This window comes from Diceros bicornis, chromosome 11 (genome assembly GCF_020826845.1).
Source record: "Diceros bicornis minor isolate mBicDic1 chromosome 11, mDicBic1.mat.cur, whole genome shotgun sequence".
Classification (NCBI taxonomy): domain Eukaryota; kingdom Metazoa; phylum Chordata; class Mammalia; order Perissodactyla; family Rhinocerotidae; genus Diceros; species Diceros bicornis.
The window spans coordinates 45,834,866-45,964,248 of record NC_080750.1 but is presented as its reverse complement, the minus strand read 5'-3'; the positions used below and the strand labels follow the sequence as shown (position 1 = coordinate 45,964,248).

The window sequence follows — 129,383 nt, the reverse complement described above, 5'->3', positions numbered from 1 at the left end:
CTTTTAAAAACCTCCTCCAGCTGATTCTAAGGTGAAGCCAGTCTTGAGAATCACATTCTAGGTCAACAGTTGTCAAATTTTATTGCCGTTCAGAAGCACCTGGGGAGTGGGTTAAAATGCAGATTCCTGACATCTTGATTTAGATTTTGAGAAACATTGCTCTGGTCCTCTGCTGTCTGATATGTAGCCACTATCTGCATATGGCTATTTAAGTTTAAATTAGAATAAAAAATCCAGTAGTTCACTTGTACTGGACGCTTTTCAAGTGCTCAGTAGCTGCATGTGCAGATTATAGAACACTTCTGTCATCGCAGAAAGTTCTTTTGGACAGTGCTCTTCTGGACTGTTAGCCCTAGGAGTGCAGCAGTGACCTATACAGAGTCCTACTTTCATGTAGATTCCAGAATAACAAGTGACACAGACATGAACTAATAAGTTTAGAAAGGGGAAGCGCTGAGTTCTGTCCTAGTCTAAGAGTTCAAGGAAGGCCCCTCTCAGGAACTGACATTTAACTGAGACAATCCAGTGGTTGGTAATGGTTGTGGAGTTACAAGCAAGAGAAAACATAAGAACTGTCCAAAGATGAGATATCCTGGAGGGAAGTCCTGCTTTAAACATTACTCACATTCACAAACTGTAGCATGTGAGAAGCAGATGGCAAGCAAGGTAAAGTATCATGTCATTTAAAGAATTAAAGAAGCTAAGGTTTTTCATTTAAGGGAAGGGATTAATTTAGCAATTCAGAGAAATTTTGAAGAAATAAGTTCTCCTTTCCACACATACACACTCACAGATACGCACATGCACACACTCTCTCTCCCAAAAATACAGGGTCTAAATCCAACCTAGAACTATTTCACTTTGTGATTATAAGAGACCTCAGTGATCATGTGGTTTGTTCTTGCTTCAGATGCACATTGAGAAACTGAGAATCACGTTGTTGTGAATTCCTTAAAATCCAGAAGTGAGTTGGGGGCTGAGTTAGACTTCAGGACATTTATTGTGGGATATCCCAGTCCCGTGCTTTTTACATTATGCTTTTTACATTACAGAGCCAAACCAAATATGGATGATCCTCTGCTTAAACTAAAATTTTCCTCTCAAATTGTTTCATATGCATTAATGCCTAAACATAAACATCTGTACTGAAAGAGTCTTGGCAGGCTCTAGAGGATCCAGGGTAGCTTTCCCTTCTAGCCTTTTGTCTCTGGAAAAGTCATTTAATCTCACTAAACTTCAGTTTCCTTGTATGTAAAATGTCAATAATAAGGTCTGGGTACCTCACCTTTTATGTGGTCAAAAGATACAATGTATATAAAATATTATTATTAGGACTTCTGGTTTCTGCTATGACATTTGAAGATCTTAGAAGTTGTCATTCCAGTCATCACAGTAAGAAAAAAGCTGAACAAACTGAAAGTCAGCAACTCTTCTTAGATCCGTCAGAGAATTGAGGTCACAGGGCAAATCACCTCCCTGAAAACTGAAGAGATAGGTGAATGCAGAGAATCACAGCTTACTGTACAACAGAAGTGGTGAGAGAATAGAAGCCGTTGGAGCCAGTAAGTGGTAGGGGGCACTTAAGCAGTAATTGGTGAATTGCTGGAGACTGAGTGTGGACTAAATTGAGAGTTGAAAACTCTGGGGGAGCAGGACCCAGTCTGAGGGGAGCACTCACACTTTAATGATTTTTACCTTCTGGAGCCCCACAAGGTTCTCACAGTGAAGATCAGAGAAAAATTCCCTCTTGCTTCCGGCAAGGGAAGGGAAAAAGTAACCATTATGAAATACATCCAAAGCCTTCTGTTCTCTGAAACAAAGGCTACCCCTCAAGGTAAAATTCCTTATCAGAGCTTCATCTGACCTAGAAGAAGAACAATTAGACAACTTGAGCTCCTTCTAGCCTTTCTGTCTCACAGGAGGGGAGGGAAAAAAAGGTTAAGAAACTCTTCTGAAGGTCACAGCCCAGGGATTCTGGCTTACTAAAAATGGAGATTTAATCATAAGATTATAGAATGCTTCCACTCCCCAATACCTTCTGACCACATTAAAAGTGCTTCAGTACCATAACACTGGATTACAACTGAGAGAGCTGAAGACAGACACTGTTAAGAAGGAGTATCCAAGAAAGCCCAAAGACAAAAGGGGAGACAAAAAGATGGACATTAGAGGAAATTGAAGCCTGTAACACCTGCAGCTACAGTAAACATTAAACACAGCCTAACTCCTGGCCAGACAAACATAAAACCTCACACTAAGACCTACTTACCTCAGTTCTTATTATCTGATACATTATCTGGCTTGTAAAAAATTACAAAGTATGCTAAAAGGCAAGAAAAAACATAGTCTGAAAAGATAAAGCAAGCATCAAAACCAGACTCAGATATGGTAGAGATTTTGGAATGATCGGAACGGGAATTTAAAATACCTATAGTTAATACGTTAAGAGCTCTATTGGAAAAAGTAGGCAACATGCAAGAACAGATGTGTAATATGAGCAGAGAGATGAAAATTCTAAGAATCACAAGAAAATGCTAGAAAGCAAAAACACGGCAACAGAAAGGAAGAATGCTTTTCACAGCTGAGAAGCAATCAGTGAGCTTGAAGAGATGTCAACAGAAACTTCCCAAACTTAAATGTAGAGAGAAAACTATCTTAAAAAAAGGAACAGAATATCAAAAAACTGTGGGACGGTTACAAAAGGTGAAAGATATAGGTAATGGGAATAGGAGAAAGACAAGAGAGAAAGGAGTAGAAGAAATATTGGAAGTAGTAATGGCTGAGAATTTTCTAAAATTAATGACAGATAACAAACCACAGATTCAGGAAGCTCAGAGAACAACAAACAGGATAAATATAAAAATATCTACATGTGGGCGTATCATATACAAATTGCAGAAAATTAGATAAAGAAAAAATATTGAAAGAAGCCAAAGGAAAAAAATATATCTTTCCTATAGAGGAGCAAGAGTAAGAATTATATCAGACTTCTCTTCAGAAACCATGCAAACAAAAAGAGAATGGAATGAGATAATAAGTGTTGAAAGAAGTGTCCACTAACCTAGAATTCTGTATCCAGTGTGATTATCCTTTAAAAATGAAGAGGAAATAAAGATGTTCTCAGACAAACAAAAATTGAGTGAATTTTTCACCAGTAGGTATGCCTTTGAAGAAACATTAAAAGAAGTTCTTTGTAGAGAATGAAAATGATATAGGTCAGAAACTTGGATATAGATAAAGAAAAGAAGAATATTAGAAAAGGAATAAATGAAGGTAAAATAAGATCTTTTATTTTTTATTTTTAATTGATCTAATAGACAACTTTCAAATAATAATAGTAACAATGTATTAGGTGATTATAGCTTACGGTAAGTGAAATGAATGACAGCAACATTATAAGGGACAGGAGGGAGGAATTAGGAATAGTCTATTAAAAATTACCTGCACTACCTGTGAAGAGGTATAGCATTGTTTGAAAGTGGATTTAGATTATTTGTAAATGTATACTGGAAACTGTGGGGCAATTCTTAAAAAAAAATTTAAAAAGAAATATAACGATATGCTAAGAGATGAGAGAAAGTGGAATCATATAAAATGCTTAATTGAAACCAGAGGAAGCAGAAAAAGAGAGGAAGACACAAAAGGAAATAAAGAACAGGGCAACAAATAAAAAACAATATATGGTAGATATTAACCCAGCTCCATCAATAATCACTTTAAATGTGAATGATCTAAATACATCAATTAAAAGACAAATTGACAGAGTGAATAAAATACAGGACCCAACTACGTGTTGTTTACAAGAAACCCACTTTAGTTATAAAGACGTAGGTTAAAAGGGATGGAGAAAGGTGTACCATGCTAACACTAGTCAAAAGAAACCTGGAATAACTATTTTAATTTCAGACAAAGCAGAATTCAGAACAAGGAAATTATCAGGGATAAAGAGGAGCATTACATAATGATAAAGGGGACAACTCTTCAAGAAGATATGACAATGCTATGTATGCACCTCACAACAGAGTGTCAAAATACATGACGTAAAAACAGATAAAACTGTAAAGAGAAATAAACACAAATCCTCTGTTATAGTTGGGGTCTTCAACACCCCTCAGTTAGTAATTGACAGATCCAGCAGGCAGAAAATCAATCAAGATCTATCTGAACTGAATAGCACCATCATAATCTGGATCTAATTGACAGTTATATAACATTTCATCCAACTGCAGGAGACTAAACATTCTCCTCGAGCTCACATGGAACATTAACCAAGATGAATTACATTCTGGGCTATTTTAACAAATTTAAAAGAATAAGTATCATAAAATATACTTTCAGACCACAATGAAATTAAATGAGAAATAAATAAACAGAAAGATAGCTGGAAAAATCCCAAAATATTGGAAATTAAACAACACACCACTAAATAACTCATGAATCAAAGGAGAGCTCTCAAAATTTCAAACTAAACGAAAATGAAAAATACTACTTTTTGAATTTATGGAGTGCAGTGAAAGCAATACTTAGAGGGAAATTTATAGCATCAAATGATTATATTAGAAAAGAAAGAACTGAAATCAATAACCTAAGTTCCACAATAGGAAACTAGGAAGAGAAGAGCAAATTAAATCCAAAGTAAGCAGAAGAACAAAAAAAAGTGAGAGTAAAAATCAATGAAATTGAAAACCAGAAATCAATAGAGAAAATCAATGAAACAGAAAGCTGCTTATTTGAAAGATCAATAAAATTGATAAACCTCTAGGCAGGCTAACTAAAAAAAAAAAAAAAACACACACACACACAAATTACTATTATTAGAAATGATAGAGATGCCATCACTACTGATCCCATGGATGTTGAAAGGATAATAAATATAATGAACAACTCTATGTCCACACATTTGATAACCTACATGAAATAGACCCATTCCTTGAAAGACACAATTTGCCAAGACTCACCTAAGGAGAAATAGAAAATCTGAATAAGCCCATATCTATTAAAGAAATTGTATCAGTAATTAATAACCCTCCAAAGAAGAAAGCACCAGGCCTAGGTGAGTTCACTGGTGAATTTTACCAAACATTTAAGGCAGAAATCATCTTAATTATCTACAATCTCTTCCAGAAAAGAGAAACAGAGAAACACTTCCTAACTCTTTCTATGAGGCTAGATTTAGCCCAGTACTAAAACCAGATAAAGACATTACAAGAAAAGAAAACTATAGGCCAGTATGTCTCAGGAACATAGAGGCAAAAATCTTCAAGACAATATTAGCAAATAGAAGCCAACAATGTATAAAAAGAATTATACACCATGACTAAATGGGATTTATTCCAAGTATGCAAGGCTGGTTCAATATTTAAAAGTCAGGTTATGTAATTCATCATAGCAACAGGCTAAAAAAGAAAAATCACATGATTATATCAATACATGCAGAAAAAGCAGTTGACAAAATTCAATACCCATTCATAATAAAAATGCTCAGCAAACTAGGAATAGAGGAGGACTTCCTCAACTTGATAAAGAACATCTACAAAGAACCTATTGTAACATCTTACTTAATGGTGAGAATCTAGAAGCTTTCCCAAGATCAGGAGCAAGACAAGAATGGCCCCTTTCACCACTGCTTTTTAATATTGTTCTGAAAGTCCTAGCTAATACAATAAGACAAGAAAAAGAAATAAAAGGTATACAGATTAGGAAGGAAGAAAAAAACTGTCTTTGTTCACAATTTGTATAATTGAAAGTCCCTAAGAATTGCCAAAAAGAACTCCTGAAACTAATAAGCAACTATATAAAGTTTGCAGGATACAAGGTTAATATATAAAAGTCAATTATTTTTCTATATACCAGCAATGAACAATGAAATTTGAAATTAAAAAAACAATACCATTTACATTAGCACCCACAAAATGAAATATTTACGTATAAGTCTAACAGCATATGTACAAGATGTATAGGAGGAAAACTACAGAATTCTGATGAATGAAATCAAAGAAGAACTAAATAAATGTTCATGGATAGAAGACTCTGTGTTGTTAGGATGTCACTTTTTCCCAGCTTGGTCTATTGATCCAATGCAATTCCAATAAAATCCTAGCAAGTTATTTTGTGAATATTGACAAATTGATTCTAAAGTCTATATACAAAGGCAAAGACCCAGAATAACCAACACAATACTGAAGAAGAATAAAATTGGAAAAATGACACTACCCACCTTCAAGGCTTACATAAAGTAATCAAGACAATGTGCTATTGGTGAAAGAATAGGCACATCAATCAATGGAACAGAATAGAGAGCCCAGAAATAGATCCACACATATATAGTCAACTGTTCTTTGACAAAGGAGCAAAGGCAAGTCAATGGTGAAATGATAGGCTTTTCAACAAATGGTGCTGCAACAATTGGACATCCATGTGCAAAACAAATGAAGCTAGATTCAGACCTTACACTTTTTACAAAAATTAACTCAATAAGGACTGTCGGGGGAAGAGGGAGAATCTCCCTCTGCCCTTTCCCTTAAGGTTCTCCTGGCTGGCCAAATAATCAACAAGACAGGTTAGCAGGAGAAAATAATACCAAGTTTAATAACATGTATACATGGGAGAAAGCAGGGACACTGCGTTTCTCAACACAATAGCAGAAATTCTCGTCTTAAATATCATTTTCAGCCAATGACAAAGGAGGATTTTGGGGGTGGGGGAGTCAGTTACAGGAGATTACCACTAAAGCACAGTAAACAAGAGTAAGGTTTATTATACAGCCCCAAGGCCTCATCTTCCACATTGATAAGTTACTAGAAATGAGCTCACCCCCCCTTTTTCTCAATACAGAGAGGGAGATACCTTTACAAATGGAGACTTCCCTTGTAAATGATTGTCTGACAACTCCTCGCAGGGCCATCCAAAGAATGTGGCCAGAGAGACAGGACTCCCGATAAGATGGGCTTGTTGGTGCCTTTTCTATTGTAACCTCTATCCTAAATTATCTTTTATAGCAGTCATGATAATAACCCCTTCCTAAAACAGATTTTTTTGGTTTTAAATTCTTTAGGCAGTTTGGGAGGGGAAACTCAAATATTTTTCCTGAGCTCTCTGAGTCCTTATTGTCTTCAGCTCGAAATAATCCGCATACCAGAGTGGTGCTTCCTGGGGCAGCTTGCCCTGAGCACCATCAGGACCATACATCTAAATGTATAACACGAAACTTAAAAACTTGTAGAATATAATGTGGGACAAAATTTAGGTGAACTTGAGTTTGGTAATGAGCTTTTATAAACACTAAAATCACAATCAATGAAAGAAACAATTTATGAGTTGGAATTATTAAAATTAAAAACTTCTCTCTGCGAAAGACATTGTTAAAAGAATGAAAAAACAACCCTCATATTGGAGAAAATATTTGCAAAATACATATCTGATAAAGGACTTGTATCCAAAAACACTCAAAGGGCTCTTAAAACTCAACAATAAGAAAATCAAAAACACAATTTGAAAAGTGGACCAAAGATCCAAAGAGGTATCTCACTAAAGAAAACATAAAAATTACATAATCGTATGAAAAGATGTTCAACATAATATATCATCAGGCAATTGTAAATTAAAACAACGGTTGCAAATTATATTGCAGTTTAAAACCACTATATACCTTCTAGAATGGCTACAATCCAAAAGTCTGACCATCTCAAATGATGGCAGAGCTGTGGAGCAACAGGAACTCTCATTCATTGCTAGTGGAAATGAAAATGATACCACGACTTTGGAAGATGATTTGGCAGTTTCTTACAAAGCTAAACATAGTCTTACCATATTATATAGCAATCATGCTCCTAGATATTTACCCAAATGAATTGAAACGTATGTCTACACAAATGTGTATAGCAGCTTTATTCATAATTGCTGAAAACGGGAAGCATTCAAGATGTCCCTCAAGAGGTGAGTGCATAAACAAACTGTGGTGCATCCATAACATGGAATATTATTTAAAAATAAAAAGAAATGAACTATCAATTCACAAAAAGACATGGAGGAACTTTAAATGCCTATTACTAAGTGAAAAAAGCCAATCTGAACAGCTATATGCTGTATGATTCCATCTATATGACATTCTGGAGAAAGCAAAACTGTGTAGACAGTAAAAAGATCAGTGGTTGTCAGGGGTTCAAAGGGAGGAGGAGAGGGATGAATATGTGAAGCACAGGGGACTTTAAGGGCAGTGAAACTATTCTGTATGATACTGTAATGGTGGATACTTGACATTATACATTTCGCAGAACCCACAGAATTGTACAACCTAAAGAGTAAACCCTAATGTAAACTATACACTTTAGTTCATAATAATGTATCAATATTGGTTCAATAGTAATTAAGTAACACATCATTAAGGTATATTGATGCACACTAATGCAGCATATTAATAATAGGGGAACTGTGAGAGGGGAGAGAGGAGGTATATGGGAACTCTGTCCTTTCTCCCCTTTTTTTGTAAATCTAAAACTGTTCTAAAAAATAAAATCTATAAAAATATTATTTTAAGTTACGCTATTTCTCCAGCTGGGTGAAGTACACCAATGACATCAAATAACTTATCATATTTAAATATGATAAGATATATATGTATATACTTTTTTTGCTTGTCTTTTTCAATCATTCGCTAAATACAAGATAAGTATTTATAAAGTGAGACATCTAATGTCAAGTACTATTTTATTCTTTACTATAGAATCAAAACCAATATTTCCCCTATGTAATCTCTGAACACCTGTTTCTCATTTTATGACCCTTTGGGGTATGTATGGCTGTGGGAGCTTAAAAAAATCTAGGCTACTTTCTCTCCTTTCCCTAGTTGCTAAATGATCCTAGAGGATCCTACAAGGTGTGTAGTTATGCTCGCCGTTTTGAGGATCTCTCTATATAAAGAGAAATTATGAATTGTGTGAAGGCAGAAACACTCTGCTGATTCATTAGATAGTATAATTATGCACTTTAGTGTTTAAAAGAACTCTTTTTGGGTTTTTAGACAAGAAGGAATCAATTTAACACAAATAATCTTCAAGAAGGGTTTTATTATACCATGGAAGCAAACAAAATTTTCTAAGAATAACATGAAATCAGGAAAAATATGCTATGGTACTGAGAGTTGACGATTTAATGTTGAAATAAATGTTCCTGTCTTGATCCAAAGCATATTTCTCGTGTAAAATATTCTACAATAAAGTTTACCTTGATGAATAATAGAACTATTATCTTTTGTTGACATTTAAAATAGAGCTCACAAAAAATTAAAGCTTTGTTCCTTAAAAAGTTGACAATTCTGTAAGTACAATATACCAAATCGATGATACTTTGTTGGTTTATTTTTTGGTGAGGAAGATTGGCCCAGAGCTAACATGTGTTGCCAATCTTCCTCTATTTTGTATATGGCATGCTGCCACAGCATGGCTTGATGAGTGGTGTGTAGGTTGGCACCCAGGATCCGAACCTGAGAACTCCAGGCCACTGAAATGGAGCATGCAAATCTAACCGTTATGCCACCAGGCCAGCCCCAAACCAATGATAGTTTATTTATTTATTTTTTATTATTATTTTTTTTGTGAGGAAGATCAGCCCTGAGCTAACATCTGTCAATCCTCCTCTTTTTGCTGAGGAAGACTGGCCCTGGGCTAACATCCATGCCCATCTTCCTCCACCTTATGTGGGATGCCGCCACAGCATGGCCTGCCAAGCGGTGCGTCAGTGCGTGCCCGGGATCCGAACCAATGATAGTTTAAATCACCTATTCTGAGTTTGAGAAAACACTATTTACCTATTTTTATTTATTTATATTAATTTCACAAAGTCTTTGAAGCAGTGTGGACTGAGAACATACAATGAAATCATTGAAATAAAGGATAAAAAACAGGGAACTTATAAATAAGAGAAAAAAGTCAAGATGAAACAAAACAAAAGGTACAGCCTCTAAGGATCCATATAATTACTATAATTGCCTTTCAATTTGGCCAGAGTTTCACAAGGAAAAAGGCAAACAGTTGGTTAGGATAGTTTGCTATTTAACTGCTATTTTTGTGAAACAACTATTCAGGAAAGAAAAGCTTTTTCTAGCAGCAAATTTTAGAAGCAGCTTTATAGAGTTGGGGTGGGTCACAAAAGGGCTATGTGTGAGGCATTTTTAAAGTTACTATTAATTGGGTATCCTTACATCCTTAACATTTATGTATTCATTTGACAAATCTTTATGGAGTATGTACTATAAAACAGTCACTGCTCTAGACATTGAGAATAGACAAAAATCCCTGCACCAAATCAGCTTTCAACTTAATAAGGGGAGCCAGATAATAAGCAATATATATGATATATTAAACAGTAATATGAAATAAGGAAAAAAATAAAGGAGGAAGGGAGAATGGAGAATGTGTGTGGGTGTGGGTGGATGTAGGGAAGCTGCATTTTTGGAAGATAGTCAAGGAAGACATCACGAGAGGCAGACATTGAGTAAAGTCCTGAAAGAGGTGGGGGAGGGGCAAGGGACTGGTGAGTACAGAGGCCCTGAGGTGTATTTGAGGAATGGTAAAGACGTCCCTATACTTTCTGCAGTGGGGAGAAGGAGAGTGGTAGAAAACGGAGATAGAGAGGTAATAGCGTGAATGGGATGTAAGGGGACTTGTGGACCATTGATAGTACTTAGGCTTTTCCTCTGAGAAAAATTGGGAGCCACTGAAGTATTTTGATCACAGAAGATGTATTCATTATCTATTGCCATAACAAATTATCCCAAAATGTAGTAGCTCAAAGAACACTAAACATTTATTATTCCTCACAGTTTCTGTGGGTTAAGAATTGGGGAGCATCTTGGGTAGCAGTTCACACTCAGAGTCTCTCATAAAGTTGCAGTCAAATGTTCGTCTTCTCCTAGCCCAATCAGCCTAAGACCATGAGGGACAAACCTGTAGATCAACTAAGTCAAGTTTACTGACTGATTGGAATGTGGGGGACTGTACATCAAAGGAACTGTGGGATGTTTCATCAAAGAAAGGAAAAGAGAGCGTTATTATAGGATTTTGCAAAAGAGTGGAGTTTAGGTGCAGTGTAAATGAAACACTGTTTTGATGGGCTCAAAGCAAAGTAGGGCTATGTGTAAAGGGGCAACATCAGTTCTGGATTGTAAAATGGACCCATGGTTCTGTTTTCTTGGAAACAAAGTTAAGATAGGTGTCAAATGCTATGTCCAGAGACCCACTATCTGAAGCTCTGCACGTGGACCGTAAATCAAGGCTGCTTCACTGTCACATGACTTAACTCCTCCACACAAGAGTGGAATGTTTTAGGCTTACTGAAATAATTTTAGATTTTAGCAAATAAGATTTTAGAAAAGAAGACTTCTCAGTAAGAAATCAGTAGACACTCCAAGAATTGGGCCGTTATGGCATTTTATGGCTGCAGTGTGTATTTGGGAGAAATGTTATTTTCTGATAAATTTGCACCTGGCTTTATCTGCAGTTCTGATTCTGGACTGGTGAATGATAGGGAAGAGTTTTACTTTCTCAGTCTATATTATTGTAACTTACTGTAGTTCAAAGTACTGATGTGTAAGTCACTGTCTCTTCCTGGGTAATCTTGGTCAAGACACTTAATCTCATTTTTTAAAACTTGTAATATAAGGAGGTTGGAAGAAATCCTCGCCAGCCTGTGTATATAAAATTAGAACTCTTTTATTTTTAATGTCCGAACTGTAATGCCCCTTGCAGTATGTTTACAAGACCTCAGCATCCAAGTATCTTACATTTATGTCTGCCAGTTTCCAAAGGGAGGCCTCACAGGTGCTCACACTCCCAGTGTGACATCTTCATAGTCTTCCTTTCTTGTTCTGGCTTCCTCAGGCTAACATCATTACCATCAAAGTAGTCTGAAGAAGCTCTCCTGTTGCTATGACTAATGGGTACGTGGCACCATACCCATGTTGCCATAGCTTCAGCTCCCCAAGGGAGCAGAGCATTGTTGGGCTCCATAAGAATCTCAGAGGAAGTCTCTCCTCACTATGATGTCTTCTGGGTCTTGGAGCAGTTCTGTTCATGCTCAGTCTTTCAGTAAATCCGCTTCTGTCTTCTGTGCCTCATCTGCAAGCAATGCTCAAAACTTAAAGCAAACAAAAACAAAATCAAAGAAACAAACAAATCAACCAATAATAATAATAATAATGATAATAAAAGAAATGAAGTCAATATTCTCAGAGATCTAGCTCTGATTCTACCTTTCGTGATGACTAATCAAACCACAACACTTAAGTTCAACACTTAAGAGCACCACAATTTTGTCAAGAACAAAGACTTGCCTTAAATTTGTATAGTTAAAGGGCTTGTCTGTTGCTTTTCTAAAAACAAGGGAACAGGGTGTCCAGGTAATTTAAAGTCTGCATGTTTAGAGACCAAAAACTTCTCATAGTGCAACAATTTTTTTTTTTCTTGTGAGGAAGACTAGCCCTGAGCTAACATCCGATGCCAATCCTCCTCTTTTTGCTGAGGAAGATAGGCCCTGGGCTAACATCTGTGCCCATCTTCCTCTACTTTATATGGGAGACCGCCACAGCATGGCTTGACAAGTGGTGTGTCAGTGCGTGCCTGGGATCCGAACCTGCAAACCCCAGGCCGCCACAGTGGAGCATGCACACGTAACTGCTGCGCCACTGGGCCCAGTGCCACATTTAATTAAAAGTTTTTACTTGATTTTACTCATCAAAAATTTAAAATCTCTTGTACAAAAACACACAGATCAATAGAACAGAACTGAAAGCCCAGAGATAAAACAAAACATATATGGACAGCTAATTTTTGACAAAGGAGCTAAGAGCATACAATGGAGAAAGGAAAGTCTCTTCAATAAATGGTGTTGGGAAAACTGGACAGCCACATGCAAAAGAATGAAAGTGGACCATCTGCTATCGCCATTCACAAAAATTAACTCAAAATGGATCAAAGACCTGAAGGTGAGACCTGAAACTGTAAAACTCATAGAAGAAAATATAGGCAACACACTATTTGACATTGGTCATAAAGGAATATTTTCAAATGACATGCCTACCCAGACTAGGGAAACTAAAGAAAAAATAAGCAAGTGGGACTTTATCAGATTAAAGAGCCTCTACAAGACAAATGAAACCAGAATCAAAATGAACAAACAACCCACCAGCTGGGAGAAAATATTTGCAAAACATATATCTGACATGGGGTTAATCTCCATAATATATAAAGAACTCACACAACTGAACAACAAAAAAACAAACAACCCCATCAAAAAATGGGCAGAGGAAATGAACAGACACTTCTCCAAAGAAGATATACAGATGGCCAATAGGCACACGAAAAGATGTTCAACATCACTAATCATCAGGGAAATGCAAATCAAAACAACACTAAGATATCACCTCACGCCTGTTAGAATGGCTATAATCACCAAGACAAAAAACAACAAATGTTGGAGAGGATGTGGAGAAATAGGAACCCTCACACACAGCTAGTGGGAATGCAAACTGGTGCAGCCTCTATGGAAAGTGGTATGGAGATTCCTCAAAGAATTAAAAATAGAAAATACCCTATGATCCAGCCATCCCACTACTGGGAATCTATCCAACGAACCTGAAATCAACAATCCAAAGAGGCTTATGCACCCCTATGTTCATTGCAGCATTATTCACTATAGCCAAGAAGTGGAAGCAACCTATGTGTCCCTTGACTGATGATTGGATCAAGAAGATGTGGTACATATATACAATGGAATACTACTCAGCCACAAAAAAAGACAAAATCATCCCATTTGCAACAACATGGATGGGACTGGAGGGTATTATGTTAAGTGAAATAAGCCAGAAAGAGAAAGACAAACACTGTATTATCTCACGCATATGTGGAATATAAACCAACACACGGACAGAGAAAACTGTATTGTGGTTACCAGGGGCAATGGGGGTAGGGGGTGGGCACGAGGGGTGAAGGGAGACATATATATGGTGATGGAAAAACAAAAATGTACAACCCAAAATTTCACAATGTTATAAACTATTAAAACATCAATAAAAAAAAATCATGTTGCATCTAAAAAAAAAAAAAAATTAAAATCTCTTGAGGTCAATCATTGCCAGGATATCCTATTCCATAAGAAATCTTTAACATGCCTTCCAATGAACATACACAGCCTCTCATACCTTGCTTGTTGGCATAACCATGTGATTTTTCTTCAACAGTGTTTCTAGTCCATGGATTTACAGGGTGAGTCAACATGATATCTGTGGTGGAAGGACAGAGGAGAAAGGTCATGGAGGGTGCTGATGAGAGTGTTACTGATGAGATCTAGCAAGGGATCTAAGTGGGGTGGAGAAATAAATGAGGAAAGAAAGATACTGATAGGGCTCTAAAAGAAAGCCTTCTGGATGGTGTATAATAACACTAATAATAACTAATAATTATTGAGCATTTACTACTGGCAGGGACTGCATGAAGACCCTTATCTGCATTATCTTTTTCAATTCTTAGAACAACTTGGCGAGTTATGTGTTATCCTTATCTTCATTTTATGGTTGAGGACAATGAGCAAGGTTCAAAGAGTAACTTGCTCAGATTCATGTAGCTAGTAAGTGGTAGTGCTAGTTCTCAAGCCAGTATCTCTTTGATTTCAGTGCTTGGGTTATTAATTCTTACTATACTTTCCAAAATATTATGAGATATGTGCTTCATTCTGACCCCTTTAAATAGACCTGAAATGCACATGCAAGTAAGTGTCTGAAGCAGGTAAGAAAAAAAAAATACATGAAGCATGTATCTATGTCTTGACATGCATGTTCAAAAATTCTCAAAGTCTTCTTCATCCACTGCCAATCAACTGCTTCTTTACATTTTTTGTATCTGACTTTTGAGTCCTCCTAATTTGACTCTGTTCCCACTATCCTTTACTTTTCAGGTGGATGTCTCTCTTTTTTTTTTTGGTGAGGAAGAGTGGCACATCTGTGGGATGCTGCCACAGCATGCCTTGATGAGCGGTGCATAGGTCAGCGCCCGGGGTCTGAACCGGTGAACCATGGGCTGCACAAGTGGAGTGCACGGACTTAACCACTGTGCCACCAGGCCAGCCCCTGGGTTGTCTCATTTTCAAACTTGACATATTGATTTCTCCCATTAGGATCTCACCTGGATATTATTCAATTTCATGGACCAAAACCACTAGTAAGAGACAGCTTTACAGTTGCCAAATAATCACAAGAAAAAGATTAGATATATTTGAAAAAAAATGTCAACCATTAGCTATGGATCTGATATGGGAAGTTTATTAGTGAAAATTCATAATGGATCCAGCAATCCCACTTCTGGGAATATTTCCAAAGGAAATGAAATCAGTATCTCAAAGAAATATCTGCACTCTCATGTTCATTGCAGCATAGCCAAGATAAGGAAACAAACTAAGTGTCCACTGACAGATGAATGCATAAAGAAAATGTGGTATATAATGGAATGTTACTATATGTATTATAATGGAATATTATTCATCCATAAAAAAGGAACGAAATCCTGTCATTTGAGACAACAGGGATGAACTCAGAGGACATTATACTAAGTGAAATAAGCCAGTCACAGAAAGAATAAAACTGCATGATCTTCCTTATACATGGAATCTAAAAAGGCAAACTCCTAGAACCAGAGGATACAATGGTGATTGCCAGGGGCTGAGGGGTGGGGGACATAGGGAGATGTTGGTCAAAACATACAAACTTTCAGTTATAAGATGAATAAGTTCTGGGAATCTAAATTACAGCATGATGTCTATATTTAATAATACTGTATTGCATATTTAAAATTTGCTAAAAAAGTAGATTTTAAGTGTTCTTATCACACACACATGCAAATGTTATTATGTGAGGTGATGGATGTGTTAATTAGCTTGATTGTGGTAATCATTTCACAAAGTATATGTACAGTGTATCAAATCACCACATTGTACACCTTAAATATATACAATTTTTATTTCTCAATTATAACTCAATAAAGCTGGAAAAAAATTTATAATAAAAATTTGATCCAATGAGAGTCAAACACTTAAAATAGGCAACAAATCCAATATGAGGATAAAATGTAGTTCCTTTAGTTTTGTCTTTCCTAGATTTGGTCTTTCTCCCCACCTGCTGGTAAGAAGGAAAAACATTAACTTTGATTTAAAGCTTAGTCTGATCTGTTCATTTAAACAGAAGCTTTATCTAATACTCAGTGCCACTTGGCAAAATAAAAACCACACATATAGTGCTCAGTTTATCAATCCCCCAATCCCTGCTTATCTCCCTCAGGTGGTGTCACTGTGTGTGGGGGAAGGGGTGTGGTTTACGGGACGTTATGAACAGGGAAGAGGCAGAGTCCTAAGGTGCTGTGTCTTATGCATCCTCTAGCTCCCAGAACAGTGTCCCACTTAATTTCTGTCTTTCCTGCTGGCATTTATGGCTAAAGTATAACTCTTGTCTTTTGCTCTCACCACTCCATGGAAACTGTCAAAATCACCAATGGCAGCCACGTTGCTAAACCCAATGGTTAATTCTCTGTCATTATTTATGTGACCCTTCAGCAGCATCTGTCACAGTTGATTTTTCCCTTGTCTGTGATGTTTTTCATTCATATGGCTTCCAGAACACCACATTCGCCTGGTGTTTCTCCTATATTCTGAAGGCTCCTTCATTAATCTGCTTGGATGGTGTTTTGTGCCGGTCTCAGCCGGTCGATAACCAATGTTGTGGCTGGACTGGCCCTTGTAGTTCTTATTATGATTGCAAGACATCCTCAGCAATAAACATCAGAAAACTTTGAACAAAAAAAAGGTTTATTACTTACAGGTCCTGGAAATTACATGGCACACCTGGGACCACACAATGAGGTCATGGGGGAGGGAGGGCTGCCAGAGTGCGGGCCTGGGGTTCTGCTTTTATTGAGGTGAAGGGTGGGGGCCTAGGATTTCACAGGCTCACTCTGTATTGGTGAATTCAATAAGAGCAGGAATTTAAAGTGTGGGAAGAGAAAAAACAAACGGCTGAAATGGTCAGTTATCAGAATCAACCAAGATCCCTAAAACAAAGGAGGCTTAGTGGGGGAGGCAGCCTGGCTCTTCATCTAGTCACATGGCTGGCAATGTGCTTATTCCAGATAGCCATCTTTGAAGTGGAGGCCTCTGAAGTGGCTGCCTCCGCAATCAAAGCTTAAGTCAGGCACTTGCATTACAGAAAGAAAAATCCAACTGTCAGGGCTTACACTACAGATGGTTCCTCCTTTAATTCCTGACCTCTTAATATTGGAATGCTCAGAGCGCTCTTCTGAAATCCAGTCCCTAGTATTTCCCTTAGTATACTTAACATCTCCACTTAAATGTCTGAGAGAAAATTCCAACTTACCCCAAACCCGCCCTACTCATATTCTTTCCCTTCTCAATCAGTCCCGTTATTCCAGTTGCTCAGATCAAAACTCTTGGGGTCCAGATGTTCTGCTAGTCCATTGCATTATCTCCTGCCCGATAGGGGAGAAACATAGATCAGGATTTTTGCTCTTAACGTCCTGCCACTGTGATTCACAACCTTTCTCTTCTCTCACTTCACAATACCCACTCCACTACAGCACATAACCATTTTAAAGTGTGCAAAATTGTTTTGAAAACTAGAGTTGAAAGTAATCTTGAGGTAAAATTATGTATAGAATTTGAAGTTTATAGTCTGAGATGACCTGTTTTATCAAAATCAATTATATGCATCAATTGTCTCTTATAGACTTGAGTAATAATTTTAACTCACCACATTTCCTTGGCCTCTTTTCAGCCCTTCACAGGGCCTCAAATTCAACATGTGTAAAACATTATCCTTCCAGTAAGGGACACCTATACCTATGTTTGCCCTTCTTCTGGGAACAGTACTTCTATTCTTCATGGGATTATTCCTCTCCCTTCTCTAACTTTATGGTTTCCTCGAGCATTGCTATTTTCTTACATGAGTCAGCCCCATTGGCCTCATTTGATTGCTTCAGGAATATCAACCTGACCCAAGCTAAGCCAATTATAGTATTTCAAAACCCTAGTTACAACTGATTGATCTATTATATGACGCAAGGTAGGTCAATTAGAATCTTTTCCTTAGTATTTTTGAACTTGGAAGCACAGAGAGTAAAACTGTGCAGAAAAAACCTGACTTTTACTCTCTGTGCTTCCAAGTTCAAAAATAGAGATAGAACCCTAGTTCAAAAATAGAGATAGAACTAAGTTCAAAAATAGAGGTAGAACATGTGAGCAGTAAAACAGGGAGCCGTTGGTAGCCACATTTCTAACTATGTAAAGGAAAGTAGGGTCTGTAGTGAGAGAGAATGAAACCAATATCCAAAGCAAGGCAGAGAGGAAAGGTGGAGGGCTAGATTCTGGTGGTATTCCCGTCTTATCTAGTTTTTCCTGAGGCCCAGTTGTATCTCTAGCCTTTTAGTAGGTATTAATGGAGAATCTTATACTTTGTATTACAGAGACCCATTGCTAACTAGCCTAAGGGAGAAAAAGGGAATTTATTTTCTTATGTGGTTGAGAAGGATATTGAAGTAGCTAACGTGACCACAGAAACAACTGCCTTAATCAGGCCTCTACTGATGTCTGGAACAGACAGCTCAGAATTGCTAGGTCTCTTTCTTATCCATCTCTCATCTCTGCTTGTCTCAGCTTTTGAGTTGGTCACAGTTGGACTTCATGCAGTTAGACTTTTTCTAGGGGGCTGAGGAAGAGGGTTACAAGTTGCTCCAGTCTTTCATCCTTCCTAAAGGGGTGACCCCAAAGACAAAAGCTCTAGGGGAAAAGTCTCTGCTAACTTTAATGGAAAATTCTCAAGAAGACCCCTGATTGGCTTAGCTCAGGTCTCATGACCACCTCTGAGCAAGTCACTCTGGCCAAAAGCATGGGGAAATCTGACTGGCCAGACCCAGCTCATACGCTACCTTTATGTCTGTGGGTAGGTCACAAATAGGTGTCCTCAAAACACAAAAACTTTTATTGGAAGGGATATTAAAATACATTCTGAGAAGACAACATTATAGCTACCACAGTCCACTATACCATTGTTGGTTTAATCCTTTCTTAGATTCCACAAAGTAAGAAAAGCCATTTTTTGCCTAAGCCAGTTGAGTTATTTTCTCTCATTTGCAATCAAGAGTCCTGATGAATACATCCGTTCTTATCTCTCTTTTTCTTCGTAGATGCCTATCTCCCTGAATGCCACTGTTTACTGAATCACCCTAGCTGGACATGTGGGAATCCTGTTCAATTTCTCCCTATCCCTCCCTCTCAATATCCAGAAATGTGGGAATTATTCTCAATTTCTCCCTATCCTTCCCTCTCCATATCCAATCAGATAACCTATGTCAGTTCTAAATCTAAAATATCTCTAAAACCAACCTCATTATTCCATCCCTACTGACATGGCTTTGTTCATGCCTCCATCATCTTCTGCTTGATTTGCCTCTTTAATTAGTTTCCTTACTTCCAGTCTTGTTTCTTTGTATTCTATCCTCCATCCTACTGTGAAAGTAAAATGGTCATATCATTTCCCTGAGTAAAATTTCCTCTTGGCATCCATTGCAAAGAAGTTAAAAACCTCTTGGTGATATATACAAGATTCTTTGTGAACTTTCACTAAGGATGCCTAATATGTCCCTTGGCATTCAGGTCTCAGCATCAGTTCTTACCTCTGTATCCCATTTACATGGCTGCAGTGTTATCATTGTCCTGTTCTTTTAAGGCATTGCTGCTCCGGCCTTAAACTTTAATTTCATAATTAGGAGTCTTTTATTTGTTCTTGGGACTCCTTAATATCCTGACTCCTCTGCCTTTGATTTTTACCAGGTTCCTCAACCTGGTATTATATATGAATCACTTAATGGAGCTTTTAAGCATATATTTCCTTGACCCAACCCAGACACACTGAATCAGAAATATTGTTTTAAATGCCTCCCAAAGATTCTGAAGGAGATGGTTTGTAGAAGCAGTCATTTGGCAAAACACTATGCTTGAGTACTTCTGCTATTGCCTGCTGTTGTAGATCTCTGATGCCTCTTTTCTACACTGACTGGGTTTCTTCTTCTACTTATTCCTGAAACTTCTGATTGGCTGACCTGACTTTGAAGTCTCTTCAGGTTTACATCCTAGTCATCTCTGCTCTGGACCCCTGTGCCATCAACCAAGAATCACTATTTCAACCATTTCACTCTCCTATAGTTAGGTAGCCCCTTTGTTATTCCATATCCTTGGATTTCTTCTGCCTATTCTTGCTTTATCATCTTTACTTCAATGTCTAGTTCAAGTCTAAATTATTTTTCCCAACTGCTTAGGCTACATTTCCAACCATATTCTCCTTCTCATTTGGGAGCCCCAAACTGCCATTGTTAGATGTTCTCTAGCACTTTAAAACTATTATAGAGGTTCCAGTTGGTCACATGCTACAGCTGAGGGCAGATTGTGTGCATCTCTTCCAAGTTCCATACTCAATAAAGTCACATTTGAAATTGGCTATGGTGGGAATATTTACACCACAGAAATCTGCAAATACTCAGCAAAAACTACTTTTTTCCCTAAGGCATTGGTAAATATTTGCCAGCATACCACTATCTCCAGTGGAAGACCAAGCTGTGGGAGCCCTGGTGCCAGGCTAAAGAAACCCCTGCAGGTAAGAATTGTATACCATGGACTAATAGCAGCTGAAAGCAAAGGTGGACCGAGCCTGGACAGGTGGGTAATTAGTGGTCTCTAGACCTTAAAAAAGTAGAAAACTAAGCTCCTACCCCTGCTCCAAATCTGTTCCACTCCTACACTGATCCATCTCAATAACGGCAACAACATTCACTGGGACCTTGCGTAAGTATTTAAGCAATCTGTGCATCAAGTTCCTCATCTATAAAATGGTGCCACTAATAACATCTATCTCATAGGGTTGTTATGAGAATTAATTGAGTTGTGATTGGCAAAGTGCTTAGAATAATGTCTGGCACAATGATTTCTTGAAATAGTATGTAAGAGTTTAAATAATTGCTCAGATCAAAACCCTTAGAGTTGGCCTTTCCTCCATTCTTTCTCTCATATTCCTTATCCAATCTGTCAGGAAAACCTTTTCCCTCGACTTTTAAAATCTACATCTGGGGCTGATCTTATCTTACCACATCTACTACAACAACCCTGGATCAAGCCACCATCATCTCAATCTGAATTATTTCGCAGGCTTGTAGAGGATTTTCCTGCTTTCACTGCCCCTCCACCTCCAGAAGTCTGTTCCAAAAATAACAACCAGAATGATTCTTTTCTATTATATTTAGACCATGTTCACTACACAGCTGAAAACTCTCCAATGGTTCCCCATTTCACTAGGAGTAAAAACCAAAGTCTTTACAATTGCCTACAATGCCTTGGCCTGCTCTGAGCTCTCCTCTGACATCTTCTATGACACTCACTCAATCCTGTCTAGCCATAGGAGCCATTCTACAATCGAGTGAGAGAGAGGAGTTTAGTCAGATTGTCAAAACGACCAATGGGTGAGAAAGCAAGAATGGACATATTGAATGCAATAGGGGCAGGCATGGAGGGTAGGGTTTAAGCAGTTCAGAGCAAAAAGTAAGAGTCAGGTAGCGTAACAGCAGGTCAGGAATTTTGTCCAAAGCAAGTCAAGTAAGAACAAGATCTGTACCTAGCCACTTGGAAATGGTCCTAGTATGAAGAAGGCCAGAAAACAGCCCCAACGAGTGCCCTGGAGAGAACCTGGCAACCTTGAATACCTCTGAATCCTAGGTGGAAACGAGCCAAATGTGGTCTGGCTTTGTTGTGGAGGTATTCAGTATTAGGAAGCCTGTGCATGTCTTGACAAAAAAAAAAAATATTTCCAAAGCTGGTGGTATGTAGAACAAACTCCATTAATAATTTTGACCTGCTTCTCTCCTAGAAAAATGATGGGAACTGAATGTTCCTGGGAAAGAGCTGGGATGGGGTTAGGACAAGGGCAGGGGTTAACACAGCAAACAACCAAACTGTGGCAACCAAGGCATGTAGGAGAGTCAGCCTTAATCTAGCTCATGGATAATTTTCTTTTTTATTCAGAGAAAGAGAAGGCATAGACCAACAGCAGATATATGGAGAATCATCTTTAAAATATAGTCTTGATAGAGTCAGGATTGTGAACCAAAGAAGCAGATAATCAAAAACAAAACGAAATGAAAAATAAGCCTTTTGCTTGTCTAGTTTAAAAACACTACACAAGGGGCCGGCCCCATGGCTTAGTGATTAAGTGCGTGCTCCGCTGCTGGCGGCCTGGGTTCGGATCCCGGGTGCGCACCAACACACCGCTTCTCCGGCCATGCTGAGGCCGCGTCCCACATACAGCAACTAGAAGGATGTGCAGCTATGACATACAACTATCTACTGGGGCTTTGGGGGGAAAAATAAATAAATAAAATCTTTAAAAAACAAAAACAAAAAACAAAAAAAACCACTACACTAAGAAAAAGATCCTGCAACAAAATCTGCTGGGATTCCACAACAAAGGCAGGTGGGATCCTGACTGTTGTCTTGCAGCCCAGCCTCATCTTCTGTCCTTCTCCTTTTGTGGTACCAATCTTAGTCAGTTGACCCTTTTCCAGGATGTGTATGTATCTTTTTGGCTCTTATCCATGAGCTCAGTTAGCTGCCTAGCTCTAGGATTCAATATCCCTTATGATTACTTGGCTGTGGCTCGTCTACTCACTACTTGCTTTGCTTGGGTCCCTATGCTTTAGGTACCTGTTGATATAGTTGGTTTTAGTTTTGTAATCTTTCCCTCACTGTCCCTTTGTCACTTGCATCTACCCCATCCTGGCTTCTTCTAGACCATGTCCTTGGATTAACCCAGGTTACCCACAGAGATAGACTCTGTGCAAACCTCTGACAACGGGATAGGAAATTCCATAGCACATCCAGCCACCAAATAAAAGATTCTGGAGTGCTGACAAGGTCAAAACTTGGTCTTACACCACGAAAATTTGTTCCAGCTGAGAGTTTAGGACCTAGTGATGAATCATTTCCACTCATATGTAGTTGATGCTGTTGGTTCCCCATAGAGTTCTTCACATAGCCAGTGTACCCTTCCCCCAGCTGCTGAAAGTATAGAAGCTAAAGCTTAGAACCACAACTTTCTCTAGAGAATTGTCCTTGGCTAACGGGAGGTGCCTCGCCCAGAGATGCTTGGGAATTTACACCTCCCTCTCTCTATCAGTCTAGATGGATTAGATTTCAAATCTCACTTTTTGTGTAGGTGGAGTTGGGCGGGGACGCATCCTTTCCCCCACATAATCAGCACACATGGCTCTCTGTGAAAAGTTATGAGTCTGACTTTATGCTAAATGAGTGGTGCCAATTAAAATGATCCTTCTTTCCACCTTTAAATGAAATCTACCTTATTATTTGGAATTTTTAGACAATTCAAGCATTAAAATCTTTCTTCAACTCTGAATAGGGCATTATTTCCAGATGAGAGCTCTGATACATCTTCTTGGACAAGCTGTCAAACCCATACTTCATCAAGTATGCCTTACCCCAGTAATGAATAGCATCTTTTTGAGGTAATAAATCTTCAGACTTATAAAATAGAGGTAGGAGGTAGTATGTTAGTCCCTCTCATCAAACTGCATTGATGTGAGCCTCTAGAGAGACATATTGGATTCTGTTTCCATGGCAACTGCCTCACTGCTCAAGGGGAAGACAGGACAGCAATTGAAGCCTGTGTTAATAGCAGCTCTAAAAATAATCAGTAATGTGTTGAAATCAAGTGAGAGACCGGGAAGAAATAGGTAAAAATTATAACCATGCATGGTGGGATTGAACAATAAGGTGTTGTGCAAATATTATTACAACTACAATATGCTTTAAGAATTATAGGAATGGTTGGTGACAAATATATTTGAGGAGAATCAATTGTTATTTTATTTTTTCCTTCATTCAGGTGACTGTTGAATACTGATTATATGCCAGTTATGAGGTAGGACCTGAAGATACAGAGATATGTCAGTACTGTCTCTATTGTCCAGGCTCTCAGGGTTTTATGGGAGCAATAGAAAAAATCTACCATGATTATAATGGATGTTTTGTTTATCTACCCAACACCATTCTAACAGTTTCCATTGTGTAACAGCCAGTAGATTAGGGATTTTTGTGGGATTGATACCACATTCAGCTCCAGGGACAATTCAAAATCATTTATTACAGTTATTGGTTCAGCAATAAGCATGTAAGCAAGGTGTAAACCTATACAACATTCTTTTATCTATAGTGATTGTCTTCTGCACAAAGCTCAGAAATCTTGTTTGGTGGTTGTGAGATGCTTATAATCTTTTTTACCTAGACATGAAAGAGGGATCATGTAGAGTCTGTTGCTTCAGGAAGCCACCTTGTGATCAGGAGGACAAGCCAGCCATTGGACAGGGTACAGCTAAGAGAATCACAAAGAAATGTAGCTAGACGTGACTGAACTGCATTGAAGCCTACTCCACCTCTGGATGTTCAAGTGATCCTAGCCAATAAAATTTCTTTTTGTAGAAGCTTGAGTTTGGTTTTCAGGTTTTCTGTTGCCTAAAACCAAAAAAAGTATCCAACTAATTACAAATGACAACACCATGGAGTAAATGAAATAATGGAAATAAGCAGAGGGAATTATTGGATGTATAGAGGGAGAATAAATCAGAGGGAGAAACAGGTAACAACTAACTCAATCTTGGAGAATGGAGTGCAGGAAAGATCAAAAAGTTTCCCATACCGTGAGGTAGAGAATTCAGCTTTTCTGTCAGCATAGTTCCTGGTTGTCCAACTCTCTAGGATTGCTGGATACTGGCAAAATGCGCCTCTCTTAACCAGGCTCTATGTAGAGGTGGATATATCATGAACCTAAAGAAGCTTAAGCTCAAGTGCCCTTCACTTACACTTTTGGCTGGCGGTGAAGGTAGCAGCCCCAGTTGCACATTAGTAACTGGGCTGCCCCAGCTGAAGGTCACTCTCTAAAGCCTGGTGGGGTTTCTGGACTACGGGTGGGGTGGGGTCTATCAGCACTATTTCTATATTTTCCTTACCTCCAGTTAACAACTCCTGGAGGACTCCATTGAGTACCTGGGCCTTGCCTTTGACACCAATGACTGACTGCATTTCTTCAGGCTTGCCTTGCATGTTCACAGCTCAAAAGGTGACCAGCAATTTGAGGGAAATTTGAACGCATATTTTTGGGCACTTTCTCTGAGGTTCTCTTCTCTCCAATATTTTGCTCCTCAAATCCCAGCTCCTTTGGCATTCCTAAACTCAATATCTGTCTCAGACCTACGAGACTGCTGCCTTCTTCTTGGGCTCTCTTCACCCGTGCCACAATTTGAAAAATACCCACGGGAAAATTTTGAGGTGAATGTGCAGTGTACCTTGTGTGCTTTCCTTTTTTAAGGATTCGAACTGCTCAATATTATTTGTGCTGGCTCCCCAACGCCTTCGAAGGATTGCTTATATGTTTTTCCAACTTTTATTTTTGGTAGAAGATGTAGTTCAATATCAGCTACACTGTTGAGTCCACGGCCAAAAATTGTATTCATTGAATTTTAATTTCAACAATTTCTTTTATCATTTCTAAATGTTATTTTTAAATTTCTTTTAAATATGTACTCAATCATTTTGAATCCCTTCTTGTTGCGTGCTCATTTTGTCTTCCTTTAAACATTATTTATATCTACTAAATTTATATTTGGATTCTGATGATGCTAATATTTCTCTCTCTCTGTTTTTTTTTTTTTCTTTGTATGCTTGGTGATTTCTTAAATTCACCTCATATAAAATTTAAAATGGAAAATCCTTCCTTTTTAGAGAACTTGTAAACAGTATATTATATGTTTTTCCTTATTTATGCTGGGTCAAAATTTAAAGTAAGAAGGCCTTTGAGAGTATCTAGCCTGACATACTGCTGGAGCAGAAGTTATATGTTTTAATTGTGAATTGTGCTCTCTGTGGAAAACTTAGAAAAGTAATAAAAATGTTTAGTGATGAACTTAGATTCGCTGAGCCTCTCAGACATTTAAAAGCTTTACCTCCAGAAATTCCATACCTATCTTTTAAACTTTTTTCATTTATTTAAAAAATTTACATATTTTAGAGGCAAAGTTATCTAGCTGTTAGCTGAAATTCAGCTAATTTTAAAGGATTTTTTTTATAAGGAAAAGGAGAATGTCTTTTTCTCTAGGATCCAATAAGTCAGAAAGTGAAAATAAGCTTTGGTTTGGTTTGAAACTTATGACAGGTTGGTAGTTGAATTATTTATTGAACTGAAATGAATAATCTATAAGACTAATCAAACAGTCTAGTACTATCGTTTGGCAGATGACAAATTTGGCCTAATGAGAATTGTCATATTTGAGGCTGTGTGTAGGCATTGAGACCAGATGGAATGGGAAGAATTGAGATCTGAAACCAGACATGTCTGTGAGGTTCGGGCAGGTTCTAAGGGTGGTAGATGGGAAAGAAAGCAGAGAACTGATAGAGCTGAAAGTTTTAGAAGGGAGTCCAATCTAGAAGGTAGGATCCTATACACCCCTTGACTGCTAGACCATTGTCTATCTTTTTCACTGCTATACCCAAAGTGACCTGACAGTGTCTGTCACATAGTAATTGCTCCAAAGATATTTTTTTATTTTTTTTTATTTATTTATTTTTTTTGTGAGGAGATCAGCCCTGTGCTAACATCCGCCAATCCTCCTCTTTTTTTGCTGAGGAAGACGGCCCTGGGCTAACATCTGTGCCCATCTTCCTCCACTTTATATGGGACGCCGCCACAGCATGGCTTGCCAAGCAGTGCGTTGGTGCGCGCCCGGGATCTGAACCAGCGATCCCCGGGCCGCCGCAGCGGAGCGCGCGCACCTAACCGCTTGCGCCACCGGGCCGGCCCCTTTATTTTTTTTATAATTTTATTTATTTATTTATTTTTTTTCCCCCAAAGCCCCAGTAGATAGTTGTATGTCATAGCTGCACATCCTTCTAGTTGCTGTATGTGGGACGCAGCCTCAGCATGGCCGGAGAAGCAGTGCGTCGGTGCGCGCCCGGGATCGTAACCCAGGCCGCCAGCAGCGGAGTGCGCTCATGTAACCGCTAAGCCATGGGGCTGGCCCGCTCCAAAGATATTTTAAATGAAAAAATAAGAAGACTAATATAAGAGACTGAAGATATGGTAACAGATACCTCAGTCTCTGAGAACCCATTACAAGTTCTCCATAATAGGGAGATATCTGCCGGGAGAACTGGCTATCTGAAATGATCCAATAATTGAGTGACCTCTCCCCTGATCAACGTGTAAATGGGCGTGATTAATTCTGAATCTTTTTTTAGCCATAATAAGTGAATATTTCTAAGGTCAGTTTTTCCCCACCACAGTGTCCTGGTAATGACAAACTTAATTTTTTTTTATGGTAAAGGCTTTTATTTATTAATTCATCTAATCTTCACACCAACCCTATGAGTTTCTATTATTAAGAATAGTAAAACTAATATTAAACAATTATACTACTATTTTGGTCAGTCATTATTGTTCCGGTAACATTGCCAGAGGCCTAGGGGAAGTGTGTCTAACCAGCTGGGAGGTGTCAAGTCTCCTGAGGGGAAACTCTTCAATGTGTGATCTATACTTAATACTTTCTATGATAAGTCCCCTGATTTCAATTACATTGCCAAGGTACCACTTTACTAGAGCCTTAAAGTGGTTACCATAGACTAGTTCTAAATATCAAAGGCAAAAATGATCAAAGATTTGAATCCAAAGTAGCACGCACAATATACTCCTGATTGTCTAAGTCCTTTGTTAAGTATAAAAGAAGATAGTGAAGCAAATTCTGGATAATTTTCTGCATTAGTAATTTAATAAGACTGACAACTATTTCTTTTTCTTCTTCTTCTTCTTTTTTTTTTTTTTTGCTGAGGAAGATTTGCCCTGAGCTAACATCTGTTTCCAATCTTCCTCCTTTTGCATGAGGAAGATTCGCCTGGAGCTAATATCTGTGCCAATCCTCCTCTATTTTGTATGTGGGTCGACACCACAGCATAGCTTGACGAGTGGTGTAGGTCCGCACCTGGACACCGAATCCCGGGCTGCTGAAGCAGAATGCACCGAACTTAACCACTAGGCCACGGGGCCGGCCCCATCACAACTATTTCTTGAACATGAAATTATGTGTTGATCAATGTTTTATCCATCAGTGTTTTCTTATGGTCTCTTTAGAGAATGCTGTCATTCACATCATCGTTGCAAGAAAAAGAGCAAGCGAATGAGCCAATACCTCTTGCTATGTGTCAAGCACTGTGCTAATGTTTTACATATAACATATAATTTAATTCTTAGAACAATCCTGTGAACTGGATATAATAATCCCAGTTTTTCAGATGACGAAACTGAGAAAAATTAAAATCTTAGTGTTTTAGTTCAGGCCTCTATAACAAATTACCACAGACTGGGTGGCTTAAATAACAAAAGTTTATTTCTCACGGTTCTGGAGGCTGAGAAGTCTGAGATCAGAGTGCCAGCATGGCTGGGTTCTGGTGAGAGCCCTCTTCCTGGTTTGCAGATAGCTGTCTTCTTGCTGTGTCCTCACATAGCAGAGAGCAGAGAGAAGGGAAACAAGCTGTCTTCTGTCTCTTCTTACAGGGAAACTAATTCCATCATGAGAGCTAATTTGTGATCTAATTACCTCCCAAAGGCCCCATGTCCAAATACCATCACGTTGGCAATAAGTTTCAACATATGAATTTTGAGGGGACACAAACATTCAGTCCATAGCACTTGCTAAAAGCACCTAGCTGAGATGAGAATATTTTGTTTACAAATTCCTCAGCTCAACTGAACTAAATGCAGATTTACTGCCATAAACTATACTGACTGGCTATTTCTCTATCATAAGTAATTAGCGCAAAGATAAGACAAGGAGCGTTGCCTCTGAGCTGGTGATTACCTCAGTCAAGGTTGTCTTCACTCCCCAAAATGCTGCAAAATAACGTGCATTCTTAACCACAGCATTGGTGATTTCCTGTGGGAAAATAATTGTGGTGTGTTATATTAGAGAAACGACATGTTCATTCTTATAAAATATTTAATTTTCTTCTATGTGTTACATGGCCTTGTATCTGTTCATCTTTTTAATTTCAGAACCCATTCTAGGCTTCTCACCAAAGCCTTTTGGCTTATAATTTTTGGCTATGCCACACATTATGTGACCATGGGAACCTGATGACTGCCTTTTGGAAAACTGGGATTTTACTATAAAAGGCATCTTCGTGGGAGCAGAACTGCTGGTGGCCTACAGGGGATTTGATTTCTTCCCGCACTTTTCCTTAGACAGTCCCTCCACACTCAGCCACGAGTGCTCTTGGCTTTCATTCGATGGGTTGTGAATCGTAGCCTCTCTCCAATTTCTTCTTTTCCCAATGTCTACTCGCTATGACCTTCCTTTGACAAAGGGACTAGAAGCGATAGGGCTGGGTAGGTGAGGGTGGCTGGCTGGGCAGACTATGTGATAGTAAGATATTTTGTCTTTTCCAATCCAATGGATGAAATGTCGAGGAGGAAACTGAACTCTCATAAAGAGGGAAAAGGTCCAGAACAACCTTACGCAAATTGCAAATGTTGTTTTGAATCTTCTTACAACTTTTTACTTTATTCTATCTTTCCTCTTTTGGCATTTTCTTTTCTTCTTCCTGGCCTGCCGCGTTCTTTTGGGGGTTCCTCAGCTAGGGCCATGGTTCTCAAACTTTAGCATGCAGCAGATTCTCTGGAGGGCTTCTTAAATACAGATTACAGAGCCTCTCCTCCAGAGTTTCTAAGTCACGAGGTCTTGGATGGGGTTCAAGCATTTGCATTTCTAACAAATTCCCAGGTGAAGTTGATGCTGCTGGGCCTCACTTTGAGAACCACTGGTCTACTGACTGTGCTTTATCATCTTAATATTTTTATTCATTCGTTCATTCATTGAATATTTACTGAGACATTACTGAGCTAGGCAGTGCCTTAGATACTGCATACGCCCCACAGAACCTTGCTTCAGTGACTGGCACTTAGTGGGTCTTTAATAAACATCAAGTGGCTGTGCAACCTACATTCCACGAGTCTCACCAGCCTATGGGTACCAAGTACTCTGTAGCGGGAGTCACTCAAATTGCGCTGACTTTTATCCTCTCCTACATAAAACAAGACCTCCAGCACCTCTCAAAAAAGCATGCAGTTGTGTCACTGGGACTCCAGGGCTTGTCACTCATGTGCTTATAACCCAGTCAGTACTGGTTACCACACATTAACCTCTCATAGATGTTTCCCGTCTATGTAGCTACTTCAGAGCGACTCACTGCTGAGCCTACTGTTGTTGCTGCCTTCTGTGGGAACCATGAGGTCCACGTGGCTGCCCACCAGTGCTCCCCAAATTGCCAACATCTGCAATTGTTGGTTGAGAAGGGGATGCTCCTTGACTCTGCATCACATTTCCTTGCCTGGAAACCAAAGTATGCTGCCGGGGTCTTGATATCTCACAGATTAATCCATGAAAATATCTCCATCCGTGTTCGCCTGTAGTTCTTTCCTGGGGCTTGAACCTATAGGGCTGGGGTGACGGGAACGGGTGGATGGGCAGGGTATGTGATGTTAACACATGCTGTATTTTCTAATCAGGTTCTGTATCAATTCATAAAACGTGCATGTGTAGTTTCCACACTCCCACAATTTATCAGATATGCCACACATGTCTGAATCACAGTGGGGAACACAACTGAGTCTCAAAACTACTAGATACAAATGAAAAAGGACCCCAAATTTCTCTCTGTCTTCTTCTCCTGCACTTTTACAGTGTTTATTTATAACCCCAACGCATTTCTAATGTGCCAAATTTAATCTAGCGTAGCCAGGGGGCCTTCCTTCCTTTAAATGTTCTCTGCAGCTTATTTCTTTTACACAAACTACGCCTTAGGTGAGGAGAGAAGAGATAATTTGTAGCTCTGCGCTAGTTTCCTGCAAGAAGTCTAAGAATCAAGACAGCTTTATCCAATCTTGACTCCTCTACACAGGCCAAAATCCACTTGCATTGGTCTATCCTAAGCCAAGAATGACCTCAGGCCAGCATGTCTGTCCTGGCTTGTGTGTGTGTGTGGCCTGGGAGTGGGGTGGGAGGCAGAGTATGGATGCCTTCAGCACCCACAGCTGAAACAGAGAAGTTTCATTGTCTAGATTGTCTGAGGGCTTTTAGAAGGAATTCAGGTAGCCTGAGACTTACCTAATTCTTCTCTTGCTCCGTGATGACTCTATACATTCTTGAATTTTAGAACTATAAAACAATGCTGATTATTATTACATGCATAAACCATCAGATTTTCCAGAAGTGAAATAACAACTGTATAACTATCTTTATTTCAATATATGTCAAATTGGCAGTCATACATTTTATCTGTTTCCTGTATATTTTTTTTTTTGTGAAGAAGATCAGCCCTGTGCTAACATCTGCCAATCCTCCTCTTTTTGCTGAGGAAGACTGGCCCTGGGCTAACATCCATGCCTGTCTTCCTCCACTTTATATGGGATGCCGCCACGGCATGGCTTGACAAGTGGTGCATCGGCGCGTGCCCAGGATCCGAACCTGCGAACCTCGGGCCGCCGCAGCAGAGTGCACGCACTTAACCGCTACGCCACAGGGCTGGCCCCTGTTTCCTGTATTGTTGTCCATCCATACAAACATTGCTCAGTTTCTGGTCTTGTGGCAGAAGCATTCTAACACAAACACAATTTTAAATAAATGAAACAAACATTTCTAAGAAAATGAGGCTAAAGGGATTCTTGTTGGAGATTTCTGTACTGGGAAAAGTCAGGGAGGCTTATGTTACTCTTCACCAGTTATAATAGTAGACAGAGGGGAGAATACCCAACGTGATGAAATGCCAGGTACTTCATCCACTGGAAATATACCTCTTTGGTGCTCTCTTGGTCACACAAGAAAGATTAAGCTATGGCGCTCAGTGTCACTTCATAGATTTGTAAGGCTGGGTCTGAGGAGACAGGTGGTTTTCCTTGAAAGTGCTTCTCCTACCACAAGTAGATGAAGTGGTATAGGTCATCAGGAAAGATGTCCTAAGGAGCGAGTACCAAGTGCCAGGTAAAAGTGCATATATTTCTATAAAATATAACACAATAACTGTAACTTGCATACCATTTTAAAGATAGATATAATATACAGCACTATTTAGTGAACCACAAATTTCTTGGTACCAATTAAAACCTTTATGACAAAATTCAAAAGATTATAAGGCTAAACGTTTTTCAGTGGCAGGACAGGCCCATTTGGTAATGCCCAGGCCTGGTGTTAGTTAGAATGGACAGCAAAAATACAAGCAAATTCCATATGACAAGCTGGACAAAGGTTGTTCCCAAGAACATAGGCTAAAGCCAGGATTATAGTTCTAGAAGGCCTGTGGGTCCTAGAGGTCAGGAGGCTGGTGAGCAAAGGTTAGGGACCCAGTGGGAAGGTCTGGTCAGCACAGAGCCAGGAACAAAGTATCTATCTGTAGGTCTGAAATCTGTGTAACAAGCATGGGTCAACAACAGCAAGGAAAGCTTAATACTTAACTTTTCAGGGACTGGAGTCCTTATATAGTTCTCTTTACTTTCTGAATGGCTCTCAGGAAGTGGGTGAGTTTGAGCCCACAGAAGCAGCAAACAGTACTCCTGACAGGAGTTGGGAAATGAGTGCGCTGTGGGGTGGGAAACTGGGAGCCCTACTCACTGTGTAGTCTGTTCCCGGAGTTCTCCCAGACTGAAGGAGAAAGGCCTTTACCACACTTGGATTCTGCAATTGGAAGTCTTGAAGGACTTAAAGATATTTCACTGCCAGTGAAACCTAAGATGTATCACTTAACTGTAAAGAGGTGTTAATTTGCTTCCGGAACTAGCCATTTAACTTTTAGAAGGGTGAATTATAACCTTACACATTAGAAGTTTTTCAAACTATGGATTGCTGGGCTCCACCTCAGACCAATTAAATTAGAATCTCTGGGGAGGTAGATGAAGCCTAGGCATGTATATATTTTTAAAATTTTCAGAGATTTCATTGTTCTTTAATTTTTTAATTTAATTTTAAACGATGACAGCATCATGAACTCTTCATTGTAAATAAAAAAAGATGTAAAAAATTATTACTCTCCTATTCCCTTTCTATATAGAGATATGGCAGATGCAAGATATAAAGTGAATGTTTGTTTACCTACCATCTCTTTCAGTTTTATTAAAGGATAAGATGTATGTGGAAAAATGCACAAATCATAAACATATCAATAAATTATCTCAAGATAAACATACTTTTGTAAATACCATCTAGGTCAAGAAATAGAACATTACTACAAGCCCCAGTCCCTGCTCATGTTGCTTTTTCATCTCCACCTTCCATAAAGGTATAAAAAGATTCCCAGGTATTTTAATGGACCATACCATTGTCTTACCATCTACTTTTTCACTTTGTTTTCCTCATAGATTTTTTTTTTTTTGTGAGGAAGATCAGCCCTGAGCTAACATCTCCTAATCCTCCTCTTTTTGCTGAGGAAGACTGGCCCTGGGCTAACATCTGTGCCCATCTTCCTCCACTTTATATGGGATGCCGCCACAGCATAGCTTGCCAACCGGTGCTTCGGTGCGCGCCCAGGATCCGAACCGGTGGGAACCAGCGAACCCCGGGCCACCGCAGCGGAGCGCGCGCACTTAACTGCTTGCGCCACAGGGCTGGCGTGGCTCATAGATTTTTTTAATGGAGAGAAAATACTTTAGATACGAGGATGATTATATAAGTCTCTTTGATCTAATAACATTAATAACAATAACAAATATTCCAAGTGTTATATGTGCACTCACATGTTATATGTGAATGTTGTAGCATGGCAACACATTTTCAAACCATTACTCGTTCAAGGAATTCAGCTTTTGTTTTCTAAAACTGAATTAAACTTCTCTCTTGAGCCCCACGATACCCGATGGTAGAAAATAATTTTCTGCTCAGTTTCAATAGTGACCATGAGCAATAGATGGCAACTGCTTATCCGTTGCAAAATGAGGGTCCACCATGCCAAGGGGAGTAGCTTGCTGCATGGGGAAGCCTGAGGTCGCTGGGGCAAAGGAGGGTGACTGTCTATTGGGCTACTTGTGGGCGATGCATACAGGCCCAAGTGAGAACGCCAGCCTGCTGGTCATCCTAAATGCTGCCCAAGAGAACAGCCTGAAGGAAAATGGTGACCTCAACACAACAGTGGGCTGCCAGATTCCAAGGGGCCCAGGAGACATCAACAGCCAGCCAGCGAGACAATAATAGCGGTGTCTTTGAAGCAATTGCAAAATGCCCACCAGAGCGTCAGCTTTACATACCTGCTAAGCCCACAGTTTATAAGCCAATTCACAAAAAGATCAATAGAGTAGCAAGAACATATCTACTGTTACTGCTTGTCCCTCCCCATGACCCTTCAACTTTGGAATAGCCAGAGCCAGACTCAAAGGGGGGCGAGTGGGTGGGTGGGTGAAGAGTAGAAGGTCTACACAGGAAAAAACAATCCCACACGGATCTCCTCTCCCCCTTTTCAGTAGGTTTGGCTCCGATTTTTGAGGGACAGCTAACTTCCAGAGAAGGGAAATGCTTTAAACTTAAAAGAAATGTGAAAATTCTGTTACATAGAATTGAACACTGATTAGTTTATGTACGTGTGTGTGTCTGTGACTAAAATGACTGGAGACATTTCAAAAAGTCTAAGTGTGACTAGAAATGTTATGCCTGAGTTTCTATCCAAGGGAGTTGAAAAGAACTACTAGGCTACGGAGCAGGTTTGAAAAGGCAGTGGGGAGGATGATTAAAATTGTTTTCTGATTAGATCTGATGAGTGTTATTTGTCCACCGTCTTGGTTATGTCAATACATTGGCCTTACCAATAATTCAATGAGCTTTTTCATAATTTACCACGATGGCTTCCCCTTGGTACAATGGTGACTCGCTGTCAAGTTGCCTGGGCTGGGAGAAGGGCCTCTGAGAAGTTCAATAAGATGTTGGGGGGCTAAAAATCCATTGCCTAATATTGCAAATTACCATTCTGTCACCACTATCTTATTTAATCATCACAAGAAAGCGGTGGGTAAGTGCTATTGTTACTCTTCTCTTAGAGATGGAAACTGAGGCTGGAGAGGTAAGGTCACTTGCCACAAGGGACCACAGCTAAAGAGTAAAGGAGCAGAACACAAAGCCAGGCATTCTCCCTCTGGAGCCCATTTCTAAACATCACAGCCTTTAGCCTCCACTAATCCCTCTGGTGGCTCTCAGGAGAGGCAATGTATTGGTCTTCTCATAAAGAGACCTATTTGGGGAAGAAGAGGGGTGGTTAACCAAATTTACTAACTCACACAATTCCTACCTACTTCCAGAGCATTTCTCCACTAAAAAAGTTGCATTAGAAACAGCTAGCAGAAGCTTCTGCTTGTTATAATCTGGCCTCTGCCAAAGATTTATTTTTTAATTTTTAAAGAGTCAGGTCAGTTATTCTTCTCAATATGTAAAAATAATAAGATAGTTATAATAAAACAGCTCTGTCATGGTTTCCTTTCAAGAAGGTAACATTTACCATCTAGAAAATAATTCTGCGTTTGTGGAAGTGTGCTTTAAGAGTTTGGGAGCACAAAGAAAATTGCTTTGATGCATGAATTCTCACAAAGTTTAGCCAAAATCTACAGGTACTTTTAGGCCACTGTCAATATTGAAATTGTTCCTTCTCTTTCTTCCATGTGGCAGAACTTTTAAGGAGGAAGAGAGGTCTGAATTTAAGAGTGCTAAAGTAACAGTTCTATTATTATAATTTTTGGCATTTTATCACGTGGAAGTTTATTCTTTCCTTCTCTCTATATTCCAATTCCTTGATCTTTTTTGACTGTAAAATGTAGTATTTTTAGGATTACACATCATACTGTAATCTCTGACCCACTCCCCAGTATTATAAACTTCTTTTCCAGTGGGGAAAACAGTCCTTGTCCCCTTCCTGCCTTCTGATTCTATTTGCTGTAGAAGCAAAAAGAGAGAGCGGGAGGTCGTCAACCCCAGCCTCTGTGCCAGGACATGCAAACTACCTAAGCCAATTACTAACCTGTTTTTAAAAAAACCTCCAATCAGAGAGAGTCCACGACTTCTTTTTGTGAACTGCTGCACCGTGCGACTGCATACTATAAATGTCTTTCTCTATCGATGTGCACTCTTATCTCTTATCTCCTCGTTCTATTTTTTCCCTTATTTGAGTTAACCCTTTCTTACCTTTTTATGAACTTCTAGGCCTTCTCTTCTTAGAAGCGGTGGGAGACAAATGTCACTCTGTGAACGGTCCAGATGGTAAGGTGAGTCGTAGTTCGTGGAAACGCTGGTGCTCTGAGCCCCAGCTACGTGGGATGGCCAGCGGGGGGACGGCCTTCCTCATTTTATAAGGTGTTTATTCCGCGGCTGCTAAGCAAACGCTCTCAATCCTTTTTACCTCCGTGAGACGGACATTTCTGAGGCTGTTTCCAAACAGGACACTAGGGGGCTCCCAGGGGTTAAAAATCCGTGGGAAATTATTTGAATGAAAACTGCTTCTGTACGGCATTTGTTTTTTCAGAATTTCAAATTAAAGTTTATTTTTTAAACTATAAAAAGAAATCTCACCCATCTTAAAACTGGGTTATCCACAGCCAGCTTCCAAGTAACCGTTTTGCTTTGCAATCAGTAGTTTTCAAGGGAGCTTTTAAAGCTGAGCTGAAATATTTGAAATGTGGAACACTCTTGACCATGAAATATGTTCTACTTACATGCCTCAGCCTTTAAAAGTTCTTTGCATTAGAGTCAGGGATTACATTCTTCCTGGAGCCAAGCGTGGGGCCAGCTGTGTAAGTAAGGTTGCTATGAGTTCCTCTTCCTTTTCTCTTAAATAATGTGAAAATGGAGCTACAGATCCTTTTATTTTCTTTGAGCTGACTTTGGTGGAAAGAAAAGGAATAAAAATCAGTGGGATCTGTGTTTTGTGTTTGTGTGTGTGCGTGTGTGACTGAATAAATGTAACTGCTTCCAATATATATGGGCATTAATGGCTTTATATTATAATAATGTAAGATAATGGAACATATTATGAAGAAAAAATTATACCATCAGATTAAGAGAATAAGTTTCTGAGTTTGAATGTTAGCACTTGGTGCTTCTGCCCAATTAGTTAATGCAGGACTTTTAAAAATAAATATGAGATAGCTGTAGATTTTTAAAAAATCTATTACTTGCCTTATTTCTGAATTTCAAAAAGGAAAAGCCTGGGTTTGTCAAATTTTAATGCTTTTCCTTCAGAATCAAATTATACGACTCTAGCTACAAGTTATAAAATATTCTTGGACTTTTTGTGGCTTGTTTTCACTACTTTACCCTGAATACCAAATCTATACGTTTATCTTGTTTCTAATTTTTAAGCTTTGTTTAATGGTGATGTTTATGAAAGGAAAGGGTTACTTTGTTTCTTTCCTCTTGTAGGTGAACTGAACCAGTCTGAGATTGTGACTCAGTAAACTCTGTTTCCATTCATTCCCAGAAACAAGCCACACTTCTCCTTGGGGAGGCTGATAGGAGTTTAAATGGTTTGTGGTGGCGAGTGTCAGAAACTTTCCCAACTCCATCACCAACCATTTGCTTCCACCTCTACCCACTGGAGAGCACTTAGACACCTAAGCGGAGGCGACAGCTGAATTCAGGAAGTCATGCATCATGCCAGCAGGAGCCCACTGCAGACTTTAAACTCCGTTCAACATGTGGATGCGGCAGAGAAATGACCTGTCCAGACAAGCCAGGGCAACTCATAAACTGGTTCATTTGCTCCCTGTGCGTCCCGCGGGTGTGTAAACTCTGGAGCAGCCGGCGCCCAAGGACCCGGAGGAACCTCCTGCTGGGCACTGCCTGTGCCATCTACCTGGGCTTCCTGGTGAGCCAGGTGGGGCGCGCCTCTCTGCAGCACAGATCGGCAGCGGAAAAGGGGCCGCAGCAGAGCCGCGACACCGCCGAGGCACCCTTCCCTGAGATACCCTTGGACGGTACTCTGGCCCCTCCCGAGTCCCAGGGCAACGGAACCACTCTGCAACCCAATGTGGTATACATTACCCTACGTTCCAAGCGCAGCAAGCCCGCCAATATCCGTGGCACAGTGAAACCCAAGCGCAGGAAGAAGTATGCAGCGGCATCTCTGGCCCCTGGACATGAGGCTTTGGTCGGACCATCCCTTCAGCCGCAGGAAGCTGCAAGGGCTGCTGATGCTGAAGTGCCTGGGTACGTCCAGGGAGGAAACCTAGCCAAGGTTGGGGAACGACCCTGGAGGTTGATACGGGGTCCTGGAGCACGGGATGGGGGCTCAGATTTCCAGCAGCCCAAGGCCAGGGAGAGCAACATCAGGATCTACAGCGAGAGCGCCCCCTCGTGGCTGAGCAAAGAAGACATCCGCAGAATGCGTCTGTTGGCCGATGGCGCAGTGACAGGCCTCCAGCCAGTGCCCTCCAAGAGCCTAGCGCGCTTGCTGGTGCTGGAGGGGACCGCTGTTGGCTCTGTGCCTGGCTGTGGCCCTAGCCCCTGTGGGCTGCTCAAGCAGCCTTTGGACATGAGTGAGGTGTTTGCCTTCCACCTGGACAGGATCCTGGGGCTCAACAGGACCCTGCCTTCTGTGAGCAGGAAATCGGAGTTCATCCAAGGTAAGAGCTTCACGTGCTTCGTTATTTGCAGCTGTTGGTGATTCGGGTTGATTTTCTCTTTTCCTTCACTCTCTTTTTCTAAGTGATTTTCTCCACCCACGGTTCACATTTGGACAGCAGCAGCAGCAGCGTGTCTTTCCATACGCTTGGCATTCTTTATTTTCCCAGCTTTGGGAGGATATGCGAGTTCCAGGGAAAAGCTGTATTCGACATGCGCGAGTAAGCCCACACTGTGTAATCTTTGCTCTCCATTTCCCTCACTGCACTTCCCAGTGGCTTATTAAATCTAATTAAAGCCAATGGCAATTTGCATGATGAGGAGAGGAAGCCAGGGTGGAGGCAAAAGAACTTGCTGACAGTCAGGCATATTATTAGACAGGTTACTATGGAAGTAAGTAGAATTTCCTTCCTTAGAAATTTTTAAAAGTAAGGAGGAAGTGGCTTATCTTTCTTCAGCAGATGGAGACTTTTTAAGAGGTCCAGAGCCAGACCATGTTAGATTCAACCCCTTAATTTTTTACAATGGATTTAATCCCTTTCTTTTACAAGGAAAATGAGGCAAAAATAGGTGATTTGTTCAGTATGTATACTAACTAGCCATATGGTTTCTTCAGGCCCATGACTCTGGTTTGTTGAGCCTAATTTCCAAGATTCTCTCACATGACAAACATTTTGGCAGGTTCTAGGGTATGTAGCCAGTCACTTCCATTGTAGGCAAAGGGGCTGGCTAGTCTGGCCATGCTCATGCCAGATAAAGGATATTCTCTGAATCTTGAGGCTGTTCCAAGGTTTGAATACAAAGAAGAGTGGGTCAGTGGCTTGTGTTTGAAAGCAGAATGATCCCAGAAATTGCCACTATGAATCTAGGGTGGCCTGACAGGCTAAAAAGGACCCCAAAGAAATTACAAGCTCAAGGGATATTCCTGTATCGTGTCCCCATAAAATTTAGCATTTTAGTGAGCTTCCCATGGAGTCTGGACTAAATTAAAACTCCTGGGAGTGTCTGAGAACTAAACTGCATTTCCAATGGCTTTAGGATTATAATTTAGTCTTAGAATGGGTACTTTTGGAAGTACCAGTGATTTGCTTAGAAAGATTTGGCATTCCTTACTTATCCTGGTTCACGTCTGAGTGCTTCAGATTCATAGGTGTGTTTTGATGTCTCAAGTTCACAAATAGTCCACCGTGATTATGCCAATGTGAGATAGCCTCTCAAACATTTAATCGAATGTTGGTAAAAGCTAATTTTTATTGGGTGCTCGCTATTTGCTAAGCACTATACTAATTGATTCGGGTAGTTCATACATGCATTGACTGCTGTGGTTTTCACAACAATGCTATGAAGGAAGTACTGCTGTTATTTCCATTTAGTAGATGAGAAAATTGAGCCTTAGTTAAGCAAAGTAATTGGCCTCAACTCCCACAGCGAACATTAATGGCTAAGCTGGGTTTTGAACCTAGGCCCAGCAAACTTCAGAACATAACCTTTTAACCACTGGGCTTAGGTGACGGTATCACTTACAATCCAAACTGGAACAGCCGGGAATGAAAGAAGATATTGGTGGGCGTTGAGATAACAGGCATACACTGAGGCTGTCCTGGGCACAGCAGGGCATAGGGTCATCCTTGTTATGCCATATTGCCCTTTATTTTCATGTCATAAAGCCCCCTGAGAAGAGAAGGTGATCTCTTGAACATATCCTGAGGCACGGTACTCTGATGTGTCCTCTGAGCTTCCCTGGGATGCTTCTGGATTTCTGGGAGAATAAAGTAGTGGGTAGCTTGGGCTCTGGAGCTGGACTGCCTGGGTTTGAATTTACCAGCCACATGCCTTGGAAACGTTACAATATCTCTCTATGCCTTAATTTTCTCAGCTGTAAAATGACAGTAATACCTACCTCATGAGGTGATTGTTAGTTAATACATGGGAAACATTTGGAACCAGTGCTTGTCACACAGTAAACTTTCAAAAAATGTTAGCAATTTTTGTTACTACACTAAATACATGAGGTACCAAGTTCATTGAGTTACTCACATAGCCTCCAAGCCTCAAATATCATTTCTTTATGTGACGAGAGAAGAACTAAAACCCAGGTCTCCTGACTGTTAGTTAAACTTTTTGATACCAGGATTTCTCTTAGATATTTAATTCTGTGCTCTGAATATCCAGCATCTTTGGGAATAAAGAGGGCAGTTGCATTCAATTTGAAGGAGGGGTTTATAATCCCACTGTAGCCTGGTGTTCCTCTCTCCTTTCAGAAGTAAGTGGTGTTGGAAAGAAACCAACAAGATTGTATTAATACATGTCTTAATGTGATGAAGTAAATACCTAAGATATATCTCAAACAATACCAGATCTTTCTTTGTACTTTCTTTTATACCTTCTCTGATTTATTTAGAATCATAACATCAGGCCAATTTCCTCAGGAGGCTATGAAATGATTTAAATATAGATATGAGCACTCTACGCGATATAATTCTACTCATGTAGACTATTACACTGATGTAAAGTATGTAAATAGATCAGTTCTGCTCATGGTAGGAGATGTATTAGACAGTCTTAGGTTCTCAGTATCTCTCTTCATCCACCTACTTCTAGTCTTTTTCTGACCTGTGTCTTTCTTCCCCTGATTTCCACAGAAGTGTGCATTTTCTTTCTATGGTCCTCAAACAAACTTAGCTTTGTTTGAGCCTCCCTGTCCACCCAAGGAGGTGATACATCTTATCTAGTTACCCAGCACGTATTTCTGGCTCATTCTATATCATTGCTTTATATTATAATTGCTTGTGCAATCATCTGTTCCTTCCCACTAGTCTCTAGATCTGCGAAGGTAGAGATATTTCTTGTCTTGTTTATCATTGCATTTCTAGATCCTAGTGGAGAGTCTGGTACCTAGTAGGTACTCAATAAATATTTTTGAATGAATGCAGGAATGCATTCTTGGCCTGTTCCGTTGACTAAACAGTAAATCTATATTTGCCTTCAGCTTCTAATACTCATGACACGTACTACCATTTTTAGTTCTAAATCTTGGCTGGAATTTCTCCTGGAGGATCTTATAAAGAGCTCATTGTAGAGTTAATGAAAAAATGTCCTTGGCAGCCTCTGTATAATGCAAATAATAAGATTTATAAAGCTTGTTCTTGTGAGGTCCATCAATGTAGTCTGGTGGCCTCACACTATAATGTAATTTGATAATGAGTTTTCTGTAGGAGGAACAATAGGATTTAGTTTAGGTATATAGTTCTATGATGATCTGGCTTGGATCTAAAGGAGTAGAACCTTTAATATCTGGGGAAGTGGCTAGTCAGCAAATCCTCTAAGTCATCTTCTCTAAATGTTGTTTCTGTTCTCTGACTTTTGATTAATGTTTGTGAAAATAAATTCATGCCCAGTACCAAGAACATAGCTAGTCCGTATTGTGAGTTGAATCTAGACATTTGGCTTTTCTCAGTTACTCTTTCGAAGAAAACTATGCAGTCAACATTTTTTTACCTCAATTTTGAGATGAAAGAAAGATAATAAGAAGACAGCTCAAGATCGTACAATAAGTTAGTTGTCCAGAAAGAATTCAAACTTTTGTCTTCTAACTTCCAAGTCTTTCCTGTTTTCATCAATCTGCTTCCCTCAACAAATGCTTTAAGGGGCCTTAAGATATGCCTTCTTTCTTCATCACCACAACCTATTAGTATACGTAGTTATTTAATATAACTGGAAATAGACATCTTAGACACTGACGCACAGATACAGGCTATGGGAACCTCTTTTTTCTCAAGGAGATAACAACCTTAACCATAGCAAGAGTAATATTGATGTTAATGTATACCAAGCACTGTTTTAAGTACTGTGCATGCACTGTCTCATTGAATCCTCATAAAAATTGTACAAGGCAGGTATTCTATAAGAGACATTTTGCGGATGTGAGAATAGAGGCTCAGAGTAATTAAGTACCTTGCTCAAAGTCATATAAATTGTCTGGATGTAAAAAATATACATGAGGTGCAAATGGTGATGTAAAAGAGAATCAAATGCTGTGATTTGAATGGTCTGCCTGCCCCTAGCCTCTTGGATGAAGCTGTCTGTTGATTCAGTACAAAGACAAAAGGGCTCAATTATAAAGCTCATCTTTAGGGTCTTTTTTAAATTAGTAAAACTGATGTGGATGATTCAGTCAGCACAGAGCTACTAGCTCAGGTTAGTCTGGGACAGGTTCGTATAACTTGATGAACTCTCCTTGAATACAAAAATATATATGTGAAATTAGTGGACTTACTGGCCTTGTGCTGAATACCAAACCATTTTCTGTCAGGTGTGACTCCAAAGATAACCCAGAAAATGAGAAGGGTGTGCTTGGGGAAGAGCAAGGTTATAATTAGGTAGGGAGTGCCAGCAGTGTACCATACTACGAAATTCAGCAATTATCTTGAAGTAGAGTCTCATCCTATGTGTATCTGTGGGAAATGCAAAAGTGAGTTAAAATATAGCATCAAAGGGCTTTTTTTAAAAAAATCCAGCGTTGCAATCAGGAAATCATCTTCAATTTGCTTCTATAAAGAATCCAGTGTTACGCATCACACAATGCCTACACTGCATTTCGTGTCTTTTGTCTATTACATCACTTAACACGTCCACACAGCAGATAACATTGGTACTTTAAATATGGGGATCCAGGCTCAGTGATGTTATGAAATTTGCCCAAAGACACATGGCTAGTGAGCAGTGGAACTGGAATTTGTACCCAATTCTGTGTGACACTAAAGCCTCCTCATATTGCTTCTCTTAACCCATACCACCTCTCACGTATCAATTGGTATAATTATGGGATCGTAACAGAAATGTGCAAATTTTAGTATGGTGGTTTCTGATTTACCACTATGCCAATATTTCTAATTAATTTCTTTTGTCAATTCTACAATTTAACATTGATAATATTTTTACTCGAGGGAAGTATTGACATATCGTTCTGAACACTGCTACGAGGGTTGTTTTTTTAAAAATGCAAGCCAGTGCTTACCAGATTTTCTTGTTTTACTGTAAGTAATCATATGTATGCAAATGTGGCTGAACATATTAGTGTGTTTTCTGACAAACTATCCTTGTAAAAGTCATAAATCATTACAAAGGTCACCAGATACTGTGTGGTGCTGATACATTGAGATAATTTTTTTCAACAAAATATTTTAAAATATTTGTCTAAGACAAGACAAAGCAGACTACATCCACGTAAAAGTCAAGATCATAAGAAAACCTAGCATTCCTCTGTGATCTTCGATTTAGCAGTTTTGCCAAAGCTTCCCTAGCAGTCTGCGCAGTAATGTGAATGAATCCCAAGGGACACCATTTTGGTAGCATTTAAGCATTTTACTATTTTTCATGCCCAGCATGGAAGATGCATTACGTATCCTTTATTTTTAGGATGCTGCTTTATTGCCACAGAGCTGTCATACTGACTTAAGGTAGTCTAGTTCCAGGAACTCTGTGTATCAAGGCTGCTTAGAAGACAAACTATAAGCTCCCCACCAGCTTCCATTTAAATTCATTGTGGATCCCAAGTTGCTCACCGTTTTCCAACTTGTATTGCCTCGTCCATTAGAGAGTAGGAGAAATACATTGTGTATTTCCACTCTCTTCCACATCCATGAGAGCAGCACTGGGAGTTGCCCGGTGATGGCGCGGTTGCCAGAGCAGGGGGATGGCACTGCGCATTTTGTGTTGTTTCAGGCTCTCAGGTAAGGACAGAGGCATTTTGCAGAGAGTTATGAGAATAACCCAGATGTCCCCACAACTTGGAAACACACTGACTTCAAAATCCTAGAAATCTTGGACGTATGTGCAAACTTTCTTAAAGTATTTATTTAGGAGCGTAGGAATCTTGTTTTATTTTTGAAAATCTGGATTGAAAGCACATTGTGTTCTTTATCAGAAAAGCCCTGAGGGTATTTCTTTAGCAATCAAATTGAGCTGGTCAGCTTCATACTTTCATTCATCAGTGAACAAAAGTTTACTGAGCATCCCCTCTGAGCAGCGCCCTGCTCCAGGGTCCTCTTGTTTGCTCTCTACATACCTTCATAGACAGAGTGGGGGAACCGGGTAACCTTCTCTGCTGTGCCTCTGGAACTTGTCCCCTGATGTCCCACATGGCTGGGATGGAAAGGACAATCAATAGTTGCCGCAGTGCTCACAGCACAAAAGATGTGTGTGCCTCAGCTCTGTGCAGTCCATTCCCTTCTATACTATCACGCTGATCTCTTCTTCTTTTAAGAAATATTTATTGAGCACCTGCCCTGTGCCAGCCACTCTTCTAGTCATTGGGGGCTATATCACTGAACAAAACAGACAAGAATCCCTGCCCTGGGCAGCCGACACTAGTGGGCCACGAGACAGTTTAGTGGCCTGGAGGGAATCTTCTTACTGTCACTGAGTTCAGGATTCACTCAGCACCAGCCTGAGCTCAAGGTCATGACCTTACCATTAGAACTGAATCTGTTGCTGTCTCTGGGATGGTCTAAGGACAACACAGGTGCAGAAGGACTAGAGGGGCCCCCACTGACCTCAGTTAATGGGCAAATATTGAAGTTTCAGTCTAATTCAGTTGTAATCGATAGCATTTACTTTCTTTGTGCATGGCACTGCTCTAAGCATAGGGAAGAAGCCGTACAGTCTCTAAGTCAAATAGCTTTGTAGTTAAGAGCGTAGACTGGCATATTAGTTTGCTGGGGCTGCCATCAGAAAATACCAGACTGGATGGCTTAAACAACAGAAATTTATTTTCTCACAGTTCTGGAGGCTAGAAGTCCAAGATCAAGGTGTCAACAGGTTTGGTTTCTCCTGAGGCCTCTGTCCTTGGCTTGTAGATGGCTGCCTTCTTGTTGTGCCCTCACATGGCCTTTCCTCTGGGTGTGCACATCCCTGGTGTCTCTCTGTGTCTCCCAATCTCCTCTTCTTATAAGGACACCAGTCATATTGGATTAGGGCCTACCATAATGGCCCTATTTTATCTTAATCACCTCTTTAAAGGCCCTATCTCCAAATATAGTCACATTCTGAGGTTAGAGTTTTAACATATGAATTTTAGGGGAACACAATTCATTTCACACCAACTGGCAATCTAGACTCCCTGAGTTTGAATCCTGGTTCTACCACTTGATAGCTATTTGACCTGGGATAATTAACTTAATCTCTTTGTACCTTATTTCTTCATTAGTATAATAGGGATGATGATAATAGAAATAGTGTTGATGATAACAGTACTTACCCTATAGAGTTGTGGTGAGAATTGAGTTGATATGTATAAAATATGTATAGCAGTGCCTAACACGTAGTAACACTCAGTAAATGTTACCTGTTATTTTCATTCAGTTGCTAAGCTGATTCAGCTCTTTGTGATGTGTTTCCTTCGATTTTCTTAGTTTATCTAGATTGATGTTTACTTGAACTAAGTAAACAGACACCTAAAATTGTCATTTAAAGAAAGGGCTTGGAGGTGATAACAGATAGTATCAATATCTCTTATTTGTGGAGCGCTAAGCACTTTACACTCATTATCTCACTAAATTTCACAACAGCCTCATATATCAGATATTCTTGGACAGATTTTCTGTGGGAAAAATGGAAGATAAACATATGTCAGAGAATAACATATGTTCTCCAAAGGCCCATAGGTCATGTGTAGTAGGCCTGGGATGTAGACATGGGTCAGGAGGGCTCCATAGACTTGTTCTTCACCACTGCGCTGTACCATCTCCATTATCCCTTCACAGCACATGTTAGCCTCCAACAGTTGTGGCCTGGGGCTTTCCCAGTTAATCATACATCCAGATTATAACCCACTTTCCCCACTGCCTCTCTGATTCCTGAATGTAGCCATGATGCCTTAACTGTTCTCCTTCTCATGACAGTGATTTGGGGTCAGAAGGAGACAGGCAGTAGTGTTCCCACCACCCCTGTTTTCATCATTCTGTTCCAGTGTCTCATAGAATTATGGAGACATGGGAGTGGATTGTTGAGTACTAGCTGGGTAGAATGAGGGCATGGAGACCTGTGCACATCTTCACCTCTGTTTCTCAAGTTTCTCTCTAATCTCTCTCAGTTCATTTAGAGTGAGGACAGTGAAATCAAGCTTCTTAGGATGTGACACCAACCAAACTTTTATTCAGGCCCATTGACTGTTCCTTAGAACGTAAGGGCTGTAGATGAAAATTGGAGAATTCTGAAAAATTCACTCATTCGTTCATCAAAATTTTTGAATGTTTGCTTTGGCCCAGACATTACATCAGGAGTTGGAGATCCAAAGATGATTAAGAAATAGTGTCTGTTCTCACAGAGCTCTCAGCTTGTAGGGCAGGTGACAGCTAAGCAAACTCGCCATACAAGAAGGGCATGATAAAGACCTCAGTGGAGATATTTTTAGGAGGCCCTTTAGGCACAGAGAAGAAGAATTTAGCCCAGAATATGTGTATAAGGGGGTAGATAGAGGGATTGCAAAAACTTTTACAAGAGGTAATGTCAGAACTAGTTCTTAAAAGTCACTACGAGTGGATTGAGAAATGGGGTGGGTGTGGAAAGCTTAGAGAGAAAGATGTGTGAAAAGCTTGTGAAGGCAGAGTGTGCTTAGGAAGCTGCAAATAGTTCTTAAAAAAGGAGATTAGGGTTTGGGGGGTTGTGGGGTGGTGATGAAGTGAGATAAAGCTGTTTGGGTGGGGATTGGTTAGTTTTATGTCATGTAAGGACATGGACTTTATCTTGCAGATAATGGGGAATCACTGAAGAGTTTGAAGAAGAGGAATTACGTAATAAGTTTTGCATTGTAGGAAGGCCACTGGGGTCAGGAACTCATGGCTCCTTTATCTATGTTAATAACCATTAAATTGCCCAGGACTGGGTCACCCTGATGTGACCAAGACTTCGTTTGTAAAATGTGATTGTTTGTGGAGCCTGGCACAGTGACCACATCATCACCACCCTCTGAAGTCAAGTTTGATTCCTGTTTTTTAAATGGAATATTGAGACAGGAAGAGTCTGGGAGTTTCCAGTTGTATAGCGGAAGTCCAGGGCAGACCTAGAAAGCAGAAGTTCCTGTTCATTAGTCAAAGGTTCGGAACAAAGAAGGACACTTTGTTTTTAAAATAGAACTGATGATTTCGATTGTTGAAGTAGTTTGTGGTGGAGGAAGTCACAAGACATTCTCCTTCACACTTAGCCTACTCTTGAGGAAATATGGAGATTATTTTAACTCAGTCCCATCTAGAGAAAACAAGTCACGAAGTGAAAAACAAGTTAGGTAAGTAAATAAATACTTTCATTTTTTGTTTGAAGAAATTTATTCTAGAAATCTTAGAAATCACCCATGAATCCATGTCAAAGACAAGTCCCTATATCCAGGACTTGACTGGCTGTATAGAATCGATACGTATAAAAATCTACGGAATCCTGCCTCTCTACCGCCTCCCCATTTTTTAAATCATAAAAACCCAACAAAAGTGGGGTTCTTTTTAATATTTGACAGTGCTGTGTTTTCAGTATTTCACTGGATTCTGACACGACCCTGCCAGACAGATTTGGAAGTACTCGTCTCGCACCTGGGGGAACTCAGTGCCTCACTCAGGGCGGCTGGAGGATGTGGTTCAAGTCCTGTGGAGACTTGTGATAGAGTCAAGAATAGAATTAACACTTGTGACTCCTCTTCCTACCCCACACATACTCTCAGCTCCTTTTCAGTGCAGGTTCTTATTATTAACTGGCATTTCACCACATCGCTATTCTGGAGCATGCCATTTCTTCATTTCTTGGCTTTACACTCAGAGCTCAGTCTTTATTGTAGTCCTTCACTTGTTCCCTTCAAAACACTCATTCAACTGGCAAACGTTTTATTTGGTCATTATTGTGTGTGCACACTTGTCTATTTCTTTGCAACTCCAAGCTCTCTAAGGCTCGGGCCTTGCCTGGGACTGAGACCTTGTAAGGCCGCCATTTTTGGTGTGCCTCCCTCTGAATTCTTTCTGTCCAAAACATAGGAACTAAATAGGTCCAGATATCGAGGGACAATTGTAAATACTTGTTTTTTGAATAAGTGAATTAACAATATTTAAAACCCTGAGCAGAAGTAAGATTTTATCTAATCTCTCAAATTTCCTCCTCTCTCAAGGCTGTTGTCACAGAATCTTGCATTCCTATTCTGTCCTCCTTCACATTTACTAACTTGCTCACATTCACCAACTCTAAGCCAAGAGATATTACCTGCTTTTTCACTTCAGTCTAGTACTTGTAATTTGCAAAACCCTACTATGATAGACACTGTAGAAAAATAGAGCAGATAATACTTAAGGTGTCGTTAACAACTAGACACTGCTACACTACCATTGGAGTTGTATCAGCATCAGCAATTGCTTTTAGCAATTAGAGATTTGCATCATTAATGGTTTCCTTCAGTGCATTGGACATTTGCAACGGAACCCAACAGAATTTATTTCCTGTAACAAAGATGAGCCTCAGGTTTTGACTGGCCTTTGTTTTCTTTAATGGGTTTGTAGAGTTATTTTTAATGAAGGGCCCTGAACTGAACTGTCACTTTCCTTTTTGTCTTGGTCACAAGAAGTCTTGGAACTTGGCCCATGTGATAGAAAGGACTTTTGATTTCAGAGCTCAGAATGTTTTTACTTATTTTTGCTCAGTGAGAAATGCAGAGAGACATTCACAACTTCACTCAACATGCTTAGCATTCACCTATAGTTCAGAAAAGCCAGTCAGTCAGTCTTCAAAGTGAAGGGCATTTAATAAATTCAGGCAAAGGAGATTGTGTATAGCAGTCATTCTTAGTGAATTTTCACATTCATCTTCTCAAAAAAATGTCTTCTTTGTAGTTTTGAATAAAGAATGACTTAGGAGAACATCAAAATTCAGGGGAAATATTCAGATTTTGGAAAACATAAGTTTTACTGGCAAGTGTCCTTCTTTTAAGATAGCTGTATAACCTTTAATTCACATGAACACCCACATATCTTTTAAAACCTGCTTTCTCAGTACTCTGACGGTTAGAATTTTATCTCTTCACTGTTAAGATTTCTCTAGAGAGTACAGTACTGCATCATTTTGACAACCCTAAATGCGAAGAGATGAATGCTCCTCATCTCTGAAACACTTCAGGGTAAGTTGCTTTAACCAGTTTCCTGTTTTCAGAGGCTATTTTCCTGTCATCCCTTCAGATCTATCAAAGTTCATTTAATTCTTTTAACAGCCATATTTTATAAAAAGAGGAATTCTCCTCACAGTAGTACTCACAGCTCTGAGATTTGGAGCCAGACTGACTACTATTATTATCTCAAGGGCCATATGCACGGATAGGCAGCAAGAAGATCTATGCGTCACCAAAGGACCACAACCACCCACAGCTCAGCCTGACAATTGCTGCTCACCCTGCTTTCTTCTTGCGTTCTGGAAATCCCCCTTTCCCAAGGTACCCTAATTTCCAGCAGGGCAGGACAGAACGTCTTTATGTGATAGTCAGAATTCAAAATATTTTGCTGAGGGAACATGGATGGATATGGAGAAGAACACAGAATATTAATTGAAAACCAATTATTTCCATCAGCTGAAAGCTTCCTTTGACAGTTTAAGAATAACTTTTTTTTTTTTGTGAGGAAGCTCAGCCCTGAGCTAACATCCATTGCCCATCTTCCTCTTTTTGCTGAGGACGATTAGCCCTGAGCTAACATCTGTGCCCAGCTTCCTCTATGGGACCCACCACAGCATGGCTTGGTGAGTGGTGCATAGGACTGTACCCGGGATCCGAACCTGTGAACCCCGGGCTGCTGAAGCAGAACACATGAAATTAACCACTACACCACCAGACCAGCCCCGAGAATAACTTTTTAAATAATACTATACAAAATGTATCATGCAAAAAATGTGATGATCTAAAGTAGAGAAATGGTAAATGAAATACAATATACTAGTCTACTAGTCTAGATCAGGGGTTGATACACTACGGTTTCTGTGCCAAAGATGGCCCACTGCCTGTTTCTGTGTGGCTTGTGAGCTACAAATGGTTTCTACAATTTTAAATGGTTGAAAAAAATCAAAAGAATAATAATATTACTTGACACATAAAAATTATATGAAATGCAAATTTCAGTGTCTATAATAAAGTTTTATTGAAACACAGTCATGGTCATTTTTTAATATATTATCTTTAACTGCTTTTATGCTACAGCAGAGTTGAGCACTTGCTAGTTGAATAGTTGTGATGGAGACCACATGGCCTTCAAAGCCTAAAATATTTACTATCTGCCCTTAACAAAGACCACTGGGCTGAATTATTGTATCACAAAGTGATACTATTTAAAAATATTTAATTATAAGAGAAATGTTTATGATATAATATTTAGTGAAATAATTATGACAAACTGGATATACAAGATGATCCCAAATAGTTTATTTATTTATTTATTTTTTGTGTAATTTTTGCCTCTTCTCCCTGGTGGAAATGTAACTTCCATGAAAGCAAAAAAAAGCATGAATTAATTAATTTAGCTTCAGGTCTAAAAACATTCCTTGGCACATGGTAGATGCTCAATAAACAAAGGCCATTTGAAGACTGATGAATTATGTGATTGTATAATGCATATATGTAATAATAGTCAGAGAAAAACCTTTGTGGAATATGCATGTATGTCAGGTACCAGATTGAGAACTTTAAGGGCGTGATCCCATTTAATCCTAACAAAGTCCATTTGGAAGATGCGTTATCATGCCCATTTTACAGAAGACAAAAGCAAGGAGAGGTTGCATAACTCATCTGACATTACAAAGCTAAGAAGTAATGTGACCAGAATTCAAAAGGTCTCTTGGATTCCAGAGTCTGAGCTCTCACCATAAGCTATACTCCTTACATTTCTAGAAACGATTTACATTTTCAGGTGAGAAAGAAAGGGATGGGAAAATACCAGAGGTAAATACACAAATAACAGAACCAATTACTGGGATATGGGATTATGCATGATTTTGTTTTCTTAGCTCTCCATTTTAATGCTTTTCCACATTTCCTAAAATGAGTAGATTTACTTTTAATTACTTTTATAATAAGAAACAAATGTTTCTAAAGGAAAGGAAAAATGGTCCAGAAGGTTGTTAACTGTTGAATTGTTTATGTAGATCATTTCCTTGTTTCTCTGAGGGCCTCGTGTGAATTGCTGAAGAAACTGTACTCGCCTGTCTGTCTCATGTATTGATTTGTGTTGTTGAAGTTCAGTATTAGGTTTCAACTCCCTCTGAATACTTCCTAGCCCTGAGAATGCAAAGTGCTATATGTGTATAACTTTGGTCCAAAGAGACTGATGGATAAACTTCTTGGTGTTTATCTTTAGAATTCTGAAGTACATCTTTGAAAGCTGTGTTGTGTCTTCTACTTGTATCTGGTTACACTGGTCTGTTATGTCTCCCACTGCATGATGGACTTTTACTTGGAATTTATTATTATTATTTTTTAAATTGGAATAGTGTTTGGAGTACACACATTTAAAATTATATTTATCTTGTATCTAAGAAGGTAATTAGGTCCCAGCAGCCTCAAGTCATTTAGTAAAGTAAAAGGAAATAAAAAGGAGAGAGAGAACATTAAAAACAAAATTCTTTAATTATGGTTCATGTTTCTTTCTCTCCTTTTCTCTTAATTGTACATCAATGACTCTGTGGTGTATTTTCTGTAACCTAAAGGACTTTCCACATGCCCTGGCCTAAATTGCAAGGCTAAAAGGAGAAAGATTTTTCTTTTGGACAAAACTGGAATGCAGGTGATTAGAATGATTAAGTGAATACTGCTAAAATTATTGAGGTCACTGTAACCAAATTCAAGACTGGTTAGAGAAGATGACTGTTTCCTATATTAAAGACCAGAAATAAGAACTCTGCAAGAAGGCAAACAAGCAAGGTAGTAAAATAAAAGTCTTTAACAAAAAGAAATACAGTTATAGATTGAAAACCTTTCAGGTTATTTAAAAGGGTTTTTAAAAATTCCTGTGATGTGTCTAGACATTCCAGTCATAGTTTCAGAGGCTTCTATTGTCCAGGCCTGTTAAGAATGAGGTAAGTGGGCTTTTTCAGATCTTTGTGACATAGCTTTTTTTTTTCAAGTTTGTCATTCTGATTTTTTGAGTTATAAGCAAAGCTGCTCAACGTCATCTCTCAGTGACTTTATTTGGCAGAAATGGGGGCTTGAGAGTGACGTCATTGGTTTTAAGCTTGAAGTGCTATTTAATGCACCACATCGTGGTCTCCCCTGCTTATGATGATTTCACTTGGGCTCATCATTTTTTATACAGCTTAGCAATGAAATTTCTAGACTATCAAGAGTGAAACAAAAGCCATTAGAGTGGCAGATTTTTTCAGAAATCATCTATGCATGTGTAGTTGAAGAAATGACATCTGCTTAAATATAGTTTTTGAAGTTATATGTGAATAAATGATCTATTACCAAGAGTGCTGTTGTTTATATCAGAAAAGAAAAAACCTCTTACTTCTTTTGTCTGTTTTTGGAGATTCTAGTGACCAGTGTGAACCATACAATTTCACTTTTAAATTGGCGACTTCTAAAAATTCTTTTTCTTCTTGACATCATAATGTGGCCTCAGAAAATCAGACAGTTGTTATTACAAATAGAGAGCAGCTCCACTCAGACATTGAATAGACAATTATAAATGTCTGGATTCTTTCCTTTTTTGTGGTGGCTGCTTTTAGATGTGGGATAAAACCACATTAACCAGAGGATGTTGTTATTGGTGGTTAGTGGCCTATTCCTGCCACATCTATAAAGTATCTTGTTTAAAACAATTTTTCTTTCATCGTCTAACAATGACTTTCCGTTTTTTAAGACTTCTATCAGGAAGCATCATTTAGGTATAAAACTTCAGGAGACAAAGGGACCATAAAATATCATCTAATCAAACTCTCACATTTGACAGATGGGAGAGCAAAGCTGTGGAAGAGTAAATGACTGATCAAGGGCACACCCTGAATCAACAGCAGGCTTTGTAAAAGCGTGTTTGTTTTTCGGATTCCGTAGATGGCCACCCACGTCCTGTCATTCTCTGGGACCCATCTTTATCTCCAACAAGTAATGAGACTCACTCTTCTGTGAAGCTCACCTGGGGAACTTATCAGCAGTTGCTGAAACAGAAGTGCTGGCAGAATGGCCGAGTACCCAAACCTGAATGGGGTTGTACTGAAGTACATCACCATGAGTGGTCCAAGATGGCATTGTTTGATTTTTTGTTACAGGTAAGTTTATCAAATCAAGTAACTGGCTATCTAAGACTGACAGTGAGTTATATAAGTCTGAAACTAAGGAATTTTCTGCACCTTGAGTTTCTATGAAGCCAGAGTTTAAGTTCTATAATGCTATATTTGGCAAATATGGTACCACATTACAAAACCTTATCTCCCTTTGGGAAATATTCAGAAATGTCCCTTAGCCCTTTTATTAATTTCTGGAGAAATAATTCTTCAGTACTTTAATCCTGCAATAATCATACTCATCATAGATGCAATTGATTGACGTAACCCATCAACAACTCTTTAAGGTGGATAGTCTTGCCTCATTTGGGAGGTGAGTAAACTGAAGTTTAGTGAGGTTAGGGAACTCACCTGAGTTCTTACAACTACTAAAAGCTGGAGCTGGGATTTCCTGGGATCTATTGATGGTAAGAGTTTGTCTTCCTTTCCATCATTCCACACTGTGTTTCAATGGTCACTGGGCCACATAGTTTACAGCCACCATTTCCCTTGTTTGCTTTCTAGTAATTTTTTTGCAAATATTTCATTAAGATTAGACATTGGAGAATAATAAATATAGACCATCTATATATTTGAGTGACGACATTTTATAGGTTTCCTATAACTCTTATCTCCTTTTGATAAAGATCTCATGATTCTCTTCACCCCCTCATTCTGATTACTGCCTTTCCTTTCCTCAATTTTAGAAAAACTGGTTTTCTGTTACTATTGTATTGTTAATTTGTATTTTGTGGAAATTTGGGACTGTCTTAGGACATTTGCAAAACATGCTTCTTTTGTTGATTCTTTTTTTTGTCTGTGACATTTCAAGAAGGAACTAGAGAGGAACAAAAATGTAGGAAGAAAACCAGTTTAGTGCATAGTCACAGTCTATGAATTAGGAACTTTTAAGAAGGAGAGAATGATTTGTGATATCAGAGCCACCAGTGAGAACTGAGCTGGAGAACAGGCCACTTGGCTTGGCAAGGAGGCAGTTAAGAGTCGCCAAATACTATTGAAGAGTCCAGCTATGAGGCTCAGGCTGGTTTTAAGCATTGTATATGTATAATCTCATTATTCCGTTAATTAACATACTAACTCTGTGAGGTAAATACCCCCTCTCCATTTTACAGGTAGGGAAACTGAGGCATAAAGAGGTTATTATCAAGAACTGTGGGAAGTCTGAGATCTTACTCTTCTTGCAAGGTAACAAGTTAGCCAGCCACATGTTCATAGGTACTAGCAGAGGAAAGATTCCTGGGTCAGAGACAAATGATTTGATTACTCATAGTGCAGCAGGTGGCATGAGCTTCATGTTCTTTTGCCCCTCAGGTTCCACTGGGGTGAAACAAAGTGACCATGGTGAATGCTACATATAATGGATTTGTGCCAGTGCTGAGGAATTCTAAGCTCAGGAAATGCCCAGTCTTATAAGAGGCTGCTAGCAAACCTGCTCAACATTTGCCCCAGTAGGAGACATTATCTTTATTATCTTGGTCAAGAAACAAATCTGTCTTCCACCCCAGAGGGAGACACTCTTTGTATCTTCCAAGGCTGTTTGCTATACTAAGATCCTCAAAGCGATAGTGCAGAACAGTATCTGATATAAGATGTGCAGAAATGCCATGGAGAATTGCCTTTCAACAGTTACCTAACTTGTTCAGTGTTATATAGCTGGTAAGTTCCCAAATATAGATTTCAGCAAGTTTGGCTAACTCTAGATTCCATACTTTTAATCATTATTATATAACAACTACCAAGTTATCCTTAGGTTAATGAAAGAAGTTGGCGTGATAAAATGTATTAGAATAAAGTAGAGAATGAATGAAGATTTCTAGTGTTGAGTAGGTAAAGGTACTCACTATGAGGCTAGGTGTTTGGGGAATGGTCAGCATAGATGTTGAAGTTCCTGAGAATGATGACTAGGGGGAGGATGGAGGAAATCCATGAACCTAGTAATGAAGTCTATGAGAAAGGAATGACCTTGAGATTTGTAGCTGATGAACATAAGCGCGAACCTATAATGAAGAGAGGGCAAACCCTTTCAGAAGTTGTCTCTAGTGATATTTGTTTTAATTCTGGAATCTTCAGCTAAATCTCAACCTACCCTCTGTCTTTATCATTCCTGTTTCTACTGAGGGGAGCTACAACTATCATTCAACCAATGTAAATGTATTTATGCAACATCTGTGCAGTATACTGTAGAAAACAACCACGGGAGTAGCAAAGGATCCCTACTGCGCACCCAAAGTTTGGTGTTTTAAAAATTTAGATAGGAAAATATAGTGTATGAAACAGAAAGATAGATCCATGTAAAAATGGCTGGCTGAAACAATATAAGATGTTATTGTTATGAGGTCAAAAGAGGGAGAGCACTTTGCCATAAAATAGATAGTGCAGGAGGAAGAGTTTGCGTAGAACTGCAGGCTGTAAATGAAAGGATAGGAAAAAAGGTGAGGCAGAACATGGGATTGTCAATGTTTATATGATGTTTAGGGCGTCCTAAATATACCATTTGCCTGAAGCAGAGTTAGTTAGGGAAGTAGCGATACTCCCTGCCTATAAGAGATACGATAGAACATGGAGGAAGAGAACCGTTTTCACAAGATGTGTGTTCACTTTGTAATACTCTCTGTATGTTGCCCTGACTGAGCAAGAACCAATTCTAGCTGAGCCACAGTCTCCTTCTGAGTGCATCGGCAGCTTTTAACATCATTATATCCATGGTCTGTGGTCTTGAGGATGGATCTGGGCACATGAAGTCACTATTATAAATTTTCAACAAAGATAATATTTCAAATCCTTAAGCTAATACTATTAATAATCGAACAATCATATAACACTCGCTACATGCCTGGCACTGTTCCAAGCAATTGATACTATGCACTAAGATAACTTGTTTAATCCTCATATCAGCCCTATGAAGGAGATATTATTATTATTCCTACTTTAGAGATGAGAAAATCAAGGCAAAGAGAAATTAATAACTTGAGCAGGGTCACACAGCTTGAATGCTATAGAATCTGGAGTCAAACTCAAGAATTCTGGCTTAAGAGACTAACTTCGTGCAATGCTTCCTGCTATTCATTTTAAAGAGAATGGCACTATCATCATCTAATTTCTAAGTCAAAAATTTGTGAGTCATCTAGGTGCTTCATGATACTTACCCTCCCATCTACATAGTGACCAAATCCTTGGTATCTCCCCAATCCCTCTTCTTTAAGGTATAGCTTGTGCTCCTTAGTTCAGGCTTTGTCATTTATTACCTGGATGACTCCCTCCCATCTACTCAAACTGTATGAGCCAAGATCGCCTTTGAGACATTGTGCATCAGGCTGCTGCTACCTCTGCAGGAACTGATTCTAATGGTAGGTCAGTTCTATTTGTAGTCTACCCTCTTGCTCTTTCTGCCTGGGGAAGGATGGGGGGGCCTTTCTTGTTCTTGATAATCCTTGAGGATGAGATCTATGCAAGACTTTACTGGAACCTGTCCAAGTTATGACACAGAGATTGGAGTTCCTAATTTGGGGTCTGGCTAAAGTACTGAATCTCAAAGTCAGAAGGTAATCTGATTGCTGAGAGGTAATTTGGTTAGTATTTACAAAAGTATATCAAGTTATACATATGAGGATGGCATCTTGAGAATGAATGTACATTTTTCATTCATCCAACATTTATTTGCTTCCCACAGTGCAACAGACAAAAGGCTAATTTCCTCTAGATGTTGCAGCATTTTACAATTTCATCAGTAAGGTATGAAAGTGCCTGTTTCCCTCTCTCTTGCCAACTTTGGGAAGTGGAAAACTAATGTTGCTGATTTTATGGAGAGTAATGGGGTCTTGTTTATATTTCTAGTTCTTTCATTATGAGTGAGATTAAGGATATCATATTTTCAATGATTGATTATTTTGTTTTCCATGATTTACCTGTTCAAATCATTGTCCTTTTTTTGTTGCATTTTGTATCTTTTTCTTATTGATTCACAAAAAAATATTTTGTATATCATGAAAATTAGCTTTTATCCATCCTATATGCCTCAAATAATTTTTCTTACTTTCTTGTTTTTCTTTTGATTTTGCTCATGGTAGATTTTATTCTAGAGAAATTTTGTTTTTTTTTCTAAGATCGTATCTTGATCTTTTTCCTTTCTATATTTAGCAACATACAATACTTATAGATGTTTATTGAAAATGTTTATTGAACAAATAAATGAATAAATGAACAAACTTAGGCTATTTTTCATGAGTACCATACTAAACAGTTATCTTTTATACAATAATCCTTCTCATCATTTATACTGAAATTTTTATTTTAAGGTTGAATATATACCTTATTTAAATGGTGTTTGGGAATGTGTTGGAATGTATTAGATGGATTTTGTGAACAATCTTGGGAAAATTATGCCTGAAGCAAGCTAAAATCGCTTGCTCTATGATGCTACAGTAAGGGCAAGAGAATACAGAACCCAGTTGTTAATTTTTTGTACACAACATTCTTTTTGTTCCACCCAGTTAACAAATCTACATTCACAAAGCCTATGCCATTTTACTGGTTATGTAAAATGTGATAGAGGCACAAGTAACCTTTTATTCTTGAAGCGTGGGAGTGTGAACCACGTAGACAAAAATTCACCTCCATTTGGATGACAAAGAGTAGTATTCTAGAGAACGTTTGAGTTTCAAAGATTTGGTCAAATTTCTTTCAAAAGATTATATAAAATAACAGGAGAAGATTTAGGATGTAGAAAACTTGCTTCTTGACCTCAGAGGTAGTCTGTATAATGGTTAGGAACTGCGATTCTGGAGCCAACCTGTTAAATTTGAATCCCAACTGCCAATACTAATTTTTTAACATTGAGAAGTTGCTTAACCTCCCTCTGCCTCAGTTTCCTCATCTGTAAAATAGGAATAATAATATCGTTTATATAGAAGGCTATTGAGAAGATTCAATACTTTTACACACATAAAGGATTTAGAATAAAGCCTGGTATATAGTAGGTGCTTAGTGAGTATTACATATTAATTAAGAAATTGAACGTCCAGAAATAATAGTTGAGGTAAATGTCAATATAAAAATTGAATAAAGTATTTTATCATTATTTTTATTCATTATATTGTAAGCCATTCCCAAATCATTTCATTTTTTTCTACTTTTCTGTACTTTCATATTTCTATTACAGATATTAGCCTATTAAGTTTTAATTGTTTTGACTAGTCTATCTTCTTGAATAAGCTGTGAATTTTTCAAGGGCAAATCCCTGTTTTATTCAACTTTGTAACCTTTCAATTAGCAACAGAGTGTCTGAAAATGTCACAGTTACTCAGGGCCTTGTTTTTGGATCAAAGACAGCTACCTAGTTATATTAAAATATTATACCCAAAGTGTCAAATTAAAAATGTTAAAAGTGAAAGAAATAAAATGTACTTGCAATAAAGAAATAAAATTTTGTTTAGGAAGAGAATTAGAAGTTTAGAAAGTGAAAAATGAAATGAGTAGAAAATATTTAATATTTTTACTATTTAATGGAGTTGCTCCTGGCTTATATTTTCTAAGAATAACTGTTTATTTGATTAGAAATTATGGGGGACATGATGAGGACCAACAGAGATATGTCTTGGGAGATATTTCCTTCCATCATCAACAAAATAAGTTACATGTGTTTCTTTCCACTTGGATTTGACAGACTTTTTTTGAGCTCTTCTCTGTTCTAGACACTTAGAAGGTTTAGTACGGGTGATAAAAAGATGGAGGAGACCATCTCCCCGCCCTCAAGAGTTACACAATCTAATAGAAGAGACAGAAAATCATAGCAGAATATATCGAGTGTCATAATTGAGTTAAGTTTAATATCCTATAGAAACAAAAACGATGCTATTAGTTCTTATGGAACTGGAGGTAAGAGAGTATGGACAGAGAATCTATCTAGATTTTTAATCTAGAAACTGAAGAACCTGCAGAAGACAGGTGAGCACAAGAGACAGGAAGAGAGTTTCGGAGAGAGGGATTCTAACCAAGGGCTGAAAGTGTGAAAAAGTTCAAGTGGGAAAAATGATGCATATGGAAACTTCCTGTTCCATTGAGGTAGTTTTCTCCCAGATGGCTTTGAGTAATAAACTGATGTTCATAAATTCAAGAAACAACAACAATCTGAGTTGGTATGCCTTGTCCCCTGGAGTAGTCTCTCTTCGGTTAACTTTTCTATCTCTTACCTGGCTTTTAATGATTTAGTTCCTGAATATAATGAATTTGATTAACAGATGTTAATCTTTGACCTATTCTCTCTCGTTCTTTATTCTGTGCATCATTTTTTCCACTTAATGATGTGATAATAGTAAAAGTAAAAATTCCAACCAACTATCATCTAAACATGAGGAAATATTACTAAACAAGAGGAAATATTACTTTTCACTAAATGAGTATTTGTTTCTGGAGGAATAGTCTATCTGTTAGGCAAAGAAAGATTTCAACTGTGGCTTCCATGATAGATTATGAGGGTCTTCCAAGCATCCCCTCCTTTTATCCCTACTACTCAGTGATCAAGTGTCTTACCTCCAGCTTTTAGAGGTCAGTGAGGAAAAACACAGGCAGGTGCTCTGACAGCAAGAGGCATAGCGATCCAGGGTACTGGACACTGGGATTTCAAATAGTTTGGGTCAGTTTTATTGTTTTGCAGGATTAGCACACTGCCAATCTAAATAGCCTCCAGCCATGTATTTATTGGTAAGTCCAAGCAAGCAAATGGCATAATTTCTTGTTCATTTGCTAGCAAATAATGAGGGATGATGTAGTCAGACACTGTCTTGGCTTCAAGGAGCAAGGAAAGTCTGGGATTAGCTTTGGCAATATTGGTTGGCATGCTGAATTATCTGGGATCTAGGGAGCAAAGATTGCCAAGAATCGGAGGGTTTAGAGAACAATATATTCTTGCTTTTCATTGTTTGCTGAAAACTCTTCACAGTTTCTTTTTATGATGAGAGTCAAGCGGTTCACTTGATTACAGAGTCACTTACTAAAGTAAGGGACATGGGGAGTGTCACGCTAGGCATAAAAAATGACAAACTCCAAACTTCACCGATGTGGAGATGCTAAGCACTGAAATGTATTGTGATTACTACAGAATTTTAATTGTATAAAACTAAGTTTGCCCTTTGTTATAAATGAAGTTCAAAAGTCTGACTTTGACGTAGTTTTGACTATACATGTGTTCATACTTTGTCACTAGGAGGAATTATTTTCAGTATTAAGGATGCCACAATACAGGGCTTATCTTAAGGCCTCAGAAGACTTTCCAAATTATCTTGTGACAGTACAGTTTTATTCTTCTGAATGTTGCTTGCAATACATGACAAATTGGCCAAGAAACTTGGTATTTATTAGGCATCTACAATGTCTTTATTGATTTGTGTGTTTAGATGTGTAGAGACAGGGAAGTGATGTCAAAGAAGCATACAGATTTACTTTTTTTTAAACATCTATTGCCAATCCTCCTCTTTTTTTCCCCCTTTTTCTCCCCAAAGCCCCAGTAGATAGTTGTATGTCATAGTTGCACATCCTTCTAGTTGCTCTATGTGGGATGCTGCCTCAGCATGGCCGGACAAGCGGTGCGATGGTGCGCGCCTGGGATCCGAACCTGGGCTGCCAGTAGCAGGGCGTGCGCACTCAACCGCAAAGCCACGGGGCGGGCCCCCAGATTTACTTCTGATATGAAAGTACATAGAGATTTTTGTAGAGAAAGTGATATAAATGAGATGGCTAAAGCATGCCATGAAAATATTTTTATTAAAGAAGGATTTGGTCTATCTTGATAGTTCCAAGGAGAATTGACTTATATATTCAATTATTTTATTATAAAACTTTAATTTATAGCTCTTTATTCTTAAGTCATCACAATTGAAGAGAGAGCACAAAGGACATCATTTTTATGCAAATGTAGCTGAATAATAATTTACTTTAAATAGCTAGCAAGTTGTCATTTCAGCCTCTCAAACTTGATGTCTGGAAGCAAATTTGTCACCTCACTACCCCCTAACAATTTGTCCTCTTGACTTACCTATTTCTATTCATGACATTACTGTTTTTTAAATCAGCCAGGTTTGAAATTTTTGAGTCATCTTTGAATCTTTCTTTGCTTAGTGCCTCATATCTGAGTAGCACTAAACTTTGACAATTCCGCGAAATCACTCTAACCACATTTTCCTTTTCCTTCCTATTAAAGCTACGCTAATCAGACTCTTATCAATATAGGTCAAGATGTTGTAGGAAACTCCTGATTTTCTTGTCTCTCGTCTTCCCCAACTGCAATTTGTTGTGCAAATCATTGCTGGATTTAGCTTTACTATTTCCCTTTTAATCGTATTGCTTCTTGCAAAAAAAACTCTGAAGACTTACATTTGATTGGAAAATAAATTTTAAATGACTTAGTGCATTAAAAGAATTTATTATGGAAAAGTTTAAAAATGACAAAAGTAGATAGAATATTATAATGAACCCTCATATAACTGTCATCCAAATATAATAATTAACTCATGACCAGTCTTGTTTCACTCTATTCCTATTTACTTTCTATGTTCACATTAATTTGAAGCAAATCCCAGATATCATATTCTTTCATCTGTAAATATTTCAGTATGTATCACTAAAAGACAAAACACACAATGGACCAGCCCCGTGGCTTAGTGGTTAAGTGCATGCGCTCCGCTCCTGGCGGCCTGGGTTCGGATCCCGGGTGCGCACCGACGCACCACCTGTCCGGCCATGCTGAGGCCGCGTCCCACATACAGCAACTAGCAGGATGTGCAACTATGACATACAACTATCTACTGGGGCTTTGGGGGAAAAAGGAGGAGGACTGGCAATAGATGTTAGCTCAGAGCCAGTCTTCCTGAGCAAAAAGAGGAGGATTAGCACGGATGTTAGCTCAGTGCTGATCTTCCTCACACACACAAAAAAAACACAAGCACATTACCATTATCCCACCCACAAGGAAAACTTGCAATAATATCCAGTCAGTGGTCAAATTTTTAATTGTCTCATAAGTATCTGTCTATCATCTATTTCACAGGTTTTTTTTTTTTTTTTTTTTTTGTGAGGAGATCAGCCCTGAGCTAACATCTGCCAATCCTCCTCTTTTTGCTGAGGAAGACTGGCCCTGGGCTAACATCCATGCCCATCTTCCTCCACTTCATATGGGACCCCCGCACAGCGTGGCTTAACAAGCGGTGTGTCGGTGCGCGCCTGGGATCCGAACTGGCGAACCCCGGGCCGCTGCAGCAGAGCATGCGCACTTAACCGCTTGCACCACAGGGCCGGCCCCAATTTCACAGTTTTTTTATTTGAATCAGGATTCAAGTAAAGCCTACACTTTGTGATCAGTTGGTATGTCTTTTAATCTATAGACTCCATCTCCATCTCTTCTTTTTTTTCTATCAATTTACTTATTGAAGAAACCAGATCACTTGTTTTGTAGAGTTCTAGATGCTGCATTTTGCTGGCTGCTCTTTGCTGTAGGAAACCGTGAGATCATGTAAGGCAGTTTCCATGGACCTGCCATTCAGGTCAGGTTGGGGTAAGAGGCTATCATTTTTGCATAGATGGGGGAAACTGCAGAGAATACCTCCTCATGTGTTCATTAACTGCAGGGCTCTCAGTCTGCAGAATTCGGGAAGCTACTTGAGATTTTTTTCTCAGATTCTGTTGCTCAAGGTCTTCATTCCCTTCACCAAGACATAAAAAGAAAAAATCCCAAAGAACAAAGACTAACATAACAAATATCATGTTTCTACCTTCTAGAATTATCCTGTCAATATTTCTTTTGCATATTTGCTTTCAGTAATTACTTTAGAGATGTAAATACATTAAAAATAAGTTAAAGTCCCCTTTGACCATCTCCTCATGTCACCTTCCTGAGCTTTTTCCCAGAGGCGTTCACTCTCATGAGATTAGTATGCATCTTTCTAGACAATTTAAAAAGCCTTTTACATGCATACTGAGTGGATATCTGTGTGTTTTTTAAAACTTACATACTGTAAGTGCAGTTGATCATATGCATTTTTCTGCAACTTGCTACTCCTGTTTTTAACAGTTACTCCTACTTTTAACAATTAGAGAGAGGCAGGGTCTAGCCAGGCTGTGGTTTTATGATGCCAGAAATAGGGGTATAGTGGGAGGTGAATATTAGGCAGCGTCTATTCCTGAGAACAAAGGTCTACAAGGCAGCAGCCAAGAAATTTTCCCTAGATTGGAACCAGATTCTTAATGTGACAAATACCACGGAGCATTTATTTATTGCTTTTGGCCACTTTAACATCATATGAAAGGCTTTGCTTGGCTTCGTAGGTGTTTTATCTAAATAGTTTGCTTTATAACCATTTGTTCTAGTTTTCCTGTTAGCATTGCTTAGTACTTTTTATTTTACTTTATAAACAAAATCAGGAATTATGAGCATACAGGATACTGTGGGATTCAATTAAATTCAACAAACTTGAATTGAGGAATTTCTATGTTCTATCTAGACAATTCCCAATCAGTCTGTGGGCCTCAGTCATCATTTGAGATTTTGTGATTTGGCTCTTGAATCTGACACAATGTCATGGCTGGGAACTATTGTCCTCTTGTTTCTCAGTGTGATTCCTTCCTAGATGTCCTCTTGGTTGATCCGTACAACAAATTCCACTTTGACTATTCATGGCTGGCTCCTTAGAATCCCCCTTTCCAAAGACAGTCTGATCTAGGAAGTCTGTGAAATCTCTCCCTGCAGAAATTGACCTGCTAGATTATACCTTCCCACTGAGAAGTTAAGCCTTCTCAAAACCTCGAGGAGATTAGGAAACTGACAGTAGAATTATATTGGCCTATACTTCAAAAGGCAAATAGTTTCACTTTTTATGGCCCTTAAATGGAATGTACTTCTGCTGCTGAAAGTTCTCTACAAGAATATGACAGGATGGAGAATGTAAATACAAAAGTACTGACCTCTGAGTCTCTCTTTTGGGCTTTGACATTATTTTTTTAGTGGAGAACTGACTTTTAGAGATCACATTCTCTCATTTCACAGAATTTAAGCTATTTATTTGATTTTTCATGGAGGCAACTTTGAAGAGAAAAAGTTGTCTAGCCACACTGACCCTAGTTTATCATGGAGGCATCGTTTATTAGCTGTCTGGCCTCTGCAGCAAGAACATATTTCTCTGGATCCTGGCCCACTTCCTGTTAAGAGTTCTCTGTGTCTCAAAGCATGTCCCTCCTGTTAAGGAGCACACAGATTCCTCAGATGTCTACTTCCAACTTAAAAGCCTTTTGAATTTTATGTATTCTTTCCACCTACTGTCTAGCATTTATTCTCAGAGATTTCTGGCATTGATTATGCTAAAGCCTCATTTGCATAAAACATGGACTAGGAAATTGGTTAACATAGGTCTTTAGGTCTTTGCTCTTGCATCAGTCTGAATCAAAGGGAAAAATGTCTGGTCAAATAAGTCATATTCATAAACCTCATATTGCTAAGTGATAACCAACTGAGCATTTCTGGGTCAATGCTAATTTAATTATTAATCAAAAGTGCAGTATTTAATTATTACTATTATCATATAATAGTATATATAAGTAATACATATATTATTTAATCGTATGTCATTTGTGCTTTTTTCAATCCTTGCCATGGGATTTTTAGACTGTGTTGAAATTGATCAGTGCATAGTTAGAGTGCTTCAATCCTAAATCTTGTCGTATACATAGCTGGGCTGGAGAGATTAGGGATTTGAGGAACCCTGCATAATTCCACGAATAACCTTTTGATTTTCAGATTGTTTAGTGCATTGTTCGAGCTAGATTTTGGGATTGGCTTCCCCACTAATCCTATGCCATAGAAACATGGACAGTTTGAAACTAACCTTGATTGAGATCGACTGAGGTTTGACTGAGGTTCAAACAGGAGGTCTAAGCATTGGACTTCTGGATAAATCTGCCAGGAAGCACATAAGAAAACCATGGAAAAGTTAACACAATAGTATTTCCGTAGGAACACCTGAGAAGGAAGGCAGATATTCATTTGGCTCAATTTTTTTTTGTATGTAATTATTTTTAAAAGATTTATGGTTCAATTTGCCCAATGAAGTAGACTCAGAGAGGATTAAGTGAGAACTGGTTCATAAGGATTCTATTAGTTCCATGCTCTCGCCAATCATATTTAAAGTGTTATTTATAGACACAAATAACTGACAGATACACAGAACTTCAAAAAACGATTACTGTTTATGGACAAATTGAATGGAACTGTTTGGGGCAATGGCTTTTCTGTGCCGGTCACAGAATGGCCCTTCAGGGGGTCCATGAGGTCAAAACTATTTCCATAATAATGTTGAGACAGTTTTTCCCTTTTTCACTATGTTTATATTTGCAAGAGTGGGTGAATCTGTTGTTGCCTTAGCATGAATCAAAGCTGGCACCAAACTGTACCAATAGTCGTCCTACTGTTCATTGCCACTGTACTCAGATGAAAAAAACACATGGAATAAATGCCTCATTCACTTAAGAATGCCCCTGATGAAGCAATAAAAATGATTAATTTTTTTAAGTGTCTACCTGTGACTATACATCTTTTTAACATTCTGTGTGACAAAATGGAAAGAATGCATAAAACACTTCTATTGCATCCCACAGTGCAATGGTTGTCTTGAGGAAACCACTTATGCAATCATTTGAATTGTGAACTAAACTATCTGCTTTTTTCATTAAACCCATTTTAACTTGAAAGAACAATTCCATTTCTCTTATTAATTTTTTGGAAAGTTTAGCAATCTTTTAAAACTGTGTTATGTTAACAAGTAATGGGTGTTATTTTTAAATGAATTATATTATTTTTACTATAATACTACATAATACATACATAATAAATACATACATAATAAATACATAATAAATAATACTATAATTATATTATAGTATTATTTTTAAATGAATTAATATATAACTATTTAAAATTTTTTTCAGTTTTAATTTCTGTATGGTAAAGAACCCACATAAATGAATGCTTTTGTGAGTCTTCAATAATTTTAAGAGAGTCAAGGATTCTGAAATAAAAAAGTTTGAGAACTGCGACTCTAGGGTAGTTTTTCTGAAATAAACTCCCCTTTGAATAGTACCTAGTAACTTCAAAGGTATTACATTTCTGTGGTTCTAAGATTCGGTGATTTTTATTTTAAGGTTCTGAGCTTTTTACAAGACAATGGATAGAGGAAAACATGGAGGTCTGGCCTAATAGAGGTCTTTTAGTAGTTAGTCATCTGCAGTAGATAGGTTTCGATAGGTGAACTGAGTGGAGCTGGCATTCATTCTTTCATTTTTTTCAACAAACATTTGTTGAGTATGTTCTCTGTGCAAATATGATATTGGTCGATGTGGAGGACACACAGTGAATCATACTTAAAAGCATTAAACTGTCGGGGCTGGCCCAGTGGCGCAGTGGTTAAGTACGCGCGCTCAGCTGCGGTGGCCTGGGATTCGCAGGTTCAGGCCCCAGGCATGCTCCGATGTACCACTTGCCAAGCCATGCTGTGGCGGCGTCCCATATAAAGTAGAGGAAGATGGGCACGGATGTTAGCCCAGGCCAATCTTCCTCACCAAAAAAAAGAGAAGGATTGGCAACAGATGTTAGCTCAGGGCTGGTCTTCCTCACACACAAACACACACAAAAGCATTAGACTGTATTCTTCATGAAAGCAAGAATCTGGTCTTTTCTACTTTGGGAGACAGAGTGGTAGGTCAGGCAGAAGTTGGTAGAAATCTACATTATTCACTAGTTGTGTCTCCTTGGGCAGGTTACTTACCCTCTTGCGCTTTTTTCTTCATTTGTAATGTGGGAAAAAATACATACCCTTTTGGGTTATTTTGATAATTAGAAACTTTATGACGTAAAAAGTGCTTTAGCTGTATCCTGGGATTTTGTATCCACGCTACGTAAAGGGCTTTATTTTATAGCAATTTGCTAATCCAGGGAGCTAGAAACAAATTCATTTTCAAATAGGAAATTTTATATGTACATGTAAAAATAATCTTTGAAAAAGTTTAATTTAGTAAAGTAGAAGTTATTTATTTATTTTCTCTTTTTTTCCTTAGCTTTATTGAGGTATAATTGACAAATACAATTGTATATACTTAAAGTATACAACGTGATGATTTGATATACAGATACATTGTGAAATGTTTACTTTCATTTACTTTTTAAAATATTTAATTAAGCTAATTAACACATCTGTCACCTCACATAGTTGCTTTTGTGTGTGTGTGTGTGAGCGTGTGTATGGTAAGACTGCTTAAGATCTACTCTGTTAGCAAATTTCAAATATACAATACAGTATCAACTATAGTCTGATCCTTAGAACGTATTCATCTTTTAAGAAAGTTTGTACCTTTTGATCAACACCTCCCCATTTCCCTCACTCCCCAGCCCCAGGCAACACCCATTCTACTCTCAAGTAGTATTTGTTTTTAAATAACCAGAAAATAATCAGTCTGTCAGAATTAATTAACTTTTTATAAAGAGAGCTGATTTCCGTAAAAAACTGAGTTTAAATAGCTGTTAGATATGTTACATTAGGTTGTGTTAATCATTGTTAAAGAGAAAAATATTCAATGACAGTTTCTGAAGATGGGAAGGCAGACTTTATTCAGGACCATCGCAATAGGTATAGGGTCCACTGCGGTGGGATTTTATAGTGGGGAAGAGAGATCAGGCTCAGCCCTGAATATAGCACGTGCAAGTGGGAATTCATAGCCAAAGAGCAGGGTAGGGGTCGGTGAATGGAAAATTACTAAGAGGAAACATCAGGGGTAAGGGGACTTCTGGGTCAACTGGCCTAACCAGATTCTTGCTGAAGACAGACCATGGTGATCAGACATCTCCTGGGCGATAGTGGCAGACAAGGAACTAGATTAGATATGGAGAGTGATCAGATATCAAGGATGGGGAGTTCTGGTTAAACTGACTCAGCAGCCTTCTTGCTAAAACTAGATTTTATAAGGAAGTGCACAGACAGGCCTAGGAGAAGGTTCCGGAGCCTGACTAAAGTTTGATCAAGCAAAGAATCTTTGTCACCATAATCAGAATTGTGTTTTATATAGTCATTTAGGTCTCTCTATTTTTGTTAATTTTCTCATAATAAAATACTACATTATGTGGGAAAATAAAATTGATAGAAATTCTATAAGCATACTAAAAATTAATATACATAAAGTCAAGTAAAAGAAAGATTTTCAATGACAATATTCTCTCAGATGTAAATGCATGCAATTTTAAGCTTATTTACAACTCTATTTAATGTTAAATTGTTAAAAATGGTGCTTCATTTCATTGAGAAAGCATTTAAAAATTTTTTACTTATATTGGTTATTTTATTCCTGTTTTAAATTTATTTGCTTAATATAGATCCATTCTATAAGTCAGAATTTCATAAAATGTAAAAATTATTGTTTTTCTTAGTCTGAGTGCTCTTTATAAATCTTTACAGGAAGGTGGGTGTGCCTTTGGCAGAGGCTATTTTCATGCAGCTCTGCTTGTGAAAATTATAGAACGTGAATTTTCTTTCTCTAAAAATAGATTGTCACTTGCCTGGTGACTCTTTCCAGAGTCTTTCTGTGGCAGAATGATGTTTGATTTCTGGTACTTAGTCAGAGATGCAGTATATGGATTCTAAACATTGCATCTATAGAAATAGATCCAAATATATTATAGCATTAAAAATATTTTTACATATACATAAAGAAATATTGTTATGTCTTTACTTATGATTCAGTAATGTGGAAGACACTAGCAATTCTGCGCTGAATTGGTTCCACAGATAGTTATTTTTAAATGTGGAATTTTGGAGTATAGGAGGTGTAGATCCATCAGTGCTATTTACAGAGGCAGAGGCACAAGGGAGCCGATGCCCACTGTTAGATGTATATATTGCAAACTATTTTTGCTTTTCTCATCATTCATCAAGTGCTCTGCTAGTCACATTTGCATGCATACTAATTTAACAGGCACCTGTTGCCATGGCAGCACAGAACAAAAAGGAAATCTATTATTTCATGAGGTGAGAGTTCCCAAGTGCTGCAGGTGCGGGCTGGTGAGAACACTTTTGCTTTCCCTTTGTGTAGCTCCCCAGGTAAGAGGCTAGGTCTGTGTTAAGTACCGTGGGGACTGTGGGATTTGTCTGAGGTTGCTCTTCTCTATGACCTGGTCAACCTTCACACATTCATTAGACTACAGGAATCCAATCTAGCTCCACTGATAACATGGCAACCATACACTGGTATACACTGAGACAAATTCATGTAGAGGATTTTCCAATGTGAGTTATTAGCTGAGAAATAAATAAGTCCATATGTTTTGTGTTTCTCTGTACTAAGGGTGGGGCTGATAATGGCAGTGATTCTCACTGTCTTTTTGCCTTTTTGAAATAAGATAATTGCTGAAAATGGGACTTTTTTCTCCCATGCATTTTCTAAAAAGAAATAAGATGTCTAAGGAGATCATTGGGATTCAGAGGAATCTTCCAGAAAAATGCTAATTATAGAAAAGAATGTCTTGTTGTTACTTCTGTCACATCTGCTTATTGTGTATTTATCAAATGCCTATTACATACAAGGTGTTATCCTGGACTCTCTGTGGGATATAAGAGTTCATGGCCCATAGTTAGTGAAATTAAACCCACGTAAAGAAGCCAACCAAGAGCAAGTGACAAGCACAGGCAATTCCATTGCTTGCTCCCTCCCTGTGTTTTTTCCCACTCCTTTCACTAGATGCTACTTTAAAAAGAGCCATGTCTTACCATGCCACCATTATTTTGCTTATTTGATTCTTCCCAATAGAAGATAGTGTTGTGGAGGAGCTTTGTAAATAGCCAAATACAAAGTGAAAAGCAACTTTCAGCAGAGTTCTTTCAATAATAAATATTTATCAAATGCTTACTATTTGCCAGGCATTGGATAAGTTACTATGATGAATTGTTAAATTCCACTCATTGCATGTTAAATTCCACTGATTGCATGTAGAGAGAAATTTAAACTTTCTCTCTAAAAATGCAATTTTCTTTGTAAAGGTGCAGTTTTTAAATGATAAAAACAAATAGCTAGAAAAGAGATGGTGAAAATCTTAAGATATTGACTTACCAAACCAGAAACAAACACACACACACACTCACTCAGACCCTTAAAGAGGTGTAGGAAAACAGAGGTAGAAAAATACACAGGGTTATGTAATTTAACTAAAAGAATTAAATGAGAAAAATGTTTGGATAAGGGGAATTTCTATGTTAGAAAGAACGTCTTCCTTTTACTCTCTCTTCAGCTTCTGAGTACATTCTGCCATGGTTCCCTTCAGTGTTCGTTCTTGGAATATTTTCAGCTGATGCTCTGCTCCCTTGCCTTTTACCTTGCTTCCAGCTCTCCATGAGAAAATGAGAGTGAAACTTGCAGCCACGTCGGATTTTCTAGCTTTCCCTTATAGGCACAGTACTCTCATTCACCCTTTGCCCTGACCACCTGCCTTCATGTTCTCCTTACCCTCAATGGCGTAGTCTCGTGCTGTGCTACTCAAAGTGCGACTCAAGGACCCATGCTAGTTCATACCAGTCCATGATACGTACAAAAATTGCAAATAAGCATTTAAAAATTTTGATAGCAGTTGGGTGATTTGTCTATTGAATCTAACAAAATATTGGCTGGTATTTTGTATTTAAAAACATTTTATTTCTCTAGTAATAAATTATTTATTTATTTATTTATTCATTCATTCATTTATTTTAACAAAGCAACAGTCCACATGGATTGTGGGACCAGGAGAAAGAAAAAACAAAAACACCTGGTCTTTCACTACAGACAGTTTGAGAAGTGCTAGGCTAATATACTCTCAGATTCTCTAAAAGTATCTTTGATTTTCTCCCTTCAGACCTTTGCCTGCTTTTTAGCTAATACTGCCTGTCTCTTAAAACCCAACTGCAATATTTTCTCCATCATGAGTTTTGCCCTGAACTGAAGTTCTTTGTATTTCTGCTGAAACCTTATAACCACTATTTATTGATCATGGTATCATTTAATGTCCTACACAAATGCACCTGCTTTTGTGCAGTACCACCGTGGAGGCTGTACCTCAGAGATACAATCGGGATGGATAAGAGCATGGACTTTGGAGTCATGGACATCTGGGTTAAAATCCTGAGTTCTGTCATTAATGAACAGAGGCACCTTGGGTCAGTCAACCAGCCTCTTTGTGTCTCAGTTTCCTCATTTATCAAGTGGGACTATTGGTAGCACCTCTCTCTTAAGGTTGCTATGAGGATTAAATGAGATAACACATGTAAAGCATTAAGAGTACAATTCCTGGCACATAACAAACACTCAATCAATGACTGCTATTGTGTTCTTCATTATTAGTATTAGCAGCACTTTTAGAATACTTTTTGATGCCTTTGTTTAGGCATTGCCTGAAATTAGTCACTTAATTGCATTGTTTTGAGGAAAAAGAAAATATGAAGAAACCACCACAATTGCTTTGGTAGACCCACTTTTTGAAGACACAGCTAGAACTGGAGTTGTGCAAAAGAGTGGAAAGTCATTGGATTTCTGTCGATTTCTAATGGGCTTTGGAGAGCTAGTCAGAGCAGCAGAGGCTCTGTGAACATAACTTGAACCACTTAAAAGACACTTTTTCCTCCAGGCAAAACTCACTCTACAAAAAGGAAAATGGAATTAAAAAAAAAAAACTTTAGAAGACGGCAATATATCTAAAAATATCCCCACCACCAAAGAAAATTTGGCTGGAACACCTGGATTTTTCTGAGTATAATTTTAGTTAGGTAAACATTGAAAAGATATATTTTCCTAAAAGAGGAAAGAGTAATTTTATGGAAAATGATGGTTGGCAGTAATCTTCAGATTTAGATCAGTTTTTCAAAAATATTCCTTGTTTTGAAGAGTGAGAGATGTGAATTTGAATAAGCTCCAATAATGATGATCTACACTCACAACCATTTAACTGACAAAATTTACCCTCAAATAATCTTCTTTGTAGGATAATTATCTAAGAACATAGACACATAGATGTGAACTACAGTGCTTAATCATGCAATAGTTAAATGAAGTAACTTTTAATACGTGCACTAAACACGTATATTAAAACCATAATATGGATTCATAGCTATCTAGGATATGCTTTGTCGGGCTTTGAAAAATAGGTAAACTCTCTTAAAAGTAAGCAGAAATATATTTAATATATAACTAAATTAAATGCCAAGCAGAATGACACTGAATTTAAGGGAGTGGATTATGGTTTTGTGGTCAAATTATTTTTGGTATATTGAATGTGAATTCAAAAGGAAGACTATAAACCAAATTCTGAGAAGAGCTAGGGAACAAGATTTAAGAGCTATTTAAGCCCTTGCTAGACAAGGGCAATAATACAAAGACATAATTTACTATAGTTGAATAATAAGAAGAAAGTAAAACCCAGATATTTGAGGCTTTACAATCTGATTCTGTATCTATAGGTGTATAGACACACACACAAACACGCTCAACACGTGTTAACATACCCACCAAGTACATGCACAGATCTGAATAAAAGGAGTGGTAAACATTTTCTGGAAGAGAAATTGAGCTGAACACACACACCCGTTTTCAATAATAAGGTCTGTTAGACTTGAATGGCACAGCAGTCTGTCGGGGAAGTAGTGAAATTGTCACAGACTGTTGAGTGATTCAAAATTAGATCAGACAAAGCTCTTTAAAAATATACTGTAGGAAACAAGGTAATGTTGGGAAGGCAACAAAAAGATGACCTAAATTGGTCTTTTCCACCTCTAACTTTTAATGCTTTCTTGTAGTTTAAAAATAAAGAGGTATAATATTTACAGAGGTACTGAGGGTTAGGGCCTAAACTCTGAAGTGTTTATTATTTAACCTTATTGTATATGATACTCATGGCTTTATTGTAGAAATAACAGAAATGTAGCTCTATGTCTTAGTCCTTTCCCCACCACCATGAAATCAACAATGAAGAAAGAGCTTAGGGTTCAGAGCGCTATTTAAGAAGTGGTTGGTAGATTTGTCCTTCAAAGTTCAGTTCTAAACGCGTTTATCCAACATAACAGACCTTGATGTTGTAGTAAAAATTAAATAGGATTTAGTTTTTTCCCCTATGTAATGTCATCATAACTGGATATAAACGTAACATAATGATGGAAAAATGGTATAGAGATTCTTTGAGAATTATTAGCTGATGTATATTAAAAACGGGAGATTGGATGAGAAGCAGCTTCTAGAAGAGTTATTTTTTTTATGTTCTCTCTGACTCCCTGATCTTAATTTAAATAATTGGCAGTCAGATGCAATCTCTTTATATCATTTGGTTTCTCTTATATTCAAAGGCAGTCAAGGTACTACAAAAAAGGAATGAAATTGTTTGAGGAAGAAGGGCTCAATAAATTTTTCTAATACTTTTTTTTTTTTGGTGAGGAAAGTTGGCCCTGAGCTAACATCTGTGCCAATCTTCCTCTATTTTGTATATGGGACACGGCCACACCATGGGTTGATGAGCAGTGTGTAGGTCTGCCCCCGGGATCTGAACCCATGAACCCCGGGCTGCCAAAGCAGAGCACGTGGACTTAACTATAATTTATGCTTTTTTCATTTAACCTATAGTGATTTGCTTAGAGCACTCTTGCTCACCTTTGGGAAACTTTCCTATCCTCATGTCAAACACATGCACTTTAACCAGCAGTGGGAACTTAACTGTTCCCTGGAGTCAACCTATGTGATCTTTTGGATAAACTAATGGTTAGACTTATGGCCCCGTGGATCAGCTGCCTGGAACCAATCCTGAGGGAGGCCTCCCTTATCTGTAGATTGTTTCTAGACCAGCTGTGTACCCTCTGCGCTGTCCAAATGCTTCGTGGCTCCATCCCTGCTCCGTGTGACTAGTTTTACATAATATCATAGAAAATTGGCTTATACTAACTTCTCTTATAATCCTTGCTTCTCAAAGTATGCTGTTTGATACAAAGTCCACGTACATGCAGAAAATGGAGAGGAAGGTCATTTGCCCAGTTCTTAAAGTTTGCTGTGGTAGTAAGGCAAAATTAAATGACCACTTCATTTTCCTCTGGAAGTAGTGATGGGGAAGTGCTGCCCGTGGACCACATTTGCCTTGGTGCCTAGCTCACTGATAGGTGGTAGAAGATGTTCAATAAACATTTGTTGAATGAATGAATGAATGATCATTTCAAAGTAGGCTAAATTTTGGTACTACTCTTTCTGCATTCCTTTATTAGCAACTGGCACCCTAGAGTGGCCAGCCCTGCGGGATCTGCATAAAGACAGGAGGAGGAGAAAGTATGGGAATTTAGTGCTACAAGAATAAAAGTGACAATCTGTGTCTAGCCATCTTTTAAATCATGAGAATATGTACAATCTTCAACTAACCTTAAACTATTCACATGATGTATTGGGGGAAAAATCATGAATTTTGGAGACAAACATAACTGTGTCTATATCTTAACTTTGTTACTTACTAATATTCTACCCAGAGCAGGTTATTTAATCTCTCTGAGATTCTGTTTTCCTTCATTAAAATGGAGAAATTACCTTTGCCTTGGAGACTCGTTTTGAGGTAAATCACTGCATACAGTGTGTATGTATGTGTCTCAACAATAGTAATAACAGTTTTCTTTTTTTTTTTGGTGAGGAAGCTTGGCCCTGAGCTAACATCCATTGCCAGTCTTCCTCTTTTTGTTGAGGAAGATTGTCCCTGAGCTAACATCTGTCCCCATCTGCCTCTACTTTGTATGTGGGACGCCACCACAGCATGGCTTGATGAGCAATGCGTAGGTCCACGCCTGTGATTCAAACTTGCAAACCCCAGGCCGCCAAAGTGGAGCACGTGAACTTAACCATTATGCCACCGGGTCAGCCCCCAGTTTTCATTTTTTGAGTATCTTCTAGATGCCTGAGTCAGGGCTGGAGGGTGTACAAACATTTTCGTTAATCTTCCCACTAACTGTGCAGGGTGAATACTCTCATTCCCATTATGCAGGTGATTAAATTGAGAGTCAGGGATGTAAAGGAATCTACACAAGGTCGCAGAGCTAACAAGTGTGAGAATAGAGATTTGACCTTAAATTTATCTAACTCCTGACCCCAGGCTTTAGTTTACCCTGATTAATAAATATTATTTCTTTCCTTGCCCAAAAGCAATGGAAATAACCCAATTCTCCGTTTTCTAATTAATCTCTCTTTAACTTCTTCCATAGGGAGTAGCCTGATTCCTCATAATAGACCCCAATAGGACCAACAGTTTTGTTAATTCTGCTCACTTCTTTAGAATCTATCTGTGGGCTCCATACAGCTAGTGTTTTTAGTTATCATTATTGGATCTCATATCTTTTCAGTAGATTTGTTCTATGTTATTTCAGATTATATGTTGTAATACTGAAGCCAGAGAGGGTAGGGGATGTAGTCAACTTTTAGAGCCACTGAGATAACTCTGGTTTTCTATAACCAACCCGAGAGAGAAAATAAGATATAGCCTTCTGCATATGTAAATTACAAGGTTTCTATCTTCTGTCACCAATAGAATCAGAGATTCTTCTGGCCGTGTGTCTATATGTGATGTCAGTGGAAACCTTGAATATTAAGGGTGGAGACGTCTAACTTGGATGATCTGACCTTGGACCTGTTAGCAGAAGCTGGAAGTGCTTATAACCACAGCTGAGTCAGAAGGATATGAACCTTGGACTTATTCTGACAGTTGCCTTTAATTAAATGAGCCTGGCCTTATTAGATGCTGGCAACTCAGCTCTTTAAAAAGCACTAGTTCTTTGGAAATATTCTAACTTTCCCAAGTTTTGTTTTTACTCAGTATCTTGGATTCTTTTTTCCCTTTCCAGATTTATAATCGCTTAGATTCAAATTGCTGTGGATTCAGACCTCGAAAGGAAGATGCCTGTGTACAGAATGGACTGAGGCCAAAATGTGACAACCAAGATGCTGTGGCTCTAGCACACATTATCCAGCGAAAGCATGACCCAAGGCATTTGGTCTTCATAGACAACAAGGGTTTCTTTGACAGAAGCGAAGATAACTTAAACTTCAAATTGTTAGAAGGCATCAAAGAGTAAGTTTTGTGATATAGGAACATCTCCAGGACATCATTTATATTAAATAATTAGCAAGGTTTTGAGAAAAGTCACATCCTATGTCTGATCGATTTAACCCTTGAAAGGAATTGTGGATGTGGAATCTGGGAATGGAGGCTCAGAAAAGAGAAACAAACCCAAGTGGAACAGAACAAGAGTGCAGCCAGGGTGTCACTCTCACAACCCATGCAACCCACAAAGCTTTCACTACATTCACATCCATCATGTAGCTTGGCCCTCACTGCGCAAATCCATGTGCATTAGGTTGGAAGCATGCAGGGATCTCTGGATTAGGAACTGGCAGAGCAGGGATAAGCAGGTGGCAAAGGCTCCATTATTAGGTCTTGGGACAGGGGAACTGACAGACATGCAGATATTGACATGGCAGGATGTCCAAAGGCATAATAAACTCGAGGGACTTTTATGAATGTGATGGAAAATTAGAGGCAATCTGCCAAGTAGAACACAGTATCAAAAGACAGAGGCTGTTTAATCCAGGTACGAGGGTTTTTTGAGCATTTGAAAATCCTTCCAGTAGATGTAGATTATGGGAAACAATATCTTGAGCTCAGATCTATTTGGAAATAAAAGAAACTAAGACACTTAATAGTGTCAGAAACCCCACCGTAGGCTAGATTTCAGGCTCCACCTCATAGCCACTCTTCATGGCCTTCTAACCTTAGAAATCAGAGTGACTAACAAATTGGAGTATGTCTGAGACTTGAAAATAGAGGGGTGCATTAGTAAAATAGTTAACCAGCTGTGTGAAGCTAAGTGACTGCTGGAAAGCACATGAGCAAGTCTAAAATTGAGGGTAGAACCTGGGTCTTCTGTAGCCAAGTCCAATAATTTTTCTGCGATAACTTGTGGTGTTCATGCTGTTACTATTTCTCTTGTCAATAATACTCTGAAGCATATTTCAATAGTTCTTCCCAGCACTATGAATTAGGTAATGTGGATTTTATGCACTTTCAACACTAGAGACAATACTGTTCCTATGAGAGTTTCATGAACCCCAATTTCATGAATTTTTGCCAGGTCTTGCCCTGTTATGACCTATTCCTCACATCTCTTTGTGGATTGAAGGTAGAATATATGGTAGATTCTCTCTTTTACGTGTCTAAATTAAGGAAATTTTATGGGTAAGAAAATTTACATACCTAAGGCATCACTTACTGAGTTAATATTACAAAATCGTCTTAAATTCCTAAATTTCCTCTTAGAATTAGGAGTGCCTAGAGAATACAATCTATCTATTCCATCCATTCATATAAATATGAACACTCTTTTATTTATGCTTTCAAAGAAGATTTAACTTTAAATGCATGAGGAGTAATGAGTTTAAAGTTAAATCTTCTTTGAATATGTAATTCACACATAGAAAAGCAAAAATGAAGACTTTGCTAACCCATATTTACGCAGAGAATATTCCTGTTAATCAATGTAATGCAAAGACAGGTAATTTTTTGATTTTCTTTCACAGAAAGGATTAGTCACCGAAGAGATCATCTCATTTCCATCATACGTTCTGCCACAGCTAAATTAGTTGAAGGGCCATAGAATTTATAAATCATAGATTATTAATACTTCATAGTGCAAAAATGCCTACATAATTAATACTATGGCCGCTAAATTAAATAGTCCATGTCTTCAGGGAGCTCAGAGCATCTTAGCGTTATTGAATTCCACACTTAGTCAGACTCATTAAGCACGTCCAGCTCTGGCCTTTGGTCTTTCTGCAGCATGAGAAGTCCTGGAGCGCCTGGATCCCTTGTATTTCGTGCCCCCTGAGGGCCATCCCCAGCTTGCGCCATTGAAATTTGGAAAAGGTGCTTAGAAGGCTTGAAACTTTTGGCAAACTCTGCTCTTCAAACAAGTATATGTTCTTTTAGTTTTTAAGGAACAACTAGGTCTGCTTGAAAATTACTACTAAACCCCAATATTTTTCCTGCGCTTTCATCAGCATTTTCATGAAAGCTAGGGGGAGCCAAATTGGAGATTCAGCAAAACATTACTGATGAGTTTGAACCAGAAATTTTTACTATGTCCTTCAGATAATGTGTGTGCTAGCTGTATACTTTCTAAATAAAGAGCAGAAAGCACAATGCATTCTCTTAAGGCAATTCAGCAAGGACCCTTCTAAATTGGCTTCAGGTTTTCCAGAGAGATGGTTCATTGTGCAATGCCCTGGCTCTAAAACTTGAGATTTGCTAAACTTGTTTGAAAACAATTTAGTATTCCAGGTTAATAAAATGCCCCTAGATCCTCAGAATTTCTGAAGTATAATCTGAATCAAAGGCAGTTCTTTATTTAATTGGGCATTTTGGAATGATTCCTTTCTCTTTTTACTACATATATTTTGGATTATTTTACATTAAATTCACTCATGCAACTTCTACTCAGGAAGAGTATTTTACTGAAATTGCCAGCATTTTGCTTCTCATATTTTCTTGCATAAAACCCCACGTTGACACTTATGAGGATACTATTCTACTTGACAGATTGAAGTGATTTCTATGGGCGAAATGAGCTGAAGATTGAGGAAAGGGTTTTTGCCAGGCTGACAGAATCCTTTTTAATTCTTTGCCTCTCTTTGCCTACATATAATGACCTTGAGTAAGATGTTAGTATGTCAAGTTCTCAACGGTATAGAAAATTCAGTTCTCTTGAAACATATTCTTCTAGTATACAATTATTAAGAGAAGTGTCAGCTTGACAGTGATAAAAATGTTTTCATTCTCAAGGTACTATTTGATAGTGTGTTTTATGCCAGATTAACGAAGGGCAGAACAATTGGGTAAGGCATAATATTTCCAAGCAATTACTAAGACTGAAATATCATTTTATCTTTTCAGATTTCCCGAATCTGCAGTTTCTGTTTTGAAGAGCCAGCACTTACGGCAGAAACTCCTTCAGTCTCTGTTTCTTGATAAAGTTTATTGGGAAAGTCAAGGAGGTAGACAAGGAATTGAAAAGCTTATCGATGTGATAGAACAGAGAGCCAAAATCCTTCTGACCTACATCAACGCACATGGGGCCAAAGTATTACCTATGGATGAATAACAAAAGGATCTTCTGGCTAGAGTACTAGATATATTTATGCATTTTTGTTTTTGTTTTTAAATCATGTACGCAAACCTCAAGCCCTTTTAGGAATGAGGCAATGTAGATGAAATACATAAAATAAATGAATTTAACCAAATATGTATGATAAGCCTGAGCACTATAGGCAGACTTAAAATGCTTTTGAAAAACATACTGCTCAAAAATTTTTTTGTTTATATTTATCTCTAACATCATGTCACATGTCATGTGAGTCTCAACATCTGATTACAGAACAGTTGCAGTTATTACGCCAGCTAGCTTTGTTAAAATATTTGTCATGCCGTGTAATAGAACAGTGTAAACCAGAGCTACTGATTCCTTTAATAAACCATATTTTATGCCATTTTGACTGGTCTGACCAAATACTAATAGGAATGGTTCTTGACATTCTTCTGTTTTTGATTGTTAAAGCAGAGTAGTCCCAACGCTACCCAGAGCCAACTCTACATTGGAAAACTGAGGCTCATGATCTGCAAAAACATCAGAGCATACAATAATTCTAAGTAGAAATGGTGGGTTATTTGCAAAACTATCAGTGTATATTCTATTGTATCTATAAATGATCAGCCATCTCTGTGATTCTGAGCAGCGAGAATCACATTTTCCATTTCTCTTTAGAAATTTATTTTGTTATCATTATAGAAACCATCCAAATTTGACAATTTATACATTAGGTAGTTTTGCTCTCTCAATTTTGGTCCAATTTATGTCTAGTGGCTTAAAAATTAAACAATTTTAAGATATAAAGTTACGTATTTGAAACTGTACTTGTAGAGTATCTTTTTTTTAATGGGCGCTCTAAAAAAATTTGTAATTTTTACCAAAGGTGTACTATAATTTTCTATATATTTTATGAATAATAGTAAATTTCCTCAAATTTGTTCTGTGTAATTATATTTAAACTGATTTAATTGATATTGCCCAGATATTGACAGTAGGACCAGATATTGAAGGTGTGTAAATATATTTTTTGGCTTATTCCAATAAGAGAAATATGAACAAATTAAATTAGAACCTGACTCTATTGAATTCTCCTCAATGAAAGTGCATAACTGGAACTAAAACAGCAAATTTGGGCAATATTAAGCCTCAAACAATTCTCCCCAAACTCCCTCTACCAACTTTTTAATTAGGTGGAAGGACATGGACATATAGTATTTATGTGTTGAGTCTTCATGTCCTTGGAAGAGACTCACATCATCATGTATATTAGATGTTCTTATAGAGGTTTCAAATCTCCCACAAATCATTACTCTCCCACCCTCCCCACCCCCACACACCTCACCTTTTATTTAAAAGCTGATATGCTGACTTCTTTCCTGGAAAGCTCAAAAATACAATTTAAAAATGTTTATAATACATTTATCCTCTGTTTTCGCAGTTCTTCTGTATGTTATTGCTAAAGGGACCCCATTTTCTGTGTTCTGATAGAGGGTAACTCAGCTTCACTGTAAGTTAGAACTAGTAAAGATATTACAATAAAGGTTAAGTTTTTTAAAAAGAACATATCTATAGATTCTAATTTATTAAAATGTATAAGGACAAAATGTCAAAATAACATGTTAAGTAGAAGAGAAGATAGACCAAGGAGAGGTGGATTATTTGATTGTCTAATTATAACTTTTCTAGGCTTGAATTCAAGTACTCCTTTTTAGCACCCTTATTTGCTGGGCTAATCCTTGGAGAGTGGTTTCCAGACTATTCTCCTCTTTGATTTTCCCTCTTTGCCCTGAGTGCCTCCCTCTGGTCCCACACATTCAGAATACTCTTTGGCTGTCCTGAGTCTCCATGTTTACCTGCTGCATTTGGGCTTTTTAAGATCCCTTTTTCTCTCATTAATCAACATATTAATGAAAAATTGGCCTAACAAAAGTTTGGAGACCCAGGTTCTACTTTGAGTCACTGACTTGAAATAACTGTCAAGTTGCCTTACACCTTGTCTTATCAAGGTGGCGTATTTGCATTTTAATATGCTTTTATGGACTATACCATCTTAATCCAAATTTGTGATATTGGTGGTGGGAATTCCAGGCTCCTTAGAAGGGAGCTTTAATTTTGTGTCTCAAGCTATACTGCTTGGGCAGCTTGGTCCTCCCATGTGTGAGTCTGACTTTCTTTATTTGCCTCCAGTTATTCCAAAATGCTTAATATTAAATAAAAGTTCCCAGAACACATGTTTATTTAGTCACCTTTGCTTTTCAACAATGTATTTTGTTTTATAATCAGTGAATAATTCATGCTGTATTATTTTTGAATAATGGATAGCTGAAGGCCAAGCTTTTAATTCTAATAATAAGTATTACTCTTCTTTTCTCTTACTGAAACAGTGAGAATACTCTGTGCCTTTCAGATGTACTCAGATTATGCTGTGGTTTAGTTCACATAAGCACATTATGTGGTCTATTTATAACTTGATAAATTTAAAATAGAGCAATTTACCTTGGCAGAGATAGAAAAGCTTATTCTTGTGTGATTTATTTTCTTTAAGCTGAGGATATGAAAATAAATGCATATCTTACAAATCTGTAATAAAAATATTAGAAATTAAAGAGCTTTTTATTTTGTAGATGGGTCCATTTTCTTTTGTAGATGGGTTACTTTTCAGAAGTTAAGTATGGAGGAATGTTTGCTATGTTTATCCGTAATAAAAGAAACAATTGAATAGTCAAGAATTTTATTGGATTGTGTTTGTGTATGCATATATTTATATCATTATTAGTGATAATATGCTTTCTCTTGGTGCACGTATAGCATTGTTTTAGGTGGTATGCAAATTAGTTAACAGATATCATAAACCATAAGAGAATATTTAATTTTTGGCTTTCTTTTCTTTGCTTGGGGTAAGACTTAGAATTATGTTTAAAGTTTTCTTTATAGCATTTGTATTTATTAAGTTTATTGGGCACTCGAGGAACTTATCGAAATATAAAATGTCTTAGACTTATGCTCAAAATATGTATAATCTCTGAACTTGTGTAATAGCTCGTTTGTTCCATTGTAACTTTAAACATACATTGCATTATATCTAATGAATACAATAAACTAGATGTAGATTCATTTACACACTATCTTATGAAATCCTAATGTTTATCTCAGCACAAGACAAAGTAAGGCACGTTTAGGGAACTAGTCTGAAAATATGGTATGGAAATTGTACATGGGTCAAATAAAGACAATAAAGATCTTCCTCTAAAAACTAAATGGTATCATCAAGAATTAAGAACTTTTATTCATGCAAGATAATTCAACTTGTCAGAAAAATAATCTGATACTTGGAAATAGCCAGGAGAGATTTTTGAGTGTTCTTTCAGTGCAGTGCTGAGCTTGATTTTGTATTGAATGGGTTCTTGAACAATGTTGTAGGGCAGAGGTTAACTTGTAGATTTTTATCCCATAGAGATGCAAATAATTTCTGTCTGGTGGAAAAGACAACCCTAATGGTTTTATAGTTTATTACCCTGTTGGACATTAACCAGTTTTATATCTAGTCCAGCAATCTTATCCTAACATTGCCTATAAATAGTTAACTTTTCAAATACTCGTTGAAATGACTTTGCCATCTTACTGTTTCCCTTGTTAATTAATTATTTGAATAAAATCTTTGACATATGTTCATTTTACATTTACATAGGAGTCACAGTTTTACCTTTTTGAAAATTTTGCTTTAATAAAATTTTGACTGCTGAGTCATATAATTTTATTTTCTTGAGAGTCATGATTTTAAATTTTTGAAAATTTTACTTAAACTGTCAAAACATAGTTACATGATTTAAGAACTGAATGGTACCATGTGATCAGCATCTTGTCCAACACCCTTAACTTCTGAATGAAGAAACTGAGGCTAAATGAGGCAAAGTTACTTGTCTAAATTTACAGAAATGGTTGATCTAGAATCTTCAGTGTTGGAAATGATTTCAAAAGTTAGAAAGCCAAAACTTTCTCACAGATTTCATTGTCTACAACAATAAAATAAGAAACACTAGCTCAATAAACCCTGAAAGTCTTACATGGGCATATTCATGTGTATTAATAATTTTAGGGCACATTTTTTGTGAACTGGCAAGGAGTGGAATAAGCAAGGAAGCTTCTCATAGTATGAAACTTTTGATAATCCCATTGCACAGTTGACTGAGACTCTACGATGTGTCATGCTATGTGCTAGGCAATGTGGATGTACAAATTAATAAGTAACTTTTAGTGGGTTAATCATCAATTGAGACCTGTAACTAGACTTTAAGTTATAGCATTAGTAGAAAAAAGTTGAGGAAATCAATTCTTTGAGGAGTGTCCAGAAATAAACTCTTAGACTAGAGGGAAGATTTTGTACTCACAGTGAGTTTGACTCTATCTTTAATCTATTGTTGACATTACTGCTTAAAATGACTATTTGGAGTCATTTTTGTGGCTGGACAAATAGACCCATTCATCTTAATATGTCCTGAGGACATCACTGTGTTCCAGTATGGTGGTACAATAGTAGATGCTCATAATGAAAACCCTGATTAATCAAAAACATGCTCGCGTATGTATGTTCTGGATCATTTTGAGAAGCTGATTAAAAGTATAGCCTGTCTACACAATTCTGCATATATTTTCAAAGGACTTTTGGACCCTGGGATAGCCATCTCTGGAACTCTTCCCTCTCAGGTCTATGATCTCCCAGGTTAAGAACTCTTGCTGTATAGTATATTTAAGAAGGTGGGAAATAATATTGTACACTTTAGAAAGATCTTCACCTAATATGTTTTAAAAGTTTTGTTTTTATACAAAGGTGGAAACTTAGGTTCTGGAAAAAATTATTTAAATAATTTTTAAAATGATTTAAGCTTAATTTAAAATTATTTAAACTTTATTTAAAGTATTTAATGGGATACCAATAAAAGTTGAGGGACCATTGTCTTTAGTAATACTGTAATATTTTCCGCCCAGGCCATCAGTCCCAAATTCACTACCATTCATTTACTCAACTAGAGAATGAATCCTTTGATGTTACTTTTATTTAATCCTTTAATTTATTACAGATTGTCAGTTACCTGATATTTTTGCTCTTCTATACAAAAGATCCCGGATAGATAGTCACTTACTTTGTAGTGTTTTAGAGCATGAGGCAAGTTCATGTATACAATTAAATGAAGTTATTTGATTTACTGCCAGTGGTTTTCTGGGCATGAGCATAATGTTCCTGCTTTTCATAAAACAATTTCCTAAACAAATGAATGAACTTTTCCCAATGGAATTATTTCCTTGCCATTTATGCAAAGAACTGTAACCCTTTTTTACTCTTCCTTCGGCCTGTCAGAAGAATTCAGAGTGTCTATATCATTCACCTTTTACCCCTCTTCTCATTCTGGCACCGCTGATTTAAGTCAAAATATGGCGTCTTCCTTAATTTTTAAGCTCTGTAGTCTCCCGGGATTATGGGCTCTGCTGTACAAAAGGTCTGACCCAGAGGAGTTGCTGGCAGACTGTTTCACAACCTAAAAATGCACGTGGTAAGTGAATGAAGTCACAGAAATCCTTTCTTACAACAGCGTTGCATATAGTTAAATTAGTTCAACATTTTTTTTTTTTTAATCTTAGAAAGGTACCTTTTCCCCTCATGATTCCAAAGTGCATTTAGTTTGTTGATAAAAATATGCACAATTAATGTGCACATTAAGAAATCTCTATGCATCGTCTTTCTAAAAAAGTAATCTGTATTTCTTAGCAGTACTTGTCAAGATTTCTAAAGCTTTTGAGACAAAGAACTAAAAAATAAAACCTCCCTTGTCAGGGGCTTTAATCACATGCTCCAGAATAGCTAGCTGTGCTATATTTCAAAAGGCAAACTGGGCTGCAGAGAGTGGGACCAGTCACTAAGTGAGACTGAAACAGCTGTGATTTTGCAAGAGGTGCCAACATTTTCTTTAGCTCCAGGACACCAGACATTATTTGGCTCATAAAGTACCCTATGTTATTGGCTCAACTTCTGTTTAGGAGAACAAGAGATCTTGTTCTGTATCCTCAATTCAGACTCTCGGGAACATTAAAAATTGAGGTCAACATTTTTTTTTATCTCATAGTACTTTTTTTTCTTTTAAATGAACTGTGATTCAGATATCCTTTCTAACTTGGTGAGAATATATTATGATTAAGCTTGCAGGACTCAGGTCTTTCTTAAGAGAAGGATGAAATAAGTTATAGCATCTCTTAGAAGAGAGTCAATCTTTCTCTCTTTTAATCAGGTAACAAGTGCGAGTTAAAATACAGAACTTTGCCAGAAGTTTTGGTGGCTATTGTAGCAATGCTATTTGGTGCTAGTTTTGTATCATTTCCTTTGTCTTACTCATCTTGTTGGTGACAAGTAGAGATAATATGTTGTGTTTAAAGAGGAATGACGTGGCAGCATCCAGAGTAGCAAATTTCTAATTAAAACACAAATTTCTGGGCCTGGCCCAGTGGCGTAATGGTTAAAGTTCTGCGCGCTCTGCTTCAGCGGCCTGGGTTCACAGGTTCGGATCCCAGGTGCGGACATACTCCACTCACCAGCTATGCTGTGGTGGTGTCCCACACACAAAGTAGAGGAAGATTGGCACAGATGTGAGCTCAGAGCTAATCTTCCTCAAGCGAAAAAAAAAAAAGAGGAGGATTGGCAATGGACGTTAGCTCAGGGCAAGTCTTCCTCAGCGAAAGAAAAAAACACACATGCAAATTCCTAATTAAATTTTGACCTTAGCTCAGCCTACCTGCTAGATGCCAGTAGTAACACCCCTTCAAGCTGTGACAACCAAAAATGTCTCCTGATATTGCATAATATTTCCTGGGAAGCAAAATCATTCCCTGGTTGAGCAGCACTGCTTTAGTCCATTGATAGAAAGTCCTCCATAAAAGGTAAACCTTTTAATTTTTTTGTCCTCTCACATTCAGTTTCTTCTGTCAAAGTCCTTGTATTAGACAGTCTTGCCATGTCATATGACATGCATCAGAGCCCTAAGAAGTCTGATGGTTTGGGGAAAGGGATCTTTGAAAGAAGCCACCTGAGAGTCAGGAGGAAGAGACATCTTGGGCTCGGAAATAAAATTTTTAGGTGAAGAATAAATCTAGAACATGTGACTAATTAAATATCAGGGCAAAAATTTTGGAATGGGTGATGGTTGTAGGTAAAAGTACTTTGAAAATCTGTGCTTTACCATTCTCTGTCCCAGGCCCCAGCATCTGTATTCTTTGAGACATGCCTGGAATATAAAGAAGCCATACTCTCCTCAGGGCCCCAACATCCCCTCGGGAACCTCCTCTGGAAGAGGGTCAAAAGACGTGGAGAGTGTTTCCTTACAAGCAGGAGGGGAGGGAGAGTAGCAAAGTGCATTAGAATGTAATTGTTTGGCCATGATACAGGTAACAGCTAACGGGCAGTGCAGAGTCACAGTGGGAGATAGAAAAAAAGATGATGCACTATCAATAGGGTAGGCTAAGTAATGCTGCAGTAACACAATGTCATCAAATCTCAGTGGCTTACAACAATAAAGGTAGATTTCTCACAGCATATGTCCATCACAGCTTGGCAGGAGTGCTTAGCTTTTTCATCAACACCTAGAGACCCAAGCTGATGGGTCTTCCTGGATGTTTCCACTTCTGTGCCTGAGTGAAAGTTCTAAAGGGCTTGCACTTCCAGTCACAGCTCACTGGACAAAAGCAGTCTGGAGAGTGGAGAAATTTAAACTCTCTGGTGAATAACATTGGTAACTACAGCAGGTGGTGAAAGCTACAGGTGGGGGCTCTGATTACACCTGAGGCAAATACAACCTAAATCTATTATTGTCTATCCAATAATCCTCTTATTCTGGGTAAACACCCCACCTGCCCACCCCACCTCACTTTCCCTCTGCCTGGGCTTCTAGGCCATAATTGATAGGTTCAATGATGCACATATGACTTAAGCTGGGAAAATCACAGTCTCTTTATTCAGCTCTGTTTCCTGTCGTAATTGATTGATTCAAAATTGAACGTCTGAACTGAGTGGGTCAAGCAGAAAACTTGCCTCAGAATTTTAGAACTGAAAGAGAGAAAAAGAAACCAGGACCCAGGACTAAAGTATAATGGGTAATATTCTGGAGATCTTAGACTTTCCTCTGTGTGAGCTAGAGAAAGTTAATTGCAGAGAAAGGGGAAAGATGGAAGTGAATCCTGCAGAAGAGCTGATAGGCAAAATGGAGAGTCTGGGGCCTTTTGATTCCTTTGCATGAGTTACTCTGGAGGACTCTTCCAATTCTTAGTTTCCTTGAAATGGCTCAGTATCCTCTTTGATCCACCTTTTGCTTCAACTAAATCTAGGTTGATTGTTCTTCTGTTACTTGCAACGGACGGAATATCTATAATTGGTTTCTAAGGCAATTAGGTCTTTTTTCTAATTTACCAATTTGAGAAGTATATCATGTCTTCCTATGACAGATAAAGATGTTCATGCTCTTAACTTTTCCCACCTACTTTTTTCCTTCACAAGCCAACTTCTAAAATATTTATCATCATGCTTACATCGTTAATCTTCTTAATATTTATCTTCTGGCTTCCACTTTGTTACAGGTGCATTAGTTCTATATTTGAGTGAATTTCCTGCCCACCATCAATTGCAGCTTTCTCATTCCTGAGGTTTTGTTTGTTTTTCCTCATTCGTCTCTTTGCTGACTGGTTTCATCATCAAACAATTATTACAGACTTACTCATGAGTTCCATGTTCACTGAGACTTGCTCATTTGTTCAATAGCATTCTCTTTTGTTTATGTCTATAAACAACAGCCTGGTGATATAAAATTTGGATTTCATACTTTTTTTTCAAAACAAAATGCCCTTGGAATTCTGTAGACATTGTAAAGCTGTCGTTTGGCATTGAAAATTGCTGATAAGATTTTCAGAGGCCAGCCTGCATGTTTTTTCCTCTAACTTGTAGGTAATTTGCTTTTCTAGTTTTCACGCACAATGAATACTTTCTTCATTCTTTAATTTTAATAAATTCTCAAGACATGTCTTAAAGTTGGTCATTCTACATCAAATTTTCCTGGGATGCAACATGGAATTGACATATTTATATTTTTCTTCACTTCAGGAAGATTTTTACAATATATACTTAAATATATTTTTGGTTTTACTTGTTCTGTTTTCAGGTAGAGAGACATTTATTATGTGTGTATGGAATCTACCTCTGAATCAATTGTATTTTCTTTATTTGCTTACCTTTCTGTATTTTTTTTCACAAAATGTGCCATTTTCTTAAGTGTTTCCTTTGTATTTCTGAATTTATTTCAGCAGCATCTATTCTATTTTTTACTACTTCTAATTAGTCCTAATTTCTCTAATGCCTTTTTTCTTTTTTTTTTGGTGAGGAAGATCAGCCCTGAGCTACCATCCATGCCAATCCTCCTCTTTTTGCTGAGGAAGACCGGCTCTGAGCTAACATCTATTGCCAATCCTCCTCCTTTTTTTCCCCAAAGCCCCAGTAGATAGTTGTATGTCATAGCTGCACATCCTTCTAGTTGCTGTATGTGGGACGCCGCCTCAGCATGGCTGGACCAGCCGTGCGTCGGTGCATGCCCAGGATCTGAACGCGGGCCGCCAGTAGAGGAGTGTGCGCACTTAACCGCTAAGCCGTGGGGCCGGCCCTCTCTAATGATTTTATTATCTTCAAATTTCTTTTTAGAAAGCTCAGCTTTCATCTTTTGCTGCTTTATTAACTCTTTATTGACTTAATTATTCATTCTTTTTATTTGAACTTGTTTTTCAAAGGGTTTTTAAAAATATTTCTTTGAGACTGTAGGGAATAGTTTCTGAAACTATTTAAATTAAATTAATTAAAATTAAATAAAATTAAAAATTCATTTCCTCAGTCACACTAACATCATATCAAATGCTCAGTAGCCACATGTCCTTAACGGATATTGTATTATCACATCAGATAGCAGAGACGTAGAACATTTCCATCATTGTAGAAAAGTCTATTGGCCAGTGTTGCCGCAGAACACAGGTCTCTGTATATTTTTGTGTGTGGTGGAGTTTCTATTTTCTGTCCTCAGCAACAGTTGCTCTTTCCCCCCTTTCTTCCCTCCTACCTTATCTGCCAGGCAGCCTATCTAGGTTAGGGTTTTGGTCTCCATCTTAGTTAGCTTGGGCTGCCATAACAAAATACCACAGACTAAGTGGCTTTAACAAAAGGAATTTATTTTTCACAGCACTGGAAACTAGAAGTTCAAGATCAAGATGCCAGCAGGGCCAGTGCCTGGGGAGGGCTCTCTCCTTAGATTGCAGATGGCCATCTTCTTAGTGTGTCTTCACATGGCCTTTCCTTGGTCTACGCAGGTCGAGAGAGAGGAAGCAAGCTCTCAGGTGTCTCTTTTTATGAAGTCATTAATTCCACCATGAGGGCTCCCACCTTCATGACCTCATCTAAAACTTCCAAAGACCCTATCTCCAAAAACCATCACACTGAGGTTAGAGCTTCAATATATGAGTTTTGAGGTGTCACAGTTCAGTTCACAGCACTAGCACTCCAAAATTCATGTCCTTCTCGCATACAGAATACATTATTTCCATGAAAATAGACTAAAAAGTCTTAACTTGTTCCAACATCAACTCTAAAGTCTAAAGCCCAGTCTCATCTAAATCACATATTGGGGAGACTTGAGGTACAATTCATCCTGAAGCAAAATTCCTCTCTAGCTGTGAACCTGTGAAACCAGACAAGTTATGAGCTTCCAAAATACAGTGGTGTGGCAGGCATAGGATAAACATTCCCACTCCAAAAGAGAGAAATAGGAAAGAAGGAAGGGGTGACGGGTCCCAAGTAAGTCCAAAACATAGAGAGGAAAATTTCATTGGCTCTTAAGTCTTGAGAATAATTCTCTTTGGCTTGATGTTGCATAACTCCCACAGCTATGTGGGTTGGTCCTGTCCCTTTAGTTTGCCACTGCCCCTGCGGCTGTCTGCAAGGGTACCTCTCACATGACTCTCTGGGAGGACAGCCTCAATCCTTGGGCTTTAGATACATTTTCTTCAGCTGTAGTCATCACACCAGTAGTCTTCTCTAAAGAGGCCTATCTCACCCAGAGAAGGTCACATGAGTTTGTATCATTGAGAAAGATTCAGGAGAATAGATGGGGACACACACACATACACACACACACAACAATAAATCCAGATAAGGAACTAGGAGCATTCTGGCCCGCTGAAACCAGGAGGAAACAGTTCTGCCCCTGGGCCTGTGATGAAAGTAGCAGCCCTGATGATCTCTGAATGACCTTCCCTTTTTTTGAAAAATGGTGCACACTCACAGTCGAGTAGTTTTATGGTCCCATCTTGTAGAATCATGCAGCTATGGAGGCTGAGAAGTCCCATGATCTGCAGTCAGCAAGTTCGACAGCCTTCCTTCATTCTGTTCCACTTTCTCTGTCCCTTTTAGTTCAGCTTGGCAGTGTCTTTGCTGGTATAATCCCATTTTCTCTTTATTAGGTCTCTTAGAGTGCTATTGTTTATTTTCAAAGAAATCTACACAGTACTTTCTGTTTTTTGGTGATAGTCATTTTATAGCTTTATACTAGATACATCATTCTTTCTCACATTTTCACCTTCTTTATTCATTTCAATGGTTTCCAAAGAATAATCTTATGCCTTTTTTCCCCTGTCATGTTTTACTGAGAAGCTGTTATAAGTTCTCAAGGAAGGGAGCCATGTGTAAAAGTGTTTGTTAGAGTGGATTGGAGTGTATGTTGGGGGAGAGGATGAGGAAGACGTGGAGAAGTAATTTAGGAAGCTCTAGAAATTACTTAGGCATAAGATAATCAAGGAATGAGGTAGGATGGGTCTAATTTTGAAATATTTATCATACATAATTGTGGAGCATTGCATATTTTAAGATTCAATGGGAATTAACTAACCATTCTGAGAAAAATATCATTGCTATGGGAGACAACTTGAAAAGATAATCTAGAAATATTATGTAAAACAGGCTCCTTTGGGCTTTAGATATATTTTCTTCAGCTGTAGTCATCACACCAGTAGTCTTCTCTAATGTGGCCTATCTAACCCAGAGAAGGTCACCTGAGTTTGTATCACTGAGAAAGATTCAGAAGAATAGATGGGGACACACACACACACACACACACAACAATAAATCCAGATAAGGAACTAGATTGTTTTTTGTTTTTTTCTTTTTTCTTAATGAACAGGCTGATTTCTTTTCACAGCTGATTATAAACCAAGTTACTTACTATTATCAGGACTGAGGTTCTGAACTCAAGTTGGGGTGCCCCAAACCATGAGATTAAATCTATATCTCAGGATTTTCTGGCCCAAATAGCACTCAGCTGGTGATAATTATAGAATGTATTTGGTAATTTGATTTCTCTAAGGCTTTAGGCTTTATTTATTCATCCATGTAACAAACATTTGTCGAGTGCCAACTATGTGCCAGGCACTGCTTTAGGTCTTGGGATATAGTCGAGAAAAATAAGGGAGCACATACATCTTTAGCAGCTTCCTTTCTCCAAACCTTTGATCATTAAACTGTAAAAGTTGTTATCTGTGTATATGTGGTATAACAGAAATCAGAGACATTAGCCCAAATTTTTTCACATGTAAGAAAAACTAATTTTATACAAAGTTCCCTTAACTTTCCCTTTCTGTTCTTCAAATGGTCTGCCTATTTAAAAAAGAAACATTTTTCTTCAGATATATCTGTGTACATAATCAGAATCTCTTGAGTAATATCTCAAATATCCTTCACAATACCTCCAGCCAATGCATTTTATTATCAGGAATTGTGTATTTTGTGCACTTAAAATTCTGGTCTTCCGTTTTATCTTTGGTAGAAAAAACTACCCATATAAATCATGACAAAGACTACAGAATGAAATAGTCTGGAGTTTTGCCAATCTTGGTAGTATACTTTCAAATCAAGGAAATGTTCTGAAATCAATATTTAAATGGCATATTTGGCAAAATGTTCTGCCCTGAAAGACACGGATGACATTTTTTGAAGAGGAAGAGTAATGGGAACCAGACAGCAAAGTTCAAGAAGCCATCCTCCCTAAGCCTGCTTCCCTTTATTGCGACATAATCCCCTTCAAGGGCCTTCAACATCCCAGAACTCCTCCTCCATTATTAGCAATCTTCTTTTCTTCTCTTCCCATTTTATTATTAAGTGCATTGCAAAGTTGCTACCTCCATTTTATTTTTTCTAGAAGCCTCTTCAATGCAATTTCTGACTATTGGAATCACTTTTCTTCAATATACATCCATTTCATCTTTGTAAAATCTTTGGCAGTTCTTTCTGTTTTTCCCTAATGCTAATTTCTCCCCTCCTTCTCTAGGACACAGAGATCTACTCTGATATTCTATCCTATTCTCCAGCTTCCCTCACTGTCTCTAAGGCTCTGCCCACTTTTTTCCCTATTTCATTGCTCTCAAGAAATTCATAGCTTTATTTCTATTGCCTAAGCCAATGACAGCTAAATTGGCCTTGCCCTTACTGAATACCTCCACCAACCTCTTGCTTATGTTATCTTTCAGTGCTTATCTAAAGCTTCTTGTATAAGTATTGGACACCACTTAAATCAACTGAAAGAGTGTGAGATAAAGCAAGAGGCAAATAATGGATAGGATGACATAGTGGAGATTTGATCATTATTTAGGCTCGTTTGGTACAAAGTTTTCATTTATATTTTGAAAATGGTTCTAGAGAGTTGTGACATGAAACAATATGGTAGATCTTCTAATTTAATAATGACAGCTACCCATATCAGGTTTTTATTATGAGGCTGGCATGGTGCAATGCTCTTCAAAAATATTATCTACTTTAATCCCCATGGCTCTATCTGACAAATGAGAAAATGGAAGAATAGAGAAGTTAATAATTTGTCCAAGAACAAACAACCAGGAAGTGACCATCCTGAGATTCATATCCAAATCTGCTTGACTTCACAACTTATACTTCTTACAATTAGGGCACACGGCCTCCCCACCTCCACTCGGTGCTCTCTCCACTCGGTCACAGTGACTTACTTCTCTGAGAGAATTTGTATTTCTTATACACTCTGAGATAACTTGCAGAAACTATGGCGAGGTGTCTAAGTGGAAAAATTGCCCAATAGACATCTGATGGAGGTAAGCATAAGCCACTCAAGTTTGCAATCTCTCTCCCACGTCTGGTTCTACTCATGTATGCGAGATGGTAATCTTTATTGTTCCTCGTTATCAGTATCTCATATTTAAAAGTGTTATCATGTTGGGCCATGTGTTTGGGCTTCATGATTCACAGGAGACAAAGAGAAATTCAATTGCAATCTCCATCCATTTGTCATGATGCTGAGTTATACAGAACTAGGGCACGTGTAAAATAAATACCTCTTTCTGTTTCAAGCCTTGATGAGCATTTTTCTTGATGCATTTGGATTCCTCGGGTAAGAAAATCACAATGTAAAGCCACTCTTTACATTTGATGTGAGTTTGAACAAAGAGCTGGGAGACTGCTGTGGTGTGAAAGCTCGTACAGTTCACAGAACAAAGGAGGGCAAAGCCCCCTTAAAATCACAGCATTCCACTTCATTTTACTCTGTGTTGTTATGTTGAAAGTTGAATTTGCTAGTTTGCAAGTAGATATAATAGCCAGTAGAGTTTTGGTCAACAGATTAGTTAGTGTGTTTTAAAGCAAGAGATTGAAAACACAAAGAACAGATTTAAACTCATATAAAATCAGCTCTGTGCTGGGAAAGAATTCTTACTTTCACTTAGAGTCATATAAAAACCCTAATTTTCAGACCAAAATTTGATACTTTATAACATTTTATATCATTGCTTTTATTTGAAACATTTTTTTGCATTCCTTTTGCTAGTTGTATGAGTGACAACACCCTTAAAAATGGTAGTAAGTCACCAATGTATACTCAACAATCCAGTATCTGTCTGGTTGGCTTATGTCAATCTTTGGAACTTTTATATTGAGAATTGTGGAAGATTGACAGGTAAAAATATACATATCTCCTTGTATCGGCATGCACAGTTTTTTAAGAACACTGGGACTCGCCATTCAGCCATCTCAATATGAGCATGAAGCAGCACCAAAACTTATAGCCAACATGATATCTGAGAGCATGACACACAAAGTAAAATGAAATTCATGGCTTCAGTCCGGTGTTTTGGGGAGAGAGGAGGTGTTTTTTTAGAATTCCAAGTTTTTTCCTTATAAAGTCAAGATAGTCTATCAAATCCATTCCACTGCCACAACATGCAAATGAGAGAGAGAGGCTGTTTCCAAAGGACTGCTTAGTACAAACACCACTTTAGAAGATGCTATTGTTGGAAAACAAAGCTCCATAAATTGTGTCTATCAAGACACGCATTTACACCGTAACTGACATTTTTATTAATATAGTTCCTTATGTCATTCCAAAAAGGACTTGAAGCACTTAGTCTCACCTACTCCTAGCTAAAGGTAGGAGTACCAAAATGCTTAAGCTATAAAAATACAAAAGATGAAGAGTTAAAACCTGAATTTTGGACTACAGAAAAGAAAGAGACTAAAAAAATAAAATGATTATTCTGAAGATGTTTGGTATTGGATATAGGACCTCAGGAAACAGAAAAAAAATATCACCTTACTCAGGACCAGGACAATTAAAGTGAAAGGGGACTAATGAATATCTGGGAGAGAGATCTCTCCCATTGTCACAGCCACATAAAAATTTCACCAATATTAGTTTTGAAGATTAGAACCAAAGTATAATATATGTATAATATATTTACATATAAATATTGATTTAATGCATCATATAAGATATATTGTTATACACATATTTATGTATACATATATTATATACATATTTGCATATATTTAATACATATATACTCATAAAATATATAGATATTATATACACATATGCACATATGTATATGCATAAATATGTATATAATATATACACATGCATTTATTATATATGTATATTGTGTGCATATATGTATCTATACTACATAACGCATTAACTATTTAGTAACCATATATAGCTTATTCATAGTAGTGTTCAATCATATACACCTAAAACAAAGTCCTTATAAGTCTGAGATTCACAGAAGCTCTTCAGCTCTTCGGCCCAGTGATCATTCCTGTTAAATTTCTGGTACATATTAACTAATTCCTTCAACAAGTATTTCCTGAATGCCTGCCATATTTCAGATTCAATAAGAAGTAGTGAACTAAACAGACATAGTTCTTGATTTTTCGAAGCTTATGTTTAGGGGAGAATACGTACAATAAAATTGAAAACTGAAATAAACGTTGTGAGAGATAGCAGGGAAGATGTGTTACAGATTGGGGCATAAATTAAGGACGTCTGGAGGAGGGAATATTTAGGCTGAGATCTGAAGATTGAGCAGCAATTACCCTGAGAATTGGAGGAAAAGCATTCCAATCAGAGGGAACAGCATACTAAGAGTCTTGGAGATAGAAAAATATTCAAGGTCTTCCAGGAAATAAGAGAAAGCTAACTTTTCTAAAGCCTATTAAATGAGGGAGTGGCACAAAAGGTCATTAAACAGATCAGCAGGGCCCAGATCATGAACACCTGACTTGAAGGCCCTGCTAAGGAATTTAGATTTTATTAGACGTGCAATGAGATCACCCTGATATCCCAGTGGAAAATAAACTGGAGACAGGCAAGTTCGGACAGGTTACAAGACCATTCATTAGCCCTAGTGAGAGATGATAGACTCTGATGGAGATAGTGGAGATGAAAAATCAGGTGATTTAAAATATATTTAGTGGGTAAAACCAACCAGACAGGCGATAAATGTTTCAAGAATGACCAACTGGTTCCTAACTTGAGTAATCACGTTCATTATGGTGCCCTTAACTGAAATAGGAAAGATTGGATGAGTAACAAGTTTGGTGAAAACAATAGAAAGAATATTCTGCTTAACACATATCAATGTGCGATCAAGTGGAGATGTCAAAAACAGAGGAGAAGGATGGCTAGACAGGGCCTCTCAACGATAGTTCTACTGACATTCTGGGCCAAGATAATGTCCTGTGGACTGTAGCATGTTTAGCAGCGTCTCTGGCCTCTACCCACTAGATGCCAGGAGCACTTCCCTCTTGTTATGACAACCAAAAATATCTCCAGACATTGCCAAATGTCCTCCAGGGGGCAAAGCCATCACTAATTGAGAATGTCTAGTTTAGAAGTATAATTTGGAAATTGTTGGAATATAGATGAAATTTAAAATCCATGAAAGTAGAAGAAATCATCCAGCAATGTGATGTAGCAAATGAATGCAGAAACTCTATATGTTTGAAATGCTTGATAAAATATAACAATATCAAAAATTTAACATTGAGAACATACATAGAAAAGAAAAGAAAATACCCAGGAGATAGAATAATAAAAAAAAAAAAGAAAGAATGGAACTTAAATCAATAAACATGGAGCTGATGCTGCCATAGCCCTGATAGTGGAGGTGGAGGGGTTATTTACCATGCATAAACATAACCATAGGACTTGAATTTTAATAACTATGCATGGACCGTACAAGGGAAAAACTCTTCATAAAGTCTGGATCATAGAAAGCTGAAGCTTCAGTGAAAGGTGGACATTACATATCTGCCCTCTGACCCAGCATTTGACAAGGAAGCTCATATTTGTCTAGTGTCTGGGAAAAAGGCTACTCCAAGCAATCAGAAGCCTGAGCCTATATCCTATTTTGGTTTGGAGTCTAACTTGGCAGTATCTGATAAAGTCAGAATTGCCAAGCTGAGAAATTAATAAAAAAGTTGGTCCTGTGATACCCTTGGGGTGCATAGAAGAAGTAATGCAAAACTTCCCTGGAGGATCATTCTCTCAACCAGTCAGCATGTGAGACCCTAGAGAAAAACACACCCCTCTCATGAAGTACAACTTTAAAAATTAAAATATAAAGAACTCACTTACCATGAAACAAAATTTACAGACACAACAAATAGAAGACTTATTGCTCTAATCATTTGAAACAATAAATAACCTGAATCTGACTATAAATTAGTAATTTGGAAAATGATTAAAAATATTTACAAAAATAAAAATATAAAAGAAGAACAAGGGACCGGGAAAAAAAGAGAAGATGGAATTCTTGAAATGATGATTATCATAAGCAAAATTATAAACACAATGGAAATCAAATAGGCTCTTGCTCTACAGAAACTGGAAGACAGAGCTGAGGAAATATCACAGATTATAGATAAACAAATGTTGATGATCAAAGAGAGCTTAAAGACAACTTCTTTGTGGGAAATAGCGTGAAAAGGACCAACATGTATTTATTAGAAGTTCCAAAAGGAGAGGACAGAAAGAAAAGGGGAGTGTCAATAGTTGAAGAGACAATGCTTATGAGTTTCCAAAATAGATCAAACACATAAATTCTCAAATTGGAGAAAAAACAAAACATAAATCACAAGCAAGATAAATAATAAATTCAGCATGGGCACAGTGTAGGGAAACTGCTGAACTGCTGAATACTGAAATTAAACAGAAAGTACTTTAAAAAGAGAGATCATCTAAGTAAAAGGAATAGAGAGAGATGACCAATTCTGGATGAAATTCAACAATTAGAGAAGGCAAACCAACTGTATGAGAATATTTTAGAGATTAATATCTGAATAAGTTTGGTCCTGTGTAGTTTTGCTATTCACTACATACAAGTGGGAAGAGAAAAAACAAATCCACCTATCTAAATATAACTTATTTCCTCCAGGGCACATGGACCATCTATCTGACACAAGGACTAAAGCTCTTTTGCAAAGAAGAAAGATATTAGTTTGATCTTGGGACCTTCTGTCTATTTCAACACTGATCAAACCAAAGATCCTCAGCCTTAGGCCAAAAACTTTCACTTAGTGTTAAGAAATGTAAATTGTCTTATTTATTTATTTATTTCTGTGAGGAAGATCAGCCCTGGGCTAACATCCGTGCCCATCTTCCTCTACTTTATATGGGACGCCGCCACAGCATGGCTCAACAAGCGGTGCATCGGTGCACACCTGGGATCTGAACCTGTGAACCCTGGGCCGGTGAGGCTGAGTGCCTGCGCTTAACCGCTGTGCCACCAGGCTGGCCCCTTGTCTTAATTATTGTTTCCTTTTATTTTATTAAATTGATGAGGAATCAACTCTGCTGCATGAAAAAATAATTTTCTGATTTTATTGAATTATGATAATCAAATATGTCCTTTACTTTTATTTTTTATTTGCAATGTTCTTTGTGTCCTAATATATTTGGTAAATATTGCATGAGTAGTTGAAATGGATATATTCTCTGAATCTTAGAAAATTTTGTACATATCTGTTAATGTCATCTTTAAAAATTAAGGAAAAAACCTTCCCAATTACTTTTAAAATTTTGTTTTTTTTCCCCACTATATGCTGATAGTGTTTAACTAAAAATTTCTACTTTAATATTACTGTCAATTTTTCCTTTAGTCTCACACAGATTTTATTTTATGTACTTTTTTCTATGAACTTGTATTTGTAAATAAATATCCTATTGTTTTATTTCACCATATTCTTATTTTTAATATTTTTGAATTATTTGACCTTAGATGTATCCCTGTAAGTAACAGATAACTAAATTTGTTTTTGTAGTTCAATTTGAGAGCCCTTGCTCTTAAGTAAGTCAAACTTTAGTCATTTTATTTTATTGTCAAGATCATTGCTCTTGGTATAACTTTAATTTTCTACTTTCTGAGTTTTTTTTAGGTTACGTGTTTCTATACTGTCATCTGTCAAGTAAACTATGTTCTACTTACTCATATTAATAATAACTAGTATTTGTAGTTGCCAGACGTTTTTATGTAACAAAAGTAATAGCTCAAGTGTATCTAGCACTTTCTATGTGCCAAATACTTTGCAGGGATTTTCTCTTTTGAGTTTCATAACAAACTGTGAAGAAGGTGCTGTTATGATCCTTGATGTATAGGAGAGAAGACTGAGCCTGAGAGAAATAGGCAGCTCGCCCAAGATCACAGGCTGTAAGGAGCAGAGTTGAATTGAAACCCGGAGTGTTGGACTCCAGAGCATGGCTCTTAACTGCCAGGCTAGGTTTTTTCCCCAAATATTAACTCGATTAATTTTCATAATAACTCTATAAGTGAGATGTTATCACATTTTACAGATGAAGGAAATGGCACCCAGAGCAGTTAAATGTGTTGCTCAATTTCACCGGGCTAGTGAGCAGTGGGCCTGAGATTTCAGTCCCTGAGGTCTGACTGGGAAGATTAGAGGTTCTATGTTTTCTTAGGAAATGATTGGGAAGCTGGATGTTTTAATTGTTTAGTAATTTGCCAAGAGATAGCAAAGTATGGTAGATAAGAATCAAATACTGGGTGTAGACAAAGCCTGTCATTGAGTCCCAGCTGGAACACTTTCCTGCCCTGTATCCTTGGACCAGCTGCCAAACTCTGTGGAAGTCCAGGTTCTTCATCTGTAAAGTAAGAATGAAAATAGTAGTGCCTGCCTGATTGAAATGTTGTGAGGATTAAACGAAATAATGCGCTTGATATGCCTACAAATGCAGCACCTGCCACAGAGTAAGGGCTATAAATTGCTCCAGAATAAATTTTGGGTTGCAAAATCCTAAACCATTTAAGTAATAGGAGGAATGGATGCTATTTTGCAAAAGAAAGGAAGACTTTGGAAGCAAAAGAAAAATATTTTCATATTTAAATACCCCCTGAAGACATTTCATGCAGAAAAGGGAAAATAATTATTCAGGGCTTTCTTTAAAAACAAAAGCAGAACCTGTCCTTGGAAGTTATGGGGAGCCTAATTTCATTCCAATTTAAGAAACTTTCTCACAATCAGAGCTATTCAAAAATTCTTTGCTTCCGAGGAAGTCTGAGTAGAGATTGGTGGAATCCCCGGTTGGGAGGAGTGCGTCTGACTCTAGATTTTTAGATCAGCAGTTCCCAAACTTTGCAGATGTAACCCCTGCCAGATACTCATTGGGAAGGAAAAACTGAGACAAGAGAAAAATTAGGGAGATGAAAGAAGGAATAGAGATAGAGAAAGAGATCAGGGCCATTATAGGGTACTGTCTCTCAGCCTTTCATGAGAAAACAGGGTGTTATTTTTGCATATTAATTATTTATTAATTAAAAATATTTACTGAGAGCCTAATTTATAAATAACAGTTTACAAATCCCTGTCTTCCTGGAGCTTGCATTCTAGTGGGAGAAAGCAAATGATAAAAAAACAAATAATTACATAGAAGGCTGAAAGATCATAAGTGGAATGGGGAAAAAATTAGAGCAAGTTTAAGGAGATCCGGAATGCCTTGGTGGGGGTAGTGATTTTAAACTGAGTGATTTGAGAAGACCTCAGTGAGAAGGCGACATTTGGGAAATGCTTGAAAGCAGTGAGGGACTGAGTCACACATGTATTTGGGAGAAGAGCATTCCAAACTGAGGGAACATCTGTTGCAAAGGCCCTGAGGTGATAGCTGCCTCATGTGTTCTGGAAAGAACAAGAAAGCCAGCATGACTGGAGCAAAGGGAGCCACAGGAAGAACTGCAAGGGACAATATCAGAAAACTAAGAAAGAGCCATGTCATGTAGGGACTAGTATGCCATTGTAAGTACTTTGGCTTTACTCAGATTGAAGGATTTAAGGGGTGACACCATCTAATGCTCCTTTTAACAGGCTCACTCTGGTTGAGATGTGGAGAATACACTAGAGGGGTAAGAGCAGAAGAAGGGAGGCCAACCAGGAGGCTGCTGAGTGATCCAGGTGAGCCAAGACAATAGTTTGGACCATGGTGGAAGCAATGGTAGGCAGTAAAGAGAGGTGGTCAGATGCTGGATACATTTTGAAGGTGGAACTAACAGATTGCATGTGGGTATGAGAGAAATAGAAGAATGGATGGTGACCAAGATGGGGAAGACTGCAGGTTGGACAGGGATTGGGGGTGGAGAGAGAGTCACTTTTGGACATTTTAAGATTGGGGTGTTTATTAGGCATGATGGATCCTGAAAGGGAGTGGCTAACAATATAGGTAGAAAACCAAGCTATTTTAGTGCTCTGGAATCCAAGAAAAAGAGAAAAACAAAGCGTAGCAAAAAAAAACTGAATGAGAAACTGTGTCTGAGCACTGAGAATTGACCATTCACTAGCGACCTTAAAAAAAAGTTTCATTGGAATACTGGGAGTGGCGGTCCAATTGGAGTGATTTTTAAAAATGTGAGGAGAACAATTGGACATGGTAAGTATATACTGAAATATGGTCTAAGACAGTAAGAAATGAATTTTGAAATTCATGTTACCTGGGAAATCTAATTTTCTTAGATTATTCTCTGGATTTTTCAATACTTCATGACCTTTTTCCTGTATCTCCTCCTACCCTAGCCCTAAGGGAATATCTATATGTGAGAAGGAAGAATAATTAACGCCCTAAAGACTTGTTTGCACATCATATGACCAAAACAGTAGGAAATTCAAGAGTGCCTTAAACTCATTTCCCATCATATTTTATGGAATGATCCACTAGATAAGTTATACATGTTCAGATATGATACCTATCACCATGGTACAGATTTTAACATTTTAACATTTAACAGATTTTAACATTACATACAGTTATATGTAACAACTCAAGTATAAACAATATTGATTAGTAATTTTCTTAATGAGCCTTCTTAACCTGGAGTTTGATTCTGAAGATTTCACGAATCTCTCAAAGATCCTAACATGCCAATCTTCCAGTTTATTCTATGATAGACTATCCTCACTTGGCAAAGAGTCAAACTTGAAAAATAATTCTCTTTTTCATTTCTGGCCTTAAAAACAGAAACTCCTGGGACTTTAATGGGAAAGCTCCTCTCATGGTGGGGATATTTTATGGAGGATCCCAACAGAAAGCCTCAGGCTGTTCTCTTCTCACTAACTAGTATCTGTGCATATCACAAATGATGGTAGGTTTCTGACTCTCAGAACATAAAGACCAAATTGTGCAGTAAATTTTAGGTTATTGCGTTTTATAGCACGGTTCTTGTTCTGTGTTTAGTGGATGATCAAACATCCCTGAGGCACCACTTTGGTTTATGTTCTTTGTTCTCTGCCATTCCTTCCTTGACTTTTCTTATTCTGACTTCCCTGATGACTTTGAATCAATCAAATGCCATGTATTCATTGATGACCTTCCATGCCTGCATTTTCGCTGTTACCTGCCGAATCACCAAACAGCAGTAGGATTGACAAAACAAAACAAAACAAAACACCAAAACAAACCCCAAGACTGGAGAAAATAGATGAAGATGGGAGCTAAAAGAAAATAAATAAATCCTGGGTGTGGAACCCATGGAATAAACTATGCACACTTGATGAATGTAGGGTCTGATTTCCATGTCACGAGAGGTGATGAAATCACAGCCAGGTATGGTGCTGAGATCGGAGAACAGTCATGAGCATTTTTCTGTGGCACTGTACTGGACAGACGCTGCTGAGATTATGGAGATGAATAAAATAAAGTTTCTCCTTTTCAGAAGTCTTGGATCTAGTACTAGGTGGTATCTCTGAAAAATAGAAACAAAATATCAGTGGCTCCCTAATAAACGTAATTAGGGTCTGGGTATTATATGAGCTAAATAATCCATATAAGCCAAAATATTAGTTAAAATTGGGTCAAAAATTTTACTTTATGAAATGCCTTCTTGTTAAAGGTTTTCTTTTCTTTTTAAAAAATATCTCCAATCCATTTCTCAAACTGGAGAAAATGAGCTTCCCTTCATTCTGGGTGAGTGTGAGAAACGAAGAGATAACCACCTCCTGCCTCTGCCCCTGGGCCTGTGTGCTAGGGGCATCCTCCAATCCCATACCTCTGGAGAGGTAAAGTAACAAAGCCAGCTGTGAAAACTAGAACTTCTTGCCTGGGGAACCAACAGCCACCTCCTGGAAGTCTCAAATCTGGGTCAGGATATTTGCCTGCTTGAACTTACTAGCAGGAAATAAAAAGTGTGATTCCCTCCTGGCTAATTGACATGTTCCCTTGATCCCCACGTATGCTTCTCTCTAACCCATTTCCCAGCACAGAAACTGGATTTAAAACCTGGAAATTAACCTGGAAATTCATAACCAAGCTGACATAAGCAGTATCAGACGAGCATAAGAAAGCGCTAGCAAGTGCTGAAATCACTGTTAAATCTCAAGCAACAGTTGGTCAGGAAGCCATTTTTTACCATTTTTACAGACCATTAGATTTCCAAATGCTTCTGCAGAATTACTTTTAATTAGAGCAAATGAATCACCTGGTAGATTTTAGCTTTGATCATTGATAACCTTGACATTAAGTTCATTTCTTCTTTTGCTGATGATTAACCCACTCCCTAAATCCAGGCACATAGAAGAAATATCCCAATGAATGTGTACAAGTAGCATTTGTGTGAGAATTCCTTTGATTTGTGTGGCCAGATGAAACAAACATCATCATTCCTTTCCCTGATTTCTTTCATAACAGCAAAGCTATCCCATTTAATTCCAGCAATTTGATATTGGATGAATTTCTACTGTTGCTTGTTCCTCTGGGTAAAAAGTCTGTTTGCAGATTGGAGTTTGGATTTAATCACATTTAAAAAAATTATTTTAGGGGCCGGCCCGGCAGCGCAAGCCGTTAAGTGCCCGCGTTCCGTCACGGTGGCCCGGGATTCGCCGGTTCAGATCCTGGACGCACACTGATGCACCGCTTGTCAGGCCATGCTGTGGTGGCGTCCCATATAAAGTGGAGGAAGATGGGCACGGATGTTAGCCCAGGGCCAGTCTTCTTCAGCAAAAAAAAGAGGAGGATTGGCAGATGTTAGCACAGGGCTGATCTTCCTCACACACACGCACACACAAAATTATTTTACCTCAGTGAATAGTAGGGAAAATTTTTGCAACATTTCACAAAGCTGGAATTAAGTGTGATGACTTTAACCTAATTACAAAGCTGTTTGCTAAAATTTCATAATTCTAGGTGAGGCACTCCTAATGAAGATGAATCATAATGAACGCTGCTGGGCTGTCTGCTTTTCTCCTCTACTGAATGTGCTATGGAATTCAATGTAGTTCACTGACAGAATCTTTGGTTCTTGCTGTTCTTTTTCATCCCTCATTTTCTGTAATTTTCTTTTATCTGTCTTTTACTGGATTTTTTCAGATAGCTCTGACCTCAGAGTGCTTTTTTATTTCTTCTGGATAACAGTGTGGACAAGCATCTGCTTCTGAAGTTGCTAATGCCAAAGTTATTTGCCAAGAACAGAACACAGGTTTCTTAGCGTTTTCCAAATAAATAACTCTTAAAAAAAAAAAAAAAAAAGAATTTCATGGGAATGAGAATATTTCGCAGTTAAAAATAATGGATAATATGTCCACTATTTTTGGAGATGAAAAATATTCATAAATTATACATTTGCTTTTCGGATGGGCACAAAATCTCTGACTGTCTCACCTTCCCTACTCAGAGATGTCTACATTTGATCTTAGAAATTTCAGAGCGATGGCCAGAACAATAATATTTCAATAGTGCTTTCTTGTTTAGGTTGGTATCACAAATCTCCGTAGGAAGCAAATAGCACTCTATTTGTTCACACTTCTTCATTTTAATGCACCTCTCGAGTACATGTGCCTCCAGATTACTCATACTTTGTACTGATGTGTGTACTATTGGGAGTGATGTGTTTCAGAGAAACAGATAAGGAGGTGGCCCCTGCTTGCAGGTGAAAAAAAAAACATTGTGTGCAGCCAATGCTTAAAACTCCACTTACCGTCTTCAAGAAGTGTTGATGGCCACCCTTTCTTCCCACAGATTATAGAAGATTGAAGGAGCTTGGGGCAAGGGAGAAAAAGTTCTAGTGGATTGTTTGATTTCTTTTGTGACTTATTTATCACTTCATGACGTCTTTGATGCTTATTTTTTTTTTTTTGTAGTTTAGAACACGTATTTTTTTTTTTATAATTTTTTTTTATTGATGTTTTAATGGTTTCTAACATTGTGAAATTTTGGGTTGTACATTTTTGTTTGTCCATCACCATATATATGACTCCCTTCACCCCTTGTGCCCACCCCCCACCCCCACTGCCCCTGGTAACCACAGTCCAGTTTTCTCTGTCCATGTGTTGGTTTATATTGCACATATGAGTGAGATCATACAGTGTTTGTCTTTCTCTTTCTGGCTTATTTCACTTAACATAATACGCTCCAGGCCCATCCATGTTGTTGCAAATGGGACGATTTTGTCTTTTTTTATGGCTGAGTAGTATTCCATTGTATATATATACCACATTTTCTTAATCCAATCATCAGTCGAGGGACACTTAGGTTGCTTCCACTTCTTGGCTATGGTGAATAATGCTACAATGAACATAGGGGTGCATAAGCCTCTTTGGATTGTTGATTTCAGGTGCGTTGGATAGATTCCCAGTAGTGGGATGGCTGGATCATAGGACATCTCAATTTTTAATTCTTTGAGGAATCTCCATACCGTTTTCCATAGAGGCTGCACCAATTTGCATTCCCACCAGCTGTGTATGAGGGTTCCTGTTTCTCCACATCCTCTCCAATATTTGTTGTTTTTTGTCTTGGTGATTATAGCCATTCTAACGGGCGTGAGGTGGTATCTTAGTGTTGTTTTGATTTGCATTTCCCTGATGATTAGTGATGTTGAGCATCTTTTCATGTGCCTATTGGCCATCTGTATATCTTCCTTGGAGAAGTGTCTGTTCATTTCCTCTGCCCATTTTTTGATGGGGTTGTTTGTTTTTTTGTTGTTCAATTGTGTGAGTTCTTTATATATTATGGAGATCAACCCCTTGTCAGATGTATGTTTTGCAAATATTCTCTCCCAGCTGGTTGGTTGTCTGTTCATCTTGATTCTGGTTTCATTTGTCTTATAAAAGCTCTTTAATCTGATAAAGTCCCACTTGTTTATTTTTTCTTTAGTTTCCCTAGTCTGGGTAGGCATGTCATCCGAAAAGATTCCTTTAAAACCAATGTCAAATAGTGTGTTGCCTATATTTTTTTCTATGAGTTTTATAGTTTCAGGTCTCACCTTCAGGTCTTTGATCCATTTTGAGTTAATTTTTGTGAATGGCGATAGCACATGGTCCACTTTGCGTGTGGCTGTCCAGTTTTCCCAACACCATTTATTGAAGAGACTTTCCTTTCTCCATTGCATGTTCTTAGCACCTTTGTCGAAAATTAGCTGTCCGTATATGTGTGGTTTTATTTCTGGGCTTTCAGTTCTGTTCCATTGATCTGTGTGTCTGTTTTTGTACCAGTACCATGCTGTTTTGATTACTATTGCTTTGTAGTATGTTTTGAAGTCAGGGATTGTGATGCCTCCTGCTTTGTTGTTTTTTTTTAGGATTTCTTTAGCTATTCGGGATCTTTTGTTGCCCCATATAAATTTTAGTATTCTTTTTTCTATTTCTGTGAAGAATGTCATTGGGATTCTGATTGGGATTGCATTGAATCTGTAGATTGCTTTAGGTAATATAGACATTTTAACTATGTTTATTCTTCCAATCCACGTGCATGGGATATCTTTCCATTTCTTTATGTCATCATGGATTTCTTTCAATAATGTCTTGTAGTTCTCATTGTATAGGTCCTTCACCTCCTTGGTAAGATTTATTCCTAGGTATTTTATTCTTTTTGATGCAATTGTAAATGGTATTATCTTTTTGAGCTCTCTTTCTGTTAGTTCATTATTAGCATATAGAAATGCAACTGATTTTTGTAGATTGATTTTGTACCCTGCAACTTTGCTGTAGTTGTTGATTGTTTCTAATAGTTTTCCAACAGATTCTTTAGGGTTTTCTATATATACAATCATGACATCTGCAAATAGTGAGAGTTTCACTTCTTCGTTACCTATTTGGATTCCTTTTATTCCTTTTTCTTGCCTAATTGCTCTGGCCAAAACCTCCAGTACTATGTTGAACAGGAGTGGTGAGAGTGGGCAGCCCTGCCTCGTTCCTGTTCTCAGAGGAATGGCTTTCAGTCTTTCCCCGTTGAGTATGATGTTGGCTGTGGGTTTGTCATGTATGGCCTTTATTATGTTGAGGTACTTTCCTTCTATTCCCATTTTATTGAGAGTTTTTATCATAAATGGATGTTGTATCTTGTCAAATGCCTTCTCTGCGTCTATTGAGATAATCATGTGGTTTTTATTCTTTGTTTTGTTGATGTGATGTATCACGTTGATTGATTTGTGGATGTTGAACCATCCCTGTGTCCCTGGTATAAATCCCACTTGATCATGGTGTATGATCTTTTTAATGTATTGTTGTATTCGGTTTGCCAATATTTTGTTGAGGATTTTTGCACCAATGTTCATCAGCGATATTGGCCTGTAATTTTGTTTCTTTGTATTGTCTTTGTCTGGTTTTGGTATCAGGGTGATGTTGGCCTCATAGAATGATTTAGGAAGGGTTCCATCTTCCTCTATTTTTTGGAATAGTTTGAGAAGGATGGGTATTAAATCTTCTTTGAATGTTTGGTAAAATTCACTGGAGAAGCCATCTGGTTCTGGACTTTTATTTTTTGGGAGGTTTTTGATTACTATTTCAATCTCTTTACTTGTTATTGGTCTATTCAGATCCTCCATTTCTTCTTGGTTCAATTTTGGGAGGTTGTATAAGTCTAAGAAATTATCCATTTCTTCTAGATTGTCCAATTTGTTGGCATATAATTTCTCATAGTATTCTCTTATAATCCTCTGTATTTCCATGGTATCCGTTGTAATTTCTCCTCTTTCATTTCTAATTTTATTTACTTGAGCCTTTTCTCTTTTTTTCTTAGTTAGCCTGGCTAAGGGTTTGTCTATTTTGTTTATCTTCTCGAAGAACCAACTCTTTGTTTCATTAATCCTTTCTACTGTTTTTTTGGTCTCAATTTCATTTATTTCTGCTCTGATTTTTATTATTTCTCTCCTTCTGCTGGCTTTGGGCTTTGTTTGTTCTTCTTTTTCTAGTTCTGTTAGGTGTACTTTAAGGTTGCCTATTTGGGCTTTTTCTTGTTTGTTAAGGTGGGCTTGTATTGCTATGAGTTTCCCTCTCAGGACCGCTTTTGCTGCATCCCATATGGTTTGATATGGCATATTATCATTTTCGTTTGTTTCCAGATAGTTTTTGATTTCTCCTTTAATTTCATCAATGATCCATTGGTTGTTCAGTAGCATGTTGTTTAATCTCCACATTTTTGTCACATTCCCAGTTTTTTTTTCATGGTTCATTTCCAGTTTCATAGTCTTATGGTCTGAAAAGATGCTTGTTATGATTTCAATCCTCTTAAATTTATTGAGGCTTGCTTTGTTTCCCAACATATGGTCTATCCTAGAGAATGTTCCATGTGCACTTGAGAAGAATGTGTAGTCAGCTGTTTTTGGATGGAGTGCTCTGTATATGTCTACTAGGTCCATCTTTTCCAGTTTTTCATTTAATTCTACTATTTCTTTATTGACTTTTTGTCTGGATGATCTATCCATTGCTGTAAGTGGGGTGTTAAGATCCCCTACTATTATTGTGTTGTTGTTGATTTCTCCTTTTAGGTTTGTTAATAGTTGCTTTATGTACATTGGTGCTCCTATGTTGGGTGCATATATATTTATAAGTGATATGTCTTCTTGATGGAATGTCCCTTTTATCATTATATATTTCCCTTCTTTGTCCCTCTTAACCTGTTTTATCTTGAAGTCTACTTTGTCTGATATGAGTATGGCAACACCTGCTTTCTTTTGTTTGCCATTAGCTTGGAGTATTGTCTTCCATCCTTTCACTCTGAGCCTGTGCTTGTCTTTAGTGCTAAGATGTGTTTCCTGAAGGCAGCATATTGTTGGGTCTTGCTTTTTAATCCATCCTGCCACTCTGTATCTTTTGATTGGAGAGTTCAATCCATTTACATTTAGGGTAATTATTGATATATGAGGGCTTAATGTTGCTGTTTTGTCACTTATTTTCTGGTTCTTTTGCATTTCCTTTGTTTCTTGTCCTATTTGTTTTGGACTGCCAATTCAGTTTGGTTGTTCTGTCTTATGACTCTTCTAGTTTTCTCTTTGTTTATCATATGTGGTTTTGTTTTGATTATTTGTTTAGTGGTTACCTTGAGGTTTGGGCAAGAAATCTTGTGTATGAGATAGTCCATTATCTGATGGCCTCCTATTTCCTTATACTAAGTCAATTCAGTCACTTTCCTCTTCCCCTTCTAAGTTGTTCTTGTTATACCTTATTCTATCTTGTGTTGTGGCTGTGTGTTTACAGTGATGAGGTTAAATTTATTTTTGGTGAATTTCTTCCTTTGATCTTTGAATTTAGTATTTAAGTGGTTGCTAACCTATTCCGGTAAAGATCTACTATTTTTCTGAGTTTGTCTACCTACTTTTCTCCTTGCTCCAAGCTTTGTGTTCCCTTTCTCTTCTTTTTTTCAGGCCTGAGGGCCTTCTTGAGTATTTCTTGTAGTGGGGGTCTCGTGGCCATGAACTCCCTTAGATTTTGTTTATCTGGGAGAGTTACTGTTTCTCCATCATATTTGAAGGATATTTTTGCTGGATAGAGTATTCTTGGCTGAAAGTTTTTGTCTTTCAGTATTTTGAATATATCATTCCAGTCTCTTCTAGCCTGTAAAGTTTCTGTTGAGAAATCCGCTGAGAGCCTGATGGGAGTTCCTTTGTACGTTATTTTTTGTTTTTGTCTAGCTGCCCTTAATATTGTTTCTTTGTCATTGACCCTGGCTAGCCTTACCACTAGGTGTCGTGGTGAAGGCCTTTGTCTGTTAATATATATAGGCGTCCTGTTGGCTTCGCTTACTGGTATTTCCTGCTCCTTCCCCAGATTTGGGAAATTCTCAGCTATTATTTCCTTGAATAGGCTCTCTGTTCCTCTTTCCCTCTCCTCTCCCTCAGGAATACCTATAATTCTTATGTTATATTTTCTAATAGAGTCAGATATTTCTTGGAGTCTTTCTTCATTTCTTTTTAGTCTTAGTTCTCTCTCCTCTTCCATCTTGAGTATATCTGTATTCCTATCCTCTAAAGTACTAATTCTTTCTTCCATATTGTCAGCTCTGTTCTTTAAAGATTCCAGATTCTCCTTTATCTCCTCCATTGTGTTCTTCATCTCCATCAGCACTGATTGGTTTTTCTTTATGATTTCGATCTCTTTTGTGAAGAAACTCCTAATCTCATTGAATTGTTTGTCTGTGTTGTCTCGTATTTCGTTGAGTGTTTTTATGATAGCTATTTTGAAATCTCTGTCATTTAGTTTATGGATTTCTATGTCTTCGGGGTTGATTTCTGGGTGCTTGTCATTTTGTTTCTGTTCTGGTGATATCATATATTTTTGCATTGTGGTTCCTGTGTTGGTTTTGTTTTTCCTCATCCTGGAAATCTCTGGTTGCAATTTCCACCTGCCGCCACTGTCTGGTGGTAAAGGGCCCTGTAGTCTAAGCCCCCTGCGCTGTGCCCCGGTTTTTCTGCTGTGATCCGCAGTTTTGTTTTTTTTTTGCTTTTTTTTTTCCCGCTGCGATCCACGGGTCCAGTCGTTTGATCAGGTCTGCCGCGGATCGCTTGGTCTGGTCTGTCGCGGATCGCTTGGTCTGGTCTGCTGCGGATCGCTAGGTCTGGTCTGGCCGGTTGAGCTGCAGAGTCCAGTTTGCGGGGAGGGGGGAGCTCTCTCTTTTGCCCTCTGGGTCCCTGACGTGGGAGGCTTCTCGTTTGCCCCTCTTTATCCGCTCTCTGGGGTGCTCAGATGTTGATGGTAGCCCTGTGGCTCCTCTGAGTCCTCTGTGCGGGAGTTTCCCACTGGCTGAGAGAGTCCGAAGAGCCACGGTTTCCCGGCTGAGGGCCGCCCCTCCCCCCTCTCTGGGAGCTGCGCGGACTGGGATCGCTGATCTGATGGGGAGGGAGAGGAGTTCTCCTTACCTCTCCCCACTTCCTCCGGGGGCCCAGCAAGTTCAGCTCTCAGATGTGTGGCAGTGTGGATCCCTCCGCTCTAGCTTTTCACTGTCTGGGATTCCATTGTTGGTCTGTGACTGTTGCTTTTGTTGTATCTCGTCGGGGGAAGAGTTCACGGGAAAGCTCACTCCGCCATGATGCTGATGTCACTCTCTTGATGCTTATTCTTACCTCATTTCACCTATAGAAAATGTTGTTAGGGGTCACATTATGTGCTTGCTAGTATCCTCTGCATCTTCTCTGATCATGTAACTCCAGAGAAGGTTATGCAACAATATTCCGGTATTTTACACTTTTAAATTCTAGAGGAGCAAATGAGCCACTTTCTTAGAAATGCTACCAGGAAAAAAAAAAGGAAATTGACCCAGATTAAATTTCAGTGGCCATGGCCAAACTCTCATTTTTTGTAACCTTATTAGGAAATTTTATGAAAAGCCTCTCACTTATCTTTATGCACAACTTTTTCCTCCATTTTTACAAAATATTGTTTCAAAATTTATATAGGATGAGAAATCAAATGACTAGCTTTAACATGGTAATTATGTATGGCTTTTGCATATTTCTAAAGTGAGTTACTCATAAATCTACTAATTGTAAATTTCCAAAGAAGTTTCTCTTATGTGGACATAGTTTTTGTACTAAATGTATTTATGTAAGCTGCCTTAAATTGTTTCTGAATTTCTTATTGTTAAATAAACAAATAGATTTTCCCCTTTACCCCCACCTAAAATCATTGCATTCTTATAGTTAGATTTCAAGGTATTGCACTTGACTTGAATAATCTTCATGTTGAAAAAGTCATCCCCAGAATTAAATGAATATTTATTTTTCCCAATTCCTTAATGCAGTATTCAATCAATACCAGTTAATTTTAGTAGAATCACATTTGGAGAATATATTACAAGGAAATGTTTAATACAAATCCAGCACTTTGATATAATAACACCATTCCACATCTTATACAAATGAATCAGCTCTATTTTTCTTCTGTTCTGCAGAACATGAGTTTCTAATTCTAGGGATATTTTAAAACAGGACTCTTAGTTATAAAGAGCTGGTTGAATTAGTGCCATGCAATGAGTTCTTTGGGGTTTAGACTTTGATAAGCCTCATCTTGAGGTGAGAAGTGAATATGTTGGGGAGAAGATGCTGGTTTCTAGAGACTGGAAGTTTCCATAGAGAAAATATTAAGAATAACTTAAAGTTTTCTATTGTAATATATTTGCCTTAATGACTTTCATAAAACTATATTCTGTTTTAAATACAATATAAATGCATTAAAAAAATTTTGGAAATGGAAAAGAGAAAAATAATCAGTCATAGTTGCATGACTCTGATATTAACCACTGTTAACACTTTGTTGCATTCTCTTTCCATTATTTTATGCTCCAAATACCTTATTTAACATGGTTTTTTCAGGCAGATAACAGTAGATAACCTGTGGAGCACTTACTACAACACGTACTTTACATGCATTATCCCATTATATCTGCACAAACATACTTGTGAGGAAGGTATGTACGATAATGCTATGTAAGAAAACTGAGGAAACCCTATAAAGGCTAATTAACATAGCAAGTAAATTGCAGTGTCTGGCTTGAATCCTGGAAGCCTAACTTTAGAGCTCTTGATTTGAATATTATGCTATATTCTGTCTCTGCAAAGTTATTTTTGGTGGAATTGATGTAGATTGAAAATAAAATTATCTGGCTATTTCCAGAAAAAAACTTATTATGTTTCTCTATTAAAGCTATGAGTTATGAGCTACAAACTACTTTATGTAGATTGATTATATTGTTCAAATTTATTAGTCTAATTCTTATCAATATTATGTTTAGCAATATCCTTAAGTAATATGTGGCTTAGTAACTAAGTTAAAATATGTTGTAACTAGATTGCTTTATCTTTAATTTTGACTAAATTTTCCCTTCTCCTGTGTAGTTTCTCAATGTTTCCCTTTTCTTTGACTGGGAATAGGTAGCTTAATAAATGAATGTACTTAGTGCTGCAAAGATACTTGCATACTGTGAAATATTTCCTATTTGATTTTAAAAAAAGGGATTGAGGCAAAATTAATCATGCTTCCTTTTAAAATTTATTCCTGCAAGTATAAGGCCACAATAGTGCCTGAGATTTCTGATTGTCCAGAAAATGAAAATGGGAGAAAGGACGAGTGAATTGCAGTGAAGAAGGCGTAACTTACAGAAAAGTCAATCTGAATTTTTATTGCCCACTTTCGAGGTCATAAATCATTATTTGATTAAGAATGTGATTGTTCTATGTGTGACTATCTTTTTTCTATTCAGAGCTGGACAGTAGCAGCTGCCCAAGCAAACCCTTCAGTGCTTTTACGAGAAAATTGAAATACTGAGAACTAGGAGAGTTGCGGGAAGAAAGCTGACCTTGAGATGGTAAAGCAGCTGCAGAGAACCTGAAAGAGATCTTGGCTTTTTCTATAAGCTTATTTATTAGGGTAAAGAGTGATAATGGCAAACGTTTGCCATATTGACATATTATAATATACTTCTAGGTCCTCAGAGTAAAATGCAGAGGGGAGAATTCCTTTCCTGGAGACAAAATTGGGAGCCTTCTCTCCCACATTGGCTGCAATCAGGGTTGGAGAGCAAAGGAGAGCAAAAACTGAAACGATGCTACCCCATATATATTTTTGTGAGTTTCATAGGCATCACGGTATAGCAGTGAATGGAAAATAAGAGTAGTTTAGGTATAATTGATACCTGGGGATATCTGGCTCTGTAAATAACTAGAGGGTTAACTTTAAGAAACAAGTAACCTCTCTGGGTCTTAGTTTCCTCCTCTGAGTACAAGGAGAAGATTGGATTGGTTGATTTCTTCTAATATCACATTTATTGCATTTTCATTAGCCTCACAGTTCTTTGTATGGTGTTGAGCACATAGGAGGCCATTAAATAGCTGCTGATTAAGTGACTGTTGAATCAGATATAGGGGAATCTGGGATTAACCAGATAATACAAGAGGAAAAAGGAATACAAGCCTCACATGGTTGATGAATAATACGTAAATGGTATTGAGGAAAGAAGCATTATAATTTCATATTTTAACGGCCAATGTATGATCTGAACATTTTCCTTGATTTCTCTCAGGGCTTTGATGTCTGAGGTGATGGTCTTCAAAGTAAAACCAAATCACTGAATTCTATAAAGTATCCAGATTCTTAACACAACTTTTAAATTCTTCAACACATATAGTAGTATTATTGGTTGAATTGTGTCCCCCAAAAGACATATTGAAATCCTAATGGCCAGTAGCTGTGAATTTGACCCTATTTGGAAATAGAGTCTTTGTAGATTTTTTCAAGTTCAGATGAGGTCATTATGTTGGACCTTAATCCAATATGACTGGTGTCCTTATAAGGAAAGGAAAATTTGTACATAGAAGGCAATTCCCAAGAAAAGGCCTTGTGAAGATGGAAGCAGAGATTGGAGTGATGTATCTACAAGCCAAGGACCACCAAGGATTGACGGCTATCACCAGAAGCTGAGAGAAAGGCATGAAACAGATTCTTTTTCAGAGCCTTGAAAAGGAACCAACCTTGCTGATACCTTGATTTCGGACTTTTAACCTCCCAAACTGTGAGAGAACAAATTTCTGTTGTTTTCATCTAGCCAGTTTGTGATAATTGGTTATGGCAGCCCTAGGAAACTAATATAGGTGGGCAACTTCTTCCAAGTCATTTTATCTTGGATGATGGACCTAGAATACATCCAAGGAATAGAAACGAGCTCAGATAATTAGCTAGATGTTTCCTTTTTTTCCTATTTGAGGAAAACAGAGTTGTGAGGAACCCGAGGGTCGTGGCCTTGAGTTAAATGTTTCTATTGACCACTAGGGAGGGAGTCCTTTATTTCCTTCTTTGTTTAGAAGTTGTTCACAACAACTGCCCATCATGTCAACAATTTGTGAAGTTTGCAAGACTCTCTGCTTTGTACGATTTTCGTGAAAACAATTTCAAGTTTAACTATTTCAAGGTTAGAAGATAGAAATCATGTCTAGTCTTCCAGATTCAGGGATACATATGCGTGTGTTCATGCAGGCAAATAACAGCAGATCTCTTTTAGCTACAACAAGGCTTCCCAGTGTGACTGACCAGCTTGTGCAGCAACTGCATGGCATTATCTTTCGATTAGACCAATATTTAACGGCAGTTTTGTTATGTTCCCTGCCACTTCTTCCATATTTACCTCCTCCCCACCAAATCCAGAGGCATCTCTGGGAGACTCTAATCTGTCTAAATGGCTTAATAGTTAAAGACATGAGAGAAATAAGTATTAATTGATTAAACAAGTGTTATAAGTTTAACTGCTGGCATAATATCAGGTGCTTTGAAGGAGTAAACCAGATATTAAGGCATAGTCCCTGCCTTCCAGGAACTCAAGATGCAGTGAAAATAGGATTGCAGAATCTGGAGTCAGACTGCCCTGGCTTTGATCCTACCCCCACTTTTACCACTTCTAAAACATTGGGAAAACTACCTTCTCTATGATTAATTTCTTTATTCATATAGTGATAAGGATAATGATAGCAGTTACTTCATATGTCAAAGGAGTTATTCATATTAAACCAAGGGCTTGGCTTATAGTAAATTCTTAATAAATATTGGCTATTGTTACGTTAGTGATATTACTTATGAAATTGGTTTGAGAAACAATATTAACAACAAAAAAAAATTAGAGAAGACTCTTGAGAGTAAATGCAAAGAAGCGTGGTTCGACCCTGAAATATATAGAATTCACTGTATGCTACACTTCATTATTTTAGTCTTGGTAACTGAGGAAAAAAACAATATCATGGGTCGACAGAGGAGGGCTTACTAGTGAGTTGCACAGAGAAAGCAGTTAATAAATTTTTAAATTTCCAATTAATTTTTTTCATCAACTAGGTGGAAAAGAAATTCTTTTCGTAAAACTTCATATTTGACTGAATGATTTTAAAAGGATTTCTGTGACTGTTATTCTCATTGCTTAAAAATGAATAGAATAGTAAAATCTAAGACATTAAATCTCAGCTTCAGTAGGCAGAATAATGATCCTCTAAAGATATTCATATCTTAATCTTTAGATCCTGTGAATATTTTACCTCACATGACAAAAGGGACTTTGCAGATGTGATCAATTTAAGGATCTGGAGGTAGTTGAGAGTATACTGGATTATCTAGGTGGATACAATCTAATCATAGGAGTCCTTAAAAGCAGAGAATCTTTCTCTGCTGTTGTCAGAGGGAGATGTGACTGCAGATGAACGGTCAGAAGATGCGAAGTTGCTGGCTTTGAAGATGGAACAAGGAAGCCATGAACGAAGGAATGTAGGTGGTCTTTAGAAACTGGAAAAGGCAAGATAATAAATTCTCTCCTAGAGTCTCCAGAAAGAAACAGCCCTGCTGACATCTTGATTTTAGCCTGTTGGACCTGTGTCAGACTTCTGACCTACATAACAATAAATAATAAATTTGTGTTGTTTTAAACCACTGAGTTTGTGGCAATTTGTAACAGCAGCAAAAGAAAGCTAATCCATCAGCTATTGCACATCAAAACAAGCTAGGAAGAGTACATTTTTTCAGCCCTTTCCTGTTCTCTCTTTAACTGTCTTTTGATTTTTCCTTTGTTCTTTTAGTTGTTTTTTAAAAGGTGGGGAGAACTTTTTCTTCTGCATAAGATATAGTAACAGGGACTGAAAATATGCTTCTCTTTGACAAAACTAAGAAAGAAACACAAAAACAAAAAAACTAGACAGTATGTAAAAACTGTCAAGACACAGGCATCAGGCATTGAAGCATAGTGATCCTCGAAAGAAACAAATAAAATGAGTCCTATCATTTTCCCAGTTTACTGCCCCCAGGTTGCAGCACGGGATGGGGGAACCTAGGCAGAACCAACTGGACACCTTGAATTGAGGAGCTGGATCTGAGGGTTGGTCTGGGGAGACCAAGGAAGCTAGAGTTCTCAGGATAGAGTACTGGAGGCAAGAGAATTGCACAGTTAGATCCCTGGAGATCTGAAGATCCCCTGTGAGCATTCAACAGAGCTCTGATCAGTGCATGCATGCGAAGAAAAAACTATCCAAGGCTGAGGAAACAACCAACCGAAAGGATTAGAGGGAACAGTGCCTGGCACTCACACGGGGCTGGGAATAGTTCCCATTTCTACTAGCCAGACTGGAAAAACTCATAATTCAAGAAAGGTCCTACCCGAGTACTAGGAAATTATTAGCCATAGACTGAGCACCTCTGTAAATCTGCCTAAAAAATCAGAAGTGCAAGATCCAAAAAGCTTAAATTATTTCCAAGTACCTTAACTGCATCCCAGAATAAAGCACAAAACAAGGGAAAATTCATCATTTGTCATTAAATTGAAGATTACCAAGCATGTAAAGAAGTAGGAAAACATGATGCATAACGAAGAAGATAATCAGAAAATCAAAATTGACCCAGAACTGTCACAGATGTTACAATTAGCACAAAAGGACGTTAAAACAGTTATAACTGTATCCCATATGTTCAATGTGTTCAGCGAGATATAAAGGCCTAATTCAAATTTTTAGAATAGAAAAGTACAATGTATGACATGAAAAATATATTGAATGGAATTAACAATAGAGTAGACGTTGCAGAAGAAAAGTCAGTGAATTTGAAGACATAGTAACAGAAACTATCCAAAATAAAATGCAGAGAGAAAAAGAATTTCAAAACGAAAAGCGGAGGTGAGTTGTAGGAAAATTTCGAGCAGTCTCGTGTACTTGTAATTCAAGTTCCTGACGGAGAGAAGTGGAAAGGCAGAAAAAATATTTGAAGCAATGATGACCAAAATTTTTCCAAATTTGATGAAATCTTTTATCCTACAGATAGTGGTCAGTTCACGAAAAGATATAAGAATTCTAAATGTTTATGTCCCTAGTAACAGAGCTTCAAAATACATGAAGCCAAACTGATACAACTGCAAAGAAAAAGGAAATAGCCTCAGTGATAGTGATAAATATCAATACTCCTCTTTCAATAAATGATAGAACAAGTAGAGAAAAAATCAACAAGGATATAGCAGACTTAACACTATTAACCAACTTGATCTATTTGACATTTATAGAATACTCTGCTCAACAATAAAATGTTCATCCTTTTCAATTACACATAAAATGTTTATCAAGAGAAATCATATTTTCAGCAATAAAACAAGTCTCAATATATTTTAAATGATTCAAGTTAGCAAAGTATTTCTCTAATCACAATAGAATTAAATTAGAAATCAAGAACAGAAAGATATCTGAAAAATCCCTAAATGTTGAAAAACCAAATAACATATTTGTAAATAAACCATGTGTCAAAAAAGAAATTAAAATGGAAATTAGAAAGTATTTTGAACTGAATTAAAATGAAAAAATAAAAATATTGAATTTTGTGTGACGCCATTAAAGCTGTAGTTAGGGGAAATTTATTGCAGTAAACACCTGCATTAGAAAAGAAGAAAAACATAAATCAATGACCTCAGTTTTCACCTTAAGAAATTAGAAAAAGAAGAACAAATTAAGCCCAAAGTAAGCTAAAGAAGGGCAATAATAAAGTGGAATAATAAACAAATAATAATAAAGAGGAATAATAAAGTGGATATCAATGAAATGGAAAACAATAAAATAGGGAAAATCAATAAAACCAAAAGCTTTATTTGTGTGTAAGGAAGATTAGCCTTGAGCTAACATCTGTTGCCAATTTTTGCTGAGGAAGATTGGCCCTGGGCTAACATCTGTGCCTATCCTCCTCTACTTTATATGTGGGATGCTGCCACAGCATAGCTTGACAAGCAGTGCATAGGTCTGCACCTGGGATGCGAACCCATGAACCCTGGGCCACTGAAGTGGAGCTTGTGAACCTAAACACTACATCACCAGGCAGGCCCCCAAAAGTTGTCTTTTTGAGATCAATAAAATTAATGAAATTCTTACAACGTTGAATAAGCAAAAAAGAGAGAAGACAAATTACCAGTCTCAAAAATGAGATAGCTGACTTCACTCTGGATCCTATAGCTATTGAAAAAACAAAAAGGAGATATTATGAAAAACTTTATGCTTACAAATTTGACAACTAAGATGAAATTGATGAATTCTTTGAAAGACACAAACTACTAAAGTTCGCTCAAGAAGAAATAAACTAAATAGCCCTATATTCATTCAAATAATAGAATTTGTAGCAGTTTTTTTTTCCCGATAAAGCAAACTCCAGGCCCAAATGGTTTCAGTGATGAATTCTATCAACACTTAAGGAAAAATGTCATTCTACACAAACTTCCTCTTCTTCCATAAAATTGAAGAGGAGGTAATACTTCACAATTCCTTCTTTGAGGCAAATCATCGCCCTAAAACAGTTACAAGAAAAAGATATTACAATGAAAGAAAGTTACAAAACAATACCTCTTATTAATATAGAACATTTCTAAAAATTTTAGCAAATCAAATTCAACAATATATAGAGAGAATAATATATAATGTCGAAGTTGGATTAATTGCAGGAATACAGGGTCTACTTAATATTTGAAAATCAGTCACTGCAATTAACCATATTAAAAACTACAAAAGAAAAGCCGTATGATCATCTCAATAAGTGCATGAATTTTACAAAATTGATCATCCATTCCTGATAAAAACTATCAGCAAACTAGGCAAAGAAGGGAACTTCCTCATACTCATAAAGTCTTTTTCCCTAAGATCAGGAACAGCCAAAGGATGTTGCTTTTACCAATTCTATTCAACATTATATGAGTAGTTCTGGCAAGTGCATCAGGTAAGAAAAAGAAATACAAGTATTTAAATTAAAAAGAAGTAAAACTGTCTTTATTAGCAGATGATATGATTATCTATGTAGAAAAATCTAATGGAATCTACAAAAAAGTTACTAATACTAATCAGTTCAGCAAGATTGCTGAAAATAATCAATAAAAATTAATTATTTTTCTATACTAGCAACAAATAATTAGAAATTTATATAAAAAGTACAGTTTACAATAGCATCAGAACATATAAAATACTTAGGGATAAATCTGACAAAAGACGTGAAAAACTCATTTACCAAAAACTGCAAAACATTGCTGAGAGAACTTAAAGATCTATATAAATGGCAAAATATATCCCGATACCTTGTTCATGTGTCAGAAGATTTAATATTGATTAGATGTTAATTCTCCTCAAAACCATGACTAGATTAAATGCAATCCCAACCAAAATCCCAGTAGCTGTATTTGTAAAAATTGGCAAGCTGATTCTAAAATTCGTATGAGTACAAAAGATCTGTAATAGCCAAAACAACGTTGAAAAAGAACAAATTTGAAGGACAAATACTAATTTGTTTAAAGACCTTTAATAAAGCTACAGCAATCAAGTAGTCTGGTATAGCCATTAAGGCAGAGAAATAGATTAATGAAAAGAATAGAGGGTCCATTAATAGACCCACACGTCTATGGACAATGGATTTCTGACAGAGGTGAAAGGATAATTCCATGATTTTCAACAACTGGTGGTGGTAACAAATTGAACATCCATATGTGAAAACAAAAACAAAAAACAAAATAATTTGATCCATACTATATCCTACCACTAAAAAATTAACTTAAAATGGATTATAGACCTAAATATCAAACCTAAAATGGTAATAATTCTAGATGTAAACACAGGGTAAAATCTTTGTGACCTTGTGTTAGGCGAAGGTATCTTAGATACATTACCAAAAGTGTAATCCGCAAAGGAGTAAACTGATAAATTGGGCTTCATCAAAATTTTAAAAATCTGCTCCTCAAAAGATACTCTTATGGAAATGAAAAGACAAGCCATATACGAGCAGAAAATTCAAGGACTTGTATCCAGAATATATAAAGAACTATCAAAACTCAATATTAAAAAAAGAACCAACCCACATAAATAGGCAAAAGATCTGAAGACACCTGACAAAAGAAGATTTACAAATGGCAGATGAGCATATAAGAAGCAATTATATTATTAATTATGAGGCAAATGAAAATTAAAACCACAGTGAGATGTCACTACAAGCTGTGCAAAAAGGACTAACATTTAAAAGACTGCCTATACCAAATGTGGGCAAGGATGTAAAGGAATTGGCACACCCATACACTGATGGCAGGCATGTAAAATGATACAACCACTTTGGAAAACAGTTTGGCAGTATCTTTAAAAGTTAAATGTACAAGTATCACATTATCCAGCCATTCCATTGTTAGGCATTTACCCAAGAGAATTACCCAAAGACTTGTACACAAATGTTCATAGAAGCTTGATTAGTAATAACCAGAAAGTGGAAACAATCCAAATGTCCATCAACATGTGAATGGATAAAAAAGTGGTGGAATATCCATCAATGGAACACTACTAAGCAATAAAAAGTAAGGAACTATTCATACATGCGTCAAAATGGATGAATTTCAAAATAACTATGCTGAGGGAAAGAAGTTGGATAGAAAAGGAGCACACACGTTATGATTTCATTTATATATAACTCTAGAAAATGCCTACTAATCTATACTAGCATAAAACAGATCAATAGCTATCTGAGCAGGGCAAAGGGAGAAAGGAATGACTAGTTGGGGGTAATGAATATGGTATATACATTATTTTTATTGTGGTGATGGGCTTTCAGAGTACATACATACGTCACTCAGTATGGGCTGTGAGGATTGAATGCAATTATAAATGGAAAGCCCTAAAAAGTGTGATAAAAAGTAAATGCTTGTAATTATTAATTATTAATAAAATGTCGGAATTAAATTATTTCCTGAATCAGAGTTTTATACATTTCAACCCAATTTCTCACCATTAGAACCTTTCTTCCCATCTCCAGTGGTTTTGTTTTTCATCCTCTTCCTTTCAGGAGATTTTTTTACTTCTTTTTTGATTCTTATTTCTAACAATGCAGCCTTACAGCTATGAAAGTCTACTTCTTTTGCTACCACTAGATTTTTTTTGTCGGTGAAAGCAATGGATAGTGTAATAGTCTCTAGCTTAAAAAATCAAGTAAATATCTTTTGGATGAAGAAATTTATCACAAAACAGATTAAAAGAATGTGCCTGCTTTCAACAAACTCTTTTAAAAATGTTTTACATAATTGATCAGCTTTTATATTATAAAACCTAACATTTAATATGTACTAAGTAATAATAAGACTGAACTCACTGTCCTTTTACTTAATAAAATAACTAGGGATAAAGAGAATCCTAATTATATTTAGCACCATACAATAATGACAGGGGAAAAGGTAAGCTATTTCATAATTCTAGTCCTTGGGTTTAATTCACTCTGTGACTAATGCAAGAAAGACTGAAAATAAACTACTAGATCCTGTCTGCTCGTAACTAGTATACTGGGGCTCCTATAAAGAAATATAAAAAGCATTTTAGTTCTCTTAATTTATGCAGAGGTATTAGAGGTGAGATGGGGAATAAAGACAATTGCATACTATGTCAACTCAAATAATCTGTCCTTTACATTTCGCCTTTTCTTTCCAATATAGAAAGGGTATACAGGCTAGAGAAATCCAAAGATGAAGCAAAATAATTGTAGCAATTCTCCTATCTCGGAAGGGCTATGTTGGTGGCACAAAATAGCCCAGCAATTTTCTTTCCACTAAATGAAAGATCAGGGAAGTCTCAAGAGCAGTGGTGATTATTTAATGCAGGTTAGGAGAGACTGGAGTCGAATAGCACTTCATAAGTGCCCTGTAATAATACCTTTTATTCCCTGTGTGTATAGCAAAACATTTGAATAAAAATGTCTTCATGTAAATTTAGTTCCATGAACTATTTTGTAGGGAATGTGCACTGAATATATAAATACCATAGCAACAGTTTATGTTGGTTTTTCTCAACCACAGCAGGTCATATTAAATTTGAAGCAGAATCAACAATTTTATCAATACAGTCTATACCTTAAGAAATCCGGAAGTGTTATTTTGTATAGCAACTCATGAATGTTTCAGCCGTTGTGGTCTATTGCTTTAGAATATTGTGATTTATCATTTCTTTATTGTTAATACAATTACCTTTCTATGGAATTGCTTGCGGCCATTAAATCCTGGGCTGTAACTACTATTCTAGACAGTTTTGGCCATTATGTGAATTAAGAACCTATAAAAATTGTTTCCATTTTGGGCCTTTTGTGTCACCATGGAAACCATCCGTGACTTAAGTGTTTGTAAGTGATTCGTGATCCTGGATGAAGCAAACTTTCAATGAAGTAAATCCCTCATGGCCCATTTTTTTGTGTGTGAAAATTTCAGAATTTTTTCCCCTGAGATTCAATGCCCAATTTAGTTTAGTTAGTTTTAGTTTCTTTTGTTAAGTTACCAGTGTGCTTCTAATTTTTGTTTTGTCTATTGTACTTGCTCTTTGCAAATTCCCCTGCTTACTCTTTCAAACAGTTATGCGGCCGTACTGAATGGCTGTCATGACCTGGCTTGGAAGTGAGCATTTTCGATCCAAAATGTTATTCAATGCAGAGCTGCAAATAGACAAACATGCTTTCAACATCACATCTGGCTAGGATGCTTCTCTATTTCTAAAATAATTTTTGGAATGGAATTAATTTTCCTTCCATTTTCTTCTTTTTTTTGGTGAGGAAGATTGTCCCTGAGCTAATATCTGTGCCAATCTTCTATTTTGTATATGGGGACGCCGCCACAGCATGGCTTGATGGGCTGTGTGTAGGTCTGTGCCCAGGATCCAAACTCGCTAACCCTGGGCTGCCAAAGCGGAGTACATGAACTTAACCACTATGCCACTGGGCCAGCCCCCTTCAATTTTCTTTATAGCAAAATTTTAATGAAGCTGCGTCGGTAGACATTCTTATTTATGAGGCACAACCAAAGTATTTCAATCAAGTATTTAAAAATATTAACTTCTCTCATTCATACTACTTATTTTTATTAACATATTTTTAACATATATCATTACTATTATATATATTTAGAATTTTATCCAGGAATATGAGAGTATTCTAATATTTTTGGTAATAGTATTTTAATTGCAATGCTTTAATACTAATATTAGAGAATAAGTAAGCTAATAATTTAATATTTAGATAAAAATTTTAAAAATTTATTCTCATAGACCTCCAGTAATACAGACTACATTACATGAAAAGTTGTGCTAAATTTGGCTTACTTAAATTAATAATTATTTAATGATTCTGAGAAGAAAATGCAGATAAATTAATCATGTACACTCATCTTAGAAAACATTTAAGTTATTTAAGGATAAAATTACTTTATTTTATGTTTTCAACAGAATAGTTTTTTATTCAATTTATTAATTATAAGTGAATCTTGTACATTTTAAGGCAACTCCAATAGTCTCGTCTACTTAGTAACTTTTTTCCAACTATTTTTTGAGATAATACATGTACTAGACAAGAATGGAATTGAAATTTTTGAATGTTTTCTTCAATTCAGATATTTTTTAATAGGTTTGAGATATAATTCACATACCGTATAATTCACCTATTTAAAGCGTACAATTTAATGGTTTTTGGTATGTTCACATAATTGTATAACCATAACTACAATAATTTTTATAACTTTTTAATCACTCCAAAATAAAAGCACATACACATTAGCAATCACTCACCATTTCCTCCCACTCCCAGCTCTAGACTTAGGAGATCACTAACTAACTTTCTGTCTATATAGACTTGCCTTTTCTGGAACTTTCATATAAATAGAATCATACACAACTTTTGTGACTGGCTTCTTTCATTTGGCATGATGTTTTCAAAGTTATCCATATTGTAGCATGTATAGATGCTTCACTTCTTTTTTATTGCTGAATAATAATCCATTGTGTGGATATACCACAATATATCTATTTGCCACAATTTATTTATTTATCCATTTATCAATTGATAGACATCTGAGTTATTACCACTTTTTGACTACTATGAATAAAGCTACTACGAAAATTCCTGTACAATTTCTTGTGTCGACGTATATTTTCATTTCTTATGGGTATATACTTAGGAGTTGAATTGCTGGTCATAGGTTAACTCAACACCTAACCTTCTGAAGAACTACTAGACTGTTTTCCAAAGTGATTACACCATTTTACATTCCCACAAAGATATATGAGAGTTCCAATTTCTCCACAACCTTGCCAATCCTTGATACAGTGTCTTTCGGGTTACAGCATCCTAGTGTGGGCGGGGGAGTGGTATCTCCAGGTTTTTATTTGTATTTCCCTGATGGCTAATGAGGTGAACATCTTTGCACGTGTTTATTGACCATTTGTACATCTTCTTTGGAGAAATGTCTATTCAGATTCGTTGCTTGATTTTTAATTGGCTTATTTGCCATTTTATGGCTGAGTTATAGCCTTTTTTTTTTTTCGTGAGGAAGATCAGCCCCGTGCTAACATCTGCCAATGCTCCTCTTTTTTTGCTGAGGAAAACTGACCCTGGGCTAACATCCGTGCCCATCTTCCTCCACTTTATATGGGACACTGCCACAGGATAGCTTGCCAGGCGGTGCTTCAGTGCACACCTGGGATCCGAACCAGCGAACCCAGGGCCGCGGCAGTGGAGTGTGCGCACTTAACTGCTTGAGCCACTGGGCTGGCCCCCCTCCTTTTTTTTTTAATTAATGAGAGTGGCCTTCCTAAAGCTGTTTTTTTTTCATGAGGAAGATCAGCCCTCAGTTAACATCTATGCCAATCCTCCTCTTTTTGCTGAGAAAGACCAGCCCTGAGCTAACATCTATTGCCAATCCTCCTCCCTTTTTCCCCTTTTTCTCCCCAAAGCCCCGGTAGGTAGTTGTATGCCATAGTTGCACATCCTTCTAGTTGCTGTATGTGGGATGCCGCCTCAGCATGGCCAGACAAGCGGTGTGCTGATGCGTGCCCAGGATCGGAACCAGGGCTGCCAGTAGCAGAGCGCGAGCACTTAACCGCTAAGCCACGGGGCCGGCCCCTCTAAAGCTATTTTTCAATTGGTGAGTTTTAATTGATTTAAAAGAAAAATAATTTCCAACCTTAATGTAGAGGCTGTTCTACTTAAACTTAATATATAACATTGATTTTATATAAAAGTATTAATATAATTTTATACCTTATTTAAAAATCAATAGTAGCAAAATGATTTCATTAAGCAATAGTTTTAAAATAATGCTATCTTCTCCTTTGAAGATAACATTTCTTGGAAAGAAAGACATAGAGAATATTTTAGAAAGTAAGAACTGCATATTGGTTAACAAACAGTAAGGCTTGATATCATGAAAATTTTACGGTTCCAAGAAGACCTTGGCATTTAGACAATGACAATATTGTTTGAGTATGTCATTTTTTTTTAATGACGCCAGCTTTTCCCTACTCTGCCTTATTAATTTTCCCCTGAATGTCTGTGTAGGAAGATTAACAGTGTTGTCAACACCAGCTACATGTCTGAATCCTAAAAGCTTGAAGTTGGCTAGACGTCACAGTAGGAAATAAAAATATTTTCTGCAAAACAGGAGTATTCTAACATATTGATCCTGTAGATTCCTGGAAACATCTGTTAATTTTTAACGTGGAAGCTTTTGTAGAGTGACAAAGTAAATTATAATATATATGGAAACACTAAGAACATGGTTTAGAAGAAAGCAGCATTATCAATACATTTTTTGAGGTTATTCTCAAAGAGTTTCCAAGAATAATATCACTTGTTATTTGTAAAAAAATTTTTTTAAATTATAATCTTGTCATTTTCATCATTTATACATATCTCTGTTTCACAATATAGACACATTACAAAAACTTCAACCACCACAGATTAATATTTCTCTTTATTTTTAAAAAATTCATACTTAAAGGGTAAAATTTTATTTAAATTTTTTACCTGTAAGTTTTCCGAAAGCAGCGAGCTGTCCTGAAGACCACAGAACCTGGTATATAATAAGTACAGTACTTAATACATGTTTAGTGAATGAATGCATTAAAGCCATTTTTTAATTGGTGAGTCTTAACTGACTTCAAAAAAATGATTTCCACCCTTAATGTAGAGGCTGTTCTACTTAAGCCTAATATATAACATTGATTTTATTTAAAAATATCAATATAGTTTTATACTTTATAAAATACAGCACCATCCTCTCAAACTGGGGTACCTTGGGACACTTGGTTTGCTTCAACCCAAGAGGAATCAGAAACTTAAAAGTGGTGTGTGAAGGCCAGAACCATCAAGGATGGAAGGAAGAGGAAGGCCCAGGGGGAGGAGGGCTGTTTGGCAACTGAGGTAAAGAGCTTGCCCTCCCACTGCTGGGATCATCCCAACTCCTCTGATCCGGCAGGAAGGGAGCAGCCTGCAACCCCATGGGAAGGTCAGGGGCCACCTGATGCTCCAAGCAGGGGGCTGGAGTGGGGGTCATAAAGGCTTGTCCTCCAGGGAGATGACAGCACTGCCCCCCAGTTTCTCCAGGAGGTTGTAGCGATCGCTGTCAGCTTCTTGATAGCGTCCTTGGAGCTGGCATGGATAGTTTTGCTCTTAAGGAGTGTACCTGGTCCTCCTCCTTGCTCTCATTAAATTATACATATTAAATTTTTTTCTAAAGTAGGCTGTCTGTTATGTCATAGGGTATCTGTAAGAGGTACTTGTGAAAAGAGGAATCAAACCCTGACCTATGGATTTTCCCGGCAGTGTTGCAGTTATTGAAATAGGGGTCTGTGAATTTTTTGCCATCTAACCTGTGAATTCCAACTAGACCCAGTGTGGGTCACAGGTCACAGGCTGACTTCACGTGGGGCTTCTCAGCTGCATTTGCATTCAGTTCCTTTCAGATTCTCCTTGGGAAAGAAAAGAAAGAGGAAATACATTTGCCTTTTACATTATTTAGCCAATGATTTACAAAACAAGTAAACATTGATTACCACTGGAAATACTGTAACCAACTATAAAGCTTTTGTCCTTCAGATCATTCTTTCATGGTACTGAACATTTTTAGTAAATGCCAAATTAGCACTGCGGCAAAGCTGTGTAACAATGGCTATACAAACCAGTGCTGAGAAACAATAAAAATTGAAGGCATTCCACTGGCAACAA

At 37.6% G+C, this 129,383-nt stretch overlaps 1 protein-coding gene and 2 long non-coding RNA genes across 8 annotated transcripts; 1 reads left to right on the top strand and 2 right to left on the bottom strand.

The window, feature by feature from the left end:
• Positions 1–11,631: 11,631 nt before the first annotated feature.
• LOC131411424 (uncharacterized) lies at positions 11,632–36,665 on the bottom strand. 4 transcript variants are annotated; one of them, XR_009221555.1, is made up of 7 exons: positions 36,360–36,665; positions 31,317–31,367; positions 29,013–29,087; positions 17,411–17,522; positions 14,195–14,275; positions 11,780–12,132; positions 11,632–11,683 (listed from the first exon to the last, which is right to left on the bottom strand). It is a non-coding gene; the product is annotated as an uncharacterized LOC131411424 (long non-coding RNA). The 4 variants fall into 4 exon arrangements; XR_009221554.1 differs by lacking the exon at positions 11,632–11,683 and having other exon boundaries at positions 11,693–12,132; XR_009221557.1 differs by lacking the exons at positions 11,632–11,683; positions 17,411–17,522 and having other exon boundaries at positions 11,693–12,132.
• GASK1B (golgi associated kinase 1B) lies at positions 36,287–84,030 on the top strand. 2 transcript variants are annotated; one of them, XM_058550262.1, is made up of 5 exons: positions 36,287–36,439; positions 37,651–38,794; positions 53,851–54,065; positions 76,982–77,208; positions 80,086–84,030. In XM_058550262.1, the coding sequence occupies exons 2-5, from the start codon at positions 37,885–37,887 to the stop codon at positions 80,291–80,293; spliced, it is 1,560 nt and encodes a 519-aa protein (XP_058406245.1). In that variant the 5' UTR covers positions 36,287–36,439; positions 37,651–37,884; the 3' UTR covers positions 80,294–84,030. The 2 variants fall into 2 exon arrangements, with proteins under 2 accessions (XP_058406245.1, XP_058406246.1); XM_058550263.1 differs by lacking the exon at positions 36,287–36,439 and adding an exon at positions 36,796–36,964.
• Positions 84,031–112,442: 28,412 nt separating this feature from the next.
• LOC131411425 (uncharacterized) lies at positions 112,443–129,123 on the bottom strand. 2 transcript variants are annotated; one of them, XR_009221559.1, is made up of 3 exons: positions 129,029–129,123; positions 128,184–128,229; positions 112,443–112,478 (listed from the first exon to the last, which is right to left on the bottom strand). It is a non-coding gene; the product is annotated as an uncharacterized LOC131411425 (long non-coding RNA). The 2 variants fall into 2 exon arrangements; XR_009221558.1 differs by having other exon boundaries at positions 112,462–112,633.
• Between the last annotated feature and the right edge of the window lie 260 nt (positions 129,124–129,383).

Coding starts and splice junctions, on each gene's coding strand:
- GASK1B (XM_058550262.1), top strand. CDS start 37,885: ATGACCTGTCCAGACAAGCCAGGGCAACTCATAAACTGGTTCATTTGC. Junction 38,795..53,850: donor GAAATCGGAGTTCATCCAAG/GTAAGAGCTTCA, acceptor CGGATTCCGTAG/ATGGCCACCCACGTCCTGTC. Junction 54,066..76,981: donor TGTTTGATTTTTTGTTACAG/GTAAGTTTATCA, acceptor TTCCCTTTCCAG/ATTTATAATCGCTTAGATTC.